This window comes from Onthophagus taurus, chromosome 5 (assembly GCF_036711975.1).
Source record: "Onthophagus taurus isolate NC chromosome 5, IU_Otau_3.0, whole genome shotgun sequence".
Taxonomy (NCBI): domain Eukaryota; kingdom Metazoa; phylum Arthropoda; class Insecta; order Coleoptera; family Scarabaeidae; genus Onthophagus; species Onthophagus taurus.
This window is the reverse complement of record NC_091970.1, coordinates 10,297,853-10,442,031: the sequence shown is the minus strand read 5'-3', so window position 1 is coordinate 10,442,031 and position 144,179 is coordinate 10,297,853. Positions and strand designations below refer to the sequence as shown.

The 144,179-nt window shown below is 32.0% G+C and overlaps 7 protein-coding genes and 2 long non-coding RNA genes across 14 annotated transcripts; 5 read left to right on the top strand and 4 right to left on the bottom strand.

Moving 5' to 3' along the window:
* Window positions 1-5,946: 5,946 nt before the first annotated feature.
* LOC111413966 (protein odd-skipped-like) lies at window positions 5,947-7,905 on the bottom strand. Its single transcript, XM_023045113.2, has 3 exons — window positions 7,721-7,905; window positions 7,135-7,657; window positions 5,947-7,033 (listed from the first exon to the last, which is right to left on the bottom strand). Exons 1-3 carry the CDS (start codon window positions 7,776-7,778, stop codon window positions 6,520-6,522), a joined length of 1,095 nt encoding a protein of 364 aa, XP_022900881.2. The 5' UTR covers window positions 7,779-7,905; the 3' UTR covers window positions 5,947-6,519.
* Window positions 7,906-10,391: 2,486 nt separating this feature from the next.
* On the bottom strand, window positions 10,392-10,975 carry LOC139429833 (uncharacterized). The gene is made up of 2 exons (XR_011640394.1): window positions 10,757-10,975; window positions 10,392-10,704 (listed from the first exon to the last, which is right to left on the bottom strand). It is a non-coding gene; the product is annotated as an uncharacterized lncRNA (long non-coding RNA).
* A 31,683-nt stretch (window positions 10,976-42,658) lies between these two features.
* On the bottom strand, window positions 42,659-50,917 carry LOC139429834 (uncharacterized). The gene is made up of 2 exons (XR_011640395.1): window positions 50,837-50,917; window positions 42,659-42,694 (listed from the first exon to the last, which is right to left on the bottom strand). It is a non-coding gene; the product is annotated as an uncharacterized lncRNA (long non-coding RNA).
* A 7,417-nt stretch (window positions 50,918-58,334) lies between these two features.
* Window positions 58,335-142,863, top strand: LOC111413967 (apyrase-like). 3 transcript variants are annotated; one of them, XR_002706232.2, is made up of 4 exons: window positions 58,335-58,420; window positions 72,156-73,039; window positions 73,522-73,788; window positions 73,854-74,432. XR_002706232.2 is itself a non-coding variant. In XM_023045108.2 (2 exons), the coding sequence occupies exons 1-2, from the start codon at window positions 132,577-132,579 to the stop codon at window positions 142,854-142,856; spliced, it is 1,689 nt and encodes a 562-aa protein (XP_022900876.2). In that variant the 5' UTR covers window positions 132,551-132,576; the 3' UTR covers window positions 142,857-142,863. The 3 variants fall into 3 exon arrangements, 1 of the variants encoding a protein (XP_022900876.2); XR_011640393.1 differs by lacking the exons at window positions 58,335-58,420; window positions 72,156-73,039 and adding exons at window positions 73,356-73,441; window positions 83,087-83,812 and having other exon boundaries at window positions 73,854-74,013; XM_023045108.2 differs by lacking the exons at window positions 58,335-58,420; window positions 72,156-73,039; window positions 73,522-73,788; window positions 73,854-74,432 and adding exons at window positions 132,551-132,888; window positions 141,480-142,863.
* LOC111413963 (protein bowel-like) lies at window positions 60,043-74,047 on the bottom strand. The gene is made up of 2 exons (XM_023045111.2): window positions 73,368-74,047; window positions 60,043-66,778 (listed from the first exon to the last, which is right to left on the bottom strand). Exons 1-2 carry the CDS (start codon window positions 74,045-74,047, stop codon window positions 65,620-65,622), a joined length of 1,839 nt encoding a protein of 612 aa, XP_022900879.1. The 3' UTR covers window positions 60,043-65,619.
* On the top strand, window positions 103,550-105,354 carry LOC139429832 (probable inactive protein kinase DDB_G0270444). Its single transcript, XM_071196052.1, has one exon. It carries the CDS (start codon window positions 103,756-103,758, stop codon window positions 105,280-105,282), a length of 1,527 nt encoding a protein of 508 aa, XP_071052153.1. The 5' UTR covers window positions 103,550-103,755; the 3' UTR covers window positions 105,283-105,354.
* LOC111413962 (General vesicular transport factor p115) lies at window positions 109,290-111,972 on the top strand. Its single transcript, XM_023045109.2, has 2 exons — window positions 109,290-109,448; window positions 109,512-111,972. Exons 1-2 carry the CDS (start codon window positions 109,371-109,373, stop codon window positions 111,834-111,836), a joined length of 2,403 nt encoding a protein of 800 aa, XP_022900877.1. The 5' UTR covers window positions 109,290-109,370; the 3' UTR covers window positions 111,837-111,972.
* On the top strand, window positions 127,558-130,150 carry LOC139429783 (uncharacterized). 3 transcript variants are annotated; one of them, XM_071195935.1, is made up of 2 exons: window positions 127,558-127,979; window positions 128,816-130,145. In XM_071195935.1, exons 1-2 carry the CDS (start codon window positions 127,648-127,650, stop codon window positions 129,726-129,728), a joined length of 1,245 nt encoding a protein of 414 aa, XP_071052036.1. In that variant the 5' UTR covers window positions 127,558-127,647; the 3' UTR covers window positions 129,729-130,145. The 3 variants fall into 3 exon arrangements, 1 of the variants encoding a protein (XP_071052036.1); XR_011640368.1 differs by lacking the exon at window positions 127,558-127,979 and adding an exon at window positions 128,110-128,214 and having other exon boundaries at window positions 128,816-130,150; XR_011640367.1 differs by lacking the exon at window positions 127,558-127,979 and adding an exon at window positions 128,110-128,332 and having other exon boundaries at window positions 128,816-130,150.
* On the top strand, window positions 130,623-132,562 carry LOC111413964 (snake venom 5'-nucleotidase-like). 2 transcript variants are annotated; one of them, XM_071196051.1, is made up of 3 exons: window positions 130,623-130,725; window positions 130,922-131,132; window positions 131,184-132,562. In XM_071196051.1, exons 2-3 carry the CDS (start codon window positions 131,130-131,132, stop codon window positions 132,543-132,545), a joined length of 1,365 nt encoding a protein of 454 aa, XP_071052152.1. In that variant the 5' UTR covers window positions 130,623-130,725; window positions 130,922-131,129; the 3' UTR covers window positions 132,546-132,562. The 2 variants fall into 2 exon arrangements, with proteins under 2 accessions (XP_071052152.1, XP_022900880.2); XM_023045112.2 differs by lacking the exon at window positions 130,623-130,725 and having other exon boundaries at window positions 130,826-131,132.
* Window positions 142,864-144,179: the final 1,316 nt, after the last annotated feature.

The following is a 144,179-nucleotide window of genomic DNA, read 5'->3' as shown; positions in this document are numbered from 1 at the left end:
CAATTTAGGATTCAGACCATGCTTAAGCAACATGATGGAGTATGTTTTGGTGCCGAGTATAGCTGTCTAGAACGTTTGGTCACTTTACTATGGCACGTTACCTTTTCGAAACTTGGAAGTACCATAACTTCATTTCTTTAACTGGCACCTCCCATATTTTATTACTTAGTCGTCTTCGGTGTCTCATTTTACATCTTTTATATCCTATATGCCCTATACCTAACATTTATAGTTTGGGAAATAATTAGGGTTTATTAAAAAATGCACACAAATATCGATATTTAACCTAGTGCGACCTAGTGAATATATATTATTATATCCATTCTTCTGTAAGCAATAACTAGTATTCTGTTAGCAATATCTAGTCCTTTGACAGCAATATCTAATTTTCTGCAAACAGTATATATCAACAAACAGTATATATGTTTGCTTCCATTAATGGGATTTGGTCCATATAATTGTTTATAATATTGTCAGATATGATTTGGTGGTTCCTGAATCCGCTTCAATTTGTCGACTGGAGATGGATGGATCTGCAATGACGGCTCCAATTACATCAATTGCGACATTTTCAGCACCTTGAATTTTATACTTTTGTGGTCTTGATTTTTTAAAACATCCATAGTTGATTAAATTTTCTTTCAGGCGGTTAAAAATTAACTTATGTGGTTGTTTCCGTTCTGGGTAGCGATTTAGATATGTTTCACACGCAGCATCTGCGTTGTCGTTATTGCGAATAAAACATTCCAACATACCTATCATACTTTTCATAGTTACTGAATTCCATTTTCGAAATGAATGTTATTAGTTTTAAAAAAAACTGAAAACGCTAAGACTACCTATCACAATTTCTTACTTAAGTTTTTTAACTATGATAAATAAACACATGTTACTATAGCAACTAGGTAGTATATACTGTTCGAACCCGCCTACTATAATCAAAATTTTGAATATTAGCCCTTATTATTTTGGAATTGAAAATTAACGCTTATTTTCCGCACATACACCATGCATGCGATACATTAGTGGAAAGCTAAAAATATGCTCTTTTCATTAACATCATAATCAAGTATAGTTTGTATTTAAAAAAATACAACTTTGTGTTGTATCTCAAAAATCATCAAATATTTTCAAAATTTTTCAACGGCAATATATTCTACTTAAAAAAGTGTCTTAAGAACGTATCAACCCCATTTCTCTAATTTCAAAAATAAACGAAATATGAGCATTTTTTGAAATCACAAAAATTTGACTTTTTGGCTATAACTAAAAAACAAAAGAAGATAGAGGTTTGGTGTTTGCGAGATTGGGTTAGTCTCGAAAAAAGAGTCTGGGACATGGCACCTACTTTTTCCGTATCTCTTATAGTTTCTGAGATAGCCTATAATAACACCCAAATTTGCCCACCCTGTACAAGACGTTAAATCCACTTGACCTTATACATTAAAGTCTGAAAGTCCGTTTTTTCATTGTAATGAAAATTTCAAATTAATATCATTGTAAACTCTACTTGTAGTATACTCTTAAAATTTAAGCATATCAAGCAAAAGTATCAAAGTAATATGTCTAAAGTATTGTTTCTATATTACCAAAATTAAATTTTGTAAAATATCTGGTGTAATATTTTTGACGACAATCTCATCGAACACTTTTTAGCCTTTAAGAAAACATTAATGAACTTCTACAAGAAATAATGTCAACAAGAAAAATTAGTTCATGCTAACCTACTTTTTAGTTCATTAATCTTATGATCTTACGTTATGATTCTATTATGCGGGGTTGGATGAAACCTATGGTTCATTCAATGCTTATTAACACGATTAAACAAAACGATTAAAGATAAGTAGGGGGTTTATAGGCCCCTAATTTTAATCTTCCTCTTTTTATCGAAACACTGGAGAGTACCCTTTGTGAGAGTATTGTTACATCTCACTCGACAATTATCGTGGGCGATATTAATGTTGATCTTCTTAAGCTTGATTCTCCCTCAACAACACTTCTTCACTCATTTGCGACTTCTATTGGCTTACATCAGTTAGTCACCGAACCCACAAGAATTACACAAAATTCGCAAACTTTACTCGATCCAGTTTTTACAACAAATGATCAGCTGTTTACTAGTATTGATGTTGTAAATGTACCTAATATATCTGATCATGAACTAGTAAAGTGTGAGCTGGCATTTGATATCGGTAGGCCTGCTGCAATTTATCGTACATACAGGGATGTGAAAAACATTAATTTTCCACAATTCTTGAACGATTTGAAATCAATTCCGTGGAGAAACATATATGATAAACAAAATGTGAATGACAAAATAACTTTTTTCAATAATTGTTTACTTACTCTGATGGATTTGCATGCACCTTTAAAAACTAGACGGTTTACAAAGCCTCCCAGTCCCTGGCTAACAGATAATACTAAACTACTAATGTCTATTCGAGATGATGCGCTTAAAAAATTCAAAAAGTCTAAGCTAACTCAACACTGGGTTGCATCGCAATCTGGTAACATCAACGGTGCGGGCTGAAAAGAAGGCTTACTATGATTACGCCTTACGTAGTAAAGATCCAAAGGCTCTTTGGAGAAAGATTAAACTTCTAAATATAAATAAAGAAATCGATAACAAAGTGCCTAACATTTTTCTTCCAAACGATTTAAATAATTATTTTGTTCACGGTGATTCTTCACTTTATATCCAGACTGATCCCGAATTACCCATATTTTATCAAAATAATGTAAACCCTAGAGTGCAGATAATGCAAGCTTTTATGCCTGTTGATGAACATGAAGTATCTATAATAATTAATAACATTAAAACTGTAGCGGTGGGTTCTGATGGTATCTCAATCTGGATGATTGACTTGTGTACTCCTTTTCTCATTCCTTATATTACTCACGTAATAAACGCTGCTATTCATCAATCAGTTTTTCCGGATGCCTGGAAGATGGCTGAAGTAATTGCGTTACCTAAAGTATCTTCCCCTTCTGCCCTAAGGGATTTTAGACCGATCAGTATCCTACCAGTAATGTCAAAAATTTTAGAGAGAGTCTTGGAAAAGCAACTTAGAGCACACTGCGAAAGGTATAGTATACTGCCAGATCAACAATCTGGGTTTCGTTCGGGTTTCAGCTGCGCAACAGCTTTATTGAACCTTACTGATGATGTATTTGCTTCTAGGCATTTTTGTTATCGTTGGACTTCACCAAAGTTTTTGATACAATAAATCATAATATACTTGCATCTAAACTTAATTATTTTGGTCTTGGAAATCAAGTTGCAATTTTGATAAAGTCTTTTTTGTCGGACAGGTCTCAGGTTGTGAAGATTAATGGTCAAGTGTCGAGCGCTCTGTCTGTTACTCGTGGAGTCCCTCAGGGGTCCATTTTGGGGCCACTATTGTTCTGTATTTATACATCTGATTTTGACCAGGTTCTTGAGCATTCGCTGATTCACTTGTATGCAGACGATACACAGCTTCTGCTGAATTTTAATCCAAATAATTGGGTTGATGCCTGCATAAAATTTAACTCAGATATAGCATTATTTTCTGATGTTGCGAAACGCCATGAACTTGTGCTAAATCCATTTAAGTCTTCTGTTCTTCTGTTTTGCGGTAGTGTCACAAGGAGAGCGATTAAGCCTTTGATATCCGCTCAATTGGTGGTGGATGGCAAACCTCTTACTGTTTCTGATGATATAAAAATTTTAGGAGTCACATTGGATCATCAGTTGAGGTTTGAGGAGCATGTGGCCAGGTGCTTGAGGGGTGAGTATGGCGCCCTGCGTCTCTTGTATGCCCATAGGGAATTAAAAATTATGCTGTGTGATAGCTTGGTTCTAAGCAAATTAAATCACTGCGACGTTGTTTATGGTCCAAATTTAACGGAGGCGAGTGGGCGTCGTATCCAGAACCTCCAAAACGGTTGTCTGAGGTTTATTTACGGAATTCGTAAATATGACCATATTAGTCATAAGTTGGCAGAGACTGGGTGGTTGAACATGAAGAACAGACGTAAACTGCATGCAACTTGCGTTTATTATAAAATTATTAAAAGTCAGCGGCCTCCTTACTTGCTGCAACGCCTATCTTTCAGAAGCGATGTCCATAACATTAATATAAGGAGGAAAGATGTATTGACGGTACCACGCCGCGCCTCGCACCGATCCTTTTCCTACCAGATAGCTAAAACGTACAATGATCTACCGATGAACCTTATAGGATTGAACTGTATTTCGTTCAAGAGTAAATTAAAATCCTGCCTCCTGCTTGTGTCATCATGATTTTTTTTTATTATATTCTGAGTTACTAATGTATCGCTTTATACTGGCATGTCGTCCTATTTTGTTATTTTGTTTTTTTTTCGTTTTGTTATTAGTATTGTTAAAAACATTCTCATTTTTGCTTTATATACAGGGTGTCCCGTTAAGCGTACGAAGCGGCTGTATCTCAACAACGGTAAGGCCTAGAGGTTTGGGAAAAAAATCCTTATAAGCAAAGTGGGCAAGAGAAATAGCTGGAAATTATTTTGAAGTTCGTAATTCGACCGCTAGGGGGCGTAACTGCCATAGAGAAACATAAAATTCCCGCTATCTCAGAAAGTTAGACGATGAGCTTGATTGATGGCACTCGAGTTTTTAACATTTTTTTCTATAATTCGAGAACGAGTGGTGATATCGAGATGCGGTTTTCACTGAAATTTCGCAAATTTTAAGGTGAGTAAGGGTCTGTGAAGTAAATAGTATCGTTTCAATTAACTTTTCTTCAAAAATCACAAAAATATGTAATCGCTGCAGATCACGCCGTCTAGCTCATTCGTTTTAAAGTAAACGGTCTTACTGAAAATATCTTTAAAAAGAGCATAAAATGCTCTTTCAAAGAACACCAAAAATATTCAAATCGGTTGAATGATCCAGGAGATATTAAAATGTAAACATATGAAAACACATTGGCTTCTCCCTCCCTTATTATGACAGATATGAGAAATATCGCAAAACAAAAGCGATGCGGTATTATCCAAGCTATTAAATGATGTTATTAAAGTTATAGCTCATCGTCTAAGTTTCTGAGATAGCGGGAACTTTATGTTTCTCAATGGCAGTTACGCTCCCTAGCGGTCGAATTACGAACTTCAAAATAATTTCCAGTTATATCTCTTGGTCACTTTGCTTATAAGGATTTTTTTCCCAAACCTCTAGGCCTTACCGGTCTAGAGATACAGCCGCTCCGTACGCTTAACGGGACACCCTGTATATATTTTCTATATATTCTGGATTAAGTGGAAGAGCAGTTGGTTAATAACCAAACTGAACTTCGTCCAGAAAATAAGTCTATTTTCTAAGAGTGTATTATTATTTTCTTTCCTTTTTTTGCGACTTATTAATAAAGGCATTATTATTATTATTATTATTATATGTTTCTTTCCACGCCTACATTTAAAACAAGTTTAAATATTGTCTTGTTAAATTAATATTTTAATGTTCCAATATCGCAGTAATAAATTAACTTAATTTCAGATATATGTTTATATCAACTATTTCGTTTATTTAATGGTAGAGGAAACACCTACCTGGAATAGTGAGGTGTTATTCCGGAACACCTGTGTGTTGTATCTCAAAAAAACAGCATGCTCACGGACAAAGATTGAATGATATGGGACATCGATTCTTCAATGAGCTGAAAGATGAAGAGATAATCTTGGTTATATTTTGCAAGAAAAAATAAGTAGCTCTAACAATGTTCTATGATAAGCAATTTCAAGAGAAATTGTCCATCAATCGTAACAAATTGTAGATTTAATTAGTTAAACAATATTTTATTTATTTAATGTTGGTGGAACTGGATATTTGCCATATTAAACGTCAAAAAAATGATTTAATCATGTATTATTAGTAGTAAAATCTAATACAAATTAGAAAAATTATTAAATGTCAAATATAAGTTACTCTATTATCTATTAGATGTCGCTAAAAGGTTACCATAGAAACCCTACCGGTCGCTAGGTAACAAGGAAATTATCAGCAATATTTAATAAATAAAAAATTCAAAGAATACGAACTAAAACTTTATTTTTTAACAACAAAAAATAAAACTTAAACTCTATCTATGTACATAATACTTATTTCGTTTTTTTTTCTTTAATTTTCCATTTAATTATTTCCATATAATTCTTGGTTTATATAGAAAGAGAAAAGTAAAAAATATGTATTTTTTTAAATTAAATTAAATTTAAATTAAAATAATAATAAATGGAAATTAAAAAAAAATTAATAATAAATGAAGGTAACCCGTAAAATAAATTAAACAATCAGTCTTGGTCGAATTGGTCAACCCGGTTAACCTGGACTTTTTATAATACACGAAATAATAATTAAATCCTAATTAATTAAAAATAAAAAAAAAAATAAAACACGAATACAGAAAAAAAAATCATCAAACATCTTTGGTGTTACTAAAACGTCCTTTGGATTCTTTAATTCAAAGAACTTTGGTAACTTAAAAAAAAAATTTAGTTAAATTATCGCTTCATTATTTCATCTATTGTGAAACCGCGAAACTTTTTCGTCGGGGATTTACAAATTTCAATAACCGTCGTTGTTTCTTCCTCTTTTCGCGTCGTGCTCAAATCCAAACACGTACTGTGTACCTCGTTTTCTTCTTTGGTTAATGTTATTAAACTTTTAGACGTGGTTAAATTCGAGGATGAAGTTAAATTTAAAGAATTTAAACTTATCGAAAAATTTGTTGAAGTAGAAGCGACCGGAGTGGCATCATGAATTAAGATATGCGCTTTTAAATCGTTCAAATTATCGAAAATTTGATTACATTTATCGCATTCGTGACAAGTCTGACCGTGACTTAACATGTGTGTTTTTAAGTTAGAACGTTGATTGAAAGATCTGGTGCAAATGGGGCATTTATGAGGTGATTCTTCGAGGTGTAAGATTTTATGAACGGCTAAAGTGCGAGATTGGCAAAAACCTTTTCCACATTCGCTACATTTAAACGGCTTTTCTTTGCTGTGGATGTATCTAAAATAAAAAATTATGAATTAATTGTTGCAGAAAGATAATGAATAATAAAACTTTATTATCTTTTTGTACTTGAAGCTAAAATAAAAATATTTTTTTACCTGTGATCCCTTAAATGATCTTGCCGTCTAAAAGCCTTTCCGCAAATATCACAACTGTAAGGTCTTTCATCTGTGTGAGTTCTTTCGTGTATCAACAAATTATAACTTTTGGTGAATTGTCGGTGGCAATATTTGCAGATAAATTCTTTTCTCGGTCTAGAATTTCCTGTGGGAATTTTTTGTTGTGCCGGTACCTGCGGGCGTCTATGATGATCAAATTGATGTTGTTCCATCATCGCGTGTCTTCTTGCTGCGTTGTACCACGCCGCGTTCGAAATCCAATGTGTAAATATGTTGTTATAACTCGCGTAATTGTTGTTATACGTTAAAGGTAACGTTGAATTATTATAATTTTCCACCAACGACAAGTCAAAAGGTTGCGGTTGATGATGTCTCAAATGTCTGAAATTGGTTTGCGAATGATGATGATAACGACCTTCTAACGGTGGTGTTATTGATGAACACGTTGGCGTTAATGGAGGTGTTAATAAAGTCGATGTGCTATCAGCTTCTTGTTTATAACCTTGTTTTAAAAAAGAAATAATGTAAAATTTTGATTTAAAAATTTATTGAATAAAATTCTTACCTGTAGGACTATGAGATGTTAACAATCTGGAATCCACAAAATCACTAAGCAAAGACATATTTCTCAATATTTCACTGGGTTTAGAAGAAAAGGATAAAGAAAAACCGGAAACTTTTCTGCTTGTCACATTAACCGATTTTTTTCGGCTCGAATTGTAGCTGAATACTGCCTGACGACCGCTCCAGTCGAAGTCGTGGCAACTTTTGGTTCGAAATCTGGTGGGGTTCCAGAGATACGGTTACAAACACGAAGTAGTCAGGAGGGGCCGCCTTTCCGTGTAGTTTCGGGTGCTACTATTGGTTGGAGTTGTGATCGTTCGACGTTAACGTTTCTCAACGACAAATCGCGCACGTTCCGTGGTTTATTGAACCGATTCTTTTTATTAAAAACCCGCGTATATCAATTATAAATATAACATTTATATAGTAGTTTACATTTTATGCAAAATAGTTCATATAAAAATGTTGAGTGTAGTTCATTTATTTGTTTAAGCGTGCTTGAACAAGTTCGTGATGCATCATGAGCAATTAGGAATAAATCCAAATAAATTGCAATCCGTCGGAAAATATTATTGTTGCTATAAAATGGTACTTACCTAACTTGATTCAGTTCCAAGAAATGTTGTCACTTCATTTGGATCACTTCAAATTCTTCATGCAGTATCTTAATTTATCTTCTTCACCTTTTTCTGCAATTAAAAAAAATATACTTTACAAATACGGCTGCCACATATTCTAGTAGTTGATATATTAGTCAATCTGTATAATTCAGGTACTCTATACAATGCCTAATAAAATACCTAGGGTGTGTATAGGCAATGTATGAAATATTATGAAGATTACTGTCCCTTAGATACTTTACCTAGGTAATGTATATGTTACCGACAATCTGTATAATCCGGTATTCTGTACAATACCTAGGCAATTTATAGAATACCTAAAATTTCGGTAATATATGGAAATATTATTAATTTTATACTTTGCCTAGGTATTCTATAAAATACCGAATGCGATTCCGACAATGTGTGTAAAAGGCGAGAACAGGGAAGGAGAAAGATATGGCAATTAAATGTATTTGCAAAAAACACTGTGATACTAAAAAGTGTTCATGTCTTAAAAGTAAGATTTTATACACCTCAAAATGTCACAATAGTTCCTCATGTAAGAATAAATAAATATATTTTTTTATTTACTCAATTCTGAGAGGCCAGTACATCTACGTCTTGTTTTTACAGAATTATTTCGTTTCCTAAGTTTTTAATACTTATTACTTGATTTTGTACAATAACTTATAGATATAATTTAAGTTAATATTCATTTCACCCTTTCTTGGATAAAGTAGGTAATAAATCTTTATTTACTAAGGTGATATGTTTAATTTTGTTAATTGTCTTTATTAATTTCAGCCACCTGGCCGTCTTCAGAAGACCTCTATAAGTACAAAATATTATAAATTATAAATTAAACGGATTAAAATCATAGTATAAACTTACGTCAGATATTATAAACGCACGTGAACATGTTTTCCAGGGCAATTATCGCATAAACTGAAAAAAGTTTTTAACGGATACAAAATTCGTCTTACATACAAAACTAAAAACACCCTGAAAAACCTGTTAATTAACAATAAAGACAAAACAGAATTACTATATAGGAGAGACGGGAAGAACATTGCAACAGCGTATTAAAGAACACAAAACCAGAGAAAACTCGGCATTTGGAAGACACTTACTTTTTTCACAACATGACTTTAAAGAACAGGAAAACGTCAAAATACTACACAGATTAGTACGGGCACACACATGGAACTTTTGGAGCAATATGAAATAGATCGTTTTCTTCATAACAATCCCAAAGAGAAACTGCTCAACGAACAACTAATTCCACAACAAACCCCATTATACACATACTTAAAACATCCATTTCCACCATATAAAGGACAAGCAAAATTTTTAACAAACGAGAGAGCCTAGTTAGGAGGCGACTAGTGCTGCTGCATTGTTAAAATAGAGAGGCCCCGAATTACGAAAAAGATTAAGTTCACGTTTTATTTTATTTTGATTTTGATTCGATGTTTTATTTCTTCAAATATGTTAATATTACTTGTGTGTGCCTTTGCATTTTGTTCGGATTGTACATTCCCTTTTTGTTTTCTACTTTACCGATCAGCGCAACCTAACCTCACCAACAACCCTGTTTTCCCGCTAAAATTACACCATGTTCTTCACGATTAAAAAGTTTTTTAGTTTTTGAAATTTAACATGTTCACGTGCGTTTATAATATATAAAAGTTATATAAAAGTTTATTATGGGTAAAAATTGATAAATACAGACCAAAATCTATTTATTTTACACATTGCCGGTCGACCAACAGGTACTGTATGTAATCCCTAAAAATTGTATATGTTACCGTCAATCTGTATAATTCAGGTATTCTATACAATGCCTAGGTAATCTATAAAATACCTGGGGTGTCTAGGCAATGTATGAAATATTATGAAGATTATTGTTCATTAGATACTTTACTTAGGTAATGTATACATTACCTAGGTAAATTTATTATTATTATTATTCTACTAATAATAATAACATAGACAGTTTTCAATAAAGCGCTTTATGGGTCATTCTCAGAAAGGGTGGAAAAAAGGTTTATAAGAAAAAAAATCGTGTAATTAGTTTTCTAGGTTATATATTTATCGAAGAAAACATATTAGTATAACAAAAGTTTTGTACTTTGAGAATATAATTAAATAATGAAAATAATGTTAAGTTTAGAGGTAACGGAGTTGACAAATAATAATTTAATTCCAAGTTTTGTTCCTAACATCTCAACTTATTGCATACTAAACTCAATGGCATATCATCATCCAATGATGATGAATCTGTATATACAACGCTATAACGTAGAGCTGTTCTATACTCCTTAGATCCAAGTTATAGTGTGAGCAAAGCTGGCCGGGTTCACAACACAGACATGTCAGTTCTCTGAAAGTAAGTCTATTCCTTAGTTTATTGATCCAGGCTACTTTCACCGTACCTTTAAACGTAGGAATATTTTCTGGGATCAGTTCGTCGATTATAGGGATTAGTTTTTCATCGATACGAAAGATCTTGATCCCTTTTATTGAGTTTTGTAAGACTTTTACTAAAGTATCGTAATCTGGTGTGGATACTTTTAATATACAACTAAGGTATGAAAAGTGTGGTAAGGTTGCTTGACAGACTTTACCACGCCGCAGTTATATCTAAGATATCTGATGCTTTAAGGTGCCAAAGTGTGCAGATTGTACTTTTTCAGTATATTTACAGAAGTAATTTTTAGAAAAATCCATATGGATCAAGATTTTATCAACAGACAAATTCTTTTTCACTACATTTATACACCGATACTGATGGGATATATTCCTGAGATGCAACATATATGTATCTCGGAATAGATTGTATCAATTCTGTAACTACTTGGTGTTTTTCTAGCTGCCTTTTTTGCTTGGTAAGTTTCTTACTTTCTATTCTTCCCTTTTACGTCTTTTATCTGGATCTGTTAACATTGATATCTTTTTTATTTTATGGTAATTAACTCTGCGATGATACCGTTCTCTTTCCTTCAATTTAGCAATTTCATAAGCCTCAGGATCATTTTTTCGTTACGCTCTCAGTTTTCTCAAAGCATCCCTCTTCTTTTAATTGCATATTTTCTTTTACTTTGATGTTGTAACCGCAGCCTCACTTAAGACCTTACCTCTAGTTTTCACATTTTGGAACAAAAGAATAATAAAACGTAAAATCGAAATTATACTCAAAATTAGATCTCGTCTAAAGCAAGAGAAACATTTTTCTTTAACATTTAACTAAATGTTGGATACATTGAAAATAAAATATTTACAGTACATAATGCGTTGTAACTGTTAAATGTGGCTGTAAATGCTACTGCCTAACATTAGTAACGGAGTTGAAATTCACGGAGTTGAGAAAACGCGCTTTCAAAAATATTCAAAATTAAACTAAATTAGATTTTATGCTGATAGTTGCATACCGTGTTCGTATATTTTTTAGTAATTTACTTAATGTAATTACAGTAAAAAATCACTTAAACTTTACCTTTCACGACAGGTAACGGAGTTGAGAAACCGAATAGCCAGAAAATATTTGTAGAAATCAATCAAAATCTTGAATATATTCAGCGTGTCAATTTTATATTTTTTAACAGTTATAGTGTCATACTAATATTAACTTCCCTATGCAGTGTTAACAATGAGCCGGGTAACCATGGCGACACGAATATTTATATTAGAAGATGTGGTAACGGAGTTGAGATTAAAACGAGGGACACAACATTTTCGAGATTAATTTAAAACCAAAATGTATAAGAAATTGCAAACCATCTTCAAATCGATTTATTAATTACCCCATATAAAAAAGACAGTAATAAAATGATATAATACTATTTTATTTCCGATTTAGAAATAGTTTTAGTTGCAATTTTACCAGAGGGACACCTGAATATTGAATGAAGTGCGAACCAACTTTTAAAAATTTTTGAATTTTGTGTACATAAAATATTTGTTACTTTAATGTAACTTAATGAAGTAATACTAATGAGTCTCACCATATAGCTTTTTGCTCGAATGAATGTACTTATCTCAGTATATAAGATTTGATATTAGAGGGACACTTTTTTAGCCCTTCTGAGAACGACCCTTATAGAAATTCCGAAATGCAAATTGTCACGAGAACTTTAAAATTAAATTGACGTAAGTGTTTTAGAATTTAATATTTAATCTAAAAGTTTTTTAACATTTTTAACTATAATAGTTGTTTTTTGTAATAGGAAATTCGAAAGTTCCTGAAGATGGTCTTATAAAAGGACCGAAACCGGTAGAATTTATAACATTACATCCGTTTTAATAAAAAGTACAGAAAGATAATAGTTATTTATATTACAAGTGGGCTAGAAACATAATTACTGTACGAGTGTGGAGAATTTAATCACACAAATACTGTAATTATGCTCTAGCCCACGTGTGATATACAGCATTTTATCTACGACTGCTAAACATTACTAAAAAATCTATTTCTTTAAAAGTCTATTTGACATTTATAAAAATATTTTGAAATGATTGTTGACAATTTTGAATTGTCAGTTTCAACAACACGTTTACTCATCTGGAATAAGTGTTTTGAAATGTAAAACCATAACAATTAATGTTTATAATCAATAGTACTGTTGTAAGTAGATAGCACTTTTTCTTTTGTATTGTTGCTCGTTTCAATAAATTAAGTCTGTTCTGATTAGGCTAAAAATGCGTTACGTAATGAAACCAGTGCGGTAATGAACTTCATTACGTAACTCAAATCACCTCAAATGAGTGCAGTAATGATGACTTATCCAAGCAATCGTAGATAATAGTATATTATTCAACAAGCGTATAATGGCGATTGTTACCCACGAAGAAGTTGCAATCTGAGTGTGTAATATCCATTATACGCAAGTTGAATACTATACTTTATCTACAACTATTTAATTTTGAAAAAAAAAATGAAGGAAAAAAAATAAACTTGATAGACATTTCAGACTTAACCTCAATATAAGAAAGCTGTCATTTCTGCTAATATTTTATTTTTTGACTAGTAGGCCGTGTCAGAACTGTGGAATAATGGCTTCATTATTCAACACTTTGTCAGTCAGTGTAAACTTTGTCAGTGTAAAATACTTTTATCTACAACTATTGGATTATCTATTCGTTATACAATTGATTTTTGACGGGTAATGACACTCATTACCCATGACAGACAAAGTGTTGAATAATGAGGCCATTATTCCACACTTCTGACACTGCCTACTAATCAAAAAATAAAATATTAACAGAAATGACAGCTTTCTTATATTGAGGTTATGTCTGAAATGTCTATCAAGTTTATTTTTTTTTTCGTTTTTTTGATTTTTTTTTCAAAATTAAATAGTTGTAGATAAAGTATAGTATTCAACTTGCGTATAATGGATGTTACCCACTCAGATTACAACACTCGCTCGCTTCGCTCGCTCGTGTTGCAACTTCTTCTTCGTGGGTAACAGCCGCCATTATACGCTTGTTGAATAATATACTATTACTTGATTCAAAATAGATTTTGGTCTGTATTTATCCATTTTTACACATAATAAACTTTTTTATAATCTATAAGTTATTGTACAAAGAAAGCACCTAGTACCTTTCTGTAACTATAGTAAAATCACAATTAAATGACATTAAACTTAACATTTTTCTGGGATCACTAACATAATGTTATTTGCTTATAAGTAATCAAATAATAAGTATTAAAAAGTTAGGAAACAAAATAATTGTGTAAAAACAAGACGTAGAATTGAGTAAGTAAAAAAATATATTTATTTATTCTTACATGCGGAACTATTATGACACTTTGAACAGTGTTTTTTTGCAACTACGTTTAATAAATCCTTGACTTGTCCCCGTAGATTGCAGATTCGCAACTGTACGGAGCGTCGTTTCTTGATTAGGGACACCCTGCTTTGTTCCTATTTTATAAAGTTCGTCATCCGTTTTTTGTAAGACTACAGCTAGTATATTGCGAGCATCACCACGACCTCTGTCGACTTCCGGAACAGGGATTTTTACAGTGGTACCCAATGGCACAGGGGGAAATTTTTTTCCAGAAATGTTAAGCATTTACTGAGCTTGAACTGATGCGGTTCTGTACAGCTAAAGCGTTTTTTAAGCATAATGGGCAAACAACTTTAGAACTATAGCCTTCTGCCATATCTTTCTCCGGAGCAGCACAAATAGCATGAATTTCTATTGCATATTCTACACGACTGAGCACCCGTTGTCTCTTCAGTACAAACACAGCACAAAAGTGGGGAATCCAATGATTGCTCACGTTCTGATACAAAATTCAGAACATCTAAGGGTTGTCCATGTACCTCAGAAGAAACACTTTCAACATTCACAGGTTCATCAAGAGTCTCGGCACTTTGGATAATCATGTATTACGCACTTTGAGCATTCGAAACTTCATTACGGATCTCAGAACTTTCGATGACGGGGTTTTATTGATGTTGAGCCTCTAGAGGTTGATTTTGTGTCCGAACTCGATCTACTATTAAAGATTCTGAAAGAATCAGAATACTTGGTGATGACTTAATCACATTTTCTAGATCCTCTTCACTCTCCAGGTTGTGAGTATCATCGAGAGGTAAAGATATACCAACTTTTACTTTAGATCCAAAAAGAGCTTCGTAAGGTGTTCTTTTGATGCCTGAATGAAATGCTTTATTCTTCATGAGTTGTACAAAGCGCAGACCATCACTCCAACGATTACTGTCACTATCTTGCAGTTGTTAGCATATTTTCGATGTCCTGGTTTGCTCGTTCCTAACTTTGGGAATGTCTAGGCTTACCATGTACAATTTTTAAAGTTGGCCAGTACGTTTTAAGACTGCTTACAATTTGGTTTGAGAATTCTCTACCATTGTCTGATTGTAGGATCGCTGGTGCGCCAATCAATGTAAAAATATCCAGTAAATTGTAAGCTACTTCCTTTGCGCGTTTTGTTTTTAGTGCTCTTAATATTACAAACTTCGTTAGATGATCCTGATAGACCATTACAAATTTATATTGTCGATCTGGATGAGATTGATAGTCAATCAAATCTACTTGACAGCGAGAATTAAATTCAGATGAAAGTATGGGTTTGACGACAATCCCTTTTTTTATTCCTTTTTGTTTTTGCTGGCACGGTTCGCAAAGTTGCAGATATAGTTCAACATCGTGGCCAATTATATTCTTGTATCGTGTAGAAAGCTCGTTCAGCATACAGTCTCGACCGCCATGGCCGATACTTTGATGTGCCTCGTGAAGTACTTGGAATAATTCACTATCAGCAACGTAATATATAATATTGTTATTTGGGGTATTCACAGGAAATATTAACCTATGTTTTTGACCAACAGTTATAAAATCATAATACTTCAATAACCAATAAATAACTTATTATTGGCTGTTTTTGCATTTTTTATTTCTTCTAACAATTTTATTGTTCATACCGTTGATCGTCAATAAACGTGCAATTTTTAGTAGTTGCTGATTTTCTTTTAATACACAACTGTGAATAAAATCTTTCTCTCATCTGAGAGACTCGTTTATCGGCCGCCATTTTAATGAATTAGATTCACTAACGAAACCACACGACACTTCCACCCTTGTCGCACTCAGCGTAATGAAATGCAAGCAAAAACAAGTCGTAAGTTATTGTACAAAAAAAGGCACTTAGACCTTTCTGTAACTATAGTAAAAAACTTAACTAACATAATGTCGTTTACTTATAAGTATAAGTAATAGAGTAATAATAGAATATAAGACGTAGATCTAGTGGCCTCTCAGAATTGAGTAAGAAAAAAATTAATAATATTTCATGTATTACCTAAACGTTACCGGATTATACAGATTGCCGGTAGCAGACATAAGAAAAAGTTTGCTGTTTGGAAGCAGTGATATCGTCGGTATACAAGAGAAAGTGACCAAGTCCACAGATAGTAACTAATTTCAACTTCATAAACAATAACTATAAACACTAACTATAACAAACGCTATAAACAATGCAGATTCTAGAATATGTATTTAAACTTCTTCTTCAACTTTTTGTAGTATAGATGTATTTCAAGTCAATTATGTCGCGGTAGGTAATTTGCTCTATAATATAGGTACCAGAAGTTTTATTTTTGCATCTCTTGCATCTTGTTAGTGTCATACTTGTCTTCCAATCAGTAAGACAAAATACAGAAATGTATTTTTTTTTTGCACTTAACTAGCGTCGAATCAGCCTCCATGTGCGAGTGATCTTTTTATGAAGTTATGAGTTATATGGTTGACTTTAAAAAAACAAAAGAGCCGCAATGTATTTGTTTCGGACACTTCTTTGACAGTATCAGGTAAAGTTTTAAACCACTTCAATAAAGTTGTAATAATTTTCGTAAGCTCAAGCGTTTGACTAAGTTTCAAATGTGTTTTTATCTCTCGAATTTCTCTGCAACTCGAACTGAACTACTATGGAATTTCTTCAACTTTTACTTCTATAAGTCGAATTTACCAAAGAATAAAATATTCGAATCCGCTCTTTAAGTAATTTTAAATACAGAATCAAACTACATAGACTCTGGCTTAGAAACTACAGACTCTTGAACCAAAACAACCCTAATGTTCTTATTGTTTCAGAATCAGATGAGGGTGATGATAATCTTGAAAATGAAACACTCTATGAAAGCTTGAACCCTTTGTATTATCAAAAGAGAATATTCCAGATAATATTCATAATTCTTTACATTTAATAGAAGATTTTTTTCGACAAAGAGCGGTTGTCCACTTTAAGCCAAAAGAAAATTACGGATTGCTTTAAAAAATTTAATTAATTTTCTACTTACAATAGTATTAAGGTTTCTGTTTTAAATATACGTATTAGAAAAGTACATTTCTAATTTTCTTCTTTAGAGCTGAAATTTTACTAATTTTTCTCTAACTCGAATTCTCTATAACTCGAAGTTTTCTTCCGCTCCTTTAGTGATTCGAGTTAGGGGCATTTCACTGTATTTCACAACTTTTGATCGAGCTTTTGACTTTTTGAACGAGTTGCTTAATAAATTGTTAAATTGTATGCACATAGCTTTCGACTAGTGGTGGAACGGATATCCGCCAACTACCCAGTAGTCAAGATACTTCCGTGTTGTCTCACGTCTCCAATAGTGTGATTCCATTACAGGAAATGATTCTATATACCTCTTCACCTCATTCAAAATGATAGGTTATTGCAAAATAAGTCCACTTAGTCATTTTCTCCTGTACATGTTTTTAGGAAATGGACTTGGTAATTATGGAGTTTGAAGTTATAAACATTATTATGGCATCTTTGGACTTGTTCATCTGTTCCATAAAAATAATATTGAATATCAGGTACATGAGCATTAAAACCTAAAAATTTAGAATTTTGGACTTGGTCACTTTTTCTTGTATACTGACAATATATTACATCAGCAGTCTTACTATAACACCAGTTTTTGAGTGCATGGTAATATTGTTACAGAACTTTTTTAGCAAGTTTTAAGTTTTGTGTCGTATCTACAATCGATTATGAAAAGACTCAACCTATGGACTATATAGAAATTATTACCCAATTATTCATGAAAAAAACATAAACATAAGTTAGTAGAAAATAGAAACAAACATAGAAAACGAAGCGAAGGAAGCAACTGGGAAACGAACTATCACAATAAACAGCATTAGAGATAACAGAACATCATGGTTTTGCCAAAAAAAATCCAGAAAATCTATAAACTAATTCTAAATGAAATAAACTTGCTAATAATATCTATTAAAAATGACTATTGAGAAAATTTCATCAAGAAATTAAAGGATGTCTTTTATGCAACACAAAAACAGACGTGCAGAATAGAGACAATAACATAAAAAAGTAACAAAATTGATTAAAAACACACAAATCATAGAAGAACTTTTGTTCCGTAATTTTTCGACGAATTTATTGAAAATGGGAATAGACATGCATGTAGTAAAAATTAAAGATAAAAGCACCGTATTCTCAGTACGGTGTCATAATAAACTACTAAAATAAGAAAATATCAAGAAAAAAGAAAATGTGTTTACAAATTTATTAAGATAGAACTTGAAGGTTGAGGAGAACTTTGTATTTTAGGTTTTTTGCGTATAACAAACCCGTCTAAAGGTGTCTGCCTAGTTTTTTCTTTCTTTTGTGTTATAAGTGCTTCATAATAGAATTTTCAAAGTTGTTACAAACTCTTTCCACCATGATACTGAGATGATACATGATACTGATTCCACTGAGATGATAATTTTTAAGAGGATATCGGGAAAATCTTTATGGCATAGAGAGCGAAGTGAAGATTTAAGAAAGGAATGCAAAGTAGAAAATATTAACGAGTAGGTACTAAATATAAAACAAGAATGGAACCAACACATCAACAGAATGGCAACCAACAGACTTGTGCGAGTAGCAAGAGACAAATCACCTGACGGCAGAAGAAGTATTGGTGAAAGATGGTGAATCTAACAGCCTATTTTAGAATTTCTAATCAAATAAGGAATAATTATCCATTTGCCAAAACTACAACACAATTACTATAACAACTATTCAAATCACCACCAATGAATGTCTAAAATAATAATAAACGACCAGCATCGTCTATTAACAAACCAACTTCAAACAGATGTTCAAACGGGATGTCTAATACCTTCAAACTAATATCCTTCAATATCAATTAATCCTATAATACTCAAGAATTTAACATTAAAATTCCTCATGGTATAGAAAGAACTAGAAATATCTTCGATGGATTATTTCGATTTGACACAATCTCTGAACACTAAGAAACAATTAATTATTATTACAGATAATACATAGGTTCTGTACAGATTTAACAATATGCAATATCAAATAGCATAATTCAAATAGTAAAAGATTGTTCATATTGTTACCACACAAAAAGATGGGAAAACAAAACTGAATGAAATGAATTCGACATAATGAATAAGTTGTACAAGAGCAAATTATTTTTCATCTTCAGATAAAATGGGCCCAAGAGTCATCGAAAAAATAGCGTTTAGTATCAGACAAGGATATTTTGAATTTAAAATCAAAGAGTTATGAATGAAGTATTACCTTCTTTCTCTCGATGACATTATAAATTCTTTATCATTTCTGCAAGAACATATTCATAAAAAAAATAAACGAAACTAAAAGAAGATGATAGGTAAATATATTGTAAACTGTGAACGTAGAGGAGAAATACAGCAAACTGCGAATATTGCTAGCGCAGTTGTCCAGAAGAAAAGAAACAGAATATTACAGTGCTATTAAATGTAAAAAAAATGTGATTTCGTTTGGAGAGTTGGGTTGCTGGCAAAGATCGGCACCGAGCTACAGGGAAACATAACAAGAACAAACCAAATGATGGATTTATATCACAAAAAAATAACAATCAAAATGTTGGATTCTTGAATGTCATCCAGAAAATGAAGAACGCGAGAAAACACCAGAAACAGATAGAGACCCAGCAAGGCATAGAAGATATTTTCCGAAATTACAAGATTGTAAGTCATGAAGTTAATGGAATAATGAAATGGAAAGGATATTTTAAAGGTGCTAAATCTTAAAATCAAAGAAAAATTCGTTACAACCAATTACTTCAGTAATTACAGATCAATTATCAATCATTCAAAAACATATCACCAGGTATAGAATTTATATGCTCGAAGCAAAAATGCAACCAACTATTTCAGATATCAAAAATTAATCATTGTCTTAATAAAATATGTGAAACAATTAGTTGCCATGGTTACGCATGGCAACTGCTATTTTTCTATGTCAATTGCATGGGAAATCATGAAACTTCAAAGCAATTTTTCTCGAAAATTTTCTTATGTAGGTAATATTAATTTTGACTGTACTAAATTCAGAAAAAAAACTTCTTTCATATTCCGTAGTAAAAATGGGGGATTGCTATTTGAAAAACACGTCATCGTTGACGTCATAATTCGTTTAAAAATGGCGGAGAAAATTTAAAATATATACCAAGAGATTGCAAAAAATTTAAATCCTTAGACCGGTCGATTTTTCCATAAACTTCTCTCGTGCCCAATTTTCTATTCTCTCTCTTAAGTCTCCTATGGGTTCTTCAGTATCCTCTTCTTCCTTCTTTTCTTTAAATTTTGCTGCGTAGTAATCTCTTTATGGTATAATCCATTCAATATTCGAACGCAGCAGAAGAACATTATTATCCATTTTTCAGGTGCGTAAAATAGCAATAATAACATGACTTGCACTAACATCTTGTAATTTCGGGATGCACATTTGCTGGGTCTCCATCTGTTTCTGGTGTTTTCTCGCATCCTTCAATGTTCTCGTTAACTTTCGCTATAGGTTAGCGTCGATCATTTTTGCCATAACCCAACTTGCCAAACGACATCACAAGCTTTTTTGACATTCAATAGCACTGTAATATTCTAATAGTCTCTTTTTTTCGCAGTTTCTGTACTTCTTCTCTACGTTCCCTGAATCCAAATTTATGTTTTAAGAATAGGAAATCAAACAAGACCTAGAATAATTCGGGTTTAGCCGTCTTGAGAGACGTGCGGCTGAAAAGCTGCGTGAAGATTTCTGCGAGCAGTTGCGAAGTTTGCGTGAGGATCTTGCTGGCCAGCGGTCGAGCATTTTCGAAGAGGTACATTAGGAATTGGTTGATCGCCAGAGCCGCAAAAAAAATCTTATTGTGTTCGGTGTTTCCGAACCGGTTCTTTCCGATGGCCAATCCCCGGCAGCTTCTGATCATACCACTGTGACTAACATTACCAAATATATTATTCCTACGAATGCTGATACGTTTAAAGTTACTAGACTGGGTCGTTTTAATCCAGCTAACGATAGGGGTCGTTACCAATTAAGGTTGTCTTTGATTCGGACAAATGTGTGATCCGCTATATTCGTGAGGCTAAAAAGCTTAATCGAACTCCTAGGCAGATAAAATATTACAATCAGCTCAACCTTCAGTTGGAGCAGCGTACTGCTAACCAATGGCACCCCCGAAAATCGTAAAAAATATTTTAAACTGAACCATCTAGTTATAATGTCTTGTCTTGTTATTACCAAAATGTCAGAGGTGTTCGTACGAAGACACCTACTCTTCTCAATTCATTGTGTGGGTCTTGTTTTGATGTTGTGGCCTTGTCGGAGACATGGCTATTCGATGATATTTTTGATACTGAATTTTGTCCCAATGATTGTAATTTTGCTGTTTTGATTTGTCTTAAGAACACCCTAAAAGCAAGTCAGCTTGATCTCTCTGATTTATCCAAAGTGGTACCAGTAATTGATGTGGTAGGAGTCAAGATTCAGGGTGTACGTGGGAAAATAGTATGTGTATTTGCTTTCTGTCACTTTTGATGCATTTGAACTATTTTTTGACACGTTTGAATATCTGGCTAATGAATCCGTTGTTCTTCTTGGTGATTTTAATGTCCCTTCCTATACTTCCATTGGTACCAATGATAAATTTAAAACGACCTTAACAAATTTCCGACATTTCCATGATTTTCGCCAGTACAATTCAATTGTGAACACCAACCATCGTTTACTTGATTTGATCTTTGCCAATATAATAAGTCACCGCGATCTCGATCCGCTGCTTGTTGAGGATTCCTATCATCCCGCTTTAGCGGTTGTTCTGGTTTATGCTCCCCAGGTTTCTATGTTTAAGCATCGTGGCCTACCCACCTATAACTTTAAGCGTGCAGACTATCCTTTGTTGTATCGGATGTTGAGTGAGGTGAATTGGTCGGACCTGGATGGTATTGGAGTGGTAGATGATGCATGCCGGCTTCTTTATAACAAATTACACGATGTTTTTGATTTAGCAGTGCCTAAAACTTTGAGAGATTCTACGAATCGTCGTTAGCCTGCTTGGTTCACGAAGGTGGTAAAGGATTGTATTTGCATGAAGGAGAATATGCGCGCAAGGCATAAACGTACTGGTTCACTGTATTGCCTGAATGAATTTAAACGCTACAGATTTCTATCGAAACACCTCATTAGCGATGCATATAATGCGTACATGAACGATGTTGAGCGATCTTTGATTTCTGATCCCAGTACCTTCTGGGCCTATTTTCTGTAATGGAAACCTGGAATTCAGTTCGGGTCGAAGTATTATGGACGCTTTTGCTGATTATTTTGAGTCCGTTTATATTTAATCTGATCCTGTTTTTGTGTGGTCTGATTTTTCCGATCATAATCCTTGTTTATCAGTGGAGAACTTCAGCTTGAGGATGCGTTGAAGCGTACAAAGAATACTCTTACTGCTGGAGTTGATGGGATACCGAGCTTTTTACTAATGGACTGTGCTTCGATTTTGGCCGCCCCATTGCTTTCGATTTTTAATCTGGCCCTGTCTATTTCTATCATTCCGTCCTTATGGAAAGAGTCGCTGCTATGTGGTTTCTCGAAGACTTTTGAAAGCATTCTTTTCAAGCACATCTCATATCATTTAAATAAGTACATAAGTCCAGTCCAACACGAATTTGCTTCACTGTCACCAATCTGACATGCTTCGCCCAATTTGATACTGATGTAATCGAAGCTAGAGGGCAGGTATCACTTTATCTTATTAAAAAACTGAGTAACTTTGGATTAAGTGTCATTCTGTTGTCGTTAATGAAATCTTTTTTGCTAGGTCGGCAGCAGTTTGTTAATTATGGCGGTTTCACTTCCAGAGGATTTTCTTCAACTTCAGGGGTTCCCCAGGGATCCAACCTCGGTCCATTACTGTTCCTGGCTTTTATTAATGACGTAACCGAGATCTTGGATTGTGAGAAGCTGCTATTTGCTGATGATTTGAAACTATTCTTGGCTGTTGGGAACTCAGCGACTGTGCATATTACTTGGCTAATCAACCGTTGATGTCCGAATGTAAGTGTTTTGACCTTGAGGTGCTGTTTGACAGTGGACTGACTTTTAACGAACACATTCTTAACTTAGTTGCTAATTGTTATAAAATTTATGGGTTTATTGTTCGGAACTGTATTTTACGAACAATTTGTATTGAACTCTGGATTATTTCGGGATGCAGTAGATTGTTAGTGTTTATGATTACGATTAGTTTATGTGGTTATATAAGTTTGCATTTTGCTTATAGCTATATCTTCTTCATTTAGTTAATTTAAATAATAATAATAATACTGGGTGGTACCTTTGGGAAATAAAGCCCTATTATTATTAAAAGAGAAGGTGGTAATTGAGTTGATGAACGATTGCAATTAATGTGAAGTACGAATTTCGTTATCACAAAGTCCTCCAAAATGTTTATAAACTAATTCATCTATATTTCTAGTTCGAAAGGAAAAACGTACTCTTTTTTATAATCTAACAACAATCTAGAATAACAAATAAAACTAGACGCACTAGAACTAACACTAGACTTGGAACTAGAAATTCAGACATGTTGCATTTTATGTGGATATAACGGATAAAATATTTTTGTCATTGCCAAAATTGAAATGTGTGTATTAGTCGTGTTACAAAGGATATTTTATATATTTTAGAAGCAAAAAAATTTCAAAAATTAAAATAACAAATTTAAAGTTACGCTTTGCAGTCGTGTAATTTTTTTTGTTTCTGCCAAATTTGAATTTTATGTAGTCATCGTGTTCCTTAGGTCATTTTTAACATCTTAGGAATAAAACAAAATAAAAAAATTTTGTAATTCATAATAAACTAATCATAATAACTTTTTTCCAAAATTTTTTTAATAAATTTGTATATATATTACATATATTACAAAGGAGATATTATCAGGTTTAATTTAACTCATAAATCATTCCTTAATTTCCATATATGAATTTATTATAATTTTTTGAATTTCTTTTAACTTTACAGTTCCTATTTATTTTACGTTTTAATGAAATTGTAAAGAAATTCATCGATACCAAGAAACATATTCATCGGAAAAACTGTTGTCGGCGTTGGATCAAACGTTTCAAAAGATCAAAAGAACCGGCGCGCTATCGTAAACGGACCATGGTAAAAAGATAAGCCCGTTCAACACACACCTTCAAACTCATCATCATTCAGTATACACACACTATGTATGTATTTAAACAAGCATTTTTTTACCTTGTTCCGGCCTTTTTTTACAATTTCCCGGTAACCAGTTAGTTTCCTCTTATTATTTACTTTTAGATTTCGAAAATTTAACACCGTTATTGGTTAAAAAAGGTTACCCTTTCTTTCTAAAAAACTGAAATTACCCCTAAACGGTTAAAAATCCCGTACTTTTTTAAGAAATCTTTTTAACCCCTTTTTTTTTGCACCCAAAAAGATTCGTTGCAAAAAAAGGGTATTTCTAAAAATAGAAATTCTTTTTCTGTTTTAAAACAGAGACAAATTAAACGGTAAACATGATAAGTGCTACCGTGTGCTAATAAAAACGGTATCAATTCTCAATCACAATTTGCCGAGGAATGACGACACACTTAAAGTAAAAAGGTTTTGCTCGTCGCTATAAAATGAAATAAAAAATAGCAATGGCAATAAAATAAACTACAAAATGGGCCATTTGAATCATTTTGTTAAATGCCGCACAATCTAAAGTGTTTTATTGCACTTCGGGTGCCTTTTCGGCGGCTCGTTTTATCTTTGCAAGTTTTATTTGTTTTCATTTTCGACATTTGTAAGTAATAAGTAATAAAATCGTTTATTAATCATGTTTTTTTTTCGTAGAAATTGAAGTACTGTAATGTTTGGGTCTATAATTTGAATCGATTATTAATAATTAATTCATTTTTTGATATAAAAATCATTTTTGCTTGTTATCCCCTTATATTTTTTGATATATTTGTTTATTTCATATGGCACGGTACCATTTGTTGTACAAACAAAATAATTGTGTGGTGTGTGTGTGTGCATAGAAAGGTAAAAAAAATGTTTTGATTGATTCATATTTGCACAGGAACCAATCTGCCACAGTGCAAAACAAACTTCATATGTCTGTTGACACACGAATTTTTGACATATGTAACGTGTAATTAAGCAGTAAGTAAGTGTTCCCGGGCCCTAACATTTTGATTCGATAACACTAATCGATTTTACATTTTTTTTTGTTTTTATTTTTACTCTCGATGGTACTCCCCATTAAACGCGGTAATGATCAAAGTAAAACGGTTGCTTTTTAGGAGTTTCATGCTTTTTTTTTCAATCTTATTATCTTAATGGATGATCTAATTTCAATTACTTACTTACTTTACATATTAAAGTTATTACTATTAAAGTAAATAAAATATAATTGATCTTTTATTTATAGCGATTAACTAACTCCATTAAGTTGTCAAGTGCCAATACAATTTAAACATTAACGAAACTACATCGATAATTTTGTTTTAATCATAATTTGATTTATAAATTTGCACTTGAAAATTTTTCTTTGGAAAGGTTCTCGGTTAGGTGTAGACACTGGTTAGCTGTAGTGTTGGACACGAGACCTGCGGCGATGGTGTTTATTTATGGATCTTATTCTCTTCTTTTTCACCCCCTCTTTCCGTTTCGTATAAAGCGAGAGAAAGCGACGGATAATAATAAAAGTATAAGGACCAAAACGCCACGAACCCAATAAACCGAAGAGTTATCGGCCCGACATTCAATACCACGAGCGTGATTTACCAGAGTTTCATATGTTACAAGGTTTATCAAAAGTTTTTATTTCCATACAGAAACTTCTTTTTATTATAAAATAGTTATTTACCTAACCAGTTATGAAAAGACTACCAGTTTCATAACGTATTAAGTACAACATTTTATCTAATTCCATTGAAAAAGCAATTTTTGTTCAAAACTTAACTTATTCTATTAGACACATATCAATTTGTAGTTAGGTAATGATTTCATTACATCACTAGTGATGTAAGGCAAAGTTCTTTTATGTCACTAGTGATGTAACGCAAAGTTCTTTTATGTCACTAGTGATGTAATGAAATCATGAATCATGAAATCATTACATCACTAGTTATAAAAAAAAAGTTACGTTACAAGTGGGTTAGAAACATTACTGAACGAGTGCTAAAATATACAACTAAAAATTACTTTCTTTAAAAAGGTCTTTCTTTTTCTTTTGTATTATTGCTAATTTCAATATATTAAGCCTGTTCTGATTGGGCTAAAATGCGTTACGTAATGAAACCAGTGCGGTAATGAACTTCATTACGTAACTCAAATGAGTGTGGTAATGACTTATTCAAGCAGTAATAGACAAAATTTAATTTAAATAATGGAATTAGGTAAAGATAATTAATTCGTTATCTAAGTAATCAACCTCTGGCATAATATTATTAACATATAATTTGATATAAATAGAAATTGATGTCGTCTCGAACGAATTACGATATGCAAAGTTTTAAGCGATAAATCAGTTAGTAATATCTTTATTAATAATAATCTTGGATGATAAGAAACACTATTAATAGAATGATAAGACATAATCACCATATTATATGAAGGCATCATCATCATATCATCGTTCCATACAAAAATAATATCAATTATTTAACTCTTGGGTTGGATTCGATATCCTAGGATGTTAAATGTGGTTAAGAATACTCAAAGACGACATTAATGGATGTCCGAAACTTTATTGTCAGTTGATACACACAATATTGAGAATGTTTGAGATAATGTAAGGGAATGACATTTAAAAATTAATTTTTATTTCCAGGACAATATTGATTACTGTTGACTATCCTCTCTATATACATACAGTACATATAGAGCGAAATGATATTGAAGGAACGATCTTTGGTAACGATGACTTCTGATGATCTTGATAGACAATGTTGAGGAATTTCTGGAAACCAAAATTGAAGAATATTCGTTGATGATATTGAAGTGTGGTAGTTTTTTTGCTAACATTGAGGAATGTTCGGAACAATCTTGAGAGGTGTTCGAATTATTACTAAGGGATGTTATTGAAGATATGACATTCTTGGATGTCGAAAACGATACTTATGGATGACTGGGATGATGTTGAGGTGTGCTAAGAACAATATAAAGGGATATCCGATACTATATTGAGCAGTATCAGTGATCGTATTGAGAGATTTCTGAAACTATTTTGAGATATGCCGAAGACGGTATTCAGCCACGTAAGGAGCTGTATTGAGAGGTACCAGAAACGATAGGATTGGTTGATGAGACAACATTGAAAAATGATTATTTAAACAATCCCGTCGTCTAAGGAAATAATAATATATTGGACGATTACTTACAAAAGACTACCCGTTTTATAACGTATTAAGTACAAAATTTTATCTAATTCCATTGAAAAAGCAATTTTTGTTCAAAACTGGACTTATTCTATTAGACACATATCAATTTGTAGTTAGGTAATGATTTCATTACATCACTAGTGATGTAACGCAAAGTTCTTTTATGTCACTAGTGATGTAATGAAATCATTACATCACTAATTATAAAAAAAGCGACGTTACATAACGTTAGAAAGACATGTAAAATTTAATTTTCATAATGAAATTAGGTAAAGATAATTAATTCGTCATCTAAGTAATCAACCTCTGGCATAATATTATTAACATATAAGTTATTCGCTATGATAGTGTAAAAGGTGAATAGAAATTGATGTCGTCTCGAACGAATTACGATATGCAAAGTTTTAGCGATACATCAGTTAGCAATGTCTTTATTAATAATAATCGTGGAGTAAGAAACACTATTAATAGAATGATAAGACATAATACTCGTTCCATACAAAAATAATATCAATTATTTATCTCTTGGGTTGGATTCAATATCCAAAGATATTAAGTGTGGTTAAGAATAGTCAAAGACGATATTAATGGATGTTCGGGACCGTGTTGTCAGTTGATACATACAATATTGAGAATATTTGAGACTATGTACAGGAATAACATTTAAAAATTTGTGGAATGAAGTTGAGAGTTGTGTGGGATATTTCCAGAATAATATTGATTGCTGTTGACTATCCCCTCTATATACATACAGTACATATAGAGGGAAATGATATTGAAGGAATGATCTTTGGTGGCATAAATAATATTAAGAGCTGTATGGGAGGATATCCAAGACAATATCAAGAGTTGTCAAGAATAATGTTTAGAGAAACCAGAGATAATATTAAGAGTTGTGCGGGATAGTGTTAAGGTTATACTAGTATTTGCTAATATGCAGAAATATTTAAGGCACTTTAGAAAGATTACATGATTAATAACTAGAGGTGTTCGGGACGATGTGAAGAGTTGTCAAAAACTACAATGAGAGCTACTTGGGATGACATTTAAATCAAAGTTTTCCACATAGATGGATAGGAAGAGGCGGACCTCTCTAGACTTCTTTTTCTGGGGATGTTTGAAAACATTAGTCTATGGTACTAGTATGAATACCCTCGAGGAGATGCAGCTACAAATTAATCAACAATGCCAACAAATTGGAACCAATGAGGAAATTTTAGAAAGTGGTTTTATTCTTCAGACGAAAATGTCGTACCTGTTTGGATATTGAAGAAGGATATTTTGAATATCTTATCTAACTTTATATTTTGTTTTTGTTAGAAACTTCTTTTAATTGTTTGTGTATACATATTGCCTCTTTAAATATTTTGAAATATAGCAGTGAAAGAGAAGTGGATAATGAATTCGAATAACATATTCGCAATAAAATAAACATATGCAATAAATGTGTTCGTACCTATATATTTTTCAAATTATTAAATGTTAACTTTGATTAAAGCTTATTGATTAATACAAATTGAGCTGTTTTCTGCTACGGGACTGGCGTCTACACAAGGGTTAATAAATCCGGCATGAATTCTCTTTGTTCTTTCGATATTTGTGGAAGCAAAAATGTTCTGCCATTATTGCAGCCTGCTGGTGAGCCTTTTTTATGAATTGGTATCACTAGTGATTCGCAGCATTTAGTTCATTTTGTCTTTTGCTCCATATTTTTGAGCATAAAGTGTTATAGAATGATTTCCATTTCTAGTCGTCTCATGGGTTTAAAGATTTCGGCAGGTATGTCATCTATTCCGGATGATATATAGTTTTTTATGTGCGATATGGTTCTTTTTATTCCAGACCTTAATATTTCTGCCTCTTCTTATGTTTGATCGATTCCTACATGTTAGTTTTGTATAAATTTGGATCATCTGCATCATTTGGCGTATTTCCGTCTTTGTTCTTTATTATTTAGGAGCTTAAACTCTTTTGCAAGGTATTTAACTTTTCTGTACAGGTCGTGTGATTCATTGTGTTGTATTTTTTGGCAAATTCTCTTTATGTAATTATTCTTGTCCTTTCTGCATTTGTAAATAGTTAGTTTATTTAGGTGGTTTTGAGACTTGATTAAGAACCGTCTTCTCTTTGTAGTACTTATAAATTGTTTTAAAAAAATGTTCTAAATAATTTTTTGGCCACCTCTATACACACGTTATAAAACATTTTCTTGGGTGTATTCCGCACGCCATTTGACCATTGTGTGTCGCCGGTTTTTTTTGTGATTCAGTATCGAATCGCGTGAATCGCCACCTTCACTCTGCGGATACCCGCCACGGGGCCGAAATAAAGGAGGAGGAGGAAAGGTTTCTCACTACCTTTCAGGGTGCACGACTATAATATAATTTGTATCAACAGTTTGACTGTTGCATTTTTACCAGATACCTTATACAGATGCGACATTCACATGCAAACCAATAAAATCGGATAAATCAATTTTTTTTCTTACATATTGTAATTCCATAAATCATTGCTTTTAATAAAATTAATTAAACTTCTTTGTAAGCAAATCACAATAAATCGCAATGTAAATATTAATATAACATCCGTTCGATCGACACAAAACAAACTTTTACCATTTGTAGTGTAATAAAGTGCATCGGGGAACATTAATCAAAACGAATGTCAAAATCCAAATAATCATATTGAGTTGTACGATTGCTTGTAACAACTTTTAATTATAATAAACCTGCAAATCTAGAAAGAGACGGAGAAAATAATAAATATAAATGTCGAATAAGCCCCCGCTTTATTTAGTGGAGGGGACATAAATCGGTGACCATATGTTCTTGTTGTAACGAACATATACAGAGTTTTGCTTTCAAAAATCTCGTCGTTTTCAAAAGATTGCGATTGAAGGGCGGCTTAAATGCCCGAGCAATCAACGTCAACGAAATGGGGTACACATAAAAAAATGTAAAAAGCTAAACCGCGCGAGCCAGGTCGTTAGGGAACAATTAATCGACACCAGTCGATTACGCACTATCTAAAGATAATAAGGCTTTTAGTATACACTCATATTTTGTCATACTCGTACGCAATACAACACACAAATTTTATACAATAATGTTTATGGGGGGTTTTGTAACTATAAAGAAAAACAACTTTAATAAATTTTACCTAATTCCATTATCAAAATTAAATTTTACATATCATTCTGACGTTATGTAACATCACTTTTTTAATAAAGATGTAATGATTTCATTACATCATTAGTGATGTAATGAATTCCATTACCTAACTATAAATTGACATCTGTCACTAATAGAATAAGTTGTTAAAATTAATCTTTTCATAAATAGCTATTACATGTCTTTCTAACGTTCTGTAACGTCACTTTTTTAATAAAGATGTAATGATTTCATTACATCATTAGTGATATAATGAATTCCATTACCTAACTACAAATTGACATCTGTCACTAATAGAATAAGTTGTTAAAATTACTCTTTTCATAACTAGTTACGTAAATAACTATTACATGTCTTTTTAACGTTATGTAACGTCACTTTTTTATAACTAGTGATGTAATGACTCCATACATCACTAGTGATGTAATTCTAATTTTTTAATTTTTCTTCGAATTCATAACAAAAAAAAATTCTTCTTATTGTCTTTTTTGTCTCCCTTTTTTGAATAGACAAGGTCGTTAGAGTGTTGTAAAACAAATCCTGTGTCGGTAATCCCTTTTAAAAATTCGCGGAAGTCGCGTGGAACTATTCGTCGGTCTTCTCCTTGGCCTAAATACCTTTTTTTTTCTTTTTACCTCTTCTTTTCTTTATTCTTTCATCTTCCTTCCTCTTTAGTAAACCTTTAGTAGTTTCGAAAAACTACCCGGTTTTCAGTTGAAATCGACAAACAGTAATGTTTTGACTTTTAACACAAACAACAAAGTCGTGTTCCGTTCATTGAAACGTGACACCATTGTCACTTTGATGTTTTAAGTAAAAGACGAACTCCGGGAGGTCTTTTATGTCTCTAATCGAAAACAAAACGATCTTTCGTTGACTTAAACGTCAAGTTACAAGTCATTAAGGGGTTCATTTTAAACGATTGAAAGCGTTTAATTTGCATTTATATACTATGAAACGTTGAAAATGGGAACCACCCCTTTTTATTCCGGTTCAAAGGGAATATTTGTATTGAAAATGACATTGAAAATCAAATTTTGATGCAACATAATATTGAACAAAAGAGATTGAAATAGAAAGAGATGGGGAAACGTTTTATTTGCGTTCCGCCATGACACCGAGCGGCTCGGATCAAAAGCGAACCGGGAAATGTGGGCGCGGCTAACTCGATTTCCCTCCGAATATCCGGTGGTGGAGTCTCGGGTTCCGGATTTTACGCCAGCCGTCGGTTTCCCGGGAGGTCCGGATGCGCGGTTGCCACGCGCTTTCCGGGGGAAACTACCTCCCCCGTGGAGCCCTCGGGGCACCCGGGGTTGCTCCGATACGATGGAAATTAAACGACGCTTTGCCGTACACAGGGAAAATTGAGTTACTTGGGAACGCAGGACCGGAGTTTCTGGTTTAATTGAATTTTAAAACGAGGGGATTGGGTTGGAAATTTAAGGGATAAAGGGATGTTTTGGGGTTGGTGTAATAGCTTTCTAAAAGGAAATGTCGATGGAAATCGTTTTAAATTGTTCCATTTTTAATTCAATTTAATAAAAATGTTTATAAATAAATAAAATTTTGGTATTTAAATAAAATAACTTCTTTCGTGCTATAAAAATTAAAGTATTCAGTACCGGTTTCGACTAATAGACCATCATCAGCTGAATCTACAATGATATTAAATTCATCAATGATATTTTTTAATTTTATATTCAGTAGATATATTCAGCTGATGATGGCCTATTAGCCGAAACCGGTCTAATACTAATAATTTTTATAGCGAAAGAAGTTATTTTATTTAATTCCTTAAATTTTATTTATTTACTTTTATTACTCGCAACATGGATTACCAAAGAAAAATGTTTATGTTGATTGCATCATTTTTCCCCACTATTAACTAACCATTATTGCTTTAGGTGTTGTGTATAAACCTCCAAAATTTAAATTTTCTGAATTGATTCCATATCATAATAAAGCAATTTTTATGGGTGATATTAATGTGGATTTACTTGTTGAGTTTGTTGTAACCAATGAGTGTTTGGGTTTGCTTAGTTCTATCGGTTTGATTCAAATTATTGATAGAACAATTTAAAACTGTACGTTCCTTGTCTAAGTCACTTGCAGCATGGAATTACTATAAAGATTTAAGAAATATGTCAAATATTGCTATAGATAGGAAAAAGAAAGCTTTTATTGATCAATCTCAAATCACTTGGGTTCAATAACATTAAGTGTAACATCATTCCTGGATGTCTCCGTCATCCTGACAAGATAAACCACTTTTTTGTAAACTCCATGGAGCAAAACGCATCAGTGGATAATGATCTTTATAACTTTTATATTAATAATAAGTTGATTAATGCAACTTATTCCTTTAACCCAGTCAATGACATTGCTATTATGAAAAGCATATCTTCAATAAAAAGTAATTCTACGGATATAGATGGCCATATCATTTCGATTCGAATTAGTTATCTTGAAACAGAGTGAATGGGCTGAACGCAACACTGCCTCGATCGCAAATGACCTCGGCTTGATGGTACTGCATCGCAACCTTGTTATACACATAGCTACTGTATATTAACGTAAGGAAGACGTATTTTTGCTGATTATAAAGTTGTGAAGCAGAGGTCGTTTGCGGGCGAGGTGCTACAATGAAGCTCCATTAGGAAAAAACGTTATAGAGCTACTGCCTCGGCCGCAAGCGACCTCGGCTTGAAGATATAACCTCGAAAACTTTTTTATATAAACTACAACTGCAAGCTAAGGCAAGAATGATATATTTTTAATATTTATTAAAGTTTATAGCCGAGGTCGCTTGCGGGCGAGGCGCTACAATGAGGTTCCATAAAGATAAAACCTTATTGAGATACTGCCTCGGTCGCAAGCGACCTGGGCTTGAGGATACTACATCGCAACCTTGTTACACACATAGCTACTATAGTATATTAACGTAAGGAAGACGTATTTTTGCTAATTATAAAGTTGTGAAGCAGAGGTCGCTTGCGGGCGAGGCGCTACAATGAAGCTCCATTAAGAAAAACGTTATAGAGCTATTACCTCGGCCGCAAGCGACCTCGGCTTGAAGATATAAATTCGAAAACTTTTTTATATAAACTGCAGCTGCAAGCTAAGGCAAGACAGATATATTTTTAATGTTTATTAGAGTTTATAGTCGAGGTCGCATGCAGGTGAGGCGCTACAATGAGGTTCCATAAAGATAAAACCTTATAGAGATAATTGAAACGGAGTAACAGTCGCTACACGTTAGGAACGAGGAAAAATAATCTCAAGAAACACGACCAATTTTTCAAGGATTTCACTAAAACAGCCCCCTTTTTTCTATACCAAGCGCTTTCGGAATCTTTTTTATTCCTCCATCAGGGTTACTGAACAAAAGAAAACAAGGCAATGAACAATAAAATGTAATTGATCTAAAAATAAATTAATCTACTTACAAATGGAAAGCGATTTAATCAGCTCAAGCAACATAGGCATTCAATCACCTCCAAAAGCGTCAAAAAATAGATTTTATTGTTAACAATGAACCTTAACTCCTAAGAAAACCTAACACGTTAAAATGTTTTATAAACCAAATTGGCTGTGACTTTGAAGACGCTTTAGATGCAACGTTTGCCTTCTTCGGCGTATACTAACGTAAGGAAGACGTATTTTTGCTGATTATAAAGTTATGAAGCAGAGATCGCTTGCGGGCGAGGAGCTACAATGAAGCTCCATTAAGAAAAAACGTTATAGAGCTACTGAAAACTTTTTTATATAAACTGCAACTGCAAGCTTAGGTAAGGAAGATATATCATTAATGTTTATTAGAGTTTATAGCCAAGGTCGCTTGCTTGCGAGGAGCTACAATGAGGTTCCATAAAGATAAAACCTTATTGTGATACTGCCTCGGTCGCAAGCGACCTCGGCGTGAAGATACTAGATCGCAACCTTGTTATGCACATAGCTACTGTATATTAACGTAAAGAAGACGTATTTTTGCTGATTATAAAGTTGTGAAGCAGAGGTCGCTTGCGGGCGAGGCGCTACAATGAAGCTTCATTAAGAAAAAGCATTATAGAACTACTGCCTCGGCCGCAAGCGACCTCGGCTTGAAGATATAACCTCGAAAACTTTTTTATATAAACTGCAACTGCAAGCTAAGGCAACAAAAATATATTTTTAATGTTTATTAAAGTTTATAGCCGAGGTCGCTTGTGGGCGAGGCGCTACAATGAGGTTCCATAAAGATAAAACCTTATTGAGATACTGCCTCGGTCGCAAGCGACCTCGGCTTAAAGATACTACATTGCAACCTTGTTATACACATAGCTACTGTATATTAACGTAAAGAAGATGTATTTTTGCTGATTATAAAGTTGTGAAGTAGAGGTCGCTTGCGGGCGAGGCGCTACAATGTGGTTCCATAAAGATAAAACCTTATTGAGATACTGCCTCAGTCGCAAGCGAGCTCGGCTTGAAGATACTACATCACAACCTTGTTATGCACATAGCTACTGTATATTAACGTAAAGAAGACGTATTTTTGCTGATTATAAAGTTGTGAAGCAGAGGTCGCTTGCGGCCGAGGCAGTGGCTCAGTGATACTTTTTCTAAAACATGAAAAGTAAAATATCAAAGCCATCGTCCAGAAATAACAGTTTTTGGCAACTTTGATACTTAGCCAAGTAGATATATTTGTATTAATCCCAAAGAGAGAACTTTAAAAAAGTTTATGAATCTTTATTTATAGCCAAGATCGCTTACGGTCGAGGTAGCGCTTCAAATTCCTTAGAAGAATTTCAAGCCAATACACAATGATTCGTTTAAACTTGAAAGCGTTTTGGACAACGTCAATATTTTTTTACTCTCTATACCATGTTTCTAGGATTGTTGATGTAATTTTTCACCAAAGAAATTAAGCTTTTTTCAACGGTGTCTAAATGTTGAATACCAGAAGATTCATATACTGAAAGCAGATATGCACATAAGTTAGAGTCGGCAGAAATATAATTTCAGAAGCATTTAAGGGTTAATACTGAAGACGCACGGCAAAACCCGAAACTTGTTATTTAGCGTCAAGTTATTGTATGTATTTATTGAACTAAAACTAGAACTAACACTAGACTTAGAAAGTTGCGGGTTTAGTAATAAATGTATAAATAAATATCCAATCTTATGGTGCAAATGGCTTAAACTGTCACTAAAATTTTTGAAATACTTTATCGAATTTTTTTCTGTTAAATATAAAAATTAAGGACACGTGTTTGTTTAGCTTGAGGTAAAAAAAATAGGATAAAAAAAGCTTTAAAAACAGGTGCGATACCGAAACTGAGCTGATGAATAATTCAGGTTGCAAGGTGCGTTTTCAAAAATTAGCCCGAAGCTGATGATCTGTTATTCGTTTTTCTGCTTCTTCTTCTTAAGCAGGTTGCAACCGAAAAAAAGATGCGCTTTGTTATTTAAACTTAAACACACCTGCTTGTGCTTTGGGCGAAAAGATTTTTTTCGAATCCGAAAAGTTCAAATTAACGAGAATAATCTTTATTATTATTTTACATTAACTACTTCTAATTCTTATCGGAATAAAATTGAGAACTTGAAGCATCTTAAAAGTAGTTCATTTAACACTTAAATTTAATCTTTTTAATAACGTTTTCTTAATTAAAAGCGATCATAACCATCAAATTGAAACAATAAAGTGTTAAAGTTATTTCTTTCGTGATAGAAACGTTATTTTTTTTATTACGTTTTTCTACTAATAAAAAAAATCTTTTACGAGTTTTTTTATATCCCGTGTTTTAAAGTTTTTAAAGAATCGGATCAGTTGTAAAACTTGGATGGTATAAATTTTCGGTTTTGTATTCAAAGATTCTTGTAAAAATTCCTGGTAGCAGTGGAAAAAAAATACGTTTAAGGACTTGACGTAGCCGTAAAATTGATCCCCATTCTTTATTATTTTCTGTGTGTGTGCTATTTGTTGTCCCCCACTTTTTTTTTTATTTTTGGTTTCGGTTTACGTAACCATGTTTAACGATCGGTTTTTAAAAGCAAAACGAAATGTACGAAAGAAAAAAAATGTTCGGAAATTTACGAGGCGGTCGCGTTTTAGAATTTTTACACAGTGCGAGGTTTTATTACTTCAACTCCCTACCCTAAAAACTATTCTAAAAAGTTTCTATTCAACACCCGTTCTCGATTTTATTGTTCTATTTTGCTTTTGATTTACAACTCTTTTAACAACTTCTTTTTTTCTACTATTTTCTTTTTAAATTTGCCAGTTCGCAAATTTTAAGTTATTATCACCTTAAATTAATAGTTTTTTTTTTCAAAAACTCTTCAAAATTATTGAGATCTCGGCTTAATTAGTTAAAAGAGAATGAGCGGAAAAAAGAAGACTGGAAAAAGAGTGATAGTATAAGAAAGAGATACTACAAAGGAAGGAACTAAAGAATAACTTGAAAGTTGTGAGGAATTTGGTATTAGAAAGATGAGATTGAATAATTAATCAAAGAAGGGACTGGTTAGAAAGGACAAAGACTAGAGAATGCAAAATAATAGCAAAAAGAGACTGCAACAAACAGTGAAAGTACTGAAATGCGGAAAACAGAAACAAAAATTGGGCTAAGATAGATTTTTAGATAAGAAGACATTGGCCAAAGAACGAAAACTGGAAACAAACTATAAAAGCAAGACATGGACCAAACAGTGAAGGGGAAGACGTCAGAAGGATAATAGAAGAATTAAGTTGAACAGAGACTGAAAATGTAAGAACACTAATAACAGAAGAATAAAACTTACCAGAGACTGAAAAAAGGATCAGGGTCATCAAAAAGGAAGAGTCTGGTTACAGAAGAACAATGTTGAACAGTATTTGGTAGGTTAAGAAGCAGATTGAAGGAACCGTAAGGATAGGAGAGACTGGCAAGAGAGATTACAAAGGCAATAAATCAAGAAGAGGAACAGTTTGGGTAGAGTTTTTTTTATAATATGATGAGCAGTGTCCCCAGCAATATCCAAATAATTTCGTACACTGTAACTCTGTTTACTTTTTGGCGGACACTGTGTAGTTAGTTATAGGCTCATAACAATGGAACTATTTCCACTGAAGAGTATCTTAACCGTAATGTCTGCTATAGGACGCAGTCCTGTCTGTTCTGTCTCATTCCTTCTTATAATAAAGATGTCCAGCTTTTCTGCCATCATTTCGGCTATCTTCCAACTGTATGTTTGGTTCCTAGTCTTCGTGTCGTGTTCATCCTATTATTTCCTTCCATCTTACCACGTCCTACACTCCCAAATTTCTCATTATGTGCACATTTCATAATCTGTCTCGAGTTGTAATATCTTTATACTTCTTCTGATTCCCATTTTTGTAGTCCTCATTATGGCTTTTTGTGTAGGACAAACATGGGTTAAGATTGTGCCTTGCCCTATACCTGCACTCACCTTGACTTCTTAAAGAAAGCAACGTCTAAAGATTGCAAACGATGAGTTAACAAGATACATCCAAATTTCTGCTGTGCGTGGAATGTCCATAAAAGTACCTTCTTGTTATTGCTACAATTGACGTGATGTTCAAAATGTTTTAAATGTGTCTTTTAATAGTTGATAGTAGTTTAATAGTTTTAGCCATATCGGTCGAAAATTTTTTATTAATTTAACTTTTACTTGCACTTTTGAACTTTTTTGAAAAACACTTATCTTCAAAAATATTAATTTTTAGCTCGTTAGTGCCGGTTCCTAGCGTCGCTCTCTGGTGAATTTGGGTTACCTAGATTGGATCGGTCCAATTTGAGCAACCACCATGTAGTGCAAACTAAGCAACTCATAATTTAGTTTATGTCTTATATTAATTCGTATAGAATTAATAGCAATGAAATTATTTCACACAACTATAGAAGAATAAAAATTCTCTATCCAATGCTATAATAATTAAATCGATTACTTACTTTTCTACTCTCTCAACAAGCTATGGAAAACACGTAAATTTCTACAACGACTTGCTTGTAAACACAAAATTGCCACTGCTCGCTTGTTTTCCTCAGAAGCCAGCTGAATTCACGATACCATGTTCTGCAGGGATTACGCAACATAAGTTGTTTATATTAAGAATACATTACTTTATTTCAAGGTCTATAGAACATAAGGTTACCCAATGCCGATTCTCCTCCTCTGAGGGGCAAGGTGGGTCAGTGACGTAGCTGGTTCTATTAACAACACAAATATTTTATATAGACTGTACCACAGTATAGGCACGTATAGGCTATCTTTTACTCTGACTGTATCGAACCAGTGACGTCAATCTGCAGAGTAATAATCGATACTACAGAGGCATAGGGAATTAGGTAACCTTATGTTCTATAGACCTTAACTTTATTTATAGTTTTCAAGTTACGATGGTGGTCCAATGAAGACAACGGTCCAACATCGGCTACTCTCCCCTATATTCCTCTTCGAAATCTGATATAATGTTGCTCCTTGTTGTGCTGATGCATCCACGAGCTTACCTATACAATTAACCTAACATTAAAATCTTCAGCTATTAAAAAGCAATATAGTGTCTCAATCTATTTATAAAGTCTCCTGCTGTTCATATTAGTTTGCAGCATCTTGGATTTGTCACTGATTTGACTGATATCAGTTCCATAAAAACTCTCTATTTTGCGTACGTATTCAGCGTCTTAAATTATTGTTCTGTCGTCTGGAATCCTGAATATAACATATACGTGAAAAGATTAGAACTAGTCCAAAAGAGATTCCTTCGATTTTTATGTCTCTAGTGAATTTGCATGTTCTGCCCAGAACTGTATTTGCTTATGAATCCATCAGCTCGTTTCAAAAATCGACCTTAGCTGCTGTTGGGTCATGCCGTATCATTATCATTGTTAACATTACAATCAGCAATTCCTTATTATTTTTATTTTTTACTTGTTTATAGAATGTTTCGTTAATTTCAATCTGAATTTTTGATCGTTTATTTTACTTATCTTATTTTATTTTTTGTTACTACAAAAACTACTGATGTTATTTTGTGTCTTTATTATTTTGTTTTGTTCTTATTCCTTTCAGTGACACAGCTTTTATTGGCTAGTAATAAATAAATCTAATATCGCCTGATGAACAAGACAATGTTGTAAGGTCTTCCCTAAGTCCTCTTCAAACTTCACATTTTCATTATAGCCTCACTTTGTAAGCTTCTACTAAACGATCTTCACTCTGTCCAAATTTACTGTATTTTTATAAGTAGAAAAGGCCATCGTAATGCTCGAGTGATCTACGCAGTCTTTCCTCTTCACAGTCATTTTCTATGTGGCCTTGTGAATGCATCTGCAATATCTACGTCCTTATTCTCTTCTGTTCCAATGTTTTCCGGTCCCATTTGATGAGCGCTTTGGACTTTACTTATCTTTCATAAGCAGAACTATAAAACTACCGTGATTTTCGCATTAAATCATAAAACGCGTAATTCTTACAGTCACTTTAACGTAGTAAATTGTGCAGTCTCGCCCGCAAGCGACCTCGGCTATATTCTAGGTATCGGAATAGATTACAGGGCCTCGGCCGCAAATGACCTCGGCTTCATTCTCTTTATCGGAGTTGATTACAGAGCCTCGGCTTCAAGCGACCTTGGCTACACCACTTTAATATAGCAAATTGTAAAGCCTCGGCCGCAAGCGACCTCGGCTATAATCATTTTAACATAGTAAATTGTGGAGCCTCGCCCGCAAGCGACCTCGGCTGTATTCTATGTATTGGAATAAATTACAGGGCCTCGGCCGCAAGCGACCTCGGCTTCATTCTCTTTATCGGAGTTGATTACAGAGCCTCGGCCTCAAGCGACCTTAGCTACACCACTTTAATATAGGAAATTGTAAAGCCTCGGCCGCAAGCGACCTCGGCTATAATCATTTCAACATAGTAAATTGTGGAGCCTCGCCCGCAAGCGACCTCGGCTATGTTCTAGGTATCGGAATAGATTACAGGGCCTCGACCGCAAGCAACCTCGGCTTTATTCTCTTTATCAGAGTTGATTACAGGGCCTCGGCCGCAAGCGACCTCGTCTATAATTATTTTAACATAGTAAATTGTGGAGCCTCGCCCGCAAGCAACCTCGGCTTCATTCTCTTTATCAGAGTTGATTACAGAGCCTGGGCCTCAAGCGACCTTGGCTACACCACTTTAATATAGCAAATTGTAAAACCTCGGCCGCAAGCGACCTCGGCTATAATCATTTTAACATAGTAAATTGTGGAGCCTCGCCCGCAAGCGACCTCGGCTTCATTCTCTTTATCGGAGTTGATTACAGAGCCTCGGCCTCAAACGACCTTGGCTACAATCACTTTAATATAGTAAATTGTAAAGCCTCGCCCGGAAGTGACCTTGGCTGCAATCTCTTTATCAGAGTTGCTTACAGGTACAATATCATTCAGATAAATCATAAATCATTCAGAATGTTTGAATCAAAAATCGATTTTCTTATAAGTTAATGATTAATGAATGAGTATTTAAAAGTCGGATTTCACTTTACTGTTTCTTCTAAATGATGCAAATGGGTTAAGTTGATAAACGTTTCCGTCAACAAAACAACAAGTTTATTATTGAAAAAGGGGCCCGGCATTGTGTCCGGTTTGTTGACACAATTAGGGCAACGACAAACATCAGCCGAGGGAGTGATATATTAGGAAACGGGGAACGTGAAGAAGAAAAAGCGACCCTGAGGGTGCCCGTTTTGTGTACACAAATCCCTGTCGATACAGTTAATTAAGCCAGAATTTACGACTACGAGCTCCGAACACTCTCAGTAAAAACTGCGGGGCCGTGTTTATTTTCGATCTCATCAAACTTTTACACAACCTTAACTCTTACTCGATAATATAGATTAAAATCTCACCCCCGCTTTATTTTTCTTTTATAAACAAGCTGTAAAAGTTATTATTATGAATGAGTAATAAATTAATTTTTTAAATAAAATATGAATTAACCTAAATTATCTTAAAGATCATTAAAAATCCTTTAAAATAAGCCCAAACACGATATATTTACTCCAAAAGATAATCAAGTTATCCAAATTTTATTGATTTGGTGAAATTAAAAATGGCGGCTTTTTCAATTGTTTTTTTTTTATAATTTAAATAACTTCGTTGTTTTTAAAGATAACCCAATCGAGTTTGGGGTTATTTTAACGGATTTTTGGTGCTCTACAAGAGGGTAATGCCAAAAATTATTTTTTTTAATTTTTGTTTTTTAATTTGGACTCAAAAACCCGTTTTATTTACAACAGCAATCTCCTTCTGTTAATTATCACTGACTCTTCTTCGCCTTTACGACCTTTAAAGAACCCCCACGGAGTAGCACTACTATTTTGACATCTCCAGGAGTCGTTTTCTTTTTTTTCTCTTTGTCGAATCCCTTTTATTATTCTTCTGTTACATTTTCGAAAAACGGTACATTTCGGGGAACGGTTAAAACGAGTCGCGTGCATTTCAAGATAGTAAAAACGAAAAATCCTTTGAAATCGGTCCGAATTTTACAACCCCTTTAAAGGAAAGAAGTCGGGGTCCAAAGATGTTGTAAACTAAGAGAATATACCTGGTTTGAAAATGAAATAACGAAAAAGAGAGGCACGTATTTAAAAAAAAAAAGATTTGTAATAAAAATTAACTTTATAATTAATTTTCTTTGTTTTTAGAAATAAATATAAATTAAAACTGTCATCGTGTTAAAACAAATAATTTTTTTTACTGTTTAGTGTCTTTTAACGAGTCAATTAGCGAAACCGAAAACGTTTTGAAGGATAATTTACAGTTCGAGTTGTCATCAAACACTTAAAATTTTTTACTCAACTCGAAAAAAAGGGTCGAAACGTAACACTTTTTTAAAGACTTTGTTTACTTTTAAATTCCTTTAAAAAACAAAACACCTAAAAAAACTTACCATCATAAATTGCGTAACCTGTCCTTAAAAAGTCCCCTGAAAATAAACAGAAACTACAGTTAAAAAAGCACAAAAGATGTCTCAAAAAATACATTGACAAAAGCTTTTTGCCCCCGTTACATAATAAGTGTAAAAATTTTTTTGTAAAATTGCGTATAGCGTTTAAAATGCAATTGGCACAGCTACTGTATCTAATTTATTTGGGATTTTTTACTTCTTTTTTTTAATGAACTTAAAAAGGAACTTTAAGTTCATTAAAAAAAAGCCATAAATAGATTAACCGTTAGGTGAGTTTTTTTATTTTGTCTTAATTTAGCGTTTAGTGAAACTAAATTTTTATGAAAAGTTTGTAATTTAAATATATTTTACCTAATTCTATTATGAAAATTCAATTTTACATGTCTTTCTGGCGTTAACGTCACTTTTTTTTATAACTAGTGATGTAATGATTTCACTAGTGATGTAATGAATTCCATTACTCTTTTCATAACTGGTTACGTAAATAACTATTACATGTCTTTCAGACTTTATGTAACGTTACTTTTTTTATAACTAGTGATGTAATGATCTCATTACATACTTCATTACATCACTAGTGATGTAATGAATTCCATTACTTAACTACAAATTGATAAATTGACATTTGTCATTAATAGAATAAGTCAAGTTTCGAATAAAAATTGCTTTTTCAATGGAATTAGATAAAATTTTGTACTAAAACACGATATGCAATGGCTAATTTTGTTTAACTCACGTAATTATAATATTACGTTCGTCAAACAAAATTAGTCTTTTCATAACTGGTTACGTAAATAACCATTAAATGTCTTTCGGACTTTATGTAACGTCACTTTTTTTATAACTAGTGATGTAATGATTTCATTGCATCACTAGTGATGTAATGAATTCCACCACCTAACTACAAATTGATAAATTGACATTTGTCACTAATAGAATAAGTCAAGTTTTGAACAAAAATTGCTTTTTCAATGGAATTAGATAAAATGTTGTACTTAACACGATATGCAACGGCTAATTTTGTTTAACCCACGTAATTATAACATTACGTTCGACAAACAAAATTTGTGTTTTCATAACTGGTGACGTAAATAACTATTATCTACGACTGCTTGGATAAGTCATCATTACCGCACTCATTTGAAGTGATTTGAGTTACGTAATAAAGTTCATTACCGCACTGGTTTCATTACGTAACGCATTTTTAGCCTAATCAGAACAGATTTAATTTAATGAAGCGAGCAACAATACAAAAGAAAAAGTGCTATCTACTTACAGAGAAACAATACTATTTATTATAAACATTAATTGTTATGCTTTTACATTTCGAAACACTTATTCCAGATGAGTAAACATGTTGTTGAAACTGACAATTCAAAATTGTCAACAATCATTTCAAAATATTTTTGTAAATGTCAAATACACTTTTTTAAAGAAATTGATTTTTTAGTAATTTTTAGCAGTCGTAGATAAAATGCTGTATATCACACGTGGGCTAGAGCATAATTACAGTACTCGTGTGATTACACGACTCGGTCTATGACCTCGTCGTGCAATTCTTCACACTCGTACAGTAATTATATTTCTAACCCACTTGTAATATAAATAACTATTACATGTCATTCTGACTTTATGTAACGTCACTTTTTTTATAACTAGTGATGTAATGAATTCCATTACCTAACTACAAATTGATAAATTGACATTTGTCATTAATAGAATAAATCAAGTTTCGAATAAAAATTGCTTTTTCAATGGAATTAGATAACATTTTTTACTTAACACGATATGAAACGGTTAATTTTGTTTAACTCACGTAATTTAGTCTTTTCGTAACTTGTTACGTAAATAACTATTTTTAAACTAACCCCAATTTACCATAGTTTTCTTTATCAATATCACAAAATGTTCGATCTCAATTCTTTCCCATTAACCTTGTACAGAATAAAATTCATAATGACATAGTATTCGACTCATTGTTTATACACAGCCATCAATAAAATTAATTTAGATTAAATCGACTAAAGATGGTTTGACGGATTTTAATATTTCATATCTCAAAGAAAAGTAAACAGTAGAAACAAATTTACAGAACAAAAAAACGCAAACTGTCGTAAAAATGTCTCGTTTCTTGGAAGCGATTTTTTACGAGCTTTATGTTTATGTGTAAATGAGTAATAAGTTTTAAACTTATTTTAGGTATGTTGGAAAATAGACCAAAACAACCGGATGTTAACATTAAATGTTAGTCGTTCGATTGTGCAAAGAATACACCAACAGTTTGCTACAACTACAGTTTTTATCACAAACAGCCCGGTACAGGTGCTAAACGAAAAGCGATCGAATCGCTTTGACGTGATTTCTGCATTGAGAACGAACATAAACCGCTAGAATGCTTCAAAGCAGCCTTCAGCAAACTTAAGAGCAAGCGCGTAGACTTCCCCTGAAAACACATTAATTAGATAGTAGATTCATGTATGAATGTAGAAGCTGTCATTATGGCAAAAATGGTCGAAAGAAGTTTTTCGATCACATTGAGTTGATTTTGGTTATGGCTCAGTAACGTTTTAGGAATTTCTTTTGCATGACGTTACATAACAGAGATCCTAGAAGTATATGTGATGCCTTATACTGGATTTGTTAGCACTGGTTTTCTGTTAATGCAGAATAATGCAAAATCACGCACAGTAAGGATCGTAACATAGTACTTTGATAAAGTTGGTTTTCCAAAAATCGACTAGGATCTTAAAAAACGTCGCATATCTGCTGCAGCAACACCTGTTATCTTCCTGATAACTTTTAATTACAGATCAATGTTATTTTACTGCACAAAAAGAATTAGTTACCTGGCCATGAGAAGACACCATAGTGTTATTAAATACTATGCTGTTCTTGTTTAAGATTTTTTTTAAATTGCTTGATATTCTTAATGTTTTGCTTGTCTTAGTCAATGGTTCTTAATGTATCTTTCTTGTCACTCTTTTCTTCCATTTCCTTACTGTTGCCTCCTCTAAGGTCAATTTCGCTTCATCTTGACATTTCATTTCAGGTCTTTCTCTTGCTTTTGCTTAACCTGGTTCCCACTCAGTTATTGCTGTTCTTGTCTGCTATGTACATATACCTTCATTCTTTTTGTTCCTTCTTCTTGTACTCCCATATATTTAATTATATTCACTACTTTGTTTTTCCTACATTTTAATCCTCATTAATTTCGTTTTTTTTTTCATTTATTGCAAGACCAATTTTATTGCTTTCCCCTCTCAATTTATTATACGCTTGTATTTTTGTACTTCTTTGTTTGACTATTAAGACAATGTCATCGGCATATCCAATTTGTTGCTCACTATTTCTTATACTACCCCATTTATCTTATTATATGTTCCAATACTATATTAAAAGGGTGGCTGATAACGCATCACCTTGTCTAATTCCTCTGTTGCTAGTAATTTCAATAAGATTTCTTCATTATTCCTTTTTATATTAAGCTTGATAAAATTTTATATACAGAATCTAATACTCCCTTTAATAAGCTCTATGATAATAACATATAGGCTATGTATTTAGTCTCTTTTGTATGTATTTGTTTGCGTCTTTTCATTGTGTAATTCCTTAAAATATTTCCCCATTCCTTTCTTATTTATTTTCTCTTTCCGTCTTTATCTTTTACTGCGTATGGATTGTTCTTACTTTAGCGCTAACTAACGTTTGATTCCTTATTTTGGCATAGAACTGATTTGTGTTATTCATTTTGGCCATTGCTCTTTCAGCTTCTATATAATTTATTCTAACTTTCTTACTTTCTGCTTCATCATCTAGTTTCCATTGGCATCACTTGTATTCTTCATCACTTCCTCGCATTTCATGCTTCACCATCTATTATTATACTTGTTTGCCATCGTTCCCAAAGTTATGCATGCCTTAATAATGTCTACTCCATTGCTCTTCTATTTCATTCCTTTCATTTATTCTACTTAATCCGGTTGTCATTTCTTTGGTGTATCTTTTTCTTACTTCCGGATTCCTTCTTTGTTGTTTATCACTACATACATACATGGTCAATCTGATTTCCATCGTTCTTCCATTGTATCCACCATAACATTTTTACTCACTTCAATGTCCAAACATTGAGCTCACTATAACCAGGCTATTTTTCATTATTTCTCATTTTTCATTTTTCAATCCTATCATGTATTGCACACCTTCCAGCTTTTGATTTTATATACTTCTCCCTATCAATTTTCGCGTTCCATAATAAGTCTTCTAATTCTTCATATAACTCCTGTTTTTACTCTTCTTGGGCATCTTCTGTATATGCATAAAAAAATTCCTTGACAAAAATTGACAACTTGTCTATTACCTCTCCGCCTTACCTCTTGCAGTGCTGCTACATCAATTCCTTGCTTCATTAATTAATCCCTTAGTTACCTCCATCATGTTATGTTCCTTCCCTTTGTTCTTTTGCTCTTCTCTCTCTTCTAGCTTCATGATTCTATTTTTTAGAATCTGTTTTTCTTCTTTCCATTCAACCTCCCTTTTAACAATTTTCTGTCTCATTTAAAGAAAAGGACTTTATTTTATGGAAAGAAAAGAAAAGAAGATGGCACGTAGAATAAGTGTGTAATGAAGACTTTTCACTTTAAATTTAGATTTTCTAATTCTATTTTGAAGAGGAAGCATAGATGTAATATTATTATTTTTATTCGTAGTAGCCATTTCACTGTTTATTTCTGCTTCAAAAATTTGGTAAATGTAATAATCAAATAGTTATGTAAGAAATGCAACATCTTGAGATATCATAATAATAAGATATAATAGTATTGGTTTTCTAACATGGCAAACATTTAAACATTCTTTGCTGCTTTCTTCATATGAACACCGCCATAAGGTTACATAATGTATGGTGATAAAGCGAATGTAGCATCTTTCAGTGTCACTATGTTGAAGACCTTGCAATCGCAATAGTCTTTCCATCTATAACCCCCAGGCAATGAGTTTGAATTTTACATTCTCACTTTCGACCTTTTCCTTGTTTTCAACTATCTCTTCTCAATATACATCATTTTGATAAGTCTTACAAACAAATATTAATTTTTTTACTGCTATAATAAAGCAATAAATTATTTTCTAAGTCAAAAAGCACCCAGCTTTATTTCTCCTATAATGTTCTAATACGTATGTGATACATTATATACAAACTATATCGACGCATTTTCAGTCTGTAGAGAAAACTAAGTCATGTACTACATCATATTAGTGCCTATATCTTGTTATGCATTGCACTTGTTAAAAATTTGTACTTCATAATATAACAGAAGCTTTGTATCTACAAATACGTTAATGACCGACTTTAATTATGCGAATTCCTTTGACTTGATCTTAATGAAACTACCGCACAATACTATTGTGCTGCAATTGTTACAAGCAGTTTAAAAATTTCATTCCTCCTTCAAGGATTACATTGTCAAATATAAATCTTTATCTGCCAGGAATACAAGGTGCAGCAACAAGTACTTCGCTTACCACATCCTTTGATCTTTTTTCTCTTTTAATATTTATTTGTTTAACAAAAATATTCTGAAGCGTGATTTGAACTGAAAGCATTTCTCTAACTTTTGATTTTGACTCGTGTGTTCAAATCATATCATCAAATTTATCAAACAACAAGCAGACAGAATTGCAAAAATTATTTCAGTTGCAGATGAAATGCTTGTTGGATTTCGGCAGTAGATTAAAATCAACGCTAAGAAATATGCCACCAAAAGAGTTTGTGTGTATAAAACCGTCACTGCCAACACGCAGTGTTAGTTTCATCAATTCAAAATACTAGCAGGAACGTCACAGGAGATAATTGAGTCACTTCAATGCATTCTTAATAATGTGTAACTTGAAAACACGATAGTACAAGTACTCGTTCTCGACTCCTCAACATATTCTAATATGTATATGAACAATTTGGACATGCTGCATCATAATAATTGCTTTCCAATTCATGTAGCTCTCAAAAATCTTTATCTTATCCATACTATTAGTCAATTATCACCTTGGAGGTTAATGAAGTTTCAGACTGCTTCATTATACTTCCTAATATAACTATTAATGCTCATATGCTAAGTTGAATTTTGATTCAACAAGTATATACAACTGTTATATTTTGGCAGTTACTTTTTATGCTATCAAATATGCATGAAGATAATTTTGTGTGAAGTACGACAATATATTGTTTACAGCTCTAATTCAATTTATACTTACATCTTATTGATACAATTAAGCGACGTAAACGTTTCCTAGACAATCTCTTTCTCGTATTACATGTAGCATGTATTATAACTATATTGTGGGTTTGATAAGGTGTGGTGAATGAGTTAAAGGTACATTTATTGCATATAAATTCGTGTATATATTTTGTTTTGCTTTTTATTCCTTTGATTGGTTTGATTAATTTGAGTAATTTGCGACAAGTTGTTGATTTAATGAATGATTTAAAGTTTTTACATTTTACAAAAACCATTGCATCGTTTTTGTTGTTTTGTAACCAGATTCATCAAAATTCCAGTGTAGAAGTCTTCCCTGTCTATTATACAGGATTGTATGCTGATATGTATACAGAAGATTTAGTGTTTTTTTAAATCTATTACAATAGTCAAAAAGTTATTATTATTATTATATTATTCCATATCAATTCATCTCGAAATTCAAAACAAAATCCATGTAGCACATCATATACTCTATTATATCACTGAAGATACTTGAAGATGGACTAAGTTCGAAACTAATCTTGTGGAGCCTTGGGCAGCAAATCGTAATAATTTGGGATTTCAAAATCATTTATTGGGAGAACCCAAAAGTGTGATTCTTAGCAACTGGTGAATCTTATCTTAGCCTTTTGTCCTTAGCTTAATCCATTGATTTTATTCCTTACAGCTGTTGCTACAACCTTCAACAAACATATGGTCATGGACATATGATCATTTTTATACTATGACATAGAACTATGATAGTGTAATACCGACCTTACTTTTTCTATTCCTCTTCATATCACATTGATTCGACAACATTCACAAACATTACACATCAAATCCACGATAAATATAACCTCAAAACGTAACTAACTTGATGTTTAGAACCTGCACAAACACGCAATAACCGCTTTGGCAGCGCTCTTCGAAAAAGACGATCGTTTTTCTTGTTGTGAGGAAACGAGAAGAAGAACGTTTTCATCTCAATTTCACATATTTATTAATATTATTCACGAAAACTTTCTACTTCAACCCCAAATTGCAAATTTTCGGGATCACTTTTATTAATAATTATATTTAATTAAAACTTACCTTAAAATGTTAAATGTTTAATTAGTAATAAAATCGTTCAATTACCTTAAAAACGCACCTTTTACTTTCAATTCGAGACAAAAATAAGCTCGAAATGAAATCAATTAATTTTTTCGAAAGATGGCTGACTTTATTGATAAGTTACCATGACAACGGCAAGTTGGTAACTTTGATATAAAAAAAGTCACTAACTCTTTGACAGATTAATTCGGTAAACGTCATTTTTAACCTCTTTCCGTCTTGAGATGAGCCTATAAATTAATAATAACATACTTTTTAAAGGGTTTCCCACATACTTTTAAGACAGCAACCGATAACTTGTAAAAAGATAACCCCAAAAGCTGTGAAGTGACCGAAAAAAAAATTTTCCATCAATTTGAAGTGAACGTTTTAGCCCAAAAGTGCCTTTTTTTCTCTGTAGTGGAGATAAATAGGTGAAGGGTGAAAAAAAAATTTACACGTGGCCCCAAATTTTTTCCACTCCTTCCTTTTAAAGTGGTAGCAGACGTGATAGATACTTGAACATTTCACACGTTAAATTATTATCTATCCCTTGAAAGTGTCACTTTTAAAGAGTTTAATACAAAACTTTAAAATTAAAACCAAACAATTAGAGTTCTCTATAAACGAGGATGAGTAAGTAAAGATTAATAAAGATTTAATAAAGAAGAAGTCTTTATTTATTTTAAAGGTAGAAAATGGTTAAATAGAGGTTAAATGAGTTGGGTATAGGTTAAGGTTTTAATGTAAAGATGGCGCTTGAGGTTGTTGGGAAAAAGTGTGTTTAAATAGAGAAATTACGAAATTAAAAGGGGAGTTCGTTAATAAATACCTTTTTAAGTCGTAGTACGGCTTTCCCGGAGGCGATTCTGAAGGAATTTGGTTTTCAGGGTTTAATTTTGCGCGAAATATCTTTAATTTAGTTCATACGATTATAAACTGTCAACCACTCAATCACAACAAACAACTCAATGAAGTGAAGTTAGCTATAAAATTATTTTGTGATATAACATTTATTTAAATCGTGTTTTAATATTAATAAACTAATAAATTTCATTAATTAGAGTCTATTTTGTTGATGAATTAAATTAATCTTTTATATAAAGACATCTAGGAGTGGTTATTAAAATTAAAGTTCCGCTGTTAAATTGGTTGCCTGCTCTACGTCAATAAATGTATTTAATAAAAATTTAAAAAATATTCTTTGGTATTCGAGGTGGATGAGGTAGATTCGAAGAGGTAGAGGAAGGTCATTATTTTTCATTAACGCCTTGACACTGTGGACACTATGAATGCCTTAAAGTGTAAAGGAAAAAAATAAATACAAAGAAATTTTTTCTGACCTAATCCAATTCAAGAAATAAATCATGTTAATCTAAAATCTTGATAAATTACATTTTATTTTTATTTAACAACTATTTAATAATCCTTTTACATAAACATTTGGCTCCTTTAATCGACTTCTTCAGTTGGTATAACTTAAGCAGAATCTGAACCTCTCTCAAACCCATTATATGCTAATAAAGGAAATGTTAATATCAACTCAACATGCGTCTTCAATTCAAAAAAGGATTATAAATATGAGAATAAAGTTATTTATTACATTGAAAGAACTATGTAATATTCGATGTGATGTTGAGGTTGAAAAAATAGGAAATTGCAAACCACTTATGCTATACACAGAGCTGTTAAGGTCTTGAGCCGCTCGTATTTTCACAAGAATGCGAGCAAGTTTTCCATCTTTCTCTATCCATAAGATTATTTTCTTCGTCGTCTCAAGAAGTCCAGGGCAGGGTTTGAGATATACTCGAAAAAATTAAAACTCGACTTAAAAAAAAACATATTTTATAAGAATCGATTCAAAAATAATCATAATTTTTGATCCCACATCGTTTATTACACCAAAAAAATAATTTTTAATCAACAAATAACGATTAGTTAAGAAAATCTTTGAGTTAGTCCCAACTTGAAACGCTGAGAGTGTATATAAAATGCATTTGCGAGAGTGGTCGTTGCTTTGGTTCGGTTCCTCGGGTTCTTTGGTTCTTTGGTCCGAGTCGGAGATGGAAAAAAATAGAAACCGGTATAAGCTACGTTGCCAGGTGTATATCTCGAGAGAAATGAACTAACTCTGTCTTTCCAAGTCAGATTTAAAAAGAAATGATCTTAATCTCACTCTATGATTTGATTAGAAATCATAAAAATGATCTTTTTGAGCCAATATTGCAATAAGTAGATAATTTTCCCCGAGATTCAATTAGTAAATTTGTAAATAGAAATAAACGTTTTACTTGGTATTGTGTAAGAAATGTTTAAAAATAGCTTCGGCGGGTTCGTGTAATAATAATTAAATCCCGGTTGCGTGAAATGAAAAGGCAAATTGTCGAGAGACCGTGCAATTAAATTTAACCTTTTCCTATTCGATGCGTAATATAGAAAACAATACAATGGACAAGTTATAAGTTACTACTAAAGCTTTTTTTAATGTCCAATTTTTGGATTACAACTTTCTTGCAACTTTGTTATTCATGAAAATGAAGAATTGAGGTTAACCATAACTAGAAACACAAACAGAATCATTTAAATCCTGAAACTCTGAACAAATCAAAGATTCTGCTACCAGTTGAAGTTGAATGAATTAAAAACATTTTCTCCATAACGGTTACGAATTAAGAAATGAAACTTTTTGAGGTAATAAAGAAACGTTTGAGGTTAGATTATACCAAACTATAAGCTTCCAGAGTGACCACTTTATTTTATATGAAATGTTAAAAATCGACCTTTTAATTTGACGTTTATTGAAAGTGAGGTTAAAGAAAAAAATTATTTTCTCCAAGACGGTTAAAATTGAAGGGATGAAACTTTTTGAGGTAATAAAGGAACCTTTGAGGTTTAATTCTACCAAATTATAAGCTTCCAGGGTGGCAACTTTATTTTATATAAAATTTTAAAAATCGTTCTTTAATTTGACGTTTGTTGAAAATGAGATTGAGGAAAAAAATTGTTTTCTCCAAAACGGTTAATGTTCAAAAAATGAAACTTGTTGAGGTTATAAAGGAACCTTTGAGGTTAGGTTGCACCAAATTATAAGCTTCTAGAATAACTACTTTGTTTTATATAAAATGTTAAAAATCGTCTTTTAATTCGACGTTTATTGAAAGTGAGGTTAAAGAAAAAAATTATTTTCTCCAAGACGGTTAAAATTCAAGGGATGAAACTCATTGAGGATGTAAAGGAACCTTTGAAGTTTAATTATACCAAATTATAAGCTTCCAGGGTGGCAACCTTATTTTATATAAAATTTTAAAAATCGTTCATTTAATTTGACGTTTGTTAAAAATGGGATTGAGAAAAAAAATTGTTTTCTCTAAAACGGTTAAAGTTCAAGAAATGAAACTTGTTGAGGTTATAAAGGAACGTTTGAGGTTAGGTTGTACCAAATTAAAAGCTTCTAGAATAACTACTTTATTTTATATAAAATGTTAAAAATCGTCTTTTAATTTGACGTTTATTGAAAGTGAGGTTAAAGAAAAAAATTATTTTCTCCAAGACGGTTAAAATTCAAGGGATGAAACTCGTTGAGGATGTAAAGGAACCTTTGAAGTTTAATTCTACCAAATTATAAGCTTCCAGGGTGGCAACTTTATTTTATATAAAATTTTAAAAATCGTCCTTTAATTTGACGTTTGTTGAAAATGAGATTGAGGAAAAAAATTGTTTTCTCCAAAACGGTTAAAGTTCAAGAAATGAAACTTGTTGAGGTTATAAAGGAACGTTTGAGGTTAGGTTATACCAAATTTTAAGCTTCTAGAATAACTACTTTGTTTTATATAAAATGTTAAAAATCGACTTTTAATTTGACGTTTATTGAAAGTGAGGTTAAAGAAAAAAATTATTTTCTCCAAGACGGTTAAAATTCAAGGTATGAAACTCATTGAGGATGTAAAGGAACCTTTGAAGTGTAATTCTACCAAATTATAAGCTTCCAGGGTGGCAACCTTATTTTATATAAAATTTTAAAAATCGTCCTTTAATTTGACGTTTGTTGAAAATGAGATTGAGGAAAGAAATTGTTTTCTCCAAAACGGTTAAAGTTCAAGAAATGAAACTTGTTGAGGTTATAAAGGAACGTTTGAGGTTAGGTTGTACCAAATTATAAGCTTCTAGAATAACTACTTTGTTTTATATAAAATGATAAAAATCGTCTTTTAATTTGACGTTTATTGAAAGTGAGGATAAAGAAAAAAATTATTTTCTCCAAGACGATTAAAATTCAAGGGATGAAACTCGTTGAGGATGCAAAGGAACCTTTGAAGTTTAATTCTACCAAATTATAAACTTCCAGGTTGGCAACTTTATTTTATATAAAATTTTAAAAATCGTTTATTTAATTTGACGTTTGTTGAAAATGAGATTGGGGAAAAAAGTTGTTTTCTCCAAAACGGTTAAAGTTCAAGAAATGAAACTTGTTGAGGTTATAAAGGAACGTTTGAGGTTAGGTTGTACCAAATTATAAGCTTCTAGAATAACTACTTTGTTTTATATAAAATGTTAAAAATCGTCTTTTAAGTTGACGTTTATTGAAAGTGAGGTTAAAGATAAAAATTATTTTCTCCAAGACGGTTAAAATTCAAGGGATGAAACTCGTTGAGGATGTAAAGGAACCTTTAAAGTTTAATTCTACCAAATTATAAGCTTCCAGGGTGGCAACTTTATTTTATATAAAATTTTAAAAATCGTCCTTTAATTTGACGTTTGTTGAAAATGAGATTGAGGAAAAAAATTGTTTTCTCCAAAACGGTTAATGTTCAAAAAATGAAACTTGTTGAGGTTATAAAGGAACGTTTGAGGTTAGCTTGTACCAAATTATAAGCTTCTAGAATGATTACTTTATTTTATATAAAATGTTAAAAATCGTCTTTTAATTTAACGATTATTGAAAGTGAGGTTAAAGAAAAAATTATTTTCTCCAAGACGATTAAAATTTAAGGAATGAAACTCGTTGAGGATGTAAAGGAACCTTTGAAGTTTAATTCTACCAAATTATAAGCTTCCAGGGTAGCAACCTTATTTTATATAAAATTTTAAAAATCATCCTTCAATTTGACGTTTGTTGAAAATGAGATTGAGGAAAAAAATTGTTTTCACCAAAACGGTTAAAGTTCAAGAAATGAAACTTGTTGAGGTTATAAAGGAACGTTTGAGGTTAGGTTGTACCAAAGTATAAGCTTCTAGAATGACTACTTTATTTTATATAAAATGTTAAAAATCGTCTTTTAATTTGACGTTTATTGAAAGTGAGATTAAAGAAAAAAATTATTTTCTCTAAGACGATTAAAATTCAAGGGATGAAACTCGTTGAGGATATAAAGGAACCTTTGAAGTTTAATTCTACCAAATTATAAGCTTCCAGGGTAGCAACCTTATTTTATATAAAATTTTAAAAATCATCCTTCAATTTGACGTTTGTTGAAAATGAGATTGAGGAAAAAAATTGTTTTCACCAAAACGGTTAAAGTTCAAGAAATGAAACTTGTTGAGGTTATAAAGGAACGTTTGAGGTTAGGTTGTACCAAAGTATAAGCTTCTAGAATGACTACTTTATTTTATATAAAATGTTAAAAATCGTCTTTTAATTTGACGTTTATTGAAAGTGAGATTAAAGAAAAAAATTATTTTCTCTAAGACGATTAAAATTCAAGGGATGAAACTCGTTGAGGATATAAAGGAACCTTTGAAGTTTAATTCTACCAAATTATAAGCTTCCAGGGTGGCAACTTTATTTTATATAAAATTTTAAAAATCGTCCTTTAATTTGATGTTTGTTGAAAATGAGATTGAGGAAAAAAATTGTTTTCTCTAAAACGATTAAAGTTCAAAAAATGAAACTTGTTGAGGTTATAAAGGAACGTTTGAGGTTAGGTTGTACCAAATTATACGCTTCCAGGGTGGCAACTTTATTTTATATAAAATTTTAAAAATCGTCCTTTAATTTGACGTTTGTTGAAAATGAGATTGAGGAAAAAAATTGTTTTCTCTAAAACGGTTAAAGTTCAAGAAATGAAACTTGTTGAGCTTATAAAGGAACGTTTGAGGTTAGGTTGTACCAAATTATAAGCTTCTAAAATCACTACTTTGTTTTATATAAAATGTTAAAAATCATCTTTTAATTTGACGTTTATTGAAAGTGAGATTAAAGAAAAAAATTATTTTCTCCAAGACGATTAAAATTCAAGGGATGAAACTCGTTGAGGATGTAAAGGAACCTTTGAGGTTTATTTCTACCAAATTATAAGCTTCCAGGGTGGCAACTTTATTTTATATAAAATTTTAAAAATCGTTCATTTAATTTGACGGTTGTTGAAAATGAGATTGAGGAAAAAAATTGTTTTCTCCAAAACGGTTAATGTTCAAAAAATGAAACTTGTTGAGGTTATAAAGGAACGTTTGAAGTTAGCTTGTACCAAATTATAAGCTTCTAGAATGATTACTTTATTTTATTTAAAATGTTAAAAATCGTCTTTTAATTTGACGTTTATTGAAAGTGAGGTTAAAGAAAAAAATTATTTTCTCCAAGACGGTTAAAATTCAAGGGATGAAACTCGTTGAGGATGTAAAGGAACCTTTGAAGTTTAATTCTACCAAATTATAAGCTTCCAGGGTGGCAACCTTATTTTATATAAAATTTTAAAAATCGTCCTTTAATTTGACGTTTGTTGAAAATGAGATTGAGGAAAAAAATTGTTTTCTCTAAAACGGTTAAAGTTCAAGAAATGAAACTTGTTGAGGTTATAAAGGAACGTTTGAGGTTAGGTTGTACCAAATTATAAGCTTCCAGGGTGGCAACTTTATTTTATATAAAATTTTAAAAATCGTCCTTTAATTTGACGTTTGTTGAAAATGAGATTGAGGAAAAAAATTGTTTTCTCTAAAACGGTTAAAGTTCAAGAAATGAAACTTGTTGAGGTTATAAAGGAACGTTTGAGGTTAGGTTGTACCAAATTATAAGCTTCTAAAATCACTACTTTGTTTTATATAAAATGTTAAAAATCATCTTTTCATTTGACGTTTATTGAAAGTGAGATTAAAGAAAAAAATTATTTTCTCCAAGACGATTAAAATTCAAGGGATGAAACTCGTTGAGGATGTAAAGGAACCTTTGAGGTTTAATTCTACCAAATTATAAGCTTCCAGGGTGGCAACCTTATTTTATATAAAATTTTAAAAATCGTCCTTTAATTTGACGTTTGTTGAAAATGAGATTGAGGAAAAAAATTGTTTTCTCCAAAACGGTTAAAGTTCAAAAAATGAAACTTGTTGAGGTTATAAAGGAACGTTTGAGGTTAGGTTGTACCAAATTATAAGCTTCTAGAATAACTACTTTGTTTTATATAAAGTGTTAAAAATCGTCTTTTAATTTGACGATTATTGAAAGTGAAGTTAAAGAAAAAAATTATTTTCTCCAAGACGATTAAAATTCAAGGGATGAAACTTTTTGAGGTTATAAAGGAACATTTGAGGTTAGGTTGTACCAAATTATAAACTTCCAGGGTGACCACTTTATTTTATATGAGATGTTAAAGCTCGTCCTTTTAATTTGACGTTTGATGAAGGTGAGGTTAAAGAAAAAAATTGTTTTCTCCAAATCGGTTAAAATAGAAAGAATGAAACTTGTTGAGGTTGTAAAAGAACGTTTGAACTTTAATTTTACCAAATTAGAAGCTTCTAGGACCATCACTCCATTTTATATGAAATGTTAAAAATCGTCCTTTTTAATTCGTTGAAAATGGGGACATAGACAAGTAAGTGGTCGACTCAAATCAAATATTTATGTAGCTCTGATAGAGCAATAGACTAGAATGTCCTACACTTCAAGCACCTTTCACAATGAATCATATTATTTTTGTTAGTACATTTCCGAAATAATAGTTCTAATATGAGAAAAAGATTAATTAACAAATCTTCGAAGTTAATTTTATTATTATTTGTAATCGTTAGGGACGATAACGACTAAAAAGACGGCTTATTTTTAATAATTTTAATAAAATCGCAATTTTTAATTTTTTTATTTTTAAATTAAAAAATTTCCCGCCAACGTCAACATTAAGCATGATGGCCGACTTCCAAATCCACCAACTTCAAATAAATAAAATTTAGTTTAATAAACACAATTTTTAAAGCAATTCTATTATAATTTATAATAATTAATGGTTCCAATTTATTTTATTAACGTTAATTAAAAATGTAATTAATAAATTCAATTTTAAATAAGTTTTATTTCAATTTTTTTAATTTTTTAGCATTTAAGGTTATGTCGTAGTTGTCACAAATGTCAAACGGTTTGTTTATGTTTAAATTGTTGGTGTTAATTTCTTAAAATTTAAAGTTTTATTAGTGATTAATGCTGTTTTAAGCGGTAAGTTAGTTTGATGCAATGATTTCTTATCAAAAAATAAAAGTAATTCCTTCCTCTTCTACATAGTACATATTCTTTTTATAAAAGTTATAACCAGTTCTGGAGCAATGCCGCTTCGGGTCCACCACAATTATCCTCCGTATTGATAGCGACCCATAAATATATCGACCGCAGGTGTTCGTTCAAAAACCGAAGCAGCAGCACCACCAGACGTTCTCTTTCCCTCCCAAAGCATCCCAGGAAAGCGTTCTTCTCGTTCTTTGACCATGCAGCGAAGAACGAGCGACGCCTCTAGCCTAATGAATCTCAATTTTTATCATCGTTCTTCATCTAACGCGCCCCGAAGAACTTTCATTATTTATTATTTATTACAGAAAATCTTTAAGATATATATCTTTTCTATCAGAAATTACAACTTTATTTTTACCCTTTTTACTTGGAAGGTGAGTTAAAGAATTAAATTGATTCTTTTAGGATTGAAAATTTTTAATATTTATAAAAAACAATTTTACAAAAACTTATTTAACACGTTTTAAACTTATACAGGTGTCTCTATGAAAGAGAGAGTTTTTATAAATTAATTTACAATGATAATGATGATGATGATTAACTTAATTGCTAGATTAATTATAATAATTAAAAAAAAGGATATATTATTTAATAAAAAAGAATGTAACAATTGTAAAATTAAAAATTAATTTTTAAAATACGTATACTTTTTTGTTACTACATCTAAAATAAGATCGGAAAATACTTTTTATTTACAATATTACAACTTTTTTGTTATTTACAACTTTATAATCACACTTAATTTTATTTTGTTTATAATAAATTAACGAGATTTTTTTTAAATCAGTACTTATTTTCATTTTTTTTTAATCGTATGTACATAATACTTTTATTATCTTAAAATCGGTATCAAAAAAATGATTTTTTTTAATATAATTAACCTTTCAATACACGCGCGTGGACCATCAATCCGCACAATTTAACTTTTTAATTTAGTACTAGCGCCATCTTTTATTGGATAGCTATTTCAAATCATAATATGACAGCCAATCATTGGCAAGATAAAAAGTGACATTTGACAAGATAGAACGTGTTTCCAGTGCAACCAACTTAATTGTCAACGTGAAATGTAAAAGATTTAGTAAAGATCTATATTATACCAAAGATAAGTTATATTATATTATATGCTTTTTGAAAATATTATTTTAGGGTACTTTAATACAGCAAATATTGCATCAAATCTGCAATGTCAAAGTATACAGAGTGTTAATTAATTATCGTACCTGACGTCAGCATTGCAAGTATGCAACTAATATCACAGTACTGTTATTGCAATACGCGATTTACGTATGATGCGTTTTGCACTGTGATGTTGGTTGCATATTTGCAATGATGACGTCGGGTATGATAATTATTTAACACTCTGTACTTGTTCAAGTATTTACAAGGCCGAGTATTGGCGGGAAATCCATAACTGTTTTGGATGAGAAGAAATGCCTATCCCCAGCCTGGAACAATATGGGAATAAACTTGAAGAAGGGAAACCACACCACGATGTCGCTGAGCTAATCAGCCACACAGTGTACTTAATGATTCATAGTCTAGACACAAAAGATAACTGTACAAAGTATATGAATTACAAGTAAGTTCATGGAATATCAAGATAGTGACTGGGAAAGAGGAAATGAGACATGGAGGCCAGAGAACAATATGGGAAGAGATTTTGTTGGGGAGAGGGAAATCTTTAGAAAATGGACACGATAAGAGCACACTGTTAAGAGAGAGAGAGGAAGAAGAAGATGCATTATGGGTTATCCTTGCAGCAAGTTTTGTTATTAGCTTATGAGTATGTAAAATATTTGGGATGCAGAATAATGACAAAAATATAAATGTGCCTGAAAACATTGGGCAGCAAGATTTTGAAACAGGAATTAGGAGCTAAGCTTAAGAAAGCTTGAAAATACAAATGCAGCAAAAACCTTTACATTTAATAAAACCACAGTGACTGAGTTTTTGTCTAAATTTACTTTGTTCTCGCAAACATATTTAAAAGCAGAACAATATACCGCAACATCAAAATCTGAATATATAAGATTATAATAAGACATCACCGCAACATCAAAATCAGAATATATAAGACTATAATAAGACCTACCTAACAGAATATGTAAGTATATTCGAGAGGAAGACTCTGAGGAGAATCACAAGCAGCTTTTCAAAGCCGTTCAATACACTTGAAATTAGTAGATTTTGCGGAGCTGGAAAGAATTCAATAGAATCATGAATTATATCTCAACCTCAATGAAACAGAGGTTATATAAGAGTTAATAGGCTTAGAATGTTAATGAATAAGATTCATGAAGTCGATGTGGACACAAGAAAAGTGCTGGGATGCAGGAATTGGACGAGAGAGGCGAAAGATATTGAGGTGTGGAGGCTGAAGATGAAGGAAGCTAGGGTTCGGTCTAACTGCAGCACCATAGGATGAGGAGGCTAAGTTTTTTGACGAAACAGGTCCCACTAACGCCTAAAGTTTTGGCTAAAAAGACGTAGAGTCTCAAGTAGGACAAATTATTTCAGATGAACGTGGAGAATTAGAAACATTTTCTGGGATAGTAGCAGCAACAGTTGTGTAAAATTTTTAAATGGCTCACCCTATCTATCTTTCTTTACCACCACACACGTTACAAAAATTGCAGCCACTAAATGTCAGCATTTTTGGCCTAACGATTGGTATACACGATACATATAACCTTTCAAAATATACCTTCTTGGACTCTTTTACACCCAAAAATATCACAAGCAGCTTTTCAAAGCCATTCAAGCCATTACGATGATTTTGTACATATATAAATTGTTAGTGACAGATGTAATAGTTAGTGACTGTAATAGAGACGAGACACAAGGAGATCCTTTAGACAATCAATTTGATATTATTGCATCCACGAATATTAGTCCACTTCTCAACGTTTCATCACTTCCAAATGGTGGTATGTCAGGCTTTCAGACTAATAATGACATAATGGCTTTAACAGCAGTACGACCACATCTTAGAAAGGCTGGACGAAAAAAAATCGTCTACAAATGTTACACAAATAATAAGAAAAGAAACGACAGGTTAAATTGATGCAACAGAAAGCAAAGGAATTGAAATGAGCAAAGAATTTATTGGGACTTACAGAAGCTCGTTTGAACCTAATGTCAGATTCTGATTGCAGTGAAAATGAATTGAAATTAAGTGATAACGACGATGATGAAGTATCTAATGCAGGAGGTTAACATTCCTAATCCTAAAAATATAAATATTGGGATTTCCTTCTTACCAAATTTGAAAAGAAGAAATCTATGGGTCATTATGTAGCCAAAATTAACAATTTGACAATCAAGTGTCATATGTCATCTCGATTCTAGAGATGTTGTTTTAGACTTGTCTAAATCAAATTTTTCAAAATGCACAACTCGAAGATCATCTATGTATACTCTTTCAGTTGATCTTAGTGCATACTATAGCCATTAAAACCAGCAATAATCAGCCGCACAATGATAGATACAACTGCGTAAAGTATATAGATTACGAATAAGTACATGGAATATCAAGATAATGACTGGGAAAGAGATGGAGATTGTGGAGGAAATGAGACATGAAGGCCAGAACGTAAGGCAGGCGACCCATAAGGAGACCGAGAACAACATGGGAAGAGATTTTGCTCGGGAGAGAAAATGGATGCGATAAGGGCAGACTGTTAAGAGAGAGGAGAAGAAGAAGATACATTATGGGTTATCCTTGAAGCAACTTTTGTCATTAGCTTATGAGTATGTAAAATATTTGGGATGCAATTTTTGTCTAAACTTACGTTGTTCTCGTAAACATATTTAAAAGCAGAACAATACACCGCAACGTCAAAATCAGAATATAAAAGACTATAATAACACCTATCTAACAGAACATGTAAGTATATTCGAGAGGAAGACTCTGAGGGGAATTCTGGGATTAGTGCAGGAAAATAACGAATGGAGAATTCAATAGAATCATGAATTATACCTCAACCTCAATGAAACAGAGGTTACATAAGAGTTCAGAGGATTAGAATGTTAATGAATAAGATTCATGAATAGGAGCACGAAGAAGATGGGAGGAGATAGTCGATGTGGACGCAAGAAAAGTGCTGGGATGCAGGAATTGGAAGAGAGAAGCGATATTGAGGTGTGGACTCTGAAGATGAAGGAGGCTAGGGTTCGACTGCTAATTGCAGAACCATAGGGTGAGGAGGCTGAGTTTTTTGATAAAACAGGTATTCACACGGTTCCGCTAACGCCTAAAGTTTTGGTTAAAAAGATGCAGAGATAAGTAGGACAAATTATTTCAGCTGAACGTGGAGAATTAGAAACATTTTGTGAGATAGTAATAGCAACAGATGGAGGTCTGCATTTTTGACCCCTTTATAGACAAACTGAAAATAACCTTTAATTATTGGCATATTAGAAATATTGGCAAGACTTTATCTATATATAACATTGGTGAACTTTCAAAATCTACCATCTTGGAATCTTTTACACCCAAAAATATCACAAGCAGCTTTTCAAAGCCATTCAATAGACATTCATGTAGGGACGATGATTTTGCACCTATACAAATTGTTAGTGACAGTTATTAAGAAGAATTTAAAGAAAATGAAACCGATGAGAAACAGAAAACAGTTTTTGTAGAGCAGGAAAGAAGTCAACATGATGTTATGAAAGTTATTGATGAAAGCTTTAGTAGAAACAGGACACAAGCAGACCCTTTAGACAATCAATTTGATATTTCTGCATCAACGAATATTATTTCCCCTCTCAATGATTCATCATTTCCAAATGCTGTTGTGTCAGACTAATAATGACATAATGTCTAAAACAGCAGTACGACCACATTCGAGAAAGACTGAACGAAAGGACTTATTAAAGGATTGTTGAAATGTTACACAAAGAATAGGAAAGAAAACGACATGTTAAATTGATGCAGCAGAAAGCAAAGGAATTGAAAATGGCAAAGAATTTATTGGGACTTACAGAATAGCTTAATGTTGAAGCTATGGTTCATTATATAGCCAAAATTAACAATTTGACTGACATCAAGTGTCAAATCTCAGAAAAATCGAGATTTAGAAGACAAAGCAACCGTTGATTCTAGAGTTGTTGTTTTACACTTGTCTAAATAAAATTTTTCAAAAAGCACAGCTCAAAGATCATCTATGTATACTTACTCTTTCAGTTGATCTTAGTGCATACAATGACCATTAAAACCAGATAGAAGCGTTCCTCGATATAAGATACAATAAAATGTGCGACTGATTACGATCTCTTCTAGTTCATAAATTTTTCGCCCTGTATTAAAGTACCCTAAGTGATGTATCAAAGTGCAATTAGTTTTTTCCTTTTACATTTTAATATTTATACAGCGTGTCCCACGTAAGCGGCAAAGTACATAAATGATATTAAAAAGACACTATAAAGAGAAAATATTTTTATACATACAGGATGTTCCATAACGACGTACCCAAATAAACATGGAATGATATAGTTTTTATTGCACGTTTTGATTCTACACACCAAAATATGTTGACTTTGATAAGACATGTTGATGCCTTTTAGCTTTTGAGTTATTTTAATTAAAAACGTTTTTCAGCAATTAACACTATGTCCTTTAAATTTGAATTTCTTAGCGACTAATCGAGCTGGAAAGTTAAAATTCGTGACAGTTACTGTTTGGATATCTTTAAATAGAGTGCCATTGGCTACTTCATGTTCAAAAATGTAACTACTGTTTTACCATATTCATTTGCACCCCATATTTGATAAGCGCATCAGATAGAGAATTTAATTCTCTATACATCTTCAATACATGTCCCTATACCTATCTGTTGCAGTTGTTGAGATATATCAAAGTCATGCAAAGAATGGCAAGAATGGTAGGCCAAGAAATATATATGCGTTTGACAGCTTTCAAATGATGCAGCCATAATTATTCGTAATTACACAAGTAGTAAGCGTTGACTTGATCCAAATTAAAAAAAAACGAATTAACCAAATTTTCAAATGTCATATTTTTATTAATAATAATCTAATTGCGTTTAAGTGTAAGGTTGGTTGAGAATTATTTATCATTTTCTTTTTTAAATCATTATTAGTGCTTAATCACGTATTTTTATGGTCTTATTTCATGGCCTACTAATGAAAAGATTAATCTGCCATTTTTTGTATGATTTTGATTAATTCTACAATATCTCAGAAACTACAACTGATAGGTATAGGGACATGTATTGAAGATTTGTAGGGAATTAAATTCTCTATCTGATATACTAGTCAAATATGGCTTGCATTTGAATATGGTAAAACAGTAGTCACATTTTGGAACATCTGTATAAGATATACCGATGTAGCCATTTTGTAGTCATTCCATTTAAAATATGTTTATTTCGGTACGTCGTTATGAAACATCTTGTATGTATAAAAATATGGTATATTTAATACAACTTTTGTTTAAGGAAGAACTGTGTATCTCGGCTTCTTAACACGATTTATGTATTTTGCCGCTTACGTGGGACACCTGTATATTTTGCTACACACTCAGTTAAAAATAAATTAAAAACATTTATGTTTTATCACATATTTGATTTATAATTTATCAATCTGCCTCACTTCGCCCTAATATTTGTCGTGCGTTTTATGTGGATATAACGAATAAAATATTTTTGTCATTGCCAAAATTGAAATGTGTGTATTACTCGTGTTACAAACCATATTTTATATATTTTAGAAGCAAAAAAATTTCAAAAATTAAAATTGCAAATTTAATGTTACTCTTTGCAGCTGTGTAATTTTTTTTTGCTTCTGCCAAATTTGAATTGTATGTAATCATCGTGTTCCTTAGGTCATTTTTAACATCTTAGGAACAAAACGAAATAAAAAAATTGTGTTGTATAATAATTAAAACTAGAACTAACACTAGAATCATTCGGATTTAGCTGTCTTGAAAGACGTGCGGCTAAATCCGAATGTTTCTAGTTCTAGGTCTTGTGTTTCTCGTTCTATATTTATTGTTAGTTCTAAGTTTAGCAAATCTTAGAAGTTATGATGCAAATGTTGATAATTTGCAGACTGATAGTTCGCCGCGTATGACTGTATTAAGCGCGTGTACTGGAAGGTTAAAGCTATCTCCCCATTATATCAGCTATTGTAAACCCAGATTTCTTTGGAGGCGGATTATGATTGCTATTATTATTATTATTATTACTCCCATGATTTTGTTGTAAATTTTGTACATTTTGATTTCGATGTTGCAAAGATTCCTCTTTCTTCATCGATAAATCGGCAACAATGTTTTGATTTAAACCGCTTAAATTTAAATTATTAACCGTTGTTAATAACCCGGAAGAATTCGGAATTAGCAAATCGGGCGGTTTTAAAATAGAATTTAAATTCTGCGATTGCAAAATTGATTGTTGGTGGTTCATTTGATGATGCATCGTGTTGATGATGAGGTTTAACGGCGGGGAATGTCTTCCCGATAAGTTTAAACTCAAAGGAGTTCGTCTTCCTAACGTTGAAATGTTCGAAGAAGAACTTGGTCTCTCACCATCGTAAGATCGTTTTCGGTAAACCCCCAAATATTGCGGCTCAAGCACCCCGCTTGTTATTGTTGATGTTATTGTTGATGGTTTTGGGCTGGCTAATAAATCACGTCTAATTTGTAATTGGGGGTGATGATGGTGATGGATCATTTCTTTAATTTCAACTTTTTTCTCTAATTTTTCAATTTTTTCTGGGATAACATCTAATTCTTCTTGGCCCGGGTCTATCTCTGAATCTAATTCTTCATCGTCATCGTCTTCCAATAAAATTTCCCGCCTCCCACCAAACTCCGGATTTGGCCTCATTGTATAGCTCGAACTTGCTTCGTGACATCTCGTTATTTCAGGAATTGGTGAGTGCCCTCGTTGATGATGTCTTTCCCCATCTAACGATGGACTTCGCGCTCGAGGTGATTCGGGAGGATCTTCCCCTGGGATATAACCACTTCCATCTTCCGGTGGGACATCTCCAACGGCATGGGTTAAAGCGTGCCTTCTCAAATCGCAATTTCGGCGAAAAACTTTCCCGCAAGAATTACATTCGTAAGGTTTATGGTCGGTGTGGGTTAATAAATGGGTTTTTAAGTTAGAACGTTGGTTAAAAGAGCGACTACAAACCGGGCATTTATGAGGTGATTCTTCCATGTGGAGGATTTTGTGTACTGCCAAAGTACGAGATTGGCAGAAACCTTTCCCGCATTCTGTGCATTTAAACGGCTTTTCTTTGCTGTGGATGTATCTGGAAATAAAAGAAATAAAATTTTTATATAATTCTACATACAACAGAAGTCGAAAGATATAAATCTGTTTTATGTGGGAGGTTTATTTATTAGCCGCCGAAAAAAAGGGCACAACCTGTTCCTCTACCGAAGATGGACCCTTTTTTCTTTCGACCCAAAAAAATCTCTACCTGTTATACACACACATCACTAAAATTCTCTCAAAAGAAAACGAATTTTTTTATTCATTTCAAACATTCTCATTTATTATTCAAAGCAAAAACCGGTAGGAAATTATCCGGAAGTTAATTTCCTGTCTCAGTAGCTTGTCAAGATAAACGACTAACATGAAGAAGCCACGCGCGCATGAAATAAACGAAACTCGACCATCTACAATAAAATTTTCTCCATAGAATGTGAGTAGAAGAGAAACTCAATCTTGCGGAGCTAATTGCGTCTCTTCTTTTCTTTATTTTTTAGTTCCTTTATGTTTTTTTTTATTTATCGTTGCGGTTGGTATTGAACAAGCCACAATGGCACTCGGAGTATAATTAAAGGAGGCCGTGGAATTGAATGGTTTCCCTCTCTCTTTTTGTCCATCTCTTTCTTTCCTCCTCTTTTTCTATCTCTTTGAGAAGAAGCGAACCGAAAAATCGTACGAAATTGAACTTGCGTAATGATTTCCAAAACTAATTCAAGCTTGAGTTTGACAATTTTCAAATTTGACACATAAAATGTTAATGGATTCTAATAGATAAGGTTTATCTATCATTTAAAATGTCAAATAACCATATTTGACATTAAAAGTTTCATTTTGAACAGTATTTTCAAATTTGGCAGATGAAATGTCAATTATTTCTAGAAAGTGACATTTATCTGTCATTTAAAATGTCAAATCATGAGAAAATTGTGAATTAGATCTTTAACAAATTATTAAAACGCTACATTTGATATTGAAAGCTTCACTTTGAACAAAATCTCCAAATTTGACAGATGAAATGTCAATTAATTCTAGAAAATTGTTTTTATCTGTCGTTTAAAATGTCAAACAACAAGAAAATTGTGAACTAGATCCTTGATAACTTATTAAACTGTCACTTTTGGCATTAAAAGCTTCGAATTGAACAAAATATTCAATTTTGACAGATGAAGTGTCAATTAATTCAATAACATGACTTTTATCTGTCATTTGAAATGTCAAACGACAAGAAAATTGTGAATTAGAGCTTTAACAAATTATTAAAACGCTACATTTGACATTGAAAGCTTCACTTTGAACAAAATCTTCAAATTTGACAGATGAAATGTCAATTAATTCTAGAAAATAGTTTACATCTGTCATTTAAAATGTCAAACAACAAGAAAATTGTGAACTAGATCCTTGATAAACTATTAAACTGTCAAATTTAGCATTAAAAGCTTCGCATTGAACGAAATATTCAATTTTGACAGATGAAGTGTCAATTAATTCTGAAACATGACATTTATATGCCATTTGAAATGTCAAACGATAAGAAAATTGTGAATTAGATCGTTAACAAATTATTAAAACGCTACATTTGACATTGAAAGCTTCACTTTGAACAAAATCTTCAAATTTGAAACATAAAATGTCAATTAATTCTAGAAAATAGTTTACATCTGTCATTTGAAATGTCAAATAACAAAAAAATTGTGAGCTAGATCCTTGATAACTTATTAAACTGTCACTTTTGGCATTAAAAGCTTCGAATTGAACAAAATATTCAATTTTGACAGATGAAGTGTCAATTAATTCTGAAACATGACATTTATCTGTCATTTGAAATGTCAAACGACAAGAAAATTGTGAATTAGAGCTTTAACAAATTATTAAAACGCTACATTTGACATTGAAAGCTTCACTTTGAACAAAATCTTCAAATTTGACAGATGAAATGTCAATTAATTCTAGAAAATTGTTTTTATCTGTCGTTTAAAATGTCAAACAAGAAGAAAATTGGGAACTAGATCCTTGATAAATCATTAAAGTGTCACTTTTGGCATTAAAAGCTTCGCATTGAACGAAATATTCAATTTTCACAGATAAAATGTCAATTAATTCTGAAACATGACATTTATCTGCCATTTGAAATGTCAAACGACAAGAAAATTATGAATTAGATCTTTAACAAATTATTAAAACGCTACATTTGACATTGAAAGCTTCACTTTGAACAAAATCTTCAAATTTGAAACATAAAATGTCAATTAATTCTAGAAAATAGTTTACATCTGTCATTTGAAATGTCAAACAACAAGAAAATTGTGAACTAGATCCTTGATAACTTATTAAATTGTCACTTTTGGTATTAAAAGCTTCGAATTGAACAAAATATTCAATTTTGACATATGAAGTGTCAATTAATTCAGAAACATGACTTTTATCTGTCATTTGAAATGTCAAACGACAAGAAAAGTGTGAATTAGAGCTTTAACAAATTATTAAAACGCTACATTTGACATTGAAAGCTTCACTTTGAACAAAATCTTCAAATTTGACAGATGAAATGTCAATTAATTCTAGAAAATTGTTTTTATCTGTCGTTTAAAATGTCAAACAAGAAGAAAATTGGGAACTAGATCCTTGATAAATCATTAAAGTGTCACTTTTGGCATTAAAAGCTTCGCATTGAACGAAATATTCAATTTTCACAGATAAAATGTCAATTAATTCTGAAACATGACATTTATCTGCCATTTGAAATGTCAAACGACAAGAAAATTATGAATTAGATCTTTAACAAATTATTAAAACGCTACATTTGACATTGAAAGCTTCACTTTGAACAAAATCTTCAAATTTGAAACATAAAATGTCAATTAATTCTAGAAAATAGTTTACATCTGTCATTTAAAATGTCAAACAACAAGAAAATTGTGAACTAGATCCTTGATAACTTATTAAACTGTCACTTTTGGCATTAAAAGCTTCGAATTGAACAAAATATTCAATTTTGACAGATGAAGTGTCAATTAATTCAGAAACATGACTTTTATCTGTCATTTGAAATGTCAAACGACAAGAAAATTGTGAATTAGAGCTTTAACAAATTATTAAAGCGCTACATTTGACATTGAAAGCTTCACTTTGAACAAAATCTTCAAATTTGACAGATGAAAATTCAATTCATTCTAGAAAATGACATTTAGCTGTCATTTGAATGTCAAACAGCAAGAAGATATGCAAATAAAATCTTTGAAACATTTTTAAACTGTAATTTTTGACATTAAAAGTTTTGCATTGAATAAAATCTTCAAGTCTGACAGATGAAATGTTAATTAATGGTAGAAAATGACGTTAATCTGTCAATCAAAATGTCAAATTAAAAAAAAATTGTAAATTACATCTTTGATAAGTTGTTAGTGGGTTACTTAACAACGGAAAGCTTCGCATCGAATAAATTTTTCAAATTTGACAGATGAAATGTGAATAAATGATAGAAAATGACATTCATCTGTCAATCAAAATGTCAAACAATAAGACGCTTGGGAATTAAATCTTGATAAGTTGTTAATGGGTCACATTTGACTTAGAAATCTTCGTATCGAATAAAATCGTAAAATTTGACCAATGAAATGTAAATAAATGATAGAAAATGACGTTCACCTGTCAATTAAAATGTCAAACATAAAGGAAGTTTGAAATTTGATCCTTGAAATATCAATAAACTGTCAGTTATGATATTAAAAATATGGGCAATATTGTACTATAGCATATAAACTGTCTAAAAGTAGACTATCAATCCAGTTCAATTCTCTGCGTAGTTGATTTGACAGCAGAACCCAATTCATTCAGTTGTATAAAATTAATCATCAAAACTTAGCATAATTCTAGACCTATTCTTTTAACTTAGGGATTAATCAGTGTAGTCCCAAATTTTTTCTTTCTCTCTATATTTTGTTATGATGGTGGATCATGCCTTGTTAAAGTTGACTTTGACCAATCCAACTCCTGAGTTTTTCTTGCAAGTTAAAGTGTTTCCAGTGTGATTGTTGCACATCTGATTGTTGCATATTTATTCTGGCAGCAATTTTTGAAACGTATATCAAAAGCGCAACTACAAATAGACCACAAAAGGTTTATCTGTATTTCAAGAGTTTCTTTTTTCTGTTAAAAAGGCAAATTTAAGACAGCCTAATATCTTGGAAGCATTTCGTCATTAACAATTTACTTTTGTACGATAACTTTTGCTTGTTTGAAAATATTTCAAAACTTTTTCTGTATTACGCAAGCATTAAAGCAGCTCTAGCAAGTCTATAATGATTTGCTTCTGCCATGATATTAATCTTCTGCACATGATGTTCTCTTTTACAAATGACCATAACTTTACATCATCTTTGAATTATTTCTGTAAATATTATCTTTTTTTTTTAATTCTGAAAATTCGTTACAGAACCTGTTCAATAAAAAGTGGCGATTATAAATGCACCTCAATTACAACCAGTTATTGGTGATAAAGGAACTTGAACAACTTGAAAATGAAGAGCCACTTGAAAAACCAATTCAAATTTAAAAATTTTCTCATAAAACATCTCTTGTAAACCGCTAGAAACTTATTTCTTCTTCCTCTACTACTACTACAACTGCTACTTCGCCTCTTGGCGTTTCTAACCTTCCTCTTTCTTTCTTCTTCTTATTGCTTCGGCGTTCTAGAGGCCCTGGAAGGTTATTTCCCTCGTTCGCCGTCTCACTCCATCTCTTCGTCCTCATCTCGAGGAACGATTTCGAACTCGAACTCCTCTTCTTATCCTTCGCCCAGCGTTTCTAGAAGAGTTCGACGACGACGTCGTCTCAAACCGCGTCGTTTCCTTCTTCTTCTTCTCCTCTCCATCTTACGGTAAGCCCATTCTATTTCGATCTCTTTCTTGTTTCGACGATGCGGAAAACAGGTTTTCGAACGGACTTTAGATTGAGAGTTGGACAAGGAGGAGCAGGAGGAAGGAGGAGAGGCGCCTTCTGGCACGACCGCGCGTTTTACTGGAGCAAAATGAGTGTTGTGATGTGATGGTGGAGAAAGAGAGAGAATGGGAGCGGTCTTTCTAGAAATCTTTCGTTTTGGAGCGAGATTTTCGAAATCTTTAAAATCGATTAATTATTAATGTCAAATTTGAAGCTAACTTCATGTCGAGCTGTCATTTTAATGATTAAACGTCAAATTTTTATTTGTTAATTTGTTTTAGATGAAATTGAAAATAAATAATGAGAAATGAAGGGAAGGTTATGAAATGACTTATTTGGGGCGAGATTTTCGAAATGTTTAAAATGGATTAATTGTTAATGTCAAATTTGAATCTAACTTCATGTTGAACTGTCATTTGTGTGATGTAAACGTCAAATTTTTGTTTGTTAATTTATTGTTTGTTTGTTTATTTTAGATGAAATTGGTAATAAAAAATGAGAAATGAAGAGGAGTGAGATGAAAAGTCGAATTTACATGCGAGGCATGCCGCGGATGGGGTCCGCGTCTTGTAATTACAAGACCCTTCTCGGTGGTGTGCAATTTCGAACGTGCTCCGGGGCCCTCCATCTCTACCTAACTATAATTACAATGAAAAAAATCGAAGGAAGATTAAACCCAAATTGCAGCCCAATCGGAAGAAAAAAATGTGAGACGTGGTTCTTTGTTTGGAATTTTTTGGTTATGAAATAATAGAAAACGATTTAATATGAAACCAGAGCGAAATCGATCAATCATCATCGACTGAGGCAAAATGCAATTGTGCTGTTCAACGACTCACGACACAACACCGCGATTTTAATTGGAAAGTACACGCAACGGTACGCGGCCCCCCCGCGGGGCTCTTATTCTTACGCCAACTATTGCGTATACGAAAAAGCCGTGTTATTGCAACAATTTACTCCTTAGAAAGTCACCTAACCTTTGACACTTTGACTTATTCTCCACATTTGAACGATTTTCCGCGTTTTAAACATTACATCACCTTTAAAAAAGTCACATTTTAACCGTTTTTGAGGTTAAAAAACTGATTCTTTTTTGATATCCATGTTCATTAATTCCTCTCCTCTTATGGAATGCGTTCTACAACGAGTTGAAAAGGAGAGAGGTCCAAAGAAAGATCAAAAAGTCGAGATTATAAATTGCTCCGGTTTAATACCAGGTGGAATGCGGACCGTGAACGCGTATCCAAGAGCGACCACATCAGCAAAGAAGAGAAACGGGGCCCCGACACATACACACACACACGCACGCGCGGAATCGACTCGTGTAAGATCTTTTTATGCGGCTACTACACCACAAGTAAGGGATCAACAACCATTTTATCCTTATTAACGTTTTTAACGATTAAAACATACATAACCTAAAAATTATTAAAATTGAATTTGACGTTTCAAACATACCAACCTCGCATAACCAAAAATTAATTAATTTATTTTAATTTAGAATTCTTATTTCTTGTTAATAATAATTAATTATTAAATTAAGATTAATTTAATAACTAAATTAATTAAATTATAAAATTTCTTATAAAAATAATTTGATTTAATTTAGGTACCAACCCAAAAAGAAATTAAAACAAAAATCACTAATTAAATGTCATTAAATCGTTAAACGTCAAAAATCTTACCTATGATCTCTTAAATGATCTTGCCTTCTAAAAGCTTTTCCGCAAATATCACAACTATACGGACGTTCATCGGTGTGAGTTCTTTCGTGTATTAATAAATTATAACTTTTCGTAAATTGTCTATTACAAAATTTACAAATAAATTGTTTTTTAGGTCTGGACGCTCTCCCTGTGGCCCTTAATAATCTCCGGTCTAAATGGGCGTGCATTTGAGGTGGTCCCCCGGGAAACAACCCCGCCGCACCAGCTGGAAATCCAAACCCAGCGGCAGGATTACCAGCAGGATTATTGGCTAAAAATCCCGGATATCCTTGCGGCGTACCAGCACCACTTTCTAATAATCCAGGGGGCGGCGCTGCGGGTCTATGGGGCATCATCAAGGCGTGAGCGGCTGCAACACAAGCGACTTCTTCCCTTAATTGTAATTCTTTGCGTTTATCGGCCATCATGGCCATTATTTCGAAATTTGATGTTGATTTTCGATAGGTTGAGGAGGACGTTGAAGGGGTTTCGATCGATGGAGGTGGCTTTTGAGGTGGATCGCGGGATTCCCCGCTGCCGGATCGGATTAAATCGGTTGTACTTAAAAGCGGATGCATCTCCGATTGGTAAATTAACGGATGGACGTTTCTCGTTGGCACAACAGGTACGAAAGCCGATGATTCTCGATGATGGCTCATTTTTCTTTCTTCGTATAAAAACCTGAAACAAAAAAAATTTATAAAGGTGGTTCAGAAATTAACATTTTAAGGTAGCGAAACGGATATGTAAATTTAATGTATGCGCAAAGTGACAAACGGCGTATCGTTTACTACTGCTATTGTCTATGGTTCTAACTGGGCCCCCAACGTATAAATTATAAACCGGAACGGGGAGAACCCCCCGCGTTGTTTCATCTTTAAAAAAAACAACAAATAAGTATCTAATTTAAATTTTAAATCCTCAAACTCACTTTAATTAAATTCGTAACGTTTAAATAACAAAATTTAAACCAAAATATTTAACACCAAACACGACCTATCTAACAATAAGTTAATTAATAAAAAATAACTTGATTGCTTTTAATCCGATTTTTAGTAGTGCTTGAGAATTTCGATTTGAAATCTAAATTTGTGTTAAAATTTTTGGAAGCGGCTTACTTCAAAAGAACAAAGATAAAACAATGACAAACACACGCACGCCGTTGACGAACAAAGATCAAAAGGTGCCGACTAAAAATACTTATTATTTTTTTTTTAACGAGTAGAAAACAAATAGAACGACATCGACGAAAGTAGCACCAGTTGTAACTTGTAAAGAATCGTTTTAAAACGATTTGATGCTTAGATTTATTCAGTTATGCCGTTTCGTAATGATTAATAATAATTAATGTTGATTAATTCAACCTCCCGTTTTTTTATTGTTGTATGTTTTTAGAAAAAATCCCGATTACATCATCGTTCAATGCTAATCAAACAAATAAAGAAATACGTTGATATATAAAAAGCCGAGGCAGTACAATTTTGATCACTTAAAACTCCCCAAGTATCTTTGGAATGGGTTGAAATATCTTAGTTTTCTAAAAATTTTTTGTTAGAGTACGTAAATTACTTCAGTTCTTAAGTATTGTTATTACTCATTATACAAAAATAAAGATGGCGCTGCAATCAAAAGAAACTTTCCCTTCATCAAAAACTGAGCAACTTTCAAAACTTAGTAGATTCGAAGATATTTAACATGAAAGAAGAGAAGAATGGTTACAAGGTGGTTACAACATTATTTTCTAACATAAATAACAAAATAAAAAACAGGATTACATTAAGTTTCCAAATAAATTTTTCACCATAATAATAATTAGAACGACAAAATAAAACTTATCTTGTCTTTTTAGAATGCTATTGAGAAAGTTGTTTCTTTATAATTCAACAACTTCTTACAAAAGTACAATATCTGAACACATTTCATAGATACTTGGTATGTGAGTTTTAAGTGAAACAGCCTGTATATATACAAGATGAATTATTGATAACTAATAGTAGAAATCTGTCAAATTATTACTCAACGTAGCATGAAATCTGGATTTTCTTCAGTACAATTCTTCAGCATTTCTCAAATTATTGGTTATCTGTAAAAAGTACTTTTTTCTAAAAACGCAGCATCAACACTACATCTTTCCATCATAGTATGGCAACATTGCATTTTCGATGGATGATCATCAATTTTAAATTCTTGTACTCTCGATAAATGGATGGATACAATTGCTGTTCATGTAGAACATGGCAAGACGTACCTTTGGATATTCTGAAATGTCTAAACTGTTGCTATCAACAGTACTATAATCTATCACAAAATCCAAAATGTTTTCTTCTAGTTGGGGTGTACGAACTGACCTTAGATTCCCGTTATTTACGTATCTCTGTCTTAAATTTCCTGTCTCACGTAAATGTTTTTCGATATTTAGAAATGTTTTTTTATCAGGTTGTCTTTACTTACAATTTTTTTCCATAGGCACCTACGATTAATGAAAATATTCCAAAATCGAGGTTGTATCTTTTTTTTATATCTGCAAAATTGTAATGCCTCGCCCGCAAGCGACCTCGGCATTGAAATATATTTATTCATTTGGAGATTGTATTGCCTCGGCCGCAAGCGACCTCGGCATTAAGATATATTATCATTATGCCAGAGAAATACATATCATATTTGGCAGTAATACCAAATATTAACGTATCATGACAAGATTAATTTCCATTGGATCAGTGTTACCTTCAAAATTATAATGCCTCGCCCGCAAACGACCTTGGCATTGAAATATATTTATCCGTTTGGAGATTGTACTGCCTCGGCCGCAAGCGACCTCGGCATTAAGATATATTATCGTTATGTCAGAGACATACATATCATGTTTGGCAATAATACCAAATATTAACGTATCATGACAAGATTAATTTCCATTGGATCAGTATTACCTTCAAAATTATAATGCCTCGCCCGCAAGCGACCTCGGCATTGAAATATATTTATCCGTTTGGAGATTGTACTGCCTCGGCCGCAAGCGACCTCGGCATTAAGATATATTATCATTATGCCAGAGAAATACATATCATATTTGGCAATAATACCAAATATTAACTTTTCATGACAAGATTAATTTCCATTGGATCAGTATTACCTTCAAAATTATAATGCCTCGCCCGCAAGCAACCTCGGCATTGAAATATATTTATCCGTTTGAAGATTGTACTGCCTCGGCCGCAAGCGACCTCGGCATTAAGATATATTATATGCCAGAAATATATATATAATATTTGGCAATAATACTAAATATTAACGTATCATGACAAGATTAATTTCCATTGGATCAGTATTACCTTCAAAATTATAATGCCTCGCCCGCAAGCGACCTCGGCATTGAAATATATTTATCCGTTTGAAGATTGTACTGCCTCGGCCGCAAGCGACCTCGGCATTAAGATATATTATATGCCAGAAATATATATATAATATTTGGCAATAATACTAAATATTAACGTATCATGACAAGATTAATTTCCATTGGATCAGTATTACCTTCAAAATTATAATGCCTCGCCCGCAAGCGACCTCGGCATTGAAATATATTTATCCGTTTGAAGATTGTACTGCCTCGGCCGCAAGCGACCTCAGCATTAAGATATATTATCGTTCTGCCAGAGTCATATATATCATATTTGGCAATAATACCAAATATTAACGTATCATGACAAGATTAATTTCCATTGGATCAGTATTACCTTCAAAATTATAATGCCTCGCCCGCAAGCGACCTCGGCATTGAAATATGTTTATCCGTTTGGAGATCGTACTGCCTCGGCCGCAAGCGACCTCAGCATTAAGATATATTATCGTTCTGCCAGAGTCATATATATCATATTTGGCAATAATACCAAATATTAACGTATCATGACAAGATTAATTTCCATTGGATTAGTATTACCTTCAAAATTATAATGCCTCGCCCGCAAGCGACCTCGGCATTGAAATATATTTATCCGTTAGGAGATTGTACTGCCTCGGCCGCAAGCGATCTCAGCATTAAGATATATTATCGTTATGCCAGAGACATACATATCATATTTGGCAATAATACCAAATATTAACGTATCATGACAAGATTAATTTCCATTGGATCAGTATTACCTTCAAAATTATAATGCCTCGCCCGCAAGCGACCTCGGCATTGAAATATATTTATCCGTTTGGAGATTGTACTGACTCGGCCGCAAGCGACCTCGGCATTAAGATATATTATATGCCAGAAATATATATATAATATTTGGCAATGATACCATAATAATAATTGGAACAACAAAATAAAACTTATCTTGTCTTTTTAATGCGTCCAGCAAAATATTAAATAGTTCAGGGTGGTTGTTCTGCAGAGACTCCAGGTCACGGTGATTTATTGATTATAAGGTTGTTTGATTGATGATTTGTTTGTACGGTCCAACTAAGATTGTATTGAGACCAATATCGATTATTTTGCTTGCATACTATTCCATTATTATGGAAACGACTTTCGTTGCACCACAGAATGTTATCGAGAAAGTTGTCTCTTTATGCCGAAATGGCTGAAATGGCCTTCTTGGCTGAAAATTCAGCGAAGAACTGAAGCCAACGGATATCGTCGTCATTTACGAACACCAGCAAGAAGTTGTTGTTACAAAAAAACAATATCTGAACCCATTTCAGAGATACTTGGCATGTGAGTTCTAAGTGAAACACCCTGTATATATACAAGATGAATGGATAGTTACTAAACCATTTGAGAAAGAAAAACATGTGTTATACAAAAGTTGTTTGACTCACCACTTTCTATAACGTAAAATTATTTGCATTTATACAAGGTGTTGTATTTAGGCATACCGCAAATTATTTTTTTTTTAATTAAACGCGTTGCATATTTTATCATATTATGAATACAACTTAATTTGTTTATCCAATCGTATATGTTACTAACTCACAACATTAATAGTTCTTGTGATATTCAATTGTTTTTCCAAAATATGCTGTCGTTGCAGTCCCTTTTTAATAACGATGAAAAAACAACATTTTTACCAATTGGTTTAAAATTAATGTGTTTATTGGTTAATTATGTAATAACATAAAATCTTTATTGCCATTCGTTACATGATTTTGATTAATTTCGCAGTATCTCAAAAAATGAAGCTGATAGATATAGGGAGATGTACTGAAGATTTGTAGAGAATTAAATTCTCCATCTGATAAGCTAATCAAATAAGAAGTGTTCCATTTAAAAATTAAAAAGTAACATTTTTGAACACCTGTATAAGATAGATCGATACCAATTTATAACTTTCTAGCGCGACCGCTTGCTGAGCAGTTCAGATTTAAAGGATACAGATAACTTAAAAACGAAAAGCATTAAGTATCAACATGTCTTATCAAAGTCAACACATTGTTGTGTGTAGAATCAAAACACGCAATAAAAACTCTATCATTCCGTTTAAAATTACATAGTTTATGTCAGCACTTCGTTATGGAACTTCCTGTATGTATAAAAGTATTTTCCAACAACTTTTCTCTAAAGAAGAACTGTATATCTTTGCTCCTTAATGTAATTTATCTACTTTTCCGCTTACGTGGAACACATTTGGCAATGACACCGAATATTAACGTATCACGACAAACTTTATATACAGTGTGTCCCCGAATAGGTGACACGACTCTTATAAAAAGGTAAAATTTTTTCGATATTGTCATTTTTTGAGATTTAACCCTGCTTAGTTAAAGACTAATTTTGAACATATTTTCAAGTTTAAAAAAACAAGTGATTGTTGACACCGAAGCGAAAACTCCTCGTGTCTATTGTTTATTATTTTCGTCAATGGCACTTTATTACGGTTTGTTATTTTTAGATTGAGATTATTCGGGAGAAATAAAGAAACTGTTCTTAAAATTAAGTTCACAAAAAATTAAGTGTTTATTCGCCCACAAAAGAAAACAGTTATAATTAACATAATTAATTAATTAACAGTTACCATAATTTTTTTTTCTTATAGTGAACACTTCCTGCTGTAAGCAATCTTTTGATTAAACGCCAACAAGTACTTCTTTTAATTCTATACCTTTTACAGTATGATTTCACACTTATGAAATATGATTTCACACTAGCGAAAACAGATTTCATACAAATGAAATTTGATTTCACACTAACGAAAACAGAATTCACACAAATGAAATTTGATTTCACACTAGCGAAAACAGATTTCATACAAATGAAATTTGATTTCAAACCAATGAAAACAGATTTCACAATTAATAATTAATAATTAGATATTGGTTTCATTAATATTTAAATAAATATTTGGCAAATATCATTTTTAATTTTGAATGAAAATTATTTGACATTTTGTGACAATCATAAAAATATATCATAAGTTTTGATTTTACATTTGCAATGTCTCGTGTTAAATATAATAAAATATCAATTAGTGATAGAGAAAGAATTATAAAAGCACACGAAGAAGGCAAAGATTGGCGAGCTACAGCTACAGCTTTAGGAGTGAACGTTCGTACTGCTTATGAATGGTTGAAAAAAGATCAATCACTTCCAAAAAAGAAAGGTGGTAATGCTTCTTCCAAAAAGACCGCCGCAATTTCCGATGCATTGGTTAGATGGATTGAGGAAGATTCTACAATAACATTGAAAGGCTTATGTGATCATGTTAGCAATGAATTTCAAGTTAACGTTTGCCAAAACACAATGAAAAACTGGTTGGACGGGCAATTATTTTCACTTAAGGCACTAAGACCACAAATAGTAAATATGAATAATGAGGAAAACAAAGTCAAGCGTAAAGAGTATGTAAACCAAATATTACAAAGTCGAGCAAATGGTAGAACTCTTATTTGGATCGATGAAACAAATTTTAATTTATATTGTCGGCGAAAAGAAGGTAGATCCAAAATAGGTCATAAAGCACACGTAATTCTTCCGGCTTGTAAAGGAAGCAATTTACATTGCATTGGGGCAATGAGTGCGATGCGAATTATCTCATTTGAACATAGAAGAGGATCCTACAAAGCTCACGACTGTAAACAATGGCTGCGTCGCTTAATAGCAACTTGCACTGCGGATGGCATCGAGAAGCCAACATTTATTATTGATAATGCTCCTGTACATTCAAATCTTGAATCTGAACTTGAACCCGAAGAAGATATAGAAATAGTACGCCTTGCTCCATATTCTTATTTACTAAATCCGATTGAGTTGTTATGGAGTAGTTTCAAATCTTCCGTAAAAGTGCAAATGCAAGAAAGAATGCAAGAAATATTGAATTACAGACGCGTTAATAATCAAGGGTTAACACTTCATGAATATAGAATGCGCATCTTAGAAGAAATTTCAGATAGAGCAATTCAAGAAGTTCAACAACAACACTTACTAAGATATTCGAATCATGTAGAACGTTATTATGCAGCAGCACTACAACAAGAAAACATTCAAGAAATATAATTAATAATTTATTGGTTGCTAGATTGGTTGTTAAATTTAATTTAATAATTTTTTGTTATAAATAATGTTCTAATTAAATATTTAAATACTGTGAAATCTGTTTTCATTGGTTTGAAATAAAATTTCATTTGTATGAATTCTGTTTTCGTTAGTGTGAAATCATATTTCATTTGTATGAAATCTGTTTTCGTTAGTGAGAAATCAAATTTCATTTGTATGAAATCTGTTTTCGTTAGTGTGAAATCAAATTTCATTTGCATGTAATCTGTTTTCGCTAGTGCGAAATCAAATTTCATTTGCATGTAATCTGTTTTCGCTAGTGCGAAATCATATTTCATAAGTGTGAAATCATACTGTAAAAGGTATAGTTCCATAACACTGAATCACGTAAATATTTTCCTCTAATGTTAACATTGTATTTAAAAGACAGTTTAAGTTCACTAAATTACAGTTTGACATAGTTTTTCATTCTGAACAAAACTTCTTAGTAACACTGTAAGTAGTACTGCAAACAGAAAAAGTACTTTACCTGCCACAAAAGGAGGTTTTCTTTCACTGTCAATCACTTGTTTTTTAAAACCAACCCCTTTAACCAACCAGGGATATACCCCAAAAAATGACATTTAATATCAAAAAAATTTACCTTTTATAAGAATCGTTTCACCTATCTGGAACACACTGTATATTCTCCTCTACAAACACTATTTTGGACAATTAAATAGTTATTTATGTACCAAGTCAGCAATGTGATGCTTTAAAGAATGAGTTTGAGTTTGCGAGTCGAATAACAGGCGAGTTCATAGAAGAGATATGAAGATATTGTAACTTACCAATATTATATGACATGTAACAAACGATTTTTTTTGTTAATATACCTCGGTAAAGTTACACTATGTAGCAAAGGTCGGTAGTATAGTGGAAAGGAAAGTGCGGGACCAATTCCTGCCGCTAAATGCACAGTTTACTAGACAGTAGCACAAAATGCCACTTTGCTGCCGCAAATGGATAGCATAAAGTATGGTTTTGCTGCTGGTTGGCGATGAAATATAATAATTTCTCAAAGATTTAAATTTACAGTATATCAAATAGCCATAATAGCAGGTAGCTAACATTAGAAAGTCCATAATAACTATACTGCCAACTATAGCTAGTCTTTTGCAAACATTCCTACAAGTCTTATATAAGCAGTATCTAGACCTTTTTCAGCAGTACCTAGTATTCTGGCAAGATTATCTAGTTTTTTTAGAAGAACTATTTTGGATAATCAAGAATATAATAATTGCTCCAAGTCTTACATTTCCAGTATCTAATCCTTTGTAAACATTATCTCGTCTTCTATAAGGAGGACGTAGTCATCCATTAGCAGAAGTACATAGTTTTCAGCAACCATGTTCAGTCTACTTCAAGCAGTAGATATTTTTGTATCATTTAACATGTGTATTTCAAGTTTGACAACAGTCAGAACCAGTTTAGTAAATCTTATCGCTTTAAGTTTTACACTCGCAGTATCTAATGTCCATAAAGATGATCTAGCCATCCATTAGCAGAGTATAGTCTTCAACTAGCAGTAGCCAGTCTTCTGTAAGCAGTGTTTAATCTGCTTAATGTTCAGCTAGCAGTACATGTTGTTTTTTTGAATATCTAATTTTCCACAAGCAGTATTTAGTGAGCAACTAGCAATATTTAGTCTTCTGCAAGCAATAAATAGTTTAAATAGATTAATTTCAATTCGATCAGTATTAGCTTCAACATTATAATGCAGCCGCAAGTGATTAATTCAACTTATTGATTTTTAATTTTTCTATTTGTAGTATCTTAGGAAAATTCCCGATTACATCATCGTTTAATGCTAATCAAACAAATAAAAAAACGTGGTTGTTTCAAAGAAAACCTATTTTATCTCGAACAAAAGGGGATTTACACCGGATTTTTAATTCAAATCATTTCGTTCTATGAATTATCAATGAATATTTATGATTTCTTTAAATCTATCTCGAACTTTATTGTTATTTAGAATTTCTCGGAATTTCTACGAATTGGTCCTTTTCTTTTTCTATTCGGTCACGGTTCGACGGCGACCAACCAATTCCATTTTTATCGTCTATAAGTAATTTCATACTTGTTATAGAAGAGAGGAAAAGAGAACCCGACTTTAATAACTTTTCGATCTGCCTTCGTCTCTTTCTGTTTCGCTCGTTCATAGTTTCCTCGTCTTTTGCAGTTAAAAACCGGCGGCTACAGAAATGAAGGACCGATCCGACCATCGAGAAAGAGAGATGGAAGGAAGTTCTTAAGGAACACACCGCGAGAAATGCGCGCGACCGCAGCGGCAACTTCGAGAGAAGAGAGAAAACCAGTTAACCGTGGAGGAACGTTGTGAGTACAAAAAAATCTCCCTGTTTCCCCTCATTCCGTTCTCAACCCATGATCTCAAAGAGGTCCACGAATAAACTCTTTCTCAAATTGACCAAACTTTAGGGAAATATTAAAAATTTCAATTCTATATTCATCTTCTAAATTAATACTGGAATCAGAAGTTATATCTGGTTCTAATCGATATGAAAGCTATAAACAACATTTTAATACAAAAACAACCAAGTGCTATAAAATCCGGCCTATGTATTAAGATGGTTCTATAACTGGAATGTAAATTAATTGGAGTTAATTTTGCCATTAATTGGACGTTTGCACTTTAAAGTAGATATCTTATCTGTTGACAAGAAAATGATCAAAAAAAGTTGTTTTGAATAATCCAGATTAATGTTGCTTCTGATGTAAATTTTGCCAGAAAGTTTTTACATGTCGGATCTATCTGATTCTGACACATGTCGACTAAGAAGAAATTGAACGGTAATGCAGTGCCATTTGAATTGTAATATGACATAATGCAAAATACGTTATAATGGGTATTATGTCCCATAAATGTTCAAATAAATGTTCAATATTACTTGGTACTTATTTTGTTACAACGTTGACTCTAGACTGATGGTTGATCCTACTAAGCAAAAGAAAATGTTAAAAATATACCCAAGATTTTGGTTAAATATCCAAAAGTGTTTTAACCCATCAGCCACCATTATATCAGCAACGTCACTAGATTATTTATCAGTGCAAACGCAAAAAGTGTTATACTGCAAAAATTTGGAAACGGTCGGTTATTTCCTAAAGTAAGATAGCTAGCGAAAATGTTAAAATCAGTCAAAAAGTTATGACGAAATAAGGTTACGTTATTCTTTAATGGAACACCCTGTATATTATCCCATATTTAGGTTTATCTCGAAATTCTAAATAAAATAATCATCATAAACCTAAACTTAACCGTTTTCCAGATTCGAGCTTTCAAAAATTTACGAATTTATCTAATTAGTTCCATAATTTATTTTTGGCCACAAATTATGTCATTGCGTTGCTATGGAGATGAGGAACTTTCAAAGATAACTTGATGAACATAATTGTCTAAATTGTTTTTGAGTAATTTATAAGAATGATTTTCAAAGTTCAATACCTCGAAAACGATTAAGAACGTTTAGAATTTCGAGACGAACCTAAATATGGAATAATATACAGGTTGTTCCATTAAAGAAAACGAAACTTTGTTTACTTATACTTTAATACTTGATTTGTTTTTATTGTAATAGATTTAAAAAAACACTAAAACTTTTGTATCTTAACATTTTTCGCTTACTTTAAGAGATAACTGATCATTTCGATACATATCAGCCACCCTGTATAAAAAGCCAAGGTCGCTTACGGCCGGCGCAGTATAATCTCTAAACGGACAGATATATTTCAATGCCGAGGCATTATGAGTTTATTGTTGGAATAGAAAGTAAATTTGTCCTGATACGTTAATATTTCGTACGATTACTAAATACAGGGTGTCCAGAAATGAAGTGTACAACGGAAAACCACAAGTACCTAGACCAAAAATACGATTATTTAACTAACTAAACTTAATCTATATGCAAAATTGCTTAGTTTAGTCGCTAGAGGGCTTTGAAAATTCATGATGAATCAAAGATAAAACGCAAAATGAAAAATACGAATACTGCTGTCAAGTTTAAGTGACAAACTGTTTTTGTTCTTAAAATTAATTATACCTAGTCAACTATTAAAAAAAAAAAAACCCCAACTGAAACCCAACTGAAATTTTATAAGAGAGAAAATAGTTTCTAAATTAAAGTAACTATTCAGAAAAAAAAAATGGTAGTGTTTGTACAGGGGGTTAAAAAGATATGGATGCATAATGTATTGTTACAAAGTTTTTAAACACCCTATAATTTTCAAAATTATATATTTTTGGTCAAGGTACTTGTGGTTTTGCGTTGTATACGTCATTTCCGGGCATCCTGTATATTATGCTATAAAAAGTCAAGGTCGCTTGCGGTCGAGGATATACCATTTTAAAGCTGAATGATAAGTAAGTTCATTATGAGACATTAATATTTGGCACAATTCCCAAATATGTTGTATAAACTTCAACTATGATTCGGATAACAAGCTGATATAATACTTATTGTTATAATATTATACAGTGTCCGCTAAAAAGTAAGCACCACCCTGTTTTTATTTATATTTGCTTCCGATTCACCGGAAATAGACCAAAAATCGATGTTTTAAACTTGATGGACTAATGTTATTAGTCCATTAAATAGAAAATCCTGTATCTATTTGTGGTACTTTCCAATGTATTACTGAACTTGTCAAAATCATAGGCAAAGTGTCAGAAATTGGTTATATATGGTGTATACAGGGTGATTCAAAAAACCGCTGACAGACTTCTAGGGTAGATAATACATGAAAAATTAAGATGAATAGTCTTAATATACATGAGGTCGCAAATGCCTCCTTAACGAGATATAGCGGGTGAAAGTTTCTTTAAAATTAAACATCTGCAATAAAAAGCCCTTTTTTAAAAATATTGTCTACGCCATTGCTAATTTCGTCAAACGGGCAGTATTTTCGTGTAAAGTGATCAATTATCTATCAATTGGTCTCTTACAAAACTTTGATAAAGCAATAGTTTTTAAGAAAAACACGTTGTAGAAAATTTGTTAATCCAATCAAAAACTAGAAGTCTGTCAGCGGTTTTTTGAATCACCCTGTATATGCTGTTCTTATTTTTACATTTTGCTATGGTTGACGCATTATAAAACCTATTGAAAATTTCATGACCAATAATAAATAGAAACAATTTCTGACGTTTTGTGTATGATTTTGACAAATTTCCTTAGTAATTAATAACCGTACCACTCTTAATAAGTATAAAATTTTCATTTTTTTGCAATTGAATAGGAAATGTTGGTAATTCAATTTTTCTATTTTTGACCATTCTGTATAAGATAGACTGATAACAACTCATTATGTTTCATTTGATGCGTAATTATACATATTTTCAGCTTTGTTGCTTGTATAGTGGCAACAAAGTATACAAAGTGTACAGTGGCTTGTACTCTTGTCCATATAGATCTATCTTATAGAACTTGCAGCATGAGTTATTATACCTTAAAGTTCAGTTTGTCTTCTATGTAGAACCACCTGTTCGCAGTATAAGTTATATGTCCAGGCTTCTATTCTGTCTTCTAAAGCCTGCCAACTTGTTGGCAACATGAGCTGTCTTATCTTGAGTCATCTATTCTGCTCCTTGCAGATTGCCAACTTATTGGTAGCATGAGATATTATACCTCTCGGCTTTTGCTCCGTTTTCTAAAGCCTGCCAACTTGTTGGCAGCATGAGTTATTTTATCTTGAGACATCTATTTTGCACGTTGTTGCCTCTCAACTTGTTGACAGTATGTGCTCTTCTACACATAGATCTCCAGTCTGTCTTCTAGAACTGCCGCCTATTCGCAGCATGAGTTATTATACGTCCAGGCTTCTATTCTGTATTCTAAAGCCTGCTAACTTGTTGGCAACATAATTTGTTTTATCTTGAAACATCTATTTCGTATCTTATGGGGTGCCAACTTGTTGACAGCATAATCTGTCTTATCTTGAGACATCTATTCTGCACCTTACAGACTGCCAACTTGTTGGCAGCATGAGTTATTATACCGCCAGGCTTATGTTCTGTTTTCTAAAGCTTGCTAACTTGTTGGCAGCATGTGCTCTTCTACACTTTTGTCTTCTAGAACTACCACCTGTTTGCAGCATGAGTTATTATACCTCCAGGCTACTAATCTAAAGCCTGTCTTGTAAAGCCTACCAACTTATTGAAAAAAACTACGAAAAAACCAAAACTGATCATTTAATCTTTCGAATATTCTTCGAGTTTGATGAAAAGTTCTGGACTTTCTTCACCTTGTATATCTCAGTAGATTAGTAGTCGTCGGTTTTTTAAAAGTAAAAGCAGGGTTAATCATGAAGTTAAATAATTACTAGTTTTAGTGTATTAGTTATTATATATTGCCCAAGAAGATTCTGTTGATGATCATATCAGTTCAAGTATAAGTATATCAGAACAGGAGGAAATAGAAAGAGAACCTTATGATTCCAAGACCTCAATGTACTCAACAAGTTCCAGCGTTTTTTATTGAACAACATTTAAGCTTAGATGAATAAATGTGTTCTACAACAGCTTCAAAAACCTTTGAATTCGCTTTTAGTTCTGAGTTCGAATTGTCAGTTGAAGTGGAATTGAAAAAGAAAGATGGTGTTGATGATTCTTTTTTCTCTCTGATACGGTGTAAACGTCAATACTTAGTATGTATTCTAGATATTTCATGGTGTCAGGAACCAAAATAAGTACTTATGTTGTATAACAGTTTGGTGTACTTGTAACTCCAACTATTTCAACATCTACATGTATACAAGCGTTGTTGTTTGATTTATGAAGTATTCTCGACTGCATCAATAGTAATCTAGAAAGAATTTTCTTTTTGGACGAGGTGAATCATCAAGAATTTAAGTGTAATTATGGATTTTGTTTTAACTTGCCGCCTTCCTGAGGCGAATGAACTCCCGTTGCTTTCCGTACACTACGCAGGTTACGCAAAGTTAATTTTTATGTTTCCTCTTTGAGAAGTGATTAACCCCAATCTTTCGAATGAACTGAGAGTTAACTAAAGAAACACTCCCAAATCGTTACCACCACAATTTCATTGGTCTGGGGTGTCACGGCATTGAGAATCAACTGAAATTTTCGTTAAGTAAATCATACCGATATTTATATTGTTACTCATAGAAAAAATAAACACTGTAAAAACCATATGTTAATAATTAAAAGAAATGTTGATGGCGTCACTTTGTTAGTCATGGGTTAGACTAACAAAGTGTAAAATAGGAAGTGTTTCACCTTTTTTTTTTGAAAAATAATGTTACATTTTAGTACTTATAACAATACTTATTTGTGCACCCAAGTTGCCATGTTGTCCTATCTTTGACAATTAAGAAACGCGGTATCTATTACCTTTTACTCCCATAATTTCTAGAAGAAATTAACTGTTGTATTAGTTTCCTAGCTGATTATTTACAGAAAAAGTGTATACCATGATCGTGTTTAATTGAGAGCAGTCTCAAACGTAGCTCCTCGGACGCAAAGGACTTCGGCTACACTCACAAACAATGAGCAATAATATATCTTCACGATCTTGGTACACAATACTTATTTGTATAGGAATGTTACAATGTTTTATCATTGATAGTTAAGGAATATATTAAGCCAAGGTCGTTTGCGGGCGAGACTCGATGTTTTATTTCTGGGAAATGAGAAAGATCATTGTAATTATTACCTTCTACATTCATTAGTAAGATATTAGTTATTCTACCAATTTTTTAGACATTTATTAAAAAAAAGTGTGCGCCATCATCGTATTTAATCTAAAACGGTCTCGAATGTAGCATCTCGGATGCAAACTACCTGGGTTACACTTTCAAAGAATCAACGATAATATATCTTTACCATCTTGGTACACAATACCTTTTTGTATACGAAGGTTGCGATGTTTTACTGTTAATGGTTGAGAAAAAAATTGAGCCTAGGTCACTTGAAGCCGAGGAGCTGCAACTGATACCTTCTACACTCATATCTAGAAGATAGTTATTTTATCTTTGATCGTTTTTAATCGACAAACAGTCTCCAACCTAACATCTCGGCTTGAATCGACCTCAACTACAATCTCAAACATTCATCAATAACATATCTTCACCATATCTTAGTACATAATAGTTATTTTTGTATCCAGATTGTGATGTTTTATCTCAAAATAGTTGAGAAAATGATTGAGGGCGAGGCACGGTATTTAATCTTTGAGATTTCAGAAAGAGATAGAAGCCGAGGTTCCTTGCGACTGAGGCACGATGTATAATCTGTGAGAATTACAATAGAGATTGAAGCCGATTTCGCTTGCGGCCGAGGCACGATTTATAATCTTTCCGAATTAAAATAGAGATAAAAGCCGAGGTCGCTTGCGGCCGAGGCACGATGTATAATCTTTGAGAATTAAGACACGAGATTGAAGTCGAGATCGCTTGCGGCCGAGGCACGGTGTTTAAACTTTAAGAATTGAGATAAAAATTGAAACCAAGGTTGCTTGAGGACGAGGCGCTGTTATATTTCGGAGAGATTACAAACCATTGATAAATACATTATAACAAATAATTTGTTTAAAATTTATGTATAATAACTAAGCTACCAAATTCGGAAAAATTATCTAGAATCAAACATTTTTCTATGTTATGCTTAAAAATTAAAGAACCAAATTTGATAAATTTATTTAGAATTGAACAATTAATGTGACGTCAACCTAAGTTTATTAATGATACCACGTTTAACGTCGATTCGAACACAATCATGATTTAATAACATACAATTTTTGGTTGATTATGACGTTAATTGTGTAAAAATCATACAAGTGCGATTGATTAACGTTAATTTGCAATTAATGTGACAACTTAATAAAATTAACTGTTCACCTCGGTTAAATCTAACCTAATCTAACTTATTTATAAATTTTATATTATATCTATATATTATATAGATTAAAATTTTATAAAACCCATTTTTGATTTATAACACTTAGAGTTAACACTTGATTAACGTCAGGTTACGCGTTGATTACCACTAATTACCAGTTCACCTCGGTTAAATCTAACCTAATCAAACTTTAGATTTAAATTTTATAAAACCCATTTTTGATTTATAACGACACTTAGAGTTAACACTCGATTAACGTCGGGTTAAGCCTTGATTACCGTTCAATTTACATTTTACAACTTAAGTTTTGATGCATCACTTGACTAAGCGACAAATGTTGAGAAAAACCAGATTTTAGTTTTCATCTCTCTAAAAATATAAGACTTCTCAGAATAGACAGGCTCAAACTATTGAAAATTGTTTGGTGCCTGTCTATTTTTATCACAGAACACTGATGACATCCATCACAAGCATAGAATCCACTTGGTCAGTCGTTTTACGATTATACAGGGTGTTTCTGTAAGTCGTGGCATAAATTTAATCACAAATACTAGAGTCAAAATAATGTTTCTTGTAAAAATTTTGGAAGAAAATTATCTAGAATTTCATTTTGTACTTTTAGACTGCTTTCTATTTCATATAGAATTTAAGTCTAACTAGTTTTGATTTAACATCCCTTATCCTATCCATTTAACAAACAAGTTTCTTAATATTTTTTTCCTTTTGTTAAAAAAGATCACATATCAAAGTCGAAATCAGATTATTAGTTACTAATTTACAAAATTAATGTTTAAAAACTTGTGAAATGAAATTAAGGACGAAGTGTTACAAGTTTACAGTTTAAAATTTAAAAACACTTTTTTAACAAATGTAATATTAAGAAATTTCAAATTCAAGAATCATGTGGCTTAAAAATTGATGGTTTTTTTTAAATCAATGAAATGACCCAAAAACACGCTAAAAATAAAAAGAATGTGCTTAAAAGTGACTAACACTAGATTAACTTCAGTTATAAAACTTCTATTATATGATAACTAACTTCAGGTTTAAAATGTCAACCTCAATTTTGACATATTTGTAATCTTCATTAAGAATCCTTTAAAATGAGTATAAACACGACACATTTATCTTCAATATTAATGAAGTTCTGGTCAACTTCCGCTTAAGAATAACGTCAATTTTGACATATTTGTAATCGTCCTGAAAAATCCTTTAAAATGAGTAGTTAACACGCGATTAACGTCAGGTTAAGCTTGAGATAAGCCGGTCGTGTTTGGTACATAGAGTTAACTCTCGATTAATGTCAGGTTAAGTTTTAATTACCATTCAATTTACATTTTATACCTTAATTTTTGATGAATATAATTCGCAAGATATGATTTTTGAAAGAAAATCTAAAAATTAATGAATTAATTAAAATTATTTTTAATTTTGTATTGGAGATAAAGCGGTCGGGTTTGGTACATAGAGTTAACACTCGATTAACGTCAGATTCAGCTTTGATTACCGTTCAATATATATTTTATACCTTAATTTTTGATGAATATAATTCGCAAGATATGATTTTTGAAAGAAAACCTAAAAATTAATGAGATAAACGAGTCGTGTTTGGTACATAGAGTTAACACTCGATTAACGTCAGGTTAAGCTTTAATTACCGTTCAATTTACATTTTATACCATCATTTTTGATGAATATAATTCGCAAGATATGATTTTTGAAAGAAAATCTAAAAATTAATGAATTAATTAAATTTGTTTTTAATTTTGTATTGGAGATAAACCGGTCGTGTTTGGTACATAGAGTTAACACTCGATTAACGTCAGGTTAAGCCTTGATTACCATTCAATTCACATTTTATACATTACTTTTTGATGAATATAATTGGCAAGTTATGATTTTTGAAAGAAAACTTAAAAATTAATGAATTAATTAAAATTATTTTTAATTTTGTATTGGAGATAAACCGCTCGTGTTTGGTACATAGAGTTAACACTCGATTAACGTCAGGTTAAGCTTTGAATTTACATTTTATACCTTAATTTTTAATGAATATAATTGGCAAGTTATGATTTTTGAAAGAAAACGTAAAAATTAATGAATTAATTAAAATTATTTTTAATTTTGTATTGGAGATAAACCGCTCGTGTTTGGTACATAGAGTTAACACTCGATTAACGTCAGGTTAAGCTTTGATTACCGTTCAATTTACATTTTATTCCTTAATTTTTCATGAATATAATTCGCAAGATATGATTTTTGAAAGAAAATCTAAAAATTAATGAATTAATTAAAATTATTTTTAATTTTGTATTGGAGATAAATCGGTCGTGTTTGGTACATAGAGTTAACACTCGATTAACGTCAGGTTAAGCTTTGAATTTAGATTTTATACCTAAATTTTTGATGAATATAATTGGCAAGTTATGATTTTTGATACAAAATTTAAAAATTAATGAAATTTATAATTTTGTATTGGATATAAACCGGTCGTGTTTGGTACATAGAGTTAACACTCGATTAACGTCAGGTTAAGCCTTGATTACCGTTCAATTTACATTTTATACCTTAATTTTTGATGAATATAATTGGCAAGTTATATTCTTATTAAAAATTAATGAATTAATTAAAATTATTTTTAATTTTGTATTGGAGATAAACCGGTCGTGTTTGGTACATAGAGTTAACACTCGATTAACGTCAGGTTAAGCTTTGAATTTACATTTTATACCTTAATTTTTGATGAATATAATTGGCAAGTTATATTCTTATTAAAAATTAATGAATTAATTAAAATTATTTTTAATTTTGTATTGGAGATAAACCGGTCGTGTTTGGTACATAGAGTTAACACTCGATTAACGTCAGGTTAAGCTTTGAATTTACATTTTATACCTTAATTTTTGATGAATATAATTGACAAGTTATATTTTTATTAAAAATTAATGAATTAATTAAAATTATTTTTAATTTTGTATTGGAGATAAACCGGTCGTGTTTGGTACATAGGGTTAACACTCGATTAACGTCAGGTTAAGCTTTGATTACCGTTCAATTTACATTTTATACCTTAATTTTTGATGAATATAATTGGCAAGTTATATTCTTATTAAGAATTAATGAATTAATTAAAATTATTTTTAATTTTGTATTGGAGATAAACCGGCCGTGTTTGGTATCAAATAAAAGAATCGAATTCTTTAACGGAATTCAAGGCTCGTTTCTCTTCTTCTTCGGTGTCAAGAAAAGTCAATAGTACCAGGTTATGTAAACATTTCCTAAATAAACACAACGGAATCGAACGTCGTGCTCGGCAACCAACCAAAGAGAATAAAAAATATTTCGAAATCACAAGAAGTAAAGTTTTTACGTCTCACCCAACGTTAAAATCACTTTCAAAAAGTCTTATAATATAAAAGTTTTATAAATTCATATCACGTTTTAATTAATTAAAACACCAATTTTTTTTCTTATTAATCTCAATTTGTATTCAATGGACCCCCTTAATAATTAAAAAAACTAAAAAGATAACATCCTAATTATTCTTGTTACTGTTTAGTTTTTTTAATTACTTTTTTAATTTGTTAATTCGTATACTTTACGCGTAATCGCTACTACTACGGTTGACCACAAGTAAAAGAGGAAGTTGATTCATCATTTTAATCAAACAAGATGATGATTCTTAATCGATTTTTGAGTTAATAACATTAATAAACGGATTCAAATCACCGAAAACCGTATTACGTCACTTCTTTGTTTGTTTCTACCGTTTTCTACCGGGTGGCGTTCTTATCTCCGTTTAAAGATAAGCGTTTATTTGGACATTACGGTGGTAAAAACGCTTTTTTTTTCGTTTAGAGACTTTAAAAAGCCTCCTTTTTTGATAAAAAAAGGAGATACGAGTAGTTCGGTTAGTTGTTTGTTTAGAAATTCCAATACAAGTCCAATTTGTAAGTAAGTGAAATTTAAATTAAAATCAAAACCGTGTTATTCTTAATCTATAAACGCGATAAGGCGATAAATTAATCATTAATTTTGTTTTGGTTGCTCAAATTTTTTTTGATTTTAAAAAATCTTTTAAAATTAATACAAATTATTAAAGATCGTTGAATTTCCTTTAATTTGATACCAAACACGATTATAATCGGGTTAAAAACAACCGAGTTACGAACGATTTTAATCGGGCGATCGTCGATTGTTTTTTATTTAAAATGGTTTAAAATCTTGATAATTTGAGTTGTGGTTAACGCAAATCGGTCGTGTTTGGTATCAAATTAAAGGAAATGAAATTGTTTAATCGATTTTATTATTTTTAAAATAAAAAAAAAATTTTTTTTAATCTTTTAATAATTAGTAAGGGTTAATTTATGAATATCGGTGGTTAACCGGAAAAAATAGGAACCCCGGGGTTTCAAGTTCCCCGAAAAAAATTCTTTCCCTTTCTCCTCCCACCACTCCTAAAATTTTTTTCTTTCTTTTTGTACTATTGTTAACCCGCAGCTTCTACCTGTTGAGTCAGAAAGGGATAAAGATGACCGAAGATGGTGGAAGGGGAAGACGCGTTGTAATCAAAATAATTTTTTTAAATCTTACCGAAACAATTTTCGTCACTAAATTTTTCTCGTCGAGTTCATTTCACCACTTATTAAACTAAATTTAACTAAAAAGTTCGAGTTTTTGTCCTTTAATAACCGGAAAAAAACGCAACTAATACGTCTTGATTCATAGTTTTATGAATAACAAAAACATCAATCACTTAATAAACACGATTTATTAATTAATTCGCACAAAAATTAACTTCACAAAATAATCCAAAAAAAAAAACTTGTAATATTCGATCACTATAAACAACAACTGTATACCATGGTGTCTCTACTCGATACTGTAGTTCGGTTTTGTGTCGAGAGAGAGGCAGGTAAAGTTAAACGCTTTGGCTCAGGTGGCTGTGCGCTGCGCATATTTTAATGGATGGTGGGGAGGGCAAATGAACCAGAAGAAGAAGACGAAGAAGACGTGACGGTAGTTTTCGGAGTTGTATAAGAACTTTTAAGACGAGGAGGAGAAGTTTTTAACAACGCTCCTGGTGGCGGAAACCGACAATAACCGTTTTCTGTATCTATATTCCATCTCGGTTAACTTGTGGCGAAGATTTTAAAGGTTTTGTTTTAAGTCACGTAGGCGATTTCTTTGAAATTTATCTTAAAATTATTATTTTTGTTTAATTAATCGATTTTAATCCCGAATAACGAATTAATTACCTTAATAAATTTGAAAAGTTCATTAAATTTCCGTTAATTTGATACCAAACTCGGCTATTTTCGTATTAAAAACAACAAAATTACGCCTTTTTAATTAATCGAGCGAACGTCAATTGTTTTATTAATTAAAATTGTTACAAAAAATCGTATGTAAGGTTATTTTTAACTGAAATGGGTCGTGTTTGGTATCAAATTAATACAAATTTGATTTTTTATTCGTTTTTACAGAGAAATATCACAAAAATTAAAGTTTTCATTAATTATTTTTTAATTAAAATAATTAATAAAGTTTAAATTACATGAAATGTCTATAAAAACTCGATCATTCACGATATTAATCGATTATATTCGATTATCGATTATTTTTAATTAATTAATTCCTTTTACATTAGGTTGATTTTAATTTTAATCAAATTTAAATTTTTTTTTAAATTTTTGAATGTTTTATTTGATAAATTTGCAATGTTCGTTAAATTTCCGTTAATTTGATACCAAACACGGCTATATTCGTATTAAAAACAACAAAATTACGCTTTTTTAATTAATCGAGCGAGCGTCAATTGTTTTATTAATTAAAATTGTTAACAATTTCGTATCTAAGCTTGTTTTGAACCGAAGTGGGTCGTGTTTGGTATCAAATTAATGTAAATTTGATTTTTTATTCGATTTTATAGAAAAATAACACAAAAATTTAAGTTTTAATTAATTAATTTTTAATTAACTCTAATGAAATTTGTTTAGATTATAGCAAATTTGTACCAAAACTCGATTATTTAGGATACTTATCGATTGTATTCGATTATCAGTTATTTTTAATTAATTAATTCCTTTTAAATTAGGTTGATTTTTATATTAATCAAATTAAAATTTTTCTTTTTTTAATTTTTAAAGGTTCTATTTGAATCTAGAATGAAAAATCCTTTCATTTAACACCAAACACGACGTATTTAAGCATAACCAATCGTAAATTATCAATTTCTTTAACTTTTCTAACCTCAAAAACAAATAATGATTAATTATTTTAATAAATTTGAAAAGTTCATTAAATTTCCGTTAATTTGATATCAAACACGGCTATATTCGTATTAAAAACAACAAAATTACGCTTTTTTAATTAATCGAGCGACTGTCAATTGTTTAATTAATTAAAATTGTTAAAAAATTCGTATCTAAAGTTGTTTTTAACCGAATTGGGTCATGTTTAGTATCAAATTAATCCAAATTTGATTATTTATTCGATTTTATAGACAGATAATACAAAAATTAAAGTTTAATTAATCAATTTTTAATTAAATCGAGTTAAAAATGTTTAAATTACAACAAATTTGTACCAAAACTCGATTATTTACGTTACTTATCGATTATATTCGATTATTTTTAATTAATTAATTCCTTTTAAATTAGGTTGATTTTTATGTTAATCAAATTTAATATTTTTTTTAATTTTTAAAGATTTTATTTGAATCCAGAATGAAAATTCCTTTTATTTAACACCAAACACGACGTATTTAAGCATAACCAATCGTAAATTATCAATTTCTTTAACTTTTCTAACCTCAAAAACAAATAATGATTAATTATTTTAATAAATTTGAAAAGTTCGTTAAATTTCCGTTAATTTGATATCAAACACGGCTATATTCGTATTAAAAACAACAAAATTACGCTTTTTTAATTAATCGAGCGACTGTCAATTGTTTAATTAATTAAAATTGTTAAAAAATTCGTATATTAGGTTGTTTTTAACCGAAATCGGTCGTGTTTGGTATCAAATTAATCCAAATTTGATTTTTTATTCGATTTTATAGACAGATAATACAAAAATTAAAGTTTAATTAATCAATTTTTAATTAAATCGAGTTAAAAATGTTTAAATTACAACAAATTTGTACCAAAACTCGATTATTTACGTTACTTATCGATTATATTCGATTATTTTTAATTAATTAATTCCTTTTAAATTAGGTTGATTTTTATGTTAATCAAATTTAATATTTTTTTTAATTTTTAAAGATTTTATTTGAATCCAGAATGAAAATTCCTTTTATTTAACACCAAACACGACGTATTTAAGCATAACCAATCGTAAATTATCAATTTCTTTAACTTTTCTAACCTCAAAAACGAATAATGATTAATTATTTTAATAAATTTGCAAAGTTCGCTAAATTTCCGTTAATTTGATACCAAACACGGCTATATTCATATTGAAAACAATAAAATTACGCATTTTTAATTAATCGGGTGAACGTCAATTGTTTTATTAATTAAAATTGTTAAAAAACTTAATATCTTTGGTTGTTTTTAACCGAAATTGGTCGTGTTTGGTATCAAATTAATGTAAATTTCATTCTTTATTCGATTTTATAGAAAAATAATACAAAAAATTAAATTTTTGATTAATTAATTTTTAATTAAAATAATTAATATTGTTTGTTTTTAACCGAAATAACTCGTGTTTGGTATCAAATTAATACAAATTTACTTTTTTATTCACTTTTATAGGAAAATAATACAAAATTAAGATTTTAATTAATTAATTTATAATTAAAATAATTAATAATGTTTGTTTTTAACCGAAATGACGCGTGTTTGATATCGAATTAATACAGACTTAGTTCTGTATTCGATTTTATAGAAAAATTAAAATCTTAATTAATTAATTTTTAATTAAATTACTTAATAAAGTTTGTTTTTAATCAAAATGGGTCGTGTTTGGTATCAAATTATAACAAATATACTTTTTTATTCACTTTTATAGGGAAATAATACAAAATTAAGATTTTATTTAATTAATTTTTAATTAAAATAATTAATGATGTTTGTTTTTAACCGAAATGACTCGTGTTTGATATCAAATTAATACACATTTAATTTTGTATTCGATTTTATAGAAAAATAACACAAAATGAAAATCTTAATTAATTAATTTTTAATTAAATTACTTGATAAAGTTTGTTTTTAACCAAAATGGGTCGTGTTTGGTATCAAATTAATGCAAATTTAATTTTTTATTCGATTTTATGGAAAAATAACACAAAATTAAAATCTTAATTAATTAATTTTTAATTAAATTACTTGATAAAGTTTGTTTTTTAACCAAAATGGGTCGTGTTTGGTATCAAATTAATCCAAATTTGATTTTTTATTCACTTTTATAGGAAAATATTACAAAATTAAGATTTTAATTAATTAATTTTTAATTAAAACAATTAACAAAGTTTAAATTACATCAAATATTTACCAAAACTCGATTATTTACCATATTTTAACCAATATTTTCCATATTAATAGTAAAAAATTTACCGTTTTTTAAAATCAACAATCCGAGCTCTAATTATAGGTACATCCTGATTAAAAACGTAGATTAAATTTTCTTTGGGCGGTCTCAAAAAAATTAAAGCTTCTTGAGTTTTATTTCCGGCATTAACGGTATTATTTTTGGCGATCGTTTGGATGTTTTTTCCATCAGGAATCGGCTTAATTCCTTCACTAAGCGTTTCGGTTGCTGTTTCATCCATCGGTGACCCTGTTGTTAAGGAAATTTCCGTTGAAGATGAAGGCGGAGGTCCATAAATTGGTTTAGGTTGAACTTCTTGCCGTTGGAATTTAAAAAATCGAGGTTTAACTGGTGTCGAATCGACGATAACCAAATCGATTAAAATTAACGATAAGATCGAACACACCAAGTACTTCATTTTAGTAATGTTGAATTGGTTGTGATGGGTTTGAAGTCGATGGTGGATCTTTTTATAGTTAATTTTCGATAATTTTTTAATACGTGATGTTAAATTTAATGATAGTTTAAGTTTAAAAAAGGCGTCAATAAAATTAATTGTTAAAATTGAGGTTAAATTTTGTAATCGAACGAAAACTTTTGTTCCTCATAAATAAGGTATTATTATAAAGCACGATTTTGTTTTAGATTTAGAGAGTGTAGTGTGGGTGCGGTCGTTTCTTTCTCTTTCAAACCGAGAAATTTATGAACTTGTAACGCTAATTTGGACGCGACTTGAAACCGCGTGTTTTGTTCGTTACGTTTCATTACGAAACTTGGTTCTAATAATAATAAACCATGTTGTAACTGGTTTGAGAAATTCTAAACCATAAAAATCCCTTTGGATTTATAAATGTTATGAAACTTAAAATGTTTTATAAACTAATCACGTTTTTCTTTTCTGTCTTTTAATTATGACTAAGTAATATGATAAGAAATAATCTGATTAAAAAAAACGAAACGCCAGAAGAAACCGCGAAGATAATATTTATTGTTTATGAAAATTAAAAAAGGAAAACCACAATTGTGACGTAAAAATGCTTCCAATTCAATGAATCGTGATGAGACACCCGGTTTTGACTACTACAAAATTAAAATAGATATGACCAATTAATATCATTAATTTAAAAAATTAATATCTCAAAAACTAAAAGTGATTTTTCAACGCGGACATTTTTATTGAAAAGTATATATTTTAATTAATAATTTATGAAAACTTTGTAAGAATTTACCGATCTTTCACAATTTTTTAAAATTAATCAAAAAAATTGAGATTTTTATCAAATGTGATTAATTTCAACAATTAATATCTCAAAAACTAAAAGTGATTTTTCAAGGCAGGTAGTTTTATTGAAAAGTACATACTTTAATTATTAATATATGAAAAATTTCATAATGATTTTCTAAGAAATCGATTTTTCACAATTTTTTAAAGTTAATCAAAAAAATTGAGATTCTTATTAATTGTGATTAACTTCAAGAATTGATATCTCAAAAACTAAAAGTGTTTTTTCAAGACGGATACTTTTATTGAAAAGTACATATTTTAATTAATAATATATGGAGATTACATAATGATTTTCCAAGAAATCGATCTTTCACAATTTTTTAAAATTAATGGAAAAAATTGCGATTTTTCAAGAGAGATACTTTTATTGAAAAGTACGTGAGCAATATTAACAATATCGCTCTTTTGCACTTTTGCTCTTAGATACGTCAATATCGAGGTAGATACGAAAATATGAAAATTTGATGAATTTCTTGTTTTTTCAAGTTATTAAAGGTAACCCTTAGGAATTGCAACATGTTACAAAAAAACTTTTAGCACAAAAGTTGTAGCAAATTTTATTGTTAACAATATTGCTCTCTTGCACTTTAGCTGTTAAATGCGTCAATATCGAGAAAAATACGAAAATATGAAAATTGTATGTATTTGTTTCTCTTTCAAATTATTAAAGGTAACATTTGAGAATCGGAGCTTGCTATAAGAAAACTTTTATAACAAAAATTGTTACAAATTTTATTGTTAACAATATTGCTCTCTTGCACATTTAGTCTTAGATACATCAATATCGAGATAGATACGAAAATATGAAAATTTTATGAATTTGTTGCTCTTTCAAGTTATTAAAGGTAACACTTGAGAATCGGAGGTTGCTGTAAGAAAACTTTGATAACAAAAATTGTTGCAAATTTTACTGTTAACAATACTGCTCTCTTGCACTTCAGCTCTTAAATGCGTCAATATCGAGAAAAATACGAAAATATGAAAATTTGATGAATTTGTTGCTCTTTCAAGTTATTAAAGGTAACACTTCAGAATCGGAGGTTGCTATAAGAAAACTTTTATTATAAAAATTGTTGCAAATTTTATTGTTAACAATATTGCTCTCTTGCACTTTTGCTCTTAGATACATCAATATCGAGGTATATACAAAAATATGAAAATTGTATGAATTTGTTGCTTTTTCAAGGTATTAAAGGTAACCCTTAGGAATGGCAACATGTTACAAAAAAACTTTTAGCATAAAAGTTGTAGCAAATTTTATTGTTAACAATATTGCTCTCTTGCACTTTTGCTTTTAAATGCGTCAATATCGAGAAAAATACGAAAATATGAAAATTGTATGTATTTGTTGCTCTTTCAAGTTATTAAAGGTAACACTTGAGAATTGGAGCTTGCTATAAGAAAACTTTTATAATAAAAATTGTTGCAAATTTTATTGTTAACAATATTGCTCTCTTGCACTTTTGCTCTTAGATACATTAATATCGAGAAAAATACGAAAATATGAAAATTTGATGAATTTGTTGCTCTTTCAAGTTAATAAAGGTAACACTTGAGAATCGGAGGTTGCTGTAAGAAAACTTTGATAACAAAAATTGTTGCAAATTTTATTGTTAACAATATTGCTCTCTTGCACTTTAGCTCTTAAATGCGTCAATATCGAGAAAAATACGAAAATATGAAAATTTGATGAATTTGTTGCTCTTTCAAGTTATTAAAGGTAACCTTTAGGAATCGCAACATGTTACAAAAAAACTTTTAGCACAAAAGTTGTAGCAAATTTTATTGTTAACAATATGCTCTCTTGCACTTTTGCTCTTAGATACATCAATATCGAGATAGATACGAAAATATGAAAATTTTATGTATTTGTTGCTCTTTCAAGTTATTAAAGGTAACACTTGAGAATCGGAGTTTGCTATAAAAAAACTTTTATAAAAAAAATTGTTGCAAATTTTATTGTTAACAATATTGCTCTCTTGCACTTTTGCTCTTAGATACATCAATATCGAGATAGATACGATAATATGAAAATTTGATTAATTTGTTGCTTTTTCAAGTTATTAAAGGTAACCCTTAGAAATCGCAACATGTTACAAAAAAACTTTTAGCACAAAAGTTGTAGCAAATTGTATTGTTAACAATATTGCTCTGTTGCACTTTAGCTCTTAAATGCGTCAATATCGAGAAAAATACGAAAATATGAAAATTGTATGAATTTGTTGCTCTTTCAAGTTATTAAAGGTAACACTTGAGAATCGGAGTTTGCTATAAAAAAACTTTTATAACAAAAATTGTTGCAAATTTTATTGTTAATAATATTGCTCCCTTGTACTTTTGCTCTTAGATACGTCAATATTGAGGTAGATACGAAAATATGAAAATTTGATGAATTTGTTGCTTTTTCAAGTTATTAAAGGTAACACTTGAGAATCGAAGCTTGCTATAAGAAAACTTTTATAACAAAAATTGTTGCAAATTTTATTGTTAACAATATTGCTCTCTTGCACTTTTGCTCTTAGATACGTCAATATCGAGGTAGATATGAAAATTTGATTAATTTGTTGCTCTTTCAAGTTATTAAAGGTAATACTTGAGAATTGGAACTTGGTATAAGAAAACTTTTATATCAAAAATTGTTGCAAATTTTATTGTTAACAATATTGCTCCCTTGCACTTTTGCTCTTAGATACATCAATATTGAGATAGATACGAAAATATGAAAATTTTATGAATTTGTTGCTCTTTCAAGTTATTAAAGGTAACACTTGAGAATCGGAGGTTGCTATAAGAAAACTTTTGTAACAAATATTGTTGCAAATTTTATTGTTAACAATATTGCTCTCTTGCACTTTTGCTCTTAGATACATCAATATCGAGGTAGATACGAAAATATGAAAATTTTATAAATTTGTTGCTCTTTCAAGTTATTAAAGGTAACACTTGAGAATCGGAGGTTGTTATAAGAAAACTTTTATAACAAAAATTGTTGCAAATTTTATTGTTAACAATATTGCTCTCTTGCACTTTTGCTCTTAGATACATCAATATCGAGGTAGATACAAAAATATGAAAATTTGATAAATTTGTTGCTTTTTCAAGTTATTAAAGGTAACCCTTAGGAATCCCAACATGTTACAAAAAAACTTTTAGCACAAAAGTTGTAGCAAATTTTATTGTTAACACTATTGCTCTCTTGCACTTTAGCTCTTAAATGCGTCAATATCGAGAAAAATACGAAAATATGAAAATTTGATGAATTTGTTGATTTTCAAATTATTATTTATTTAAGCATTAAGTGTTTAAATAAGTTTAATCTTTTGCCACCTCCTGATAAGTTTATCCCACAGATAAATTGGCGCTCTTAGGCAATGAGAGCAATATATGTTAAAAATTATGAATTTTATCTTGAAAAAACTTTAAATTCATACTTTTTCCATTTATTTGGAAAATGCACATACTTTACCTCTTCAAAATAAAGTATTGATATAAACCGGTATAGAAATACCTATATCTAAATTTCGCGCTTTAACCTAATTAGTTCCCTCACAATCCCCTTGGGAGCGCTGAATGTACCAAAAAATAGTGGGGGATGACCTTCTATGTACATAATATATACAGGTGAGTCAGAAAGAATGGTAAATCCGAATACCGGAGACACTAGACACCAAAATATGACGATTTAACCTGACATGTCTTATACAAATCGGTTGGTGGTTTTTAATACACAGGGTGTTCAAAGTTAAATTTTTATTTCAAAGCTTCTTGATAATTTTGAAGGTTTTTGTGCTATTAACATAAAATTTGGTAGTTAGATGCTTTCGAGCATGAAAAATACGAATTTGATATTTCTTTTGTAATTACTCGTAGAGATTCTTTCTGACTCCCCCTGTATAAATTTTTCTATGGAGTTTAGTTATGACGCGTACTGTATATACCAACGATCTTATTGCAACTATGCAACCAATAACGCGATTTGCGTATTGCAATATGAATACTGTGATATTGGTTGCATACTTTCATAAAAATATTAAACTTAATTAATCAAAACCATTCGAATTAAATTAAATTGTCATTGTTATATTGTTAAACGTCATTTCTAAAATAATTTTTATACAAAATCATGTAAATTCTTTGTCGAATAATTGAAATAATGGGAAAGAAGAAAAATAAAGGGGCAGTTGATTTAAAAAATGATCCTAACATTTGTGTTGCAACTGGCGAATTTACTCTTCCAAACGGTGATAAATACAGCGGTGAATATTGCGCTCACCGAGCCGGCATAATTTGGCGTCAAGGAAAAGGAGTTTACACATCGCACGAGGGACAAACTTACGAAGGAAATTGGGTTGACGATAAATTACAAGACAACACCGAATGCGTCATAACTTTTCCAACGGGGGAAGTTTTTCACGGAAGGTTATTAAAAAATAAATACACCGGACCTGGAATTTATACGTTAAGCAACGGTTTAGATTTGAGTTGCGAATTTCGCTTAAACAAACCAATAGAAGAACTTGTTATAATTGATGGTCTTGGAAAATTATGGAGAGGAAACGCCGAGAATGAGAAAGCAGTTTTACTCCCGGAAAACGTTTTTTATTTAACAATTTCAAACCAGCAAGGAATCGGAGTCATAAAAGACGAATTTTTAGAAAATCTAAACGAAGAAATGATTGGGGAAGGAGAAGAAGAAGAGGAAGAGTACTCAGACGAATATTGGAGAAATTTAATTTTCGCGAAAAATCACTTCATTAAAAACGACGTCAAATTCGGCGATTCAAAATGGTTCAAAGATTACGAAAAGTTTCAAAAAAGAAAAAAAGAAATTGAAGACAAATTCAAAAAAAATAAACCATTTAGTTGCAGAGATCAATTATGGTTGGTAAAATTCCTCGACTTTAAAGATCAATTACAACAAAAAAGATTTGAAAACGAATTTAAAAAATGGAAATCAGAAATCGAAGCTTTTGATTTAAATCGGAAATTTCGCAGCAAAGAATTTTTAAACAGTTGCCCAGAAGTTAAAGTTATCCGCCCGAGCTTCCAAACCGAAAGCGGCGAAGAAAGCTCAAAATCGACACCTTCAGAATCGATTAATAAAGAAATCGAAAAACCACCCCAAAAACCAAAAAAATCAAACTTAATCATGCCGGAACTTGAAAAATTCGCTCAAACTTTAGAAAGATTACCAAGCGATGACTCAATTCCCACCGAAAACTTACCCAAAAAGCACGAAGACATTGATTTACATTTTACGAACGAAAGACCAAACAAAATTTTAATTCCCAGGATAAATTTAATCGTTCACGATAAACTTTTTGAAGAAGATGATGAAACTAAATGCATCATTGAAATTAAAAACACTTTAGAAGAAGCGAATCAAGCCGAACTCGAAGAATACGAAGAAAACCTCGTTGAAGAAGAAACCCAACAAGAACAAGTAACAGAAGTGGTCGTCGAAGAATTAACCGAGCAACAAAAAAGGATTAATAAATATATCGCAGATAAAGTTAATGAATGGGAAGAAAACGACGTTCAAATTAAACAAACACTCAGTATGAAAAATATTCCTCACATGCATTCACTTGGGCATCATACGAATGAAATTAATGATATTCCAAATCGCGTTCTTATTGATTTATTTAAAAATAAAAAGGGGAAAAATAAAAAAAAATAAATAAAAATTAAATTATTTATTGATATTAATAAGTTGTAACAGCAATAATAGATGTCGCTACTAAAACGTCAATTATGTTTTGATTAAAATTCACTCGGATATCATACAATTAATATTAATGATGTCTTAAATCGAGTTTTTATTGATTTATTTAAAAATAAATAAATAAATAAATAAAAATTAAATCATTTATTAATATTAATAAGTTGTTTTAACAGCAACAGATGTCGCCACTAAAACGTCAAAATTATCTTTTTATATTTTAAATGATTAAAATTCACTCAGATATCATACGATTAAAATTAATGATATCGCAAATCGCGTTTTTATTGATTTATTTAAAAATAAAAAGGGTAAAAATAATAAAATATCTAATTAAATAATTTATTTATACAACTTATTACCATCAATAATAGATGTCGCTACTAAAACGTCAAATATGTTTTGACATTTCAAATAGAGTTCGTCCAAAATTATGGCAAAAAAACATCAATAATAACAAGGAAAGTTTAAAAATACGATATTTTTACGAATGAAGTGTTTTTGTAATCGATTAAGGATTATTTTGGATGCGGGGTAACCTAGAAATCAACCTAAAACTGTAAGTAACCTCAAAAATAGATCAACCCTAACCTTACTTTCCCCACAATTCTAATTATTTTCTTAATTCTTATCAATTAATTTAAATCGAACGTTTATTAAACCGTGTATAAACCCCAAACCTTTTTAAAGATCATTGAAATGCTTGTTATCTCGGAAATATCACTTTGATATGATACGATTGAAATTAATGATATCCCAAGTCGAATTCTTATTGAATTATGTAAAAAATAGCGCCAAAATAAGAAAATCAATAATTAAATCATTTATAAATACAATTTATTAAAATAACTTAATACTACTAATGATAGATGTCGCTATTAAAACGTCAAAACTTTATAAACGATTAAAATTCACTCGGATATCATACGATTAAAATTAATGATATCCCAAATCGAGTTTTTATTGATTTATTTAAAAATAAAAGGGTTAAAAATAAATAAATAAAAATTAAATCATTTATTAATATTAATAAGTTGTAAAAGCAATAACAGATGTCGCTATTAAAACGTCAAAACGATATTTTTACATTTTAAATGATTAAAATTCACTCGGATATCATACGATTAAAATTAATGATATCCCAAATCGAGTTTTTATTGATTTATTTAAAAATAAAAGGGTTAAATATTAATAAATAAAAATTAAATCGTTTATTAATATTAATAAGTTGTAAAAGCAATAACAGATGTCGCTATTAAAACGTCAAAAAGATGTTTTTATATTTTAAATGACTAAAATTCACTCGGATATCGTACAATTAAAATTAATGATATCCCAAATCGAGTTTTTATTGATTTATTTAAAAATAAAAGGGTTAAAAATAAATAAATAAAAATTAAATCGTTTATTAATATTAATAAGTTGTAAAAGCAATAACAGATGTCGCTATTAAAACGTTTTTACATTTTAAATGATTAAAATTTACTCGGATATCATACGATTAAAATTAATGATATCCCAAATCGAGTTTTTATTGATTTATATCAAGCTTTAAGGTAATAAATTATAATTTAATTAAATAACTTATTAATACAACTTATTACCATCACTAATAGATGTCGCTACTAAAACGTCAAATATATTTTGACATTTTAAATAGAGTTCGTCCAAAATTGTGTCAATAAAAACTTTAACAACAATAAAGAAACTTTAAAAATGCCATATTTTTAAGAATGAAGTGTTTTTGTGGTGGATTAACAATTATTTTGGATGTGGGATAACCAAGAAATCAACCAAGTGGTGTTAAAACTGTAAGTAACCTTAAAAATAGATCAACTAACATCACCTTCCCCACAATTTCAATTATTTTCTTAATTCTTATTAGTTTTGGCATGTTTATTATATTAATTTACATTATTTTAAATCGAACCTTTATTAAACCGAGTACAAACCCCAACAATTCTTAATTACGATCCTTATCTCGTAAATATCGCTTAGAAGTGGGAGAAAAACTTCATATAAATCGAGTTCTTATTGATTTATTTGAAAATAGCATCAAAATAAGAATAATTAATAATTTATAAATGCAATTTATTAAAGCAACTTAGCGCTAATAATGATAGATGTCACTACTAAAACGTCAAAATGATGTTTTTTACATTTTAAATGATTATAATAAGAATATCATTCGATTAATATTAATGATATTCCAAATCGAGTTTTTATTGATTTATTTAAAAATAAAGGAGGTAAATATAAATAAATAAAAATTAAATCATTTAATAATACAACTTAGTATCATCGATAAATAATAGATGTCGCTGCTAAAACGTCAAAATAATATTTTTTACATTTCAAATGATTAAAATTCACTCGGATATCATACGATTAAAATTAATGATATCCCAAATCGAGTTTTTATTGATTTATTTAAAAATAAAAGGGTTAAAAATAAATAAATAAAAATTAAATCGTTTCTTAGTATTTATAAGTTGTAAAAGCAATAACAGATGTCGCTATTAAAACGTCAACAAGATGTTTTTGTATTTTAAATGATTAAAATACACTCGGATATCATACGATTAAAATTAATGATATCCCAAATCGAGTTTTTATTGATTTATATCAAGCTTTAAGGTAATATAATATAATTTAATTAAATAACTTATTAATACAACTTATTACCATCAATAATAGATGTCGCTACTAAAACGTCAAATATGTTTTGACATTTTAAATAGAGTTCGTCCAAAATTGTGTCAATAAAAACTTTAACAACAATAAGGAAAGTTTAAAAATACCATATTTTTAAGAATGAAGTGTTTTTGTGATGGATTAACAATTATTTTGGATGCGGGATCACCAAGAAATCAACCAAGTGGTGTTAAAACTGTAAGTAACCTTAAAAATAGACCAACTTAACATCACTTTCTCCACAATTTCAATTATTTTCTTAATTCTTATTAGTTTTGGCATGTTTATTATATTAATTTACATTATTTTAAATCGAACGTTTATTAAACCGTGTACAAACCCCAACACTTCTTAATTACGATCTTTATTTCGTAAATATCGCTTAGAAATGGGAGAAAAACTTTATATAAATCGAGTGTTTATTGATTTATTTGAAAATAGCACCAAAATAAGAATAATTAATAATTTATAAATACAATTTATTAAAACAACTTAGCACTAATAATGATAGATGTCGCTACTAAAACGTCAAAATGATGTTTTTTACATTTTAAATGATTATAATTTACTCGGATATCATTCGATTAATATTAATGATAACCCAAATCGATTTTTTATTGATTTATTTAAAAATAAAAGGGTTAAAAATAAATAAATAAAAATTAAATCATTTAATAATACAATTTAGTATCGTCAATAAATAATAGATGTCGCTACTAAAACGTCAAATATGTTTTGACATTTTAAATGATTATAATTTACTCGGATATCATTCGATTAATATTAATGATAACCCAAATCGAGTTTTTATTGATTTATTTAAAAATGAAAGAGGTAAAAATAAATAAATAAAAATTAAATCATTTAATAATACAATTTAGTATCGTCAATAAATAATAGATGTCGCTACTAAAACGTCAAATATGTCTTGACATTTTAAATAGAGTTCGTCTAAAATTATATCAATAAAGAAAGTATAAATAAATAAAAAAATACGTTGTTTTTAAGAATGGAGTGTTTTTGTAATGGATTAAGATTAACCAAGAAATCAATCAATTAGTGCTAGAATTGTAAGTAACCTCAAAAATGAACCCTAACCTTATTTTGGAGAAAAACTTTATATTATAAATCGAGTTCTTATTGATTTATGTAAAAATAGTACCAAAATAAGAATTAAATCATTTATTATAAATAAAATTTATTAAAACAACTTAGTACCACCAATAATAGATGTCGCTACTAAACGTCAAACCGATGTTTTGACATTTTAGATGACGTGTTCTTTCAAAATTATGTCAATAAAAACACCAACAACAATACGGAAACTTTAAAAAACCCGATTTTTTCAAAAAATGGAGTATTTCCGTAGCGGATTAAGAACCGTTTTGGGTACAGGACAACCAGGAAGTCAACCAACCGGTGCCGAAACAGTACGTAACCTCAATACAAATCAACCCTAACCTCACTTTTCAATTCTATTTTCATTAATTTAGATCGAACGTTTAGTAAATCGAGTACAAACCTCAACGCTTCTCGAAGATCGTCGCGATGCTTGCAGAGCTTTACGCTCGTTGTCTCGTAAATATCGCTTAGAAGTAGGAGCTCAAGGAATGGACGCTTTAAGACAAATTTTGGAGCTGGATAAAAACGATACTGAAATTATAAGTTATTGTTTGGATACTTTGTGTAATATAACCTCAAAAGACAGTTTTGATGAAGAAAACGAGTTTAATGGGCCAACTAATATTAATGTGGGGGAGCAATTCGCTGAGATGTTTATTAAAAACCCTGAAAATGTAACATTGGTTCTTGGATTTTTAGAGGAATACGATTTTAAAGTTAGATTACCTTCAGTGAAGTTATTAACGTGTTTATTAGCTGCCAAACCGAAAGAAATCCAAGATATAGTCTTGGTTAGTCCAATGGGGGTCTCAAAATTAATGGATTTATTATTAGAAAGTCGCGAAGTGATTCGAAACGACACTTTATTATTATTAATACAATTAACGAAAAATAACGCGAATATCCAAAAAATCGTCGCGTTTGAGAACGCTTTTGATAAACTTTTTGAGGTTATAAAACAAGAGGGTTATAGCGACGGCGGGATCGTCGTGGAAGATTGTTTATTATTAATGTTAAATTTATTAAAAAATAACACAAGTAATATTAATTTCTTTAAGGAAGGATCTTACATACAAAAATTAACCCCAATGTTTGATCTTCCCAAAAATATAGAGGAAATTGGGTGGAGCCCCCAAAAAGTCTCCAACTTTCATTGCGTCTTAGAATTAGTTCGAACGTTAGTCTCGCCTTCAAATCCAATTCAAATTGTGAGTTCGTGTCAAAAATCGATGCGAAATTCGAACCTTTTACAATCCCTTTGCGACATTTTAATGACCGCGGGAATCCCCGCCGATATTTTAACCGAAACCATCAACACTTTGGCGGAAATTATCCGCGGAAATTTAACGAATCAAGAGTATTTTTCGAACGTAACCGCCCCTTCGAACCCGCCAAGACCCGCGATTGTCGTTCTTTTAATGACGATGGTTACTGAGAAGCAATCTTTTAATCTCCGATGTTCCGTTTTGTATTGTTTCCAATCGTTTTTGTTTAAAAACGAAATTGGGCAACAACAAATCGTTCAAACTTTATTACCCAGCTCCTCAGGATCGACGACTTTAACAACGGGGCAATTATTATGCGGGGGGTTATTTAGTAACGACCCTTTAAGCAATTGGTTTAGCTCCGTGGCTTTATCACACACAATCATTGAAAACCCCGCCCAAAAAGAACAACTTTTACGAGTGCTTTTAGCAACAACGATCGGATCGCAACCTAATTCCCTTCTACATCAATGCACGTTATTTTTAACACAAACAAATAAGATCCAATCAAAATTAGGGATCTTAATGTTATTATCAATGTGGTTAGCGCATTGCCCGCAAGGAGTCCAACAATTCTTAAACGTCCCGGGTTCAATGGCCTTTTTAACCGCGCAAACCTCCGCGTCAGAATTCGACAACAACGAGGAATTAATCCAAGGGTTATGCGCCTTTATTATGGGGTTATGCATCGTTTTTAACGACAACACAATCGCGAATTACAACAAAGAGAATTTATCGCAATTAATCGAAAAGCGAGTTGGGATCGAGGTGTTTTTGGGAAAATTGGGCGAAATTTCGCGGCACGAAAGCTATTCGAAAGCTTCGAAGCGCCCCCAAGTTAAAGTAGACAACCCGAATGAATTATTATTAGAATACGAATTTTGTAAATTATTTAAAGCGTTAGAAGGGGTCGTCATAAACGCTTTAGGCGTACAAAGGGAATTATCAAACGGGAATTTAACCGAGTTAAGTTTAAGCGAACACGAAAACGCGCTTTTATTGCAATACAAAGATGTAATAAGAGACCAAGATAAGCGATTAAATGAAGCGAAAAAAGAAATTGAGTTACTCAAAAACGAAAAAGTTACTTTAACCATAAAAATTGATGAATTACAACAATCTTATTCGCAATTAAACGATAGTTACACCTTGTTAAAAGCTCAATTATCGACGGGGGCTACAAATACAACAAAAAATTTAATTATAACAAATCCCGATGATGAGATTTCGGAGAAATTAAAAGCTTTGGAGATTGAATGTGAAGAAAAGGATGAGAAAATTAATGCGTTAAAGAAAGATCAAGACGATTTATTCGAACTTTTAAGTGATCAAGAGGTGAAATTGAGTGCTTTTAAACGAAGACTGATCGAGCTTGGTGAGGTTATTATTGATCCGGATTCCGATAATGTTTCCGTGGCTTCGGAAACTTAATTAAAATGTAAATGGGGTGAAATTGTGTGAAAAGAAGCATTTATTTGTATATTGTATTTGTTTGTAAATAAGGATCAATGTAAAACATAATCGTTTGTTAGGTTTAAAAAGTGTAATAAGATAAATTAAATTTGAATTTGCATTTTAAATTCTTCCCTTTTAAATTTATTATTTCTTTATTTTATTTAATTAGGTATTAATTTTTTTTTACAGGTTGGCCCCCATGAAAAAACTTCAACTAAGATCTTCGTAATGCTGGGTAAGTCATAATTATAAATAATATCATACAAAAGAAATTTAATTCTTATTGTCTTATTTAAAAAAAAGCAATAGGAAAACTAAATAAATATTAAAAATAATTTATTAATTTAACTTCTTAGCACCAATGATAGATGTCGCTGTTCAAAAACGATTTTGTTACGTTTTAATTTGTTTCAAAATTGTTAATAAAAATACGAAAACTTTGAAAATGTGGTATTTTCAAAAACGAAATTTCTTTTTGTAATGGATTAAAAATCATATTGGATTGGTATAAATTAATAAATTTAACTTGTTACCACCAACGATAGATGTCGCTATTAAGAAATGTCAAAACGATGCTTTTGCGTTTGAATTTAGTGTTGTTTTAAAATTGTTAATAAAAACGCGAATAACAATACGAAAACTTTAAAAGTGAGTTAGTTTGAGAAATGAAGTGTTTTTGTAATGGATTAAGTATCCTTTTGGATGCGGGATAACCAAGAAGTCCGCCAACGAGTGATGAAACTGTACGTAACCTCAAAAAACAAATCAACTCTAACCTTATTTTCCCCACAATTATTTTATTTTATTTTTTTTATAATTTAAGACAAATTTTAGAGTTGGATAAAAATGATACTGAAATTATAAGTTGTTGTTTAGATATGTTGTCCGATTTTAAAGTTAGATCACTTTGGGTGTAAATTGAAAATATCGTTTCAATTGGTGTGATGAATGTACAGGGTGGTTCAAATTCGATGTCCGAATAGGCTAACTCGGAAACTATAAGAGTTAGAAAAAAAGTAGCTTACATGTCATGATCTCGTTTTTCGAGAAACTGCTAATGCCGAAAACCTCATAGCGCTATCGTCTTTTGCGTAGAAGCTTCGTAGAAATGCAACTCTCTAAACAAAAACTTCGTACTCAAAATGGAACGCATGTGGCGTCATCTGTTGGGGATATTTTGGAATTATTCAGCTAAGAACCGAATCCACAGAATAACTGTTTGGAAAGTGTTTGGAGCTACTATCTGGCTCCACTTAACATTCCAACTGGTTGGAAATTCCTCAGATGCAATTACACTTGTCAAATAATGCTCCACATTTGAATATTACTGCATCTTATGAATGTGAGATTGCATCTGACGAGCTTCCAACCAGTTATAACGAACGTTAGCTGAAACAAAGCTATAATGTAAATTATAATCTAATTGTTTAATCATACCATTATTGTTTTCTTATACTCTTACCGAAAAATCACTTTAAAATGACATTTTCATCTATCATTCTGAACAAACTTCAACTTTTAAAAGGTGCAAATTTAAAAATATAACACGATTTGGAATCTATACTTTTTAAATTAAAAGAATGATACTGGTAATAATTGTTATTGCTGTCTACTATTAATAATAAAATTGCTGATTTAATTAAATTATTTCAATATAGACGCTAATGCCACCTTACGGGGGGGATTTCGACATACAATCAGTCCCAAGTTCTCCTATCTAAGATCGGCATATATTAAGATTAGCTGTCCCTCTTAAAAATCGATGATTTTTTTTTAATCGGTAGGAAATGACTCAAAAGATGTGTTAATGATAAAAAAAAAGTGCGGAAAAGTGTAGTACTTACCGAAAAATCACTTTAAAGTTGCGATTTGACGTTTCTTTTTGGAAGTTCAAAGCAATGTTAAAATTGCATTTTCGTATTAAATCCTAACCTGAAACTGTTTAATTTATACCCGCGCACAAAATAAAAAGTTATTTTCACTAAACTTATTGAGATTACAACATATTTACGGATGAAAACCTTATTTCTTAGGCTATCAATGTATAACGACAATTACCTGTCGTTAGATAGAATTGTTTCTACCAAATGTGTGTTAATAGACTTTATGTTAATAGATTGTGTATCAATTGATCTGTCAAACGACTAAAATATCTTTAAATTGTAAATATCAATGATAAATAAGTATAGTAGCTTATTTAATAATAGTTTGCTTAAATTAAAATAGTTATTAAAAAAGACATGTGTATACATGGTTACAAAATAAAAATAAATAAATAACCCGTGTGACGATAGCAACAAACTGTGCATTTAACCAAATGACAATTACAACTGACAACACAAGCAATGTTAACCATGTATTTTCGTATTAAATCCTAACCTCAAATTGTTTAATTTATACCCACGCACTAAATAAAAAGTTATTTTCACTAAACTTGTTGAGATTACAACATAATTATTCATAATGACACCTATGTGAAGTTAGCCCCCAATTAAATAGCATTTTACATGTATAGTATTTTGATTATAACATGAAAACCAGTGAACCGATTTCGATAAATAATGTCTCATTCGAAAGCTTAATCCTTGGCCAATACGAAAGTGGAAATGCCCGATTTGAAAACTCTTTCGAATTTCGCTAAAACGTCAAAATAATGCGAAGATACACGAAAATAACACAAAATTGACCTTCTTTAAGTGGTGATAACTCGTAAACGATGTACCCGATGATCAAAATCTATACGTCACTCGATTCGTCATAGTGTCTTCTATCGAAATCACAAAATGCTCGATTTCAATTCTCTCCCGCTAAGTTTATACAGCCCTCGGAATGACACCGTCTTCGGCTCGTTGTTTATGCACGTGTGAACGCTCGTGCTAAAAAATTAATTTAAACTAAATCGACTATAATTAGAGAACAGTTTGACGGATTTTAATGTTTTATATCTCAATCGAAAGTTTGTGTCTGGCTAAATGCTGTTGTCGAAATGCCCGATTCGAAATATTTAAGGATTTTGATTAAAACACAACAAACGAATTAATTACACATCAATTATCTCCGTAACTAATTGAACAATTTTAGTCATCAAAATCTCGGTAGACAGTATGATCTGCAATGAATGCGAAGGTGGAAATGCCCGATTTCAAAATTTACTAATTATGTGCGTACAGCCATTGAAATGACCCCGCGAGAGATTTCGAGTCGGGCATTTCCACTTTCGTATTGGCCAAAGATTAAGCTTTCGAATGAGATTTTGATTATCGAAATCGGTTGACTGGTTTTCTTGTTATAATCAAAATACTATACATGTAAAATCCTGTCTAATTGGGGACTAGGAAAATTTGGAGCTAACCTCGCATAGGTCATAATGACTAAGTGCCTGTCGTTACATAGACTGTGTGTCTATTAACTGTGTACAAGAGCGTCGCCAGATAGGAGCAAAGATAGATTCGAAAAAAGAAATTGAATAGAATATAAGATACAAATAGATTCTAAAAATCTATTTGAAATGTTTATAATCTGTTATCGCATTTAAATAGAGAGCATGAGAGTTAAATAAAAATTTGTTATTAAAAGACTTCAAACCACTTAAATATTATAATTAGGATAATTATTAGTTAGTTTAACGTTATTTTGGAACTTAATAACACATATTATTGATGAAAATCCCTTTCGTAGTTACAAAGTTTTAACATCAAATGTTCATAATGTAGGGTGAAATATTCGTCAAATCCTTTGGTCAAATCTGAAAGAGAAGAATAATAAACCTTATTTTGGAGAAATTCAAAAGATTAAGGTAGAAATGCAATTGATGGGTACTTGTGGGTGTAATGGGCACTTCGAGATAATAATTAGAGATTCTTTCTCTATCTAAAACCGGTCTTTGTCTGTCGATAAGTTAATACTAAGATCAATCTGTACTTAAACTACAAAGCGGTGGCTCTGTACTTAGATTAAATAGCTTAAAATTACAAAACTTCAAGCCTTTGTGCAATTGTTATCAAACCGATTTTTAAAAAACTATTATCACACTCGGAAAGAGCGCTCTTTAAATTTATTATATCTTAACCCGGGTTTTCGTTGGTAAATGGGTCTATCGGCGTCATGCTTAAATCGCCCTTAATATACATCCCTACACACAAAAACGCTTAATTGCTATTCCTTTAAACAAGTTTCTTATTTGAGAAAAAAAAGGTTGGTTTGATAACAATTGCACAAGGGCTTGAAGTTTGGTAATATTAAGCTATTTTACGTACAGAGCGGTGTTCTTCATCTTTTATTGATTTTAATATTAACATATCGGCAAACGAGGACCGACGATTTCATAAAGAAAGAATCAAGCTTTCATATGGTGCATTTAGTGTTCTGCTATATCTAATAATAAGAAAGATATCAGCTAATAAAATAGATAGGAAATTGCGGATAAAAATTTGTTGTTGGAAGGTTTGTTGCTATCGTTGCTATCGTCACATCGTCAATCGGGCATTTCCACTTTCGTATTGGCCAAAGATTAAGCTTTCGAATGAGACATTGTTTATCGAAATCGGTTCACTGGTTCTCATGTTATAATTAAAATACTATACATGTAAAATTCTGTTTAATTGGGGGCTAACTTCACATAGGTGTCATTATGAATAATTATGTTGTAATCTCAACAAGTTTAGTGAAAATAACTTTTTATTTAGTGCGTGGGTATAAATTAAACAATTTGAGGTTAGGATTTAATACGAGAAAACACATGGTTAACATTGCTTGTGTTGTCAGTTGTAATTGTCATTTGGTTAAATACACAGTTTGTTGCTATCGTCACACGGGCTATTTATTTATTTTTATTTTGTAACCATGTCTTTTTTAATAACTATTTTAATTTAACTAAACTACTATTAAATAAGCTACTATACTTATTTATCATTTATATTTACAACATAAAGATTGCAAAGAGCTTTCAGTCATTTGACAGATCAATTGATACACAATCCATTAACACAAAGTCTATTAATACACATTTGGTAGAAACAATTCTATCTAACGCCATTTAATTGTCGTTCTGCATCGATAGCCTAAGAAATAAGGTTTTCATCCGTAAATATGTTGTAATCTCAATAAGTTTAGTGAAAATAACTTTTTATTTTGTGCGCGGGTATAAATTAAACAGTTTCAGGTTAGGATTTAATACGAAAATGCAATTTTAACATTGCTTTGAACTTCCAAAAAGAAACGTCAAATCGCAACTTTAAAGTGATTTTTCGGTAAGTACTACACTTTTCCGCACTTTTTTTTTATCATTAACACATCTTTTGAGTCATTTCCTAACGATTAAAAAAAAAATCATCGATTTTTAAGTGGGACAGGTATTCTTTAATTATTCCCTAAGATCCCTGGGGCTGGTCTTTTGTTTTTCCCCTAGAGGCCAAAATTGAAAATATCGTAAAACCAACAATAAGAAATAAACCTGTTAAACCCTATATTTTTGTAATCAGAAAACAATAACCAATTTAATAAGTGAATAATCAGTGGTTGTTTCCATTTAAAAAAAACGAAAATTGTGATAATATATCAAAATCTAAAACCGACAACATTTTTTTGACTACGTCATCAAATTCTTTGTAAAAAAGTGTCCATATAATGTCTTAGATATAATACTCCACCTATAATAATAACCAAGATAATTACATTTTCGAGTTAGCCTATTCGGACATCGAATTTGAACCACCCTGTACAGATTAATGGATTTATTATTATAAAATCCAGATGTTATTTAAAATGCTATTTTATTATTATTAATACAATTAACTAAAAATAATATACAATAACATACAAATAAATAAACTACAAATTTTGAGGTTATAAGATAAGAAAGTTAGATACATGGAAATATTTTAACTTAAACACATATTTGGAATGATTTTTTATGCAAAATTAATGTTCGATGTCAGGGTTGTTAACAATGTTTCAGATTTAATCTCATTAGGTATCATTCTTTCTGTCACAAATTTTTGTATATATTTCTCTTTGCAATTTCTCCCAAATTATGGTATACAAAAGTTTGAAAACTGCTTTATTGTATTATTCATGTGCTCAATTTTATGCTCCATACACTTTTGTAGTGTCAAGAATACGTTATCTAATTTTTCTTTAGTTAATGCGTCGAAGGCACTTTCAACACAATTTATTAATTCATGCATAGCTTTTGGCGATGTTTTGTGCTGCAAAGACTGAATAGCATTGAAGAAGCCAAGGTCCAAAACATTCAAATGAGGACTATTCGGTGGCTGCGATTTGAATTTAATACACCAGCAATTCTGCATCGTTTTCATAAGAATGCGGTTTTGCAATATCTTGTTGGACATAAATTGCGCTTTTGGGAATTTGGATCTAATGGGTGGTAAAATGTTATCGATAATCACCTCTTTGCATTCTCCTGTGTTAATAAACTCGATGTTTTTGGTCACCATTGTTCCTCTTGTCCGATTCTTGCTGTTTCTTTTTGCAGGTTCTTTATAATCAAAAGGCCAGAGTCCTATTTTGCTGTTGAAATACTGTTTTCTGGCACTGTCATAGCGTGGTCTGGCCACTGCAGTCATAAACATAACTTTAGTTACGAACCGTTTGCTTTTACAGTGCCTTTCTGGTTCTGCTTCGTCCAGCGTGATGTAATATGACCTTTTAACGTGCGATAAGTAAAACCACTTTTCGTCTATATGTACGTAGTCGCCACAATACTTTTTCTGAAAGCCACATTGACACAAATATTTCCTTCGTCCTATTCCCAATGCGCGTAACAGTTAGTCGGGAAACATCAAACTTCCTTGTACCTTGTAGAACTGTAAAATTCCGGTACGCTGTTCATACGTTAGTTGCTTCGTCTTTATGTCTTTGTTGTACATTTCGTGATAAATATCTCCCACAGTTTTGACACAACGGGTATCTTGTAATCGTCGGACAAATTGACATTTCTCAACTGACGCGTGCGTAACAACTGAACTGTTTTTAAACAGCCGCCTAATACTTTATTAGAAACACCGCATGTAGATTATATTAAATGGATAGAAACTCGTTAATTCTCAAACTTTCCTTAACCCATAAATTTTAGAGAAATGTATACCATAATTTGGGACAGAGGCAGTATTTTCTATTCTAATCATTCTTCTTTGAGGTATCTAAACCTACTTGAGTTATAGACTAAACCAGCTATTTGAGGTTTATAATCGGCTTATATCGATTCTAAATCAGTCGTTTAGTCACATTCCTTCCAATTTCTCGATCTTCTTCAAGGTTTTTTGCTGACAAATAAGACAGGAGGATGATCTGATCATCAGCATATACCTGTATCAAGTTGGCAACCCTACTGCTATCCTTAAAAAAATTTAATTACGTATACCATGTCCCGGTCGGGCATCCCATCATCTGTTACGCACGCAATATCCTGCTATCCATAAATAGAAAACATGTGCAACTGCGTCCGACCTGCCTTTTGGCATCTCTTGTCTGATTCCATCTATCTCCTCTTCCATGCCTCTCCCACCTCTTTTACTACTTCCTTCACATTTCTGCACACACACTTTCGGTCTTCCCTAGTCTTCTACCTCAAATTCACTGTCTTTCTCGTACTCTCAATTATTATTCTCCACACTTCTCCTTTAAATCCTGAGCAATTACTCTACCGCCGTCGTATTGTCGTTAAACAGTGTATGTATATTTGACCTCTAATTTAATCGAATGAATCACTGCCTGCGTGATTGGAGCTGTATCCACCAAGATTCTGTATTCACTCACCATATTCTCGCCGGCCATCGTCCTCTCTATTCTTTTTCTTCGTCCCATCCGTATACACTTCCACCACATGCTTATCTATCTACCTTATATATCTATCAACCTCATCTTTTCACCGCCATCTTATGATAACACCACTCATTCCCCATACATCCCTATTTTAATTTTTGACCTTTATCCAACTTACCCTCTGTGTCTATGTAAGCCAGCGGTTTCTCCACAACCACTCTATCAAATATCTATCTTCCCGATCGAAAAGATACCTATCTTTTCCACCCTTCATTCATCCTTATATTCCCTGCTTCTTTCCACCATCTTCACCACTTTATCTCTTATCCTTGGAGTCTTTCGACGATCCATATCATCCTCTGACCTGTCGTCCGGAAAATATGTCCAGAACAGGTCTTTCATTGTTTCTATCCTATTTTTGTATCTCTCTCCTTCCTCTCCTCCTATCATCAATACATTCTTTCTCTATACTGCACTCATTCTCCAAAGTTTCTTCCATCCTTCCTTTTTGACTCAATCTCTTCCCTTTTCGCCTTCACTATTTCGCGCCTCCATAAAGCGTTGCTTTAGATTGTCTGTGTCGCCACCTAATGTCCGTCGGTTCTGATACCTACTTTTCGCTCTTTGTAATTGCCCTCGCTTCTTCTGCACTCCTCATTCCACCAACTTGTCTGCCTTCTCAATCTACCACTCTTACTTTCCTCACCTAACCTTTTGACCTTTTCTGGAACCTTTCCTAGGTTCAAAACGGTGCAGAACTTCTGCTTGAAAAATGGTTATGTCCGAGCTGACGGGCAATTTAATGCGGCTATTTGGTCCACTAATGCCCATGCCTACTCCGGATCTAACTGTCCTGACAGGCATGATGATGACAACTATCTGCTCTCATAATTTTAACACAGGATAAATGTTTACCTGCAATATTAGTTTGCAAATTCTCTTGATAGCGCCACCATCTCGCCCCCTCAGCACTCTTCTATTTCATCACTAGGTTCAAAATTAAAAAGCAGACTGCGAAAAAAGGTTTCGTCTAGCTGTGAATAGTATGGTTGATGATATATGTAACTTTAAGGCTAGATGCGCATTAGGTTTAATGTTCTCTTAATATTAGGAAAGATTCTTCCTGCATATGGCCACATCATATGTTCAAATAGAGAAAAAGGTCATCGGCCACCAAAACGAATGGCATTGGTTAGCCATTTTCTTTGATTGTAGTAGTGATTAAAAACAGGCAACAAGAAAGTGTTGGAGAACTCATCTGTGATATCCTTTAGAACGTTTTCAATACTGCACGATGGGATGAGATCCTACTGGTCCTGGAACCAAATGGCTTAATGAGAGTTCTAAGAAGCTGCCTTGATGATATAACCACTGTCTGCTGGAGTTCTAGAACACACAGAGTCCAGGAATTTTTTAATTTCCCTGTGAACAGTATAGAAACGAAATTCAAGGTTTCACGCAAACCTCCGCGTCAGAATTCGATAACAACGAGGAATTAATCCAAGGATTATGCGCCTTTATTATGGGGTTATGCATCGTTTTTAACGACAACACAATCGCGAATTACAACAAAGAGAATTTATCGCAATTAATTGAAAAGCGAGTTGGGATCGAGGTGTTTTTGGGAAAATTGGGCGAAATTTCGCGGCACGAAAGCTATTCGAAAGCTTCGAAGCGCCCCCAAGTTAAAGTAGACAACCCGAATGAATTATTATTAGAATACGAATTTTGTAAATTATTTAAAGCGTTAGAAGGGGTCGTCATAAACGCGTTAGGCGTACAAAGGGAATTATCAAACGGGAATTTAACCGAGTTAAGTTTAAGCGAACACGAAAACGCGCTTTTATTGCAATACAAAGATGTAATAAGAGACCAAGATAAACGATTAAATGAAGCGAAAAAAGAAATTGAGTTACTCAAAAGCGAAAAAGTTACTTTAACCATAAAAATTGATGAATTACAACAATCTTATTCGCAATTAAACGATAGTTACACCTTGTTAAAAGCTCAATTATCGACGGGGGCTACAAATACAACAAAAAATTTAATTATAACAAATCCCGATGATGAGGTATCGGAGAAATTAAAAGCTTTGGAGATTGAATGTGAAGAAAAAGATGAGAAAATTAATGCGTTAAAGAAGGATCAAGACGATTTATTCGAACTTTTAAGTGATCAAGAGGTGAAATTGAGTGCTTTTAAACGAAGACTGATCGAGCTTGGTGAGGTTATTATTGATCCGGATTCCGATAATGTTTCCGTGGCTTCGGAAACTTAATTAAAATGTAAATGGGGTGAAATTGTGTGAAAAGAAGCATTTATTTGTATATTGTATTTGATTGTAAATAAGGATCAATGTAAAACATAATCGTTTGTTAGGTTTAAAAAGTGTAATAAGATAAATTAAATTTGAATTTGCATTTTAAATTCTTCCCTTTTAAATTTATTATTTCTTTATTTTATTATTTATTTAATTATTAATTTTTTTTTTGCAGGTTGGCCCCCATGAAAAAACTTCAACTAAGATCTTCGTAATGCTGGGTAAGTCATAATTATAAATAATAACATAAAAATGAAAAATAATTCTTATTGTTTTATTTAAAAAAAAAAGCAATAGGAAAACTAAATAAATATTAAAAATAATTTATTAATTTAACTTCTTACCACCAATGATAGATGTCGCTGTTCAAAAACAATTTTGTTACGTTTTAATTTGTTTCAAAATTGTTAATAAAAATACGAAAACTTTGAAAATGATATTTTCAAAAACGAAATTTCTTTTTATAATGGATTAAGAATCATGTTGGTATAAATTAATAAATTATTAATTTAACTTGTTACCGCCAACGATAGATGTCGCTATTAAGAAATGTCAAAACGATGCTTTGAATTTAGTGTTGTTTTAAAATTATTAATAAAAACGCGAATAACAATACGAAAACTTTAAAAGTGAGTTTATTTGTAAAATGAAGTGTTTTTGTAATGGATTAAGAATCGTTTTGGATGCGAGATGATCTAGAAGTCGACCAATTGGTGCTGAAACTGTACGTAACCTCAAAAAACAAATCAACCCTAACCTCACTTTCCTCACAATTATTTTAATTATTTTCTTAATTCTTTTATTAATTAATTTATATTGAAGACAATTTAAGACAAATTTTAGAGTTCGATAAAAATGATAAGTTGTTGTTTGGATATCTTGTGAAATTTAACCTCAAAACGATGGTTTTGATTAAAAAAATGAATAAAACTAATGGATTTATTATTATAAAGTCCAGATGTTATTTAAAATGCTATTTTATTATTATTAATACAATTAGAAACAATACAAATAAATAAAATACAAATTTTGAGGTTATTCTTCTTCTACTGGTCGGGTTTTGGAGTTCGAACTTCCATTCATACCATTCTCCAGTCACAGTCTATTTTAATTCTATTTCTTAGTATATTATGACATCTTCCTTTTTCAGTTCCATCGAACTGCCCCGTGATTTGACAATTTATGAATATACAGGTGTTCCATAACTATGTACTGAAATAAACATTTGTTATTTTAAATGGAATGATATACTTTTGATTACGTATTCTGATTCTACACACAAAACTAAGTTGGCTTTGATAAGACATGTTGATATCTAGTACTTTTAATTTTTGAGTTATTTTAATTAGAAGCTTTTTTAAGAATTAACACTGCCCTTCAAATCTGAATCTTGGCGACTGATCGAGCTAGAAAGTTAAAATTTGTAACAGTTGTTGCTTGAATATCCTTAAATAGAGCACCATTGGCTACATCGGTCTATCTTATACAGGATGTTCAAAAATGTAACTACTGTTTTACCATATTCAATTGCAAAAAAGGCGAAAATTTCATATTTGATTAGCTTATCAGATAGAGAATTTAATTTTCTACAAATCTTCAGTACATGTCCCTATACCTATCTGTTGCAGTTGTTGAGATAGAATGAATCAAAAGCATGCAAAGAATGGCAGATTTTATTTATTTTTTCTATTGGTAGGCCATGAAATATACGGATTTGACAGCTTTCAAGTGATACCGCTATAATTAACAAATTAAATGATTCTTTAAATGTCATATTTTTATTAATAGACTAGTTGTTTATTGGTTAATGCTTGATTATGAATTACACAAAAGCCGAATTTATGACCATGGTTTTTATTTTGGGACAATGTCAACGAAATACTCGTCCTGCTCAAAGACTATATCGTGACAGATACCCAAATGTCCGACTTCCGAGCTAGCGATGTTTCCATAATGAACTGATATTGGAGATTGGAGCTATTGGAAGTGGTGATATTGTGTGTAGAATCAGAATATGCAATAAAGACTATATCATTCTATTTAAAATAACATGTTTATTTCACTACGTCGTTAGGGAACACACTGTATGTATAAAAAAATTTTCCGTTTATAGTGTGCTAAACTTCCTATAACTTTTGTTTAAGGAAGAACTGCGTCTCGGCTCGTTAATGCCAATTATGTACTTTGTTGCTTACGCGGGACATCCTGTATAAACACATACAGTAACAAATGTTTACCTATACAGGTCAATACTTTGAAATAGGTTATGATAAATTCAGTCAGTGAGAGGATGGTTCTTCTGCGAGCCAGAGGTCTGGTGACTCGTCTTTTTCAGGACCTTTAGAAGGACCCTCAGACGAGATTGGGAAAGGGATTGTAAATATACAGGGTGGTTCAGTTTTTAATCGGGAAACTTTACTAAGACGTAGTACTTGCAAAATAACACTATTTTTTTGTATAAACATAGGGTAGCAACTCTTTTGTTTTCAAGCTATGAGCTGTCAAAGTTGAGCAAAAAATTTACATTTTATCCTTTATTTTGAGTATAAGTAAACCGTAGAATTTGAAATTTTATATGTTACCTTAATACCTTAATCTTCCCTAGCGCCCTCTAAGAGAATGAAATTCACAACCCCTTTCATTTTTTTATAACAACTTTTTAACGTTATAGAATATTAACATAAAAAATATAAAGCTTATTCATTATTGGTAGTTTTGTGTCTTTAGTTTTTTCAATGTGTCAATATAAAAATTAATATTTTTCTTATTTAATACACTCACTCACTTCAGTCTTTAGCATAAAACAGGTGCTTTCTTCCTCTTCATTACTGCTTTGATGATCTTCCTTTTCTGCCTGATGACTGCGTCTATTTCCAACATGTTGTGGAAACTTGTCTTTTCCTTGATATCTATGATTATCATAATGGTATCCCCTGGTTACTCTTCCATAGTTTCCTCATGCTCCTTTTCTCTCAAATCCTCTTCTAAAGTTTCCATTATTATATCTTCCTCTGCTGCCTCTGAAGTAACCACGACTTTGACCTTGAAGTCCACTTTGATCGCTTGTATGGCAATCTCGTTGAAAATGTCTTAGTTTGTTACAAAGATAACATACACCTTGTACATTGTCGTACAATATCTTCAAATTCACTTAAAAATACATCCAAATCTTCACCTTCTCCCAACTTCATACTCATCAACTTCCTTCTTAACATTAATTGTCCTCTCATTCCTTTCTTTTCATATCTTTCTTCTAAACTTTCTTTAAACTTTTTTTCTCTTATCAAATCAATTTGTGAATCACCCAAACATTGCACTATTAGGGATTTACGTTTATTATCAATTTTTTTAGCTTTCATCATTTCTTTCTTCTGTATTTCTCCATAATCCTCCGTTTTAAATTCTTTTTCCACGCTTTTATCAACGTCTTTTTCTGTTAGTAGCACTTGCATGCGAAATTTCCAGGTATGATAATTATTAGCTTTAGGCTCTCAATATTAAATGTATTGGAGCTCATTTTATGAATTCCCTGGGTCCATAACCTGATATTTTATTAAGTAAAACTGAGAAAAAAAAACGATGGACGTTATAAACAATGGTACAACACGACAATATCGTGGGACTCCAAAAATTAGTAGTTGTAAATTAGTATGTTCTAGCTGCAGGGTCTACTCTTATGCCCACAGTATCTGGTCTTCTGCCAACGATATGTAGCCTCCTGGAAGCAGTAGCTAGTATGCTCCCAGTGTCTAAGAACGATCTAGTCTTCCGATGATAGTATTTTCTGTTCAGCAATATGTCATAATTCTGTTTTCCCAGCAAAATTATGCTGATTAATATTTACTACAAGAAATCATCAACACGTTTCAAGTAGACTATGGTTGTTTTCGTATAAAAGAGAGCCAGAATCTCTATTCTGAATATTGTAATAAGCGGCCAAACTTGCTGTGATAATTCTGAGTAAGATCATCTGATGAAATTATTGAAAAATTTGGCAGCAATGCAACACCTATAGAAAAAGTACTTCAAACTTTGAATACAGATCTAGCATTGTAGTAGAATTTAGGGAGCCGTTAAATTACAAATTTTCTCGTAATGACACGAAGTTGCGTTTACTATTTCTGTTCTCTTTCAAATAAGAGTTTTAAAAGTTGGAAATATCATAGTGAAACTTTAAAACAGTATGAAATTTTCAAAAACCATATCAGGTCCAAAAACCATCAATAAACTCTACTACAAGGTAACCAAACTCCAAAACGAGTTAATTCGAATCCAAAATGACCCAACCTATGCCATAAAAAATTCAACTTCAAGGAAACCCTTCTTTACAAGTGATATAACACTTTGTAAAAAAAAACTGAAATGAACTATATAAAAACAGTACGTAGAGTTTAGTGTATATAGTGCTATATTTTGGTTGTTCATATGAGGGAAAGTAGCAACTTTTTGAGTTCAAAATGTTGTATATGGCTTCAATTGGGGGATTTTATTATTATTGCGGAAGTTCATAAAAGACTCATGATAACTTGGGTTAGGTGAGAAAATGGTTGAACAAACTTGTAGACATAAATAGTCTTTCAGATAAAACGACAGGAATCAGATAGAAATTGTAATATATCTTCTTGTGCGTTTTATGGGCCTTATTTTGCATTTATAACCTGTGTGAAAGTTCCATCTATTCAGGCATTTACAACTACACTGCGAGATTAAACGAAATATATCCAAACTCTGAACGTTACAAACACAGGTACAACACGACAGTTCATGACAGAGGTTGGGACTCCAAAAACTACATTTTGGAAGAATCATGGGCCAGCCATTTCTGCTGCCTAAATTGTGAATGGTGAGCAATTCGTGTCATGATTTCTGATGTATTATTAAGTAAAACTGAGAAAAACCTTTCGTGTAACAATTTTATTTTTTTTTACAACTGTTTATTTATATTATTATTTTAACAAGGTTAAATAATATATAATTTATATTTCTAATAACTACATTACTATCACTAAGGTAATCATTATTTAATTAAATTCAACAATTTCCTTTATTTTGGATTGTCTTAGGTATTCAGAACATTTTCTGTTCGCTAACGGTGTTCCAAAGGATTAACACTTTGGATTCTTTCCATTCTGACACTCTTCTAATGTATGATCATTCCGGATAGCGTATTTGTGTGAAATTTGATGACCCAAATCGTATTGATTACGGAATTATTAATGTTTTAAGTTTTAGGCTGAGATTTATGCATAACTTCACACCAACATTTTGTTAACAAAAGATTTTGTTTAATCAAATTTACATTTCAAATTTCTTGTTGATTCGACAAGTACATTTGGAGCTTTGATTATATATAATATGGATTGAACCAACGAGAGAGATAGCTTGCGCAAGGTGATCGAACCGAGATAGACATAGAAGCGTACTGACATATAATGGGAGTGCGTTAATTTATAAGATAAAAAACTATCAATTAGAAGTAACATTTATAATACTTACAGGTGATGTGAAACTGTATTATCGCGAACTTTGCACACGAAACAATACATTTTTAAACATAACGGTGTGACTGGCTGTGACACAACAAAACGATAAGGCTAGGCGCACATAAGCACACAGACGCAGGGCAGGAACAGTGCAGAAAAACTGAACGTGCGCGTAGTTACGCAGTAGAGAGCGCATATTATAATGCAGTATTTTACTATCTGTGCAATGGAAGACACCGATTTAAGCTCCGATTCGGATTTAGATGCGTTAATAAATTGTACGTTATTATATGCAGCTACAAAACTCAAGAGAAAAAAAAGGATATGGAAAAGCAGTTATTTACGAAAGCGTGAAACTCATGGAGAATTTCGTTTGACTTCAGAGTTTTCAGATGACCAGTTTACAAATTATTTCCGAATGAATCGTATGCAATTTGAAGAAATACACAATACTATTCAAAACAAAATCTATCATGAAGGCAGCCGTGCACATAAAGAAATAACAACAAAAGAAAAACTAGCGGTATTTCTAAGGTAACTTTTTATTGGTGAAAATATTTTATTAGCGATATCTCTATAATAAACAAAAAACTTGTTCTGAGACATTATCATGTAAATCGGAGGTTTCTTGTCGAAGTGTTGATCTAGGTGTAATTTCAGTTGAAGGATTCAAAGGAAAATTGAGTTGAAGATGAAGTTTGTGGTGTGGGTACTGTAGAGGGTAAGGATTCGACGGGTTGAGGTTGGGATAACGCACAAGGACTAAATGGTAAATTTAAATTTTCTGCTTCAGAGGCAGATACAATACCAAATATTTTGCTTTTTACAAGATGTTGTAAATGAATTGGGAATCGCTTGGTTGTTTCGTACATACTCATAAAAAAATGGTACAGTTCGTCATTTTTTTCGATTTCAACTCTTCGCTTTCTATGCATATCCCTTTCCATACTTCGATGCTCTTGACGTGCTAAAGAAGCTTTAATTAAATCAGCAACATCACAGCCTTTTTTTCGTTTAGGTTTAGGTGCAGTTGTGAGCGTTCTGTGCACTTCTGCTTGGTCCTCCTCATTCTCTCCTTTTTCTTCTGTGTTTTCAATTTATTTCTTCTTCTTCAGTCTGTTCATTATCAAATTTATCTTCTGTTACATTGGTTTCTCGTTATCTATTTTGCATGTGCGCCAACAAAAATTCCATCTGTTTTTGATATTTCCATAGTTTGACACTTTTACCTCCTCCAGCACCGCTTTTCGGTTGTCCGTTCTTCTGCCTTCTTAAGGCGTCACGGTGACAATTACGTAATTTTGTCCAAGCATCTTTCGCTTCTTCACCTGTTAAATAAAGGTACGCTATTGAATACTTTTATATTTCAGATATTTGGCGTCAGGGAATAGTTATAAAAGTATTGGATATAGCTATAGATTAGGAGATCGCACAGTATCTAAGATTGTGAATGAAGTATCAGCGGCTATATGGGAATGCCTGCAACAAACTTTCTTACCGGACCCCACAGAAGAACTGTGGAAACAAATTGCAAAGGAGTTTGAGCAAAGATGGCAATTTCCACATTGTGTGGGATCGATCGATGGCAAACACATAGTGGTCAAGAAACCGGCCAAAAGTGGATCTTCTTATTTTAATTATAAACATACTTGTTCTATAGTACTAATGGCAACTGTAGACGCAAACTATAAATTTATTACGGTAGATATCGGGTCAATGGGACGATTTAGTGATGGGAATATATTTTCTAGCAGCATACTATACAAGAAAATACAAAACAAAACTCTTAAGCTTCCGGAACCAGATATGATTAGCGGTGGTGAAAAAGAATTGCCTTATGTTTTTGTGGGGGACGAGGCTTTTCCATTACTAGAAAATTTAATGAGACCTTACCCCAAAAGAAAAGTTACAGCGAATTATGAAAATAAGGTATTCAATTATAGATTATCGCGCGCACGACAAACAGTAGAATGTGCATTTGGGATACTAGCTGGGCGATTTCATGTTTTTAGAAAACCATTTGAAATCAAACTTGCTAGTGTTGATAATGTTGTTAAGGCAGCATGCGTTTTACACAATTACCTTAGAATGACTAGTACTGCTACAAATGTGGAGGATATTGCTGATGAAGAACTCCTCTCCGACCAACTAACTTCAATACGCTATAATAACTCGCGAAATTCAAGAAATGCTTTCTTAGTACGTGAAAATTATACACACTATTTCAATACTACAGGTGCTGTACAGTGGCAAAGAGATAGCATATTACGAGGAAAATATTAAACACATTTACAAAAAGAACATATAAAGTTACTTTAAATAAACTATTTTCATACTTACCATTGTTTAGTTTTAATTCTCTTGCAATATTTACCCAAATTTCATCTTTAAGTTTAATTTTCATATAGTCAGGGTTATTTGTATTATATAATACATCATAGTTCCGTACCATTTCTATTAATTTTTCGCTGATACTCATTTTCACTATTGACCACTACTTACATAACCTTAAATATTAAGATCATAAACATTACAAATCCCTCACGTGTCGCTAAAATCTGTGTATCGTTTACTGCGCCACACGTTTCTGTCTCGCAAGTTACTGTTCTACCCTGTACTGCGTTGTAATTTGCGATTTCACGTCAAAATGTACTGTACACAGATTTCTACCCTGTACTGCGCTGCGTTGCCTGTGTCGCCTGGGTCCTTATGTCCGCCTAGCCTAAACGTCAAATGGAAGAGGTTTGACACTTTTGTGCGCATGCGCCCGTCTGTTTAGTACCGTTTTATGTCTATCTTTGTTACACTTTCACATTATCGCTTTCCATCTGTATCTATTCACCTTGAGCCACATTTTTGTTAGTAGATATATTCAGTTAGCTCAATCCATATTATATATAATCAAAGATTTGGAGATATTAACCCGCTTCCATACTTAATGACCACTTGTATAGGCCAAGATGGCCGATTTCCAAATCTGCCAACTTTACATAAAAAAAAAATTTTAGAAATACTATTTTATTAACACAATTTTTGGAGTAATTTCACTTTTATTTTTATAAATTAGTTTCAAATCATTTTAAAACGACCTTTAAAAGTTTCGATTATTAATTCGTTTTGATTAATAACATTATTTGATGTTTGAGGTTATGTTATCATTACGAACTGTCAACCGTTTTGGTTACGTTTGAATCGTTGAAGTTAAATTCGCAAATAAATGGTTTTTATATGTGATGTTGCGTTATAAACCACTAAGAAGTCTTATTTTCGTTATTTAAAGGTAATTTAAAAAAACAATTAGATTAATTTTTTAGTTTATACGATTCAATTAATTAAATTAATACTTTGAGGTTATACTTATATGTCAACTTGTCGAATGAAATGAAAACGTTTTTTTTACATATTTATTTACATTTTTATTATCAAGTATTAGGCGATATAAATATCACAATTTTACACATAAACGATTTACACAGTAGATTCGATGAATTCGATGACAACGGGAATTTTTATGGGGGCGTTGCTCGGATAGCTTATAAAGCGAATGAGTTGAAGAAAGCGGCGAAGGATCCCAAATCAGTTCTGTTTTTGAACGCGGGGGAGTCATTTAGTGGAACGGTTTGGTTTGCTTTACACCGTTGGAAAATTGTTTCGGAATTTTTAAATTTATTACCTATCGATGCAATGGTAGCTTTTATTAATATTTTTAATCAAAAATTAATTTTTTGTAATTTTTAGAGTGTTGGTCTTCACGAATTCGATGATACCATCAAAAATTTAACGAAATTCGTCGAATCATCGAAATTTCCGCTATTATCTTGCAACACGAAATATCCCACATCCGCTTTAAACAGCAAGGTGAAGTCTTGGGTTACTTTTACGGTTGATTCGATTCAAATTGGAGTTATCGGAGTAACCCTAAAGTTAGCTGAGAAACATGCTAGTGCGGGAGGGAGCGTTTTTTACAACGAAATCGATTCGATTAGGCGCCATGCAAATAATTTAGAGGATAAGGGGGTTCAAATCATCATCGCATTAACCAACGTGGGTTACGAACATGATTTAAAAATCGCCGATTACCTTGATAATATCGATATAATTATTGGGGGGACAACGAATACTTTTTTATACACCGGGGATCCCCCGGATTCCGAAAAACCCGCCGATACGTACCCGAAAATCGTTCGTAAATCGTCGGGGAAAAAAGTTTTGATTCTCCAAGCTTACGCTTACGGGAAATATTTAGGAGTGCTTAATTTAAAAGTTTCAAATAAAGGAGAGATCATCGATTACTCGGGGAACCCCATCTTATTATCATCGGATATTCAAAAAGATGAAGAGGTCGAAAAGCTAATTCAACAATATAAAAAAGAAATTGAAAGCGTAACAAACACAATAATTGGCGAAGCTATAAACGAATTATCCCGGCAGAAATGTCGCTCGGAAGAATGTAACCTCGGAAATTTATTAACCGATTCTTTTATTGATTATGTAAGAGATTATTATCCAGCTAATTCGTATTGGTCGAACTGCGCGATCGCTTTCGTAAACAGTGGATCGATCAAAAAAGTGATTCCGAGTGGGAAAGTCTCGATTGGGCATGTTTATGAATCAGTTCCTTATTGCGAGCCCTTAGTTTTAATCGATGTTACATGGCAGGTACTTTTAGGAGCTTTAGAAGTTGGTTTTGGAGGTGTAGTTGATGATAAACATGGGCAATTTTTACAAGTAGCCGGATTAATCGTAAAAGTCGATAAAACGAGACGATCGGGAAGTCGAATAATCGACGTACAAGCGCGTTGCCAAAAATGTATATCTCCAAAATACGAACCTTTAGGTTTAGAATCAAGTTATAAAGTGGTAACTAATCGGTATTTAGCGTACGGAGGTGATGGGCAAGATGAATTAAAATCTTTTAAGAGAAATGAGAAAATGTTTGATCTTAATGATAATCAAGCTATAATTACGTACTTTAGGAAATATAACAGTGTTGATGTTGATGTAGAAGGAAGGATTATTTTTGTTAATTGCGGGATAAAAATGATTTTTAATCGATTTATTATCAATTTAACTTTGTTATTATCAAGTTTATTTTATTAAAATATGTCAATGTCCGATATTATTGTCAAAAATGATTTTTTTTAAATTAATTTTAACGCAAATTTTAATTCACCTAGCGTTTGGTGATGTAAACTTTACGATTCTTCATATAAACGATTTACACGCTCATTTCGACGAGTTGAACGAGGGTGGAAAAGTGTTTGGAGGAGTCTCTAGGATTTCGCATTTAGTGAATGAATTTAGAAAGGATGCTGAATTAAAAAAATCGCCGCCCGTTTTTTTCTTAATTGCGGGCGATGTATTCTTTGGGACTGTTTGGTTTTCGCTACGTCGATGGAAAATTGTATCGGATTATGTGAATCTTTTAGAACCGGATGCAATGGTAAGATAGACGGTTCATGTAGCCTTATAAATAAACCATTGCTTTATTAGTTGCCTTAAGTTTTGCTACCACTAGTATGTTGTTTTGTAAGTTTCAGTAAAAGATTTTAACAACTCTTACAAGTAGTAACAAGTTTTTAAAACTAAATTTGTATCTAATTACTGCAGAACTTGGCCCTTGATGATGATAGTGACATGAGTATTAACAATGTTGTTACTGCTCAGGACAATAATATAATAGTGAATCAAAGTAGTGAAACAGACAAATTGAAGAAACAAGTTAAGCTACTTCAATACGAGGATTGACGACTAAAGTGTAAACTAGAACAGCAAACTAAACATTTAGTAAAAGTGTTTAATGAAGACCAGGAAAGATACGTGGAACTGGATACACATAATAGTTTTTGCTGGAGTGATAATACTATAAATAAAGGTCTGGACCAAAGGTTATGAGGAAATACGATCACAACACTTTATCCTAGTGAAATAGTCTTTCAAATATAAACCTGGAATTGTTGAAGATGTACTAATTCTTCTTAAAGTCAAAGCAAGAAAGTAGAAAGCATGTAGATATCTTCATGATAATCCAATTTAAACAGATTGATACATTTTCAGCAATAGAAAAACATGCAATGCTCCTCATTGATGAAAATATGGCGATTGTGTGTAACTCGTGTAGAAAAGGCATCACTTGACAAGATGATTATTTATCTTGTAGTGTCGACATTTCCACGGAGAGCTTCATAATACTTAAAAAACTGGAGAAGTAAAGGTCTGGTGTTGTGAGATTTGTAACAACATAACCAAAGAAAGCCAGAACTCGGTATTCACAAAAATTATTGATGAAATGATAGCAGCAATTCAAACAATTGTATTAGAGGTAATAATAACTTTCAAAATGAGTTAATTAAAGAAAATAAGTCGTTAATTAACGAAATGAAACATTTAAAGAAATCTTCGATTTTAAAGAACTCTACCGTTGATTCTTATTCAGAATTAACAGATGGCACCAAAAATCACTATGCGAACGTAAATAAACCCGTAACGCTGACTCAAAACAAACCGGCCCAGTTCGAGCCTTGCAAAAAAACTTCCATTCAAAACATTAGAAAAAGTATGTTTGGGATTCATGTTGCAAGTTTTAAATTTAAAATTTAAACTATACTGTTGGAAATAATTCACGAGCACACCCTATATAATCTGAACGCGTGAAGATAAATCCATAATATTTGCGGAGCATAAAGGTTTACTGTAGACGAGTTTATTCATCGAGTTTTGAGTTGTTCCGTCGCTTCATTGTTGACTGAGCCGCTCTTCCAACTGGAACATTCCGTCGCTATGGAGACCGAAGTGGATGGAAAATACCGGTCGATTTTGGTGTGGCGGGAATGCAATGGATGGGCGATCGCGTTACTTAAGCGAGGAATGTTTGAGGGTGTATCATTCTGTGAAATTGCGCGTCGTCTCGAGCGGTCGTTATCGGCAGTGCAATGGGCATGGCGAGAATGGTCTGAGGTAGGACATAGGTACCTACAGCCGCGGCCGGGACGGCCCTGCGCGACCCCAGCACATGAGGATCGCACTCTTGTGCTCAGCTCTTTAGTGTCGTGTGCGTCTTCCTCAAGGCAACTGGGAGCTGTTTGGCCACCGGCAGGGGAAGGCGCACTCACTACGCGAACTGTATGGCGGCGTTTGGTAGATAGTGGACTGCGCGCGCGTCGTGCGATACAGCGGATTCCAGTAACACCCGAGCACCGCAGCATACGTCACGAGTGGGTCAACGCTAGGCATTAGTGGGTTGCCGAGTAGAGGGACATTTTGTTTTCCGACGAATCAAGATTCGAATTGAGCACCGGTGATGCGCGAATTTTAGTTCGTCGGAGACGTGGTGATCGTCTACTCGAACAGTGCGTGCAAGAATGCCCTATCCACCGACAACCGAGCATTATGGTATGGGGTGCTATTACACATGGTGGACGTACATGTCTGCTGCGTGTATAGCAGACCATGACGGGTCAACGATACGTAGATGAGATGCTACGGTCCGTTGTGCTTCCCTATGTTCGGCGGCGTCCAGGTCTCCTATACATGCACGACAACGTCCGAACGCATATCGGGCGTATTGTACAGACCTTTGTGGAAGAGCATCGTATACGAATGCTTCCTAGGTCAGCTCGTTTTCCGGATCTGAGTCCAATCGAACATGTTTGGGAAATGACTGGTCGGAGACTTCAACGTTATCCGGCTTCCCCGGCTAACGTTTTGGTGCTATGGAGGCGAGTTGAGGTGGCATAGTTGGCCATCCCTCTCGCTACAATACAGCGACTTATAGACTCCATGCCACGTCATGAAACGATGGTACGCGAAGCTCACGGGGGATACTCTCGCTATTGATGTTTCATCCCCCAGCAGAGTTGTGCCGCTCTCCATGTGAGAGTAAGTTACACTACTTTAGTACTACTTCCATACCGAATTTTATTCCGCTAGACATACGCGTTCAGATTATACAGGGTGTGCTCGTGAATTATTTCCAACAGTGTAAAAATCCAACTAAACAGATAAGATTTTTAATAAAAATACTAAATATTAATATACAGGGGTTGTACAATAAAATAGACCGTTTCATCAGCGTATAGGTATAACAAGTAGAGACAATTCGCGGCAATGCCTTTGATCTCTATGTCTCCATTTTTCAACATTTAGGAAGGGGTTGAGGCTGGGTTCGCGTTAATGGCACTAGATGGCGCCAAAGAGAACGCCACAGTTTAAAAACGTATAACAGAAAACTATAAATATTTCTATTTCGGAAACCGAAATAAATGTGTGTCCTTTGTCGACGGAAACGTATGACAATAATTTCTCACACAACACTCACTCATTTTAACTTCACTAACGTTTATTATAATAGCAAAAACCGTTTAAAAATGACATAAACTAGCGCCGCCAGCGGAGATAAAGTGAACTCAGCCTAAACCTAGCGCGTGCGAATCAGATTTGAGTTCGCAATTTTCTGTCTTTATCCTTACTTGTTATACCTATACGCTGGTTTTATTACAATTGTGCAGAATATGGCTGTTGATTACGTAGTTATCACCCAACACTGGTTAACTTCCACTGAACTTACTTTAGTAAATTTCAATAATCACAAGATGGGTGCTTCTTTTTGCCGTTGCAATACCATTCGTGGAGGGTGTGTAATTTTAGTAAAAAATACGGAAAGCTTTAAAGAAAGGCTAGATTAGATTTAAGGGCACTATCAATAGAAGAACATATAGAAATTTCTGCGATTCAATCCCTGAAAAGAAAAATAATATTAATAAGTATATACCGTTCAACTGGAGGAAATCTTGAAATATTCTTTGACAGATTTCAAGATATATTACGTAGCATAGAAGAAGACGTTGCGGGAGATTTTAATATAAATGTACAAGCCATAGAAAAGTATGAAGTTGTGCAACTGCAAGACATTTCTGAGAGTTTTAATTTACACTGTATTTTTCGAAACTTCGAGAGAATCATCAACATCTGTTTTCGAAATACTTTAGTCATTTGATATCCGTCTTTAACAAATATTGTCCTAAAAGAGAAATTACATTACAATCTAGTATGCGTTTCAACCAATATTTACCAACAAGAATAAAGGATAGAATAAACACCATAGAAATTTGAAGTATTCTTGCGCAATGTACAAAAACAGACACGAGGCATACAGAATTTATAATAAATATAAAAATGAATCATGAAACGAAATAAAACGTGAAAAGCAATTGCAAAACGAAAATGAGATCTATAATGCACCAAACAAGCAAAAGAAGGTATGGCAATTAATAAATAATGAATTAAAGGTAAACAAGAAAGCGAAGAGAAAAATTGATGTTACACCTGAAGAGTTTAATGAATGAAGTAAACTCGGATTTGCAAACAATTATATGAAGACTATATCAATACAAAACAATGCGTCATGTTTTCTACGACCCACCGATACTATAGAGATTATGTCGATAGTAAAGAAATTTGCACCAAAAAGCAGTGACATATATGACATATAAGGACATATTTGGAATGTCTATGGCCTTCTTAAAAAAATCTATACCATTCTATGTGTTCATTTAGTGTACATTTTTAACATGTGCCTCAAACACGGAATATTCCCTGAGGAATTAAAAGTCGCTAAAATACACTGTTGGAAATAATTCACGAGCACACCCTGTATAATCTGAACGCGTGTGTTAGCGCAATAAAATTTGGTATGGAAGTAGCACTAAAGTAGTGTAACTTACTCTCACATGGAGAACGGCACAACTCTGCTGGGAGGAGAAACATCAATAGCGAGAGTATCCCCCGTAAGCTGCGCGTACCATCGCTACACGACGTGGCATGGAGTCTACAAGTCGCTATATTGTAGCGAGAGGGTCAACCCACTAATGCCTAGCGTCGACCCACTCGTGACTAGGGTTCGGAATACCGACCGAAAATTGAATACCGGTATTTCGGAATATTTTCACTGTAATACCGGTGTACCGGTATTAATACCGGTATTGGAAAAAAATATAAAGCAGCTAAAAATGGAGAGGTAAAATAATGAATTAAACGAAATTTGATAATAAATGTATTATAGAAATGTAAAATAAATAATTATTCATACATAAGACTTATTAAAATGTGCTCTTAAAATACATAGGTTTTCTAATGTATTATCATTAAGTTTACAACGGATTTTTGTACAAAAACATTGAGCTGATGAAAAAACCCTCTCTGATTCCACGCTTGTAGGAGGAATGGTGATTAAGTAGTTATAAATTTTTTGAAGATGACTGCCTCTAACTCCCTCGTTTTCAAAGCAGCTCATTTCCTTTTTTACCAATGCTTCCAAAGTAAGACTTTTGGAAATTAGTGGAGCAGATGATAATTTTTCTTTAATAGGCATATTTAATTTGTTTGCTAATGTTAATGACTCTTGTTCACTTGATGTACTAGCTAAATCTTTTTGTTCATGTGATGTACTCGGTAGGTTTTCTTTATTTTCGTCCGTTAGTCTATTTAATAAATTTAGAATTTTTTGTTTTATATTCGTTTTGCTTAATAATGAAAAAAAGTTATTTTGTGTATTGTTATGTAGGTATTGTAATACTTGAGACAAACTTGAGTGACGTTCTAATAGTCTCTGTAATAAAGTATTATATAGGTTAATTGCAATTGAGAAATTTGATTCTTTAAGAGTTTCCATCATAAATGTTACAGCTACATCTGCCGTTAAGAGATTTGCATCTCTCCGACATAGAGCCTCCACTGCTAATTTGACAGGTGTTAGTGACGATATTGCATCATTAATTACGGCGAACTCTTCTTCACAAAATGCAATGCTTATTTTTAAATCTATTATTGCCTTTTGTAGACAATACCGCAGTGCATAAAATCTTTCTAACATTATAAGTAAACTGTTCCACCTTGTTTTAACGTCTAAGACCAAAGATATTTCTTTGTCGAACTCAGATTTCACATATTTTTGTAATGTTTCATTCTTCAATGGTGATCTTTTAAAAATTTTTACAATATCACGTATTTTTTTAATAATAGGCGATAATTGTGGATATTCAATGTTACTGACGCCTTTATGGCTGCATTCTACAGCAATCCCATCATTTTCTTCTTCATCGTCATCATCTTCATGTTCACTAACTTCTTCTTCTAACAAGTTATCGTCTTCTTCTACTTGTTGATGTCTTTTTGCATATAAAACATCCATGACTGCCAAGTGAATACCATGGGCATAACATAATTGGTGTTCGAATGGTGCCAGACGTCCTAATTTTTTCATAACAGCAGCTCCATCGGTTGTTGCACTTATGATGTCAGTATAGATGTTTATACCATATTCTGTTAACTTATTTTCTAAAATCTCCAAGCAGTTTTCTGCAGGCAATTGCCCATTTATTTTAATTAGACCTATATTAAAATAGGTATTTGCAGTGTGTATATTGACGTTTAAATATCGCCGATTTTTGATAGATGTCCACTCATCAAATGTCATACTAAATTTATTACCATTTAATTTTAATTTGCTTATTTGTTTGAACATATTTAGTTTTATTATTTTGGTAAACTCCATTACCATATTTTTTATTGTTTTTGAATCTTTTGGTAAGTGTTTGAATCCTTGTGCAATTAATCCTGCTCTAATGTAGAGAATAGTCTAAAAGGAAGTCCATCACGTGCCGTCATCCTCGCTAGAATTTCTGGTAGTTTTTCTTGTTTGTCACTTTTATAATATGCACTTATTAATTTATTTTGTGTTTCTATTTTATTTCCCTGAATGGTTTCTGGTAATTTTCTTTTAAATAAATTTATATCATGTATTGTCTTTAAGTGTGTGTGTAGACCAGATGTTGAACCTCCTCCGCACTTTATTTTTTTTGAACATTTCCTACATTTAGCACTCTGCTTCTCCTTTTTTTCTATGAGATAGTAAAACCACACGGAGCTTTGATCATGCCCTTTGACATGTTCTTCAAAATCTTCGTTTTCCATAATATTCTAAGAGCGTACAAAGATAATCGGCATTATTATTAAATATTCATCAAATCATTTAAATCATTCATTTAAACAACATGAAAACTTTTTACATTCCACGTATTTGTGAATTCTAATTTTGTTATCTAGTCGATATACAATTTACTACGTAAAATTTACGCTTTTAAATGAACGGAATTTACAGCTATCATTGCTTGCCGAAGCTTGTTACCATATATTTGTTAGTAATTAACAATTAAAAACTTACCTGATTAAATTGTCTTCTCTTATGGATTAAAAACACCAAATGGAGTTCTTTTGTCCGACTGCTTCAGGCGACAACTTGTTGTCGCCAGTAGTTTATATTATCTACCTACAAGTGCGATTGGTCCGGATAGACGCTGACATACATATAGTATCTCTGTTACGCTTAGAGTTTTACTATGCTTCGTTGTCGCTTTAGTTCACTATAAAAATACGAAAATACCGAAAAATACCGGTATTGTGGAATAAATACCGGTATTTAAAATTTTGTCGAAATCGGTCGGGATCCCGGTATCGGTATTACCGGGATTCCGGTATTCCGTACCCTACTCGTGACGTTTGCTGCAGTGCTCGGGTGTTACTGGAATCCACTGTATCGCACGACGCAGTATGTCGCAGTATGTATCGTAGTGAGTGCGCCTTCCCCTGCCGGTGGCCAAACAGCTCCAAATTGCCTTGAGGAGGACGCACTCAATGCGCTGAGCACAAGAGCGCGATCCTCGTGTGCTGGGGTCGCACAGGACCGCCCCGGCCGCGACTAAAGGTACAGCTCTGTTCAGATTTAATGCGAATCAGCCGCTGTTAGCTCCGACATGACGCTGGTACTGGAAGAAGACGGGGACATCTTTTGTTTCTATTCAATTCGATTTCTGAGACTAAACGAAATGGGAAGGTAAAACCGTCTCGGTATGATGCTAAACCCAATACAAGAAGTGGTCGCATTCCCTTGGGTTATTGAGGATGGTAGCATTCATGGATTCGAGTGCTGGAGGATGTTTTGATACCACCAGTAAGAACCTGTATCCAGAAGGGATCATCACGATAGTCCAAGACAATTCGCCCGTGCATTCATCAATAATTGTTCATGATTGGTTTGATGATCATAATGAGGTTAGGCGAATACCCTAGCCAGCGTGGTCACCGGATCTTAATCCAATCGAAAATCTATGGGCTTTGGTGGAAAAACAGTTCAATAAAAATGCAAACTTTCCGATTCGCAACGTGGATAATCTGCCTCACATATACTATATAGCCTAACATATACTTTCGTATACATCTAATAGATGACAAAAAATTACCATATACTGAATTTTAGCGAAATCGCCTGACCGGAAGTGTTAATTTCAAATATCTTCCCAACTACAGGTATAATAGATATAGGTCTATAATTAGACACATCGTGTACGGAACCGTTCTTGTGTATAGGTACAACTTTTGCAATTTTTAGACAGTCTGGAAATACGCAAGTGCGAATACATTCGTTAATAAGTTTAGCCAATGGAATAACTATAAGATTTTTGACTGTTTTGATCAGCTTGGCATTTAAAGAAAATGCATCAAAACTATTTGTACTTTTTAGTTCTGCTATTACATCACACACTTTACCGTAGGAAACCTCCTCAAAGGAAAAACACATCTATCATACATCAATAAATATTATTATTATTATTATTATTAAGCCGAGATTCAATAATTGCGATTATATCATTCTGAAACTGGTCATCATGTGGCGCCTCGACCGTAAGCAGTGACAAGTAATGTTGTAAATAACTAATTAACCTAAGGTCATAATATCCCATATGAAATACATACATGAATACTTTTGTGGAACTCTGTATACGATACGTTCCCCATAAAATATAAAGGTGTGTTCAAACATTCTTTGGACTTATCAAATCAAGTCGGCCAAGATAGATTTGTCAAACTGTACGTTGTGATCTTCTCTTTTGCACTTTTGACGCGGACTGTATATTAACTTTAATTTAATATCAAAATAATTTAAATTTTCTTTGAAATAAACTTATTTTTTTATTTCAGTGTTTGGGCAATCACGAATTCGACGATTCGCTCAAAAACTTAACGAAATTCATAAAATCTTCAAATTACCCATGCCTATCTTGCAACACCGACTTCGTAACCGAACCAGAATTAAATAACCTCGTAAAACCTTCGATTACATTCAAAATAGGATCGTTCAAAATAGGAATAATCGGCGTTCTAACAACCGATACGTTACAAGCCGCAAATTGCGAAGGAACCGTAATAAACGACGAAATCGAATCGATCAAAACTGAAGCTCAACAATTAAAAGAATCGGGCGTTAATGTAATCGTCGTTTTAAGCCACGTGGGATATGAAGATGATTTAAAAATAGCCGAAGAAATTGAGGATGTTGATATCGTCGTGGGTGGGCATACAGATACGTTTTTATGGACCGGAAAACAACCGGATTTGGAATCGCCCGTTGATGATTACCCAAAAGAGGTTATTCAAAAATCGGGAAAAACGGTTCTTGTAGTTCAAGCTTACGCTTACGGAAAATATTTAGGGGTGCTTAATTTAACATTTAGCGATAATGGGAATTTACTAAATTATTCCGGAAACCCGATTTTATTATCAGAAAATTTTCCGAAAAATTTAAACATTGAAAAACTCGTTAAAACTCACCGAAAAGAAATCGAAAAAGAAACAAAAACGGTTATTGGCGAATCAAAAACTCATTTAAGCCGACATTCATGTCGTTACACCGAATGTTACCTAGGTAATTTATTAACAAATTCTTTTATCGACTACATAAACGACGAAGAACCAAATTTGCCGTATTGGGCGAATTGCTCGATCGCTTTCGCTAATTCGGGATCGATCCGAAAAAGCATTGACATCGGAAACGTTACAGTCGATGACGTTTTTCAAGCTTTCCCTTATTTCGGACCGTTAGTTACCGTAGAAATAACCGGAGAAACTCTTTTAAAAGTTTTAGAAGTAAGCGTGAGCGAAAACGCGGACGAAAATTATTTTAACGGCAGATTTTTACAACTTTCCGGTTTGACCGTCACGTATGATAGAAGTAAAAACGTGGGAAATCGAATTTTACGCGTTCAGGTTCGGTGTCAAAAATGCGAAGCGCCCCAATACGAACCGATTAGATTGAACGAAAATTATAGGATTATTACCACTTCGTTTTTAAGCACCGGAGGTGATGGGCAACAAGATTTAAATAAGAATAAGAAAAATCTTCAAAGATACGATATCGCCGATACGACTTCAGTTGTAAGGTATTTTAGAAAATATAAAATTATTGATTTGGAGGTGGAGGAACAAATCGAGATGAAAAAGTATGAGTCGTGTGGTTTGAGAATTATTTTGGATGAAAAACTTTTTTTTGTATGTTTATTTTTCATTATTAAAGATTAAACTAGTAGTTATTGTGTACTAAAGTGCAATTAAACCATAGGCTCGACCAAAAGCGAAGATATTGGCCACTCGCGAATTATTGTGGTCAAGGCAGTACCTACATTACTTTAATAATTGTTTTTGGTTTTTCTTAACATTGTGTTGATTTAGATGAAAATACTTTTTTCTATACTTTTTCAATGTTATATTTATTTAAGTTCTCTATTCTACATGTTTCGAGGATCCAGTCCTCATCTTCAGGAAAATTCCTGTACATGAATACAAGATAATCAAATCAAAATTAAGTTTGAAATTCAAAACAGTGTGTAAAAGAAAGGAAAATTAAAATTATTTTTAGGTTATGTCAATCTTAAAGAAAATTAAAAATTATTGTGTCCTTATTTCTACTTACGTCAATTTTTGAATAAAAGATAACCATATCCCTCAGATTACAATTCAAAATTCTTAGGACTAAACAATTAAAACGGAAAAAACTATTAAAATTGAATCGGAAGATTCTGGAACTCATCGGCGTGTATTATGGAACCAGTTTTGGATGACGTATTATCGCTATGCTATATATAACAAAATCAAACTTAAATTAAGATTAAAATCAAATACAATTGGCGACATTGAATTTGGGTGGTTAAAGGACTTACATTTTAAAAATTTTGTTTTTAAAAACTTTCTATAAATTGGTGTTGGGTTTGTGATGAGTTGTGATGGGAGGTTTGGGAGTTTTGTGGATAGGATGGGAATAGTAGCCAAGGAACCAAAATATTGCAGAATCAAGTCGCTACTTTATCTTGATACTCTCGTTTATTTTGGTGTTTAGGCATTCTTGTTCGTTAAGGCATACGGTATTGGGATTGTTAAATATAAATCTTTTTATCTCGTATCCTTCCAGTAATTCCATTAAATGTCCCTTATTAATATTGTGGAGTATGTGTGCATCATTGTTTTCATTGAATTCGTGGTCATGATTAAATATTAGGTGTTTACCAAAGTTAGAATTGTCTCTAGTTTTATGTTCTTTTATTCGTGTTTTTAGTGCTCTACCTGTCGCACCTATGTATGTTGCGTTGCAAGTTGTGCATTCCAATTTATATACTCCATTTTTGTCGAGTGTATTGAACGATTGTTTATTATTTATCAAGGAATTAGTTAAAGTGTTGTTCGTTTTGAAAGTTATATTAAGATCATATTTTGTAAAAATTTTCTTTATTTTAGTAGTTAAATGTCCTGGGTATTATATTGAAGAACAATATCAATGTCAACTGACGCAGTTTGCTAGCCTCTATGATATTTTTCCTCTTACTCAGTCTGGCTTCCGAGGGGGATACA

What these genes read in the sequence shown, in the direction of transcription:
- LOC111413962 (XM_023045109.2), top strand. Translation starts at nt 109,371, where the DNA reads ATGGAGTATTTCCGTAGCGGATTAAGAACCGTTTTGGGTACAGGACAA. An exon ending in AACCAACCGGTGCCGAAACA is followed by an intron (nt 109,449 to 109,511) that starts GTACGTAACCTC and finishes TCATTAATTTAG; the next exon opens with ATCGAACGTTTAGTAAATCG.
- LOC111413966 (XM_023045113.2), bottom strand. Translation starts at nt 7,778, where the DNA reads ATGTCTTTGCTTAGTGATTTTGTGGATTCCAGATTGTTAACATCTCAT. An exon ending in AACATCTCATAGTCCTACAG is followed by an intron (nt 7,658 to 7,720) that starts GTAAGAATTTTA and finishes TTTTAAAACAAG; the next exon opens with GTTATAAACAAGAAGCTGAT. An exon ending in GATCATTTAAGGGATCACAG is followed by an intron (nt 7,034 to 7,134) that starts GTAAAAAAATAT and finishes TTTTTATTTTAG; the next exon opens with ATACATCCACAGCAAAGAAA.
- LOC139429832 (XM_071196052.1), top strand. Translation starts at nt 103,756, where the DNA reads ATGGGAAAGAAGAAAAATAAAGGGGCAGTTGATTTAAAAAATGATCCT.
- LOC111413967 (XM_023045108.2), top strand. Translation starts at nt 132,577, where the DNA reads ATGATTTTTTTTAAATTAATTTTAACGCAAATTTTAATTCACCTAGCG. An exon ending in TTTTAGAACCGGATGCAATG is followed by an intron (nt 132,889 to 141,479) that starts GTAAGATAGACG and finishes TTTTTATTTCAG; the next exon opens with TGTTTGGGCAATCACGAATT.
- LOC111413963 (XM_023045111.2), bottom strand. Translation starts at nt 74,047, where the DNA reads ATGAGCCATCATCGAGAATCATCGGCTTTCGTACCTGTTGTGCCAACG. An exon ending in GATCATTTAAGAGATCATAG is followed by an intron (nt 66,779 to 73,367) that starts GTAAGATTTTTG and finishes TTTTATTTCCAG; the next exon opens with ATACATCCACAGCAAAGAAA.
- LOC139429783 (XM_071195935.1), top strand. Translation starts at nt 127,648, where the DNA reads ATGCAGTATTTTACTATCTGTGCAATGGAAGACACCGATTTAAGCTCC. An exon ending in AAACTAGCGGTATTTCTAAG is followed by an intron (nt 127,980 to 128,815) that starts GTAACTTTTTAT and finishes TTTATATTTCAG; the next exon opens with ATATTTGGCGTCAGGGAATA.
- LOC111413964 (XM_023045112.2), top strand. Translation starts at nt 130,827, where the DNA reads ATGAAAACGTTTTTTTTACATATTTATTTACATTTTTATTATCAAGTA. An exon ending in TATTACCTATCGATGCAATG is followed by an intron (nt 131,133 to 131,183) that starts GTAGCTTTTATT and finishes TGTAATTTTTAG; the next exon opens with AGTGTTGGTCTTCACGAATT.